The sequence below is a fragment of the Ochotona curzoniae genome, unplaced genomic scaffold (genome assembly GCF_017591425.1).
Source record: "Ochotona curzoniae isolate NIBS_2020 unplaced genomic scaffold, NIBS_Ocur_1.0 contig_3520, whole genome shotgun sequence".
Classification (NCBI taxonomy): Eukaryota; Metazoa; Chordata; class Mammalia; order Lagomorpha; family Ochotonidae; genus Ochotona; species Ochotona curzoniae.
This window is the reverse complement of record NW_024465894.1, coordinates 4,628,792-4,770,653: the sequence shown is the minus strand read 5'-3', so window position 1 is coordinate 4,770,653 and position 141,862 is coordinate 4,628,792. Positions and strand designations below refer to the sequence as shown.

The 141,862-nt window shown below is 53.5% G+C and overlaps 2 protein-coding genes across 2 annotated transcripts; both read right to left on the bottom strand.

Moving 5' to 3' along the window:
• Positions 1-27,033: 27,033 nt before the first annotated feature.
• Positions 27,034-101,108, bottom strand: KCNB1 (potassium voltage-gated channel subfamily B member 1). The gene is made up of 2 exons (XM_040981060.1): positions 100,363-101,108; positions 27,034-29,124 (listed from the first exon to the last, which is right to left on the bottom strand). Exons 1-2 carry the CDS (start codon positions 100,927-100,929, stop codon positions 27,112-27,114), a joined length of 2,580 nt encoding a protein of 859 aa, XP_040836994.1. The 5' UTR covers positions 100,930-101,108; the 3' UTR covers positions 27,034-27,111.
• An 11,240-nt stretch (positions 101,109-112,348) lies between these two features.
• On the bottom strand, positions 112,349-139,810 carry PTGIS (prostaglandin I2 synthase). Its single transcript, XM_040981059.1, has 10 exons — positions 139,728-139,810; positions 132,213-132,336; positions 130,821-130,999; positions 127,959-128,093; positions 126,264-126,415; positions 120,553-120,734; positions 117,888-118,047; positions 116,460-116,641; positions 115,043-115,194; positions 112,349-112,729 (listed from the first exon to the last, which is right to left on the bottom strand). Exons 1-10 carry the CDS (start codon positions 139,802-139,804, stop codon positions 112,585-112,587), a joined length of 1,488 nt encoding a protein of 495 aa, XP_040836993.1. The 5' UTR covers positions 139,805-139,810; the 3' UTR covers positions 112,349-112,584.
• Between the last annotated feature and the right edge of the window lie 2,052 nt (positions 139,811-141,862).

Here is a 141,862-nt window from a genome sequence, read left to right as displayed (position 1 = left end):
TGCCTTTTTTTTTTTTTTTGTTAAGATGTATTTATTTTTATTGGAAAGGCAGATTTGCAGAGAGAGCTACAGATTTACAGAAAGATCTTCCATCCGCTGGTTCACTTCCCAAGTGGTTGCAACGGCCAGAGCTGAGCCAATCTGAAGCCAGGAATCAGGAGCTTCTTCCAGGTCTGCTTGAAGGGTCCCAAGGCTTTGGGCCATCCTGGACTGCCTCCCCAGGCCACAAGCAGGGAGCTAGATGGGAAGCGGAGCAGCCGGGACATGAACCAGGTCCCATGTGGGATCCTATATCCAAATGGCCACCACAGCCAGGGCTGGGCTGGGCCAAAGCCAGAAGCCTAGAGTCCCATCTGGGTCTCCCACATGGGTGGCAGGGTCCAAGTGGTTGGACCATCATCTGTTGTTTTTCCAGGTGCATTAACCAGGAGCTAGATTGGAAGTAGAGCAGCTAGGACTCAAACTGGTGCCCATATGGGATAAAGCAACATAGGTAGCAGTTGAACTCAGCAGGACACAACACCCGCCCCAAATAAACATGTCTTAGAAAGGCAGTGTTGCTGTGGCTTGCCAGAAAGTTATATACTTTTGCAGAAGTTTCAGGCTTTCAGATTTTTTCTTTTTTAAAAAAGGATTAATTTATTTTTATTGCAAAGACAGATATACAGAGAGGAGGAGAAACAGAGAGGGAGATATTCCGGCCAATGATTCACTCCCCAAGTGACTGCAACGGCCGGTGCTGCGCCAAGCTGGTCCGAAGCCAGGAGCTTCTTCTGGGTCTCCCACATGGGTGCAAGGTCCCAAGGCTTTGGGCTGTCCTCGACTGCTTTCCCAGGCCACAAGCAGGGAGCTGGATGGGAAGCAGGGCTGCCAGGATTAGAACGCATATGGGATCCCGGCCAGGACTTAAGCAACTAGGCTATCGTGCTGGGCTCAAGGGAATTATTTTAAAAAGAAGTGTGAGGTGAGTTGCTTGCTAGCTGGTGCCACAGAAAGGAGTCAAGCCCCGTGCTCCTTGCCCAGCCTGGAATGGCTTACCAGTTCTGAGATCCCATGGAGTCCTCAGCTGTCATGGAAATGACTTGGATGCTAGGACCACCCAGGCCCGGTGCCCCTCTGGGCTCACAGTCTGGCATGGTGGTTTCCTGCCCAACCGCATTTTCTCCATGGTCCACAGTTCTTGCCCGGATTGCCACAGGCGGCTGTGGGGAGGAGCCAGAGAAGCAAGCTGCAGGAGAGAGCAGGGTGGGCAGTCGCCAAGAAACCCCGAGGCAAACTGAAGCCTGGCCTAGTTTTGCTTGCATTGAACCTCTGCGGCCACGACTCTCTAACAGCGCACCATCTCCCCAGCTCTTCCCATGGGATGTTTGGAAGCATCTCAGCATGGATTTTCAAGTTTTTAGGACTGGAGGAACAAAGTCATTCTGAGTGGACTGAGTGGTCAGCAGAGGAAGGGACAACAAACTGACCACCCATTGGATGCCACTAGGTGATGCGGAGAGAAATGGAGGGGGGGGCAGGGCTAGGGTCATCAGGGGTGTCGTCCTCAAGGATGTGTCATTTGAGCTAAGAGCTGGAGCCCCCCACCCGCAAGAGGCCAGGGCAGGCCTCACCAGGTTGCAGATGTAGCCACCAGGGGGCAGCAGCCCCTCGCAGAGCCGGCCTCCCCAGCCGCGTGGGCCTCAGCAGCAGGGCGCTGCTTGGTGCCCATTGAGGAAGCTGAGCAGGGGCAAGATTCTCGCCCACTGGCAAACCCTGCAGGGTTGTCAGCCTCCCTCCAGAGGGATTCTCAGGCCACATCTTTCCTGCCCGGGAGGATCTTTCTTTAAAGATTTATTTTTACTAGAAAGGGAGATCTACAGAGAGAAGGAGAGGCAGAGATCTTCCATCCACTGGTTCCCCCCCAAAGTGGCCGCAATGGCTGGAGCTGAGCCGGTCTGAAGCCAGGAGCCGGGAGCTTCTTCCAAGTCTTCCACATGGGTTGCAGGGTCCCCAGGCTTTGGGCTGTCCTCAACTGCTTTCCCAGGCCTCAGGCAGGGAGTTGGATGGGAAGAGGAGCAGCCTGGATTAGAACCAGTGCCTGTATGGGATCCTGGCTCATGCAAGGCAAAGATGTAGCCACTAGGCTACTGCACGGGGCCCCAGCAGGATGTTTTACAAAGTTCAGTGGTGGTGGGGATTCCCATTTCCAGCATCCCTGCTTGCCACTGCCTGTGGGGCTGGCAGCAAGCTGGCTCTTAGTGCCTCAGTCTCCCAGTCTGTTAACTGGGCACCCTTCCACCTTTGAGGGTCTCCCTCTCCTATCAGCCCAACGCTGAAGCAAAGATCCATGCCTTTGTGGGGCTGGTAACATGACAAGAGATAAGAATGAAGACATCCTGTCTCTTGGGTAAATTGCTCAGACCAGGGCATGCCAGGCTGAGGGGCACTTGGCAGCATCCACTGGGAGCATACGGAGCCAATATATGCTTCATCCCAACCCAGGGCCAACACAGAGTAAGGTATACAGCAGGTGCCCCATAAGTGCTCAAAGCTCTTTCTTTGTGGCTGTAGATTCTATGCCCAGTTCCGGTTAGGTCCCCCACCTGTCAAGTCCTCATGGATCCTTCAGAGCCAAGATCAATTCTAGAAGTGGAACAGGTGAGACACGACCAGCGTCCATATGGAATGTCTGTGCTTGGAGGTAGAGGATTAGCCAGTTGAACCTTTGCGCCGGCCCCCAATAGATTACTTTTTTTTAAAGATTTATTTATTTTTTATTGCAAAGTCAGATATACAGAGAGGAGAGACAGAGAAGATCTTCTATCCGATGATTCACTCCCCAAGTGACTGCAATGGCTGGTGCTGCGCCAATCAGGAGCCAAGAGCCAGGAATATCCTCCTGGTCTCCCATGCAGGTGCAGGATCCCAATGCTTTGGGCCGTCCTCGACTGCTTTCCCAGGCCACAAGCGAGGAGCTGGATGGGAAATGGAGCTGCTGGAATTAGAACCGGCGCCCATATGGGATCCTGGTGGTTTCAAGTTGAGGACTTTAGCCGTTAGGCAGCCACGCCAGGCCCCAATGTATTACTTTTTAAAATTTTTTTGGTATGTTTCATTTGAGATTCAAAGGGAGAGAGACAGAGATAGCTCCCCTGAAATTGCTTAGACCTCCACACCAAGCTGCGTGACGGAAGCCAGGCCGTGTCCCACAGGGCATGCCTCACAGGGCACGACGCTGTGTGCTGTGGGGTCTGTCCCGGAGGTTCTGCTGTTTCCAAGGGTGTTTATCTTCTTCCTTTGAAAATGAAGTAATCCATTGGCTGTGCACCTGCAGTGGGAGACACCAAAGGAGATGCCCTATCAAAGACAGGTGCATCGGGACACAGCATCGGGCAGACACAGATCTGGGTTCCAATACCAGCTCTCGGTGTGTGTCTCCAAGCCAGCCCCTTGTGCCCCAGGGCCGGATAGTCCCACAGGACAGTGAGAGGGACCCTAAAGAGCTTTTCAGGGTACCTGGTCCCTTTGGGCCCTCAGTGCTGGGAGCTACAATCGTGGCTAGCATGTAGAGTGGGTACAATAACACCCACCTGTGCAAACCAGATTAAGGGTTGTGAAGAAGCGGGCACACAGTGGATGCCCAGACGGCACTGCTGCATTGCCCGGGAGCCCCTTGCTGCCAGCCCCTGCCATCTCTCCCCATCTACTTGTGCTAGCGCTGTGTTTTCACCATGAGAAACACATTCCTTGGGATCGATGCCCTGGTCTGTCTGTAGCCTTTTGCATAAGCCTCTCACTTCTGGATGAAAACATTCAGGGATGTAGCATACGGCATCTGGGCAAGGTTGAGATCCAGGCTTGTGGAAACCTCTGCTCTGCATCTGGCTTAGAAAGGAGCAGAGAGGAGAGCGGGGTTGTGCTGGAGAGAGGGATCTCTCCATACTCCCTAGCCGGGCAGAGCTCATAGAACAGGTGCTGGGAGGTCAGCTTGGGCCATGAGTTCACCAGGAAGAGCTGGATGGAGAAGGGGGGGATCAGAGAGGCAAGAGCTGAGCTGTTAGCTGGATTCTTTCCATGGGCAGCTGCCAGGAGCAGGCATGCCTAGGGCACGGCCCCGGGAGGGATTAGCCTCGGCAGATGGGCTTTAAAGAGGGTTTATTGGCCGGAGCAATGTCTCTCATTTGGGACAAGCAGAAAGAACACACCTACTATGAGACATTCTCCTACTGTGTGCTGGGAACCAAGCAGGTGCCTTCCACGTGAGTCCTTCTGTGGGCTGCAATGCTGTCTAGAGACAATGGGCGTGGCTTCCGTTTTGTACAAAGTCAGTGGCACCATGATGACACCTGAAGTCTCCAGCTTGGAAGATCTGCTCAGCTCCAGCTGTTGCAGCCCCTTGGGGAGTGAACCTGCGGCTGGAGGATCTTTCTGTTTCTCCTTCTCTCCATCAATCTGATCTGCCTTCCCAATAAAAATAAATGAAACTTAAAAAAAATAATAAAAAGGAAATGTACTTAAATGGCCACATTTAACAAGGAAATATTTGACTGTATAAATGAAATAAAGGATAAAAGCCAGCATTTATTAACCACAAATGGAGTGCCAAGTTCTATTTCCACCCTATGGGCCCATTGACTCATGGGTCTGGAGCTGGGTGCAGCTATCATCCCACTGTATGAGGGGAGGGACTGAGAGAGGTTAAGGCACCTGTTTGCAGCCACACGGCAAGTGAGTGGCAGAGCAGGGAGTGGGACCCAGCAGCGACACCCATGGCACTGGGTCCTGGTTCTTGGCACCAGCTCTGTGAGAGCAGGGATGTAGCCTGGGTGTCCCTGGGCCTGCAGGGGCACCTGGCATCTCAGGAATTAACAAGTTGATAAATCAAGGATAGATCTGCTAGCCTGATAGGAAGGCAAGCAGAAAAACAGTGCAGTGGCAACCGAGCCAGGCTGGCTAGCTGCTTTCCTGGCTCAAACAGGGGAGCCATGGGCACCCCAAGATAAAGACTCATGGGTGCCCAATGGAACCTTGCTCCTTGATTAATTGGAAACATTGCGAAAGGTTTGAAAGGGGGCTAATTTTCTTGCCTTGGGAGTCCAGTGTTGATACACTATTTTTTTTATTTTAAATATTTATTTATTTAAGATTTAGTTACTTTTATAGGAAAGTCAGATTTATAGAGAGAAGGAGAGACAGAAAGATCTTCTCCTCACTGGTTCACTCCCTAAGTGGCTGCAACGGCTGGGGCTGTGCTGAACTGAAACCAGGAGCCCGGAGCTTCTTCATGGGGCAGGCTCTTTGTGTCTAGGCTGAATGTGTGGCCTGGGAATGTTTTTCAGGACTAGAAGAACCCTGACGAGAAAGACGGAAGGGATCGTGTGCTTACTTCGACAGACCGGTTGTGGAAGGCTGGGCACTTCCTCCCTCCTAGACTTGGGTTCCGGTTAGGAGTGCTGACTTCCGCCTGGGGCTGAACGCGCACACAGCTGATGGCTTCCCTTAGCTCACTGCGGGGCTCTGAACAAGGTGTGGGCCTTCTTTGTGTTAAAGATTTGGTTCTTGATTTATTTTGTAAAACAGAGTTACAGAGAGGGTGGGATACACACATGCACACCCACAGAATCTTGCGTGTGCTGCTTCACTCCTCAGATGGCTGCAATGGCTGGGGCTGTGCCAGGAACTGGAGCTTCTCGCAGGTCTCCCACGTGGGCATCGGGGCCCAAGCACTGGCTCTACTTTCTGCTGCCGTTCTGTGTGTCTTAGCAGGGAGCGAGATCACAGAAGGAGCAGCTGGGGCTCGAACAGGCGCTCCTACTGAAAGCCCATGTTGGAGGGAGAGATGTAACATGCTATACCACAACCTGGCCCGGGGTGGGCCTTTGCACGAACAGGCAGCTACAAGAGAGCTTCCCAAAAATTGTATCATGAAAAAAAAAATAACAAAACTCGTGTGGGTTTCAACCAGCATAAAGGGGGGCTGGGCAGACTCCAGACCACAGAAGCCCTTCTTTTGCAGCTTGGGAGAGCTGCTACCCACCTGTGTGACTTTGTCCTCAACTTGCCGAGTGGCCGTGAGCCATTTCCTTCCTTTGAGCCTCAGTTTCCCCACCTGCACAGTGCTGATCCTAAAGAGGTCATGCAGCTCGTACGTTGGGGGCCGGCAGACCTCGTGGGGCACCGCCCAGCCTCAGTGTAGCTTGACGGGGCTGAGCTGTGGCCCAGGAATGGATGGCCTTCAGTAGACCTACGGCTGACCCTCCGACCGCTGCCCGTCCGGCCCATGGGGACAGCCCGTGGTGGTGGTGTGGACGTGACCGCCTTCAGAGAAGGGGAGAAGTTCAGTGCGTGATTCACTCAGTGCCCTCTGGGTTGCCAGCAAGGGGGGTCGCTCCCCCTCAGACGACACAAAACTTGAAAAAAACTGAGTGTTGTGGTGAACCGCTTCTGGTGGTTCCGGCTTTCTGGGCATCTCTCACACATGTCCAAGCCGAGTATCTCCCACCTGCTGCCCACTTCTATGGCTAACCTGTCCCAGACTCTCCCTTCAAACCCCAGTCCCTGGGCACATGGCCTGTCTCCCGCCTGTTACCGGGCGTTCCACAGATTCTCAATCGAGTTCTGTGGCTGACTGACATCGCTTCAATGCCCATACATTAATTTGGAAAGTTGAGCTCCTAATCAACTTTTACCAAACTTGCCACCGCACCATCTGCTTGGCGCGCGTCACTGTTGCATTACATAAGAGGAAAGACGCGTCTAAAGAATGCGGCTGCATTTAGTAATTGGATCGCCGGAGAACAGCCAAGCCGGGGCGGATGGCACCACGATTCAGAAATGCCATGGGCCCTACTCCGGGGTGCGGCGGCCTGCTCAGATTCCACACAGTCCTGACAGGGACCAGTTCAGGAACAGGGTCTGGGACAGCTTTTCCCTCCCCACTTGCCCTGCTCCCCCTCACCCCTGCTGCCCCAGGTCAGTCATGTAAGTCCCATGCCCTCGTTTGGAAGGGATGGGGTCACACCAGCACCATGTTACAGCGCTGGGGTGACCCTCAGGGTCTACATGCATCGCATGCCAGGCACTTGGCTGCTGTGTCATATGCGTTTGCTGTTCTGATAGAGGCTGGGGCCATGTTGCGGCACAGTGCGTTAAGCCACTGCTTGTGATGATGCTGTCCCGTATCAGAGCCAGATCAAGTTCCTGCTCCTATGCACTCAGACGAGCTTCCTGCTTATGCACACAGGAAGTGACAATTGAGTCACACCAAGGCTCTCTATGTGGGAGACCAGATAGAGTTCCAGAATCCTGTATTGGATTTGATCCAGCCCTGGCTGGCTGTTGTGGCCATCTGGGGAGTGAACCAGCAGATGGAAGACATCTCTCTCTTTGCCTTTTAAGTAGGTGACAGTAAATAATAAAAGAGCAAAGTTATGACTGACATATACCTCCTCCCCACCTCTTGCCTTCTGTTCAAGTGTTTAGGCAGAGGCAGAGCTGGCTCCATGCATACAAAGCCTGGTTGTGGTCACAAGACACGGGACCATACAGGGCATGGGGCCCCAGCCTCCCGGTCCTGTCCTGAGTTCTGCTGTTGCTGACCTGAGATTTTTAATGTTTGAAATCAGGGGCCCTGGGTTTCAGTTTGCACTGGGGCCCCATGCACGATGGACCTGGTCTCTCCTGCAGGTCTAGGAGGCTATTGTGTTTTCTTGGGCTGCTTGCTGGTGAGAAGGACGACCAACATTTGAGCGAAAGAATGTGTGGAAGAGTGCTTTATTCTGGAAACTGAAAACATGTGGCCACCACGTGACACATGGTCTCCCTCAACACGAGACGCGTCCCCATTGCTCTCGGCACCCCTGGATTTTGGACAGAGTCCTGGTGTTTGTGTCCGGGGCATCCAGCATGGTGGCTGGACTCTGGGTGCTGCAGTGGGGTCTGCAACCAGCCCTGCCAGTCCACTTGCCTTTGATCTGGGGCGAGGAGCTCCTGACCTCCTCTAACTGCAAGCGGAGATGCTGGGACCTCTCTCACAGGGTGCTGAACCTCACCCCAGGTTGCAGACACGAAGCATTAGAACTTGTTACTCTCCTCTCGCTGTCTCTTGGGGTGCAAAGGCTCCGACGTCAAGGCTGAGGGAAGCTAGACCTGCAGCAGCGGGCTGTGAGGTCAACTGCTGCTGGCTGGCGCTTCACCTTTGCCAGAACTCGCCCCTCAGGGCTGCCCTCCTGGGGTCAGAGGCATCAGCTGAAGGGAAGGGCTCTCTGATTCTTCAAGGAGCTGGGTCATCCCTGTCCCTGGGCCTTTGCACAGACTGCATTGGCCGCCTAGAATGCTGCTTTTTTTGTTTTTCTAATCTGCACAGCTTTCCTCTCTTTCTGACCTAGCTCAGAAGTCACCTTTTCAGACAGGCATCCCTGAACACCCTGGACAGCCTCTGCCCTGTTGACCCTCCTCAGACACGCTCACCCGAGGGGCTTTGTTCTCAGAGTTTGTTATCAGTCTCCCAGAGGCTTGGCTGGGTCTGGTCACGACTGTGTTCTCAGCACCTGAACCAGCGCCTGGAACATGGATGGGGTTCGATAATCATTTGTTGAAGAAGGAGCACCTGTGAGCATGGACAAGGGACTTGCTCACAGTCACCCAGCCAAGACAGACAGGAAGGGAGGTGGGAACCTGGGTCCTAGGTCCCAGGTTTCTTTAGCCCTCCAGGCGAGAAGCCAGCTGATGTTGGGCTTGTGGATCCCCTGGCACCCAGGAATGGTCAAGCCTGGACATGGTCCCAGGAACAGCTTCTGAGAGTGGGAGGAGTGAGGCAGCCAGGCAAGACAGTTTACAGGGGCTGGTGGCCATCACCATGGCAACTGGGCAGCCCACAACTTCCTGCACCACCAGGGATGCGGGTCTGTGCTAGGCTGGGATGCAGTGAGGACAATGCTGGAGGGAGGGGTGCAAGAGGAGGGACTGTCACAGTCAGCGTGGGGACAGGGAGACCTCCCTGAGAGGCACTCTCTGAGAGACGCTGCCCAAATGCCTGTGCGTGTGTGTTTGGAACTGAGCTGTCTGGGTTTGAGTTCGGGCTTTGCTGCTTCTGCGCTGGGACCTACTGGCCAAGAGGAATGACTCCTCAGTGTGTTAGTTCCAGTCTATGCACCATGGAACCACACAATAACACCTTGTGATGCTGTTGCAGAAGTAAATGGAATGATACGTGGCCGCCATTGTAGCACAGCACATTAAACTGCTGCTTGAGGTTTCATCGCAATGCCAGCATCCCATATGACAGCCCAAATGACCTGGCTCAAATGGTAGTTGTTCAGCTTCCAATAGCATTGCCCTACTGCCAACCAGCTGCCTGCTGGTTGGAAGGGAGGAAGGGGACGACCCCCCAGCCAGCTGGATCAGTCAAATCAACCCTGGTGATTAATGGGGTGATAGATGCTGCCCTCACATCCCAGGGAGATCTTCCATTTGCTGGTTCACTCCCCACTAAAGTTGAGGCTGAATCAGGTTGAAGCCAGGAGCCCAGAGTGCAATCTGGCTCTCCCACGAAGGAGACAGGGACTCAGGCTGCTGTGTCCCAGGGTGTACGCTGGGCGGAAGTGGAAAATAGAAGCCTGGGTTGAATCAGGCCATCCTAAATGGACTGTGTGTTACCGAGTGGCATCTTCCCCACTGAGTCCAACACCTGCCCTGCACAGTGTGTCACTTGGTATGTCTGCCTGTGTGATAGTGTGAGGCACGCATGTGGTCATGTGTCTGCATGGGAATGGCCACAAGCATCCATGTGCGGACTGCCGTGGGCCTGCACGAGTGGGGTGGTGCTGTCCACGTTGACAGCCGTATCATGACCATGGGACCTCTGGCAGTTGTGCTGTGCCAGGGTCCTGTCCCTACTATAAGGAAGAATGTCCGTCGTGGAAGGCCCTGTGCATGGGTCTGTATATTGAGCTCTAAGTTAGGTGCAAACAGGTACAACGGAGCTCTTTATCTCAAATGCTAATGTTTTCTTCCTCATGGATCTGTCATGAAAATCACTTTTTAAAAAATCTTTAAGTTTTAAAATTTACTTAAAAAAAAAAAGATTTATTTATTTTTACTGCAAAGTCAAACATGTATAGAGGAGAAGAGACAGAGAGGAAGATCTGTCCGATGATTTACTTCCCAAGTGAGCGCAATGGCTGGTGCTGCGCTGATCCAAAGCCAGGAGCCAGGAGCTCTTTCTGGGTCTCCCACGTGGGTGCAGGTTCCCAAGGCTTTGGACTGTCCTCAACTGCTTTCCCAGGCCACAAGCAGGGAGCTGGAAGGGAAGCAGGGCCGCCGGGATTAGAACCAGCGGCCATATGGGATCCTGGTGGTTTCAAGGTGAGGACTTTAGCCATTAGCCCACCGTGCAGCGCCCTCGAAGCCAATTTTGATGCCCTTCTGCTTTTTGCATTTAATGTAAGTGTCCTTCCCCTCAACCCCGCTTTCCCTGGCCTGGCAAGGACAATCAACAGGAAGCTGGGCTGGTTAGGGTGGGTGAGGGAGGCCTGGCCAGGCCATGCAAGCCTTCCCCTCAGTGCCTGATCAGAGTCCAGACCCTCTCCAAGCACATCTTGTTCCTTTAAGACAGGATTGAGTGAGCGCTGACTACATGCCAAGGGCTTGGCATGCATGACTTCATTTTGTCCTTACGGCCACCTCTGGGATGCACACTGGCCTTTTGATCGAGCAGTGCTCACTGCGGACTGATTGTGTCAGGCCGTCCGGCCTTTGTGCAGCTGCACATCCAAACCCTGTCTTCCGCTAACTGCATCCCAATTTTCCTAAGGGGAACTACTACTTTCTTTCCTGGCCTCCAGCTGGTTCAGACTCTGATTTCTGTTCCCGCCCTCAGGCTCTACGTGGCCCAATCAGCACGGTCGGTGTTTTCGACTTCAGGGATAGGTTATGAGATGAGCATGTGACCCAGGTGGCCCAATTAGGCTGATCCTGGAATCTTTGCTGCCCCATTGAGAAAAAGTGCTGCCTTTTTTTTTTTGTGATTAATTAGTTTCTATTATTGGGTTTTATTTAATTTGATTGAAGAAGAGCTGCCTTTTAACTTTTTTATTGGAAAGGTAGTTTACAGACAGAAGAGAAAAAGAGAAAAGTCTTTTGTCCTTTGGTTCACTCCACAAATGGCCACAATGGCCAGAACTGAGCTGATCTGAACGCAGGAGCCCAGAGCTTCTTCTGGGTCTCCCACACAGGTGCTGGGTCCTAAGGCTTTGGGCTGTCCTCTACTGCTTTCCCAGACCACAAGCAGGGAGCTGGATGGGAAGTGGAGCAGCTGGGACATGAACTGGTGGTTATATGGGACCCAACCAGCACTTGGAAGTAAAGGATTAGTTAACTGAGCCATTGCACTGGTCCCAGGAAAAGATGTTCTTGCAGGAAGAATAATATGGCCTTGGAACTCCTATGGCTGCCACACAGACAGGCTGAACCCCAGAGCAGCTTCAGACCCTCCTGACTCCATCCATACTCTAACTTGGTTGTCCCAAGGGTGTTAAATTCTTTGAGCTTACGATATTTCTGTAAGGATTGGTTTATTTTATCTGGAAGGCAGAGCAACAGAGAGAGGAAGAAATCTTCCACCTGCAAGTTCAGGTCCTAAATGGTTGCAATAGCCTGGGTTTGCCCAGGCTGAAGGCAGGAGCCAGGAGCGCCATCTGGTCTTCCACATGGGTGGCAGGACCTTATGCACTTGGGCTGTGGTCTGCTGCCTCCCAGGGGCATTAGCAGGGAGCTGGATCAGAAGCAGAGCAGCCGGGACACGAACTGGCACTCGGCTAGAAGCTGCAGCAGTCAGGAAGTGGTTTAACTCACTGCAGCACAGCAGCCCCCACAATGCACCTATAGACCCTTTAAAACCTGGACTCAGCATCTTGGTACTTGATCTCTTCCCACTCAGAGCCGAACCCACAGAGAAGGGGTCATGAGTGTGAAGGAACTGCTCCTTGGAGATCTAAGAGGTTCATCCAAGATCACACAGCAGATTGGCAGTTGGGGCTTGGATTCGAACCCAGGTCTCCATGAGCCCTGAGCTTTCCTGCTGCTCCATGTTGTCTGAGTCCTAGATGGAAGCTGGGTGACCATTCTTGTGCCGTGTGGCCCTGATCCATTCCCCTCACGTGGCTGTGAGCATCGGCTGAAAGGAGCGCTCCTGATGGGGCTGGGCAGCAGTGTTGCCGTGAACTGCGACTGTCAATGCACTTTCTTGGAGGGAAGAGAATTGGGCTGGGCATTCCCCCACCCACTCCGCTCCCAGTCTCCCTGCTGGTCACAGGACCCCTGCAGGCCTGGCAGCACCTTCACTTATCTTCGGCCAGATGCACTGAGCCAGCTCACTTACCCAGGAAGCAGACACTTAAGGGAGTCGCTTTCCCAGGATTCTCTTTTAATTTTCATTACATAAATTTCACATTTCCTGGAATAGAGACCTTGAGTGTCTAGGCGCACTCAGAAATTGAGTCAGCAAAAGGCTTCATTTGTATTAATGAGGCTGTGAGTCTGACCCGAGGGGAGGCTGAGACAAGGACGGATGGCCACAGCGTCCCGGCTCATTGACCTGCTCTGTTGCGCTGGATGCTGTCTGGCCAAGCAGACGCCTCTCGGTGTAGGCTGGGGTCATTGGAAGGGTGCTCCTGGATGCAGGAACGGCCTGGTACTTGGGCTTCACCCCACAGTGGCTGCTCACTGGTGCCGCAGTAAGCTCAGAGTGGCTGCTCAGCTTGACCAGGGGCTGCATGACGGGCTCCACAGACCCCACCCATCTCCCACTCATCCCTCTTCAGCCGTGCGGTTCCCACTACTGCAAAGGCTGTTCTCCCAGCTCTGTCCACAGGCAGCTCCTCTCGGCCCATCAGGTCTTGTACCGTGGTCACCACCTCAAGGAGGCCTTCCCTGACTGCCCATGTGCAGTAACACTCTTCCAGCTGCTGTGTGTCACACCACCTGCCTCTCTGAGCAGTAGCCTATGCTTTCTTCTGTCTACAATACTGCTGTTCTATTCTATATCCATTTTTTTTTTGTTTGTTTGAAAGAGAGAGTGTGTGTGCATGCTCCCACAGGCTGACATACTCTTCAAATGCCTTCAATGGCCAGGGCTGGGCTGGGTGGAAGCCAGGAACTCCATCTGGATCTCCCACGTGGGCGGCAAGGACTTAAGTCCCTGAGCCATCACCTGCTGGTTCTCTGTGTCTGAGTGAAAAGGAAACCAACCAGGAGCCAGAGGTGGGTGTGGAGATCCAGACCTTCCAATATGGGACATGAATGTCTTTAACTGCGAGGCATACAGTGGTCCCAGGAGCCTGTTTCCTACTCTTTCCTGAGACTCCGTGGTAAGACTGCCATGGTGAATCACTGAGGCCTCCTGCCGTGCCATGAGCTCTGCCTCCCCCTGCCAAGCCCGGGACGGGTCTTCCTTTGGCCTGACAAATGCAGTGTCTGCAGCTCCATGGCCTGGCTGATGAGGATTTTGCCAGGATGCCCAGGAAGGCGACTTCCTGGGCTATTGTCTGTACTCAGAGCACAGTACCTGCCCAATAAATATTAACTTGGATTCCTGGCACTGTGAGGTGCTCAGTGGGATCCTCCCCAACCCCTGCCCTGTCCCCGAGGGGCAGAAGTGGCAGTGAGAGCTATCAGAATTGAGTGCTCGGTGCATGCCCATTCTTGGGTGTTTCACATCCTCTCACTGGCACCTGCTAGCAGCCCTTGAAGCAGAGGCAGCCACTCCCCCATTTTATAGACTAAAACACCATGGATCAGAGAGGGGAAATGGCCTGCTCTAGAACACCCATCAAGGATGTGGATAGCAGCAACTCAAAACTCAAACGTTGCAGTTGCCAAAGTTTCTGCTCTGGACCACTGGACTGGGCTGTAGCGGGAACCCCCGGAAGTCCGTCTCTGTCAGCAACATCCTACTTCCTCACCTGGAGTTGGTCTTGGCCACGTGAGACAAGGGACTCCCTGGTTCCCTCACCTTCTGTATGCAGACTGTGAGAAGCCTCTCCAGAGGGAACACTGGAGAGCAGATAAGATACAAGTTTGCTTTTATAGCCAGGACTGGGACTAGAGGAACTGCCTGTGCATACAGAGATATCTGTCAGTGTTCGTCCCCAGAGTGCCTCCCCAGAGGCCATGAATGATCCCCACGCCTTCACAGCCTGGCACCTCCAGACATGCCGCCATCTGGCTTTGCACATTTTTCCTAATATTTGCTGTGGGGACATGTGCCACCAGGAGTGGTGAGTCCCCAAACAGGCCATGAGCTCAGGATGTGGGTATTGGTACACCTGCTGCCTGGCACGGCTGCACAGCCACTGACAGCATGGGCTTTTTTTGAGCTCGGATCTCATGTGCATTCTTGTGCGGGTAGCCGGAGGGCAGACAGAGGCCAAGCTGAGGCTGTCGGGAACGCAGTGGGCAGCACAACAATGTTTGTGGACGCCTGCCATGAGGCAGGACCTGAGGGGGCACCTGCTCATCCCCACACACTCATTGCATGAGTGTTTTTGAGTCCGAACAGATGCGGTTTGCACTGTAGCACGCACTCAAGCAGGTGCAGGCGCACACAGAATTGTAATAGAAGATTCACAAGTCTGCATTTGCACGTTGGCTTCTCTTCTATGTTGGTCTTTTGTTTAAATGGCTAAATTCAACGGCTAAATGCCAAGATCCCATGGGTGCCGATTCATGTCCTGACTGCTCTACTTCCCATCCAGATCCCTGTTTGGGGCCTGGGAAAGCAGTCGAGGACAGCCCAAAGCCTTGGGACCCTGCACCCGGTAGAGTCCTGGTTGCTCTAGTTCTGATCCAGCTCCCTGTTGATGAGCCTGGGAAAGCAATGGAAGATAATCCCAGTCCTCAGACCTCTGTACTCATGTGGGAGACCTGGAAGATGATCCTAGCTTCAGCCTGGTCCAACTCCACCCATTATGCCCATTTGGAGAATGAACCAGTGGATGGGAACAAACAAAAAATGCGAAAAAGAAATCTGCTCCAGGGACGACACTCCCCTGCCATGGTTTCCAGAGTGCAGTCTCTCACCCCTGCCCTGCCTGGAAATTGTGTTCCTGGCCAACATTTGCCTGGCACTCACCTGGCCGCCGCTGTGCCCCTTGACACAGCTCTGGTGACAATGGTGCTGCTTCTGGCCCTAAGCTTCTCATCTCCTGGCCGGGCTGTGCTTCTCTTCTTAGCCCCGGAAGCTCCTACGGCTTCAGTCTGTTTATTGGCAGGAACCCCCACAGGGAGGCATTGCTTGAAGACAGGGACCTGCTTTGCTCAGCTCTCATCCCCAAAATATCAAAATATGCAAGATTTAAAGGGGTTGCCAAAAACTCAGTCACTGGGATAAGGAATATTTTACTGCACTATTTTAAAAAATAAAAGTTAATGCCAAAAAAAAAAAGTCCATGATGAATAAAGTCTCAAAGTTTCAGAACAAAATAGGAGCCAACCCTGAAACAGCACTGCCTCCCCCCGGGGGTTGGGGGCACTTCAGTCTTCTCATTCTCTTCCTGCCCCGAGGGGCTTCAATAAGCCTCGCTGTGGAGGCAGCGATTTGGCCTTGTTCTGCACTGGGGATACTGAGGCACTGAGTCCAGTCTCTACCAGGTCTGTCTGACCCAAAACGGAGAGCCAGTGGATTACAGGTCAGTCTTCCTCTCTGTGTTTCTCTCCCTTTCTCTGTTGCCCTGCCTTTCAAATAAATATGTACTAAATAAGTAAAAAGTATCAAAAATTATATAGTGGGGGTACAGTGTGGCAGTTTAGGGGCTAAATCCTCACCTTGCACGTGCTGGCATCCCATATGGGTACCGGTTTGTGTCCCAGCTGCTCCACTTCCCTCCAGCTCCCTGCTTGTGGCCTGGAAAAGCAGTCTAGGACAGGTCAAAGCCTTGGGATTCTGCACCCACGTGGGAGACCAGGAAAAAGTTCCTAGCTCTGGGCATTGAATTGGCTCAGCTCTGGCTGTTACAGCTACTTGGGGAGTGAATCATTGGACGGAAGATCTTCCTCTCTCTCTTTCTCTCTGTATATCTCTGCCTTTCCAATACAAATAAATGTATGTTTTTTTTTTTTTTTAAATGTGTGGTGGTCACAGATGAAGGATGGTAAGGGAAAAGGAGAAGGCAGAAAGGAAAGTCAGGAACTGTAAGGGGTTGTAAACCAGGCCTGTGACCTTGGGTTCCATTCCACAAGTGATGGGAAGGTTTTCATGGCCGAGAGACGTAATCAGAACAAGTTTGATGGGCCCTTCTGGTCACTGTATTGAGAGAAGCTGGAAGGAGATCAAGGGGAGCCAGTCTGGAGGCTGCTGCAATAATTAGGGAACAAACCAGGGAGGGTGGCTCAGAGCGCTGGTGGCGCAGGCATGAGAATTGCCCACTGCTCTTTTGTTCTGAAGGCAGGATTCCCTTGCATTCCCCATGCGATTCTGATGCAGCTTCAGAGCCTGGCAGTGGGAGACCAGCAATGACCTCAGATGGGGACAGAACCCGACATGGGCTTACAGAGGAATGCAGAGACTCTCAGCACTTCCATACAGAACAAATTTCCAGCTGTGTGGAAAAGGCACAGTGCACAGCAGCATGTCTGGTCTGTTACCATTTGTATGTGGCCAATGAAGGCAAAGTGGAACAGCTCAGGTGTGCCCACAAGTGTGCATACATGTATGTGCACATGCAAAAATGAGTGCATCGGTTGGGGCTGGGGCACAGGGACTTGAGCCACCATTTGAATGCCCACATCCTGGCTCCGAGTAATGAATCTAGCTCTAGCTGCTCTGCTGCCCACCCAGCTGCTCTGCTGCCCACCCAGCTGCCTGCTAGTTGTGCCCTGGAGGCAGCAGATGATGGCCAAAGTACTTGGGTCCCTGCCACCCGTGTGGGAAACCTGCGTGAAAATCCTGGCTCCTGGTTTCATCCTGGCCATTTGGACAGAAGATCAGGGGATAGAAAATCTTTCTCTGTTGCTCTGCCTTTTAACTCACTCACTAATTAGTTAACCGACTAGCCAGCTCACTTTTCCTGTAGGCATAGGGGCTCTCCCTGTACTTGTTGGGTTTGATCAATGGCTTGTGAACGGATCTACCTAGAGACTGTTTTGGTTGTGGTGCCTCAGGGAAGGTGCTACTGATGCTGTGATCGGAGGCTGGGGTGTTGCTCAAAGCTTCCACAAGGCACAGAAGACTGCCTCCCCCTCTGCACCTGCCCCCATGAGAAGAACTGGGGTCTAAAATGGCAAAATGCTGCAGTGGAGAAGCTGAGAGCTACTGAAAGACCGTAAGAAGTGTTTTGCTCTCACAGGGCGGTCTTTTATTCAGAGCTGATGTATTTTGGGGACTCGAAACATCCGGTATGCACAGTACACAGCAGTTACTTTTATGACGGCTTTTACTTGGCAAAATGAAATACCAGCAGGGCTCAGACGTCTCCCCCAGCAGAATCAGAAATGTTACATGGCGATGGAATCCTTTAAGGCTTATTTATTTTTATCTAAAGGGCAGATTTACAGAGATAAAAGGAGAGACAGAGAGATCTTTCATCTGCTGGTTCACTCCCCAAATGGCCACAACAGCTGGAATTGAGCTGATCCAAAGCCAGGAGCCAGGAGCTTCTTATGAGTTTCCTCTATGTGCAGGGGCCCAAGGACTTGAGCCATCACTGTGGCTTCTCAAAGCGTGCGTGGGCAGGAAGCTGGATTGGAAACAGAGGGACCGGACCTTAGGCACTGGGATGTGGGATGTGGCGTCTCAAGCAGACTTAAGGGCCATGCCACTCCCTCACCCCCAGGTCTGATTTCTGAGACCGGGTCATAAGTGTCCTGAGGTTTCTTCCCAGGTCTCCACCCTGGCACTTGGGATAAGCCACCTGTCCTACTGTCAGGGTAGAGCTCTGCAGAGACACACACTGTGTGCAGCCTATCAGGCTCAGCTAGCAGCTGGCAGGGACCTGCAGGCTGCCACACCACCAGAGAGGCAGGCTTCCCAGCCCCAGGCAGGCCTCTCAGTCCTGGGCAGGCATCTCAGCCCCGGCAGGGCAGATGGATCTCTCCAGAAAAAAATCAGAAAAAGGTTATCTTGAATTCTGTATCCACAAAGCTACAGGTAATAAACGCTCCCATTTGTCTTTGCAGTCACTTGTCCAGCAAACTACCCAAGGTAAAGACTACAAAAAGATGGTCTGGCCCATAGTTTGCCCGTAGATTTATTTTGTCTGACTAGCTCAGTACTAATAAAAATTGGAATTAGGATCTAGCCTTGAAAAGCTGGAACACATCCCTTGCTCCCCGAAACTTAGATTTCTGACTTTTCTTAAAAAGATGTGGCATTGTTGGATCAAACTTCCTTACCAAGTGGTAGTCAGCTGGAGAGAAACAGACCACCCCTTTAGACAGGATGTGCTCTGAAGCTGGCCACACTCCCCACCCTTCCCTGATGTCTCTTAGCTGGGTTGCTTCACTCATACTTCCTGCCTGACCCCTGGAGGCATCAGAGCTTACCATTTCCATTGTGTGTGAGAGACAGAGACTGGGCACAGAGGAGGTGAGAGTCAAATGACGGGGTCGGCTCCGATGCTTGCATAATGGGGGTGAGGGTCATGTGTTCCTGTCCTGTCTGTTTGGAGGAGGAGAGGAAGAGAGGCAGCATTAACCCTCCAGGTCCCCTTACAGACCTGGTCCCTCTGCCTTCCCGTGCCCTCCAGATAATACAAAAAAAAAAAAAAAAAAAAAAAAAAAACCACGTGCACCAAGCTTGTTTGCTGCATACTTTTTATTGAACTCTGCAGACGTCATTAAGGGACTATTTACTTGGAAAGCCTTGAACATCTGGACGTATTTTACAAGACAGAAGAGCAGCTGGAGTCACAGAGGATCACAGTTTCATCTCACCACAGGCATACAAAGACACAGGGAATGGCGGTGCTTGATTGCTCTGTGTGTGTGTGTGTGTGTGTGTGTGTGTGTGTGTGTGTGTGTGTGCACTTTCACCTCCATAGGAAGAACTAGTGATGGCCACCCACAAGAGAGGGACAGGACCCATGGACGCGAGCCCGAGAACCAAGTGGCTGAGGACATTGGTTGTTTATGGCTGATGTGACCATCCAAAGTGGGGTGATCAGAATGGCTTTGCTGGTGGGAAAGCCCCAACCTCACTTCATGGGCTCTCAGGAGATTGAGAGGGCTTAGCAGAAGGGCTTGGGCACGTGCTATTCCAGTAGGCTCTGGGGCTCAGGAGAATGGAAGGCCATTAGCCTTCAAGCCCGAGGACAGGCCAGCCCTCTCATCAAGGGGGCATGCTATGGCTCAGGAAATGCTATCAACTCCCATGTCCCTACTCCAGCAAGTCGCCAATCAGGGAAAACTGCTTTGCAGCCTTGGCTCAGCTCATCCACGGGAAATTAACTTGGGGAAATCTCTCCAGAAGCTTTGTGTACCCTTTCTACTCAGGCACAAAGCTGATGAGAGCAGGAAGGAGGTGGGTGGGCTGCCCCAAGTCCCCTTGGAAATGTGGCTCTGGGAGGGTTGTGGCCTCTGTTTGGGAGCTAGCAGAGGCGGAAGTGGGTGCTGGTTTCAGCCCAGGAGGAATTGGGGAACAGAAGAGAAGGTGGGGGCAGCTTTGGGTTTTGGTGGGTGGGGCCCACTTCTCCCTCCTTCCCAGCTAGCAGTGCCTTGAGATAAGTTGGAACTCCCTCTTGGCCCACACATCAACTCAGCCAGTCGCCCATGCTTTCATTCATTCATTTACTCAAAAAACACGGGTTGGATGATGTGCCTGTGACAAGAGCACATGTTGGGGGGTTAGCCCTGAGTTCCTCGGAGGGGGGAGTAGAAGATGGGATTCCAGCCCTTGACCATGAGTTGCAGTGAAGACAAAGCAGCCAGCTGCCCAGTGTCATGGCTGCTGACACTCCTTGTCCCCACCTACTCCAACACACTCAACTTCTCTCTTATCTCACGGTGGATTCCAAACGCTGAAGTGGACCCAGGAGACCAGACCCCGCCCTGGGCCTATTGGAATTCCTTGGGCCTCTTTGTACTTCCCTCTTTGCACACCTGGTTGAGTTCTGGAAGAAGAGTGAGGTGGGGACTAGGGTTGGGGGAGGGGAGGATCAGGCAGGAGTATGGGGTGGGACCCATACCCAGCCCTGGAGAATATCCTGATGGGATGAAAGGAGGAAATTTCTCCATATTCTTGAACTGTTCTATATTGTAGCCTTATGTTATTGCAACTTTGAGCTACTCCCATAGGGCAGAGCCTCAAGCTGGGGAGTGGTTTCTTTTTTGTTTTGATTTTGGAGGAAGCAGCTGCTCAGTCCATTTGTCTTGCTGCCTCATCTCCTGAAACCTGACACCACCCAGACCTGAGCCAGAATCCACCTCTAACCCCTTCATCCTTCCATACACCTGAGCACATGTATATGCTGGGGCATGGGGTTACTGAGAAGACTCTGGTCAAATGCAATCCTTGGAAAGTATGCGTTTAGCCTGGGCGCAGAAGGTGGCAGAAGATGTAAGGGATGGCAGGCATCCTATTGGAAGGCAGCCCAAATCTTGTTCTATTGTTGAATGGCATTATGGCTACCTCTTTGGGGTGCCTTCATAGGTGGACATTTTTGGAGTTCTTGAAGGTGATTTCTGGTTTTGTTCACCAGGTCAGGGGAAGCCCTTTTGCTATTGTCTGGGCAGTTGTTTGCTAGATGGCAGGTTCAAGAGGGTACAAGTCATTGTGTCTCTTGTCCAGACCTCAAGTTGATGAGGGCAGACTCTGGACAGAAGGGCGGAAGCACCGAGTAACAGCCAGCCAGAGGTGGGCATTGATGGATTGCTCCTTGGCTAGCCTGGGAAGGAGTAGCAAGGCCCAACCCTGTGTGGGACCTGCTGGGCCCCTGGGAAGGGTGGGATGGATGAGTGACTGACAGTCAATGAAACTGCTCCAATAGGGCAGGAAGCAGGGGCATCCTCTTTGGCGTTGCCACCAACAGCTGCAAATACATGCTACAATCTGAGTTCCAGCTGCTCCAAGTCTTTGTCTCAGTGGCTTGCTAGAACTTGTGCTCATAATGGTCAAATCACACGCGCATGCGTATACACACACACACACACACACACACACACACACACACATTCCAATAAACATAGAGTTGCATGCTTGCTCAGTCTAGGTTCCAAGCAATGCTAAGGCTCCCTGGCCAATATCCATCTTGCACATCATCTGGCCTGTGGTGTAGGGTAGCTCACCACCAAGGCAGCCCAGGACTCGGGTCAGACCACTCAGTCTGTTAGAAAGGCTTCCTAAATCAGGGGTGATGCTGACCACCCTGCCGCCCTCATGCATAAGATGTACATGTGGCTATCTTGCTGCTGGGAGTTGGGGGGGGGGGTGCCCTCTTCAGCTGGACTGTCCCACTCCATCCCTTTTGGCCAGCCTCTAGCTCATTTCTGGCTCTCTGCAGAAGGAATGCAAAATTAGAGAACAAGAGGAGGGCTGTTACAATTCGCAGAGCCCCTTCCAAGTTCACTTCTCCAAGGTGGCATTTTGGGAATTTCAGGAGAGATTCCAAGTCAAGACAGCATCAAAAACAGTGGACGGAAACTCCAATCTCTCGACTAGATTAGACCCAGGCAAGAGGGTTTGCTGAGCTGGGCACCAAAGCAAGGACACAACCAAGAGGCGTTATTTTGTTTGCATTTTTCTTGTACAAAATTGAAAATCTGGTCTTCTTTGGTTGTGGTTTAAGCCAGATGATCAAGAATTTTGAGGGGTAGGAAAACTTGGATTAGGGTCAGAGTTGAGAATAATCAGCCTGTGTTTGGGTTGGTTTCCTCTTGTATGTGGAAAATGGCTCGTATCCATTGAGGGATTGTGGCTTGGCCAAGCCCGAATTCTGTGGCCAACAGTGAGGTCTGGGCAACCAAACTCTGCGTGAATACATGCTGGACACTCTCTGGCATTTTTTTTTTTTTTAATTTGTCTTGCTGTCTGTTCCGATAGCCAGAAAACCACCTTCTGTCAATGACCCTGCTTCAGGAAAAGTCTCCCATCCACCCGAGCCTGGAAGCTGCCTCATGGAGTTCACCATCGGGGCATATCCCACATTCCTCAAGGCTTGGAAGGGCAGAGGGACTCAGCTGGAAAAACACCGCTGCCCTGGCCATGGCTCTCTTGCTCTGTGGATTCAGGCAGCTGGGGAGACGGAAGGGACATTTGGGGACATCGTCTTTCAGAGTTTGGCTGCCAGGCTGCCTGACTACTGTTCGTGAGGCTAGGAGATAGGCATTGAAAAGAAAGACTAATTGAAAAAAAAAAAGGCGATGAGATCAGAAGCTCAGCATGTTCCTCCAAGGATCGCAAGAACCCAGTTACGTGCCCTAAGCAATGGTGCAGGGAAGCCAGTACTGGTCAAGGTACCAGCCCAGAGGGACTCAGTAGGGTGGGGAGGGGCGTCTACATCTCAGGAAGTCGGCTTGCATGAGATTTGTGGTTTTCAGGTCTCTGGGACTGAGGAAACCGAGTCCCTTCAGACCCCAGGATGGGGTGGGTGGGGGTGGGTGCCGTCAACCAGCCTGCCACCCACGCTGAGAGGGAGGGGGCCTCCTGTAGACCTGCTACCCTTGACCTTATTCTGCCATAGACTCTCAAGAACAACAAGCAAGAGAAGCACACAGATAGAATGAGGAAGATGACAGTGATGACAGACTTGAGGCCTTGTGTCCGGAAAAGCTGACACAGGAAGTCAGACTCCAAAGAGGGGGAAAAACAGTTCCAAGGAAGACGGGAAGAAATGAAAAAAGACCAGAAAATACCAGCTAGGGTACCAACCAATGACACAACGCGCAAGATATTATTCTGTGTTACAAAAGAGGAAATGATACTCCATTGCCCTATTATAAATTTGCTAAAAATACATTTATATATCTTTTTTATCTGAACAGAAAAATAGACTACTCTGAGATGTGTGGACATCTTATGACGTGGGAGGGCATCAGATCCTTCCAGAGCCAGAAAACTGGCCACAGAAAATGCAGAGGTAAGTCTTATTTCTGGGTGCAGCCAGGGTTGTATTGGGTGGTCCTGGCTGAGTGGAGTGAAAGCATTTGGATGCTGTCCCATGAGCAGTCATAGGTGAGCGGGCACCTGTTTGGGCTGAAAAGTTTCTGGTGCCCTGTGGGGGGTGGAGGGGAGGAGCATGGGGGTTGCGGGGTGGGGGAGCCCCATTTCGCAGCCAAGTTCGTGGCCCCTGTGTTTCCAAGCTATTTGGCTCCATGCTCAGAAGCCTGGGGTTGGATTATGGAGCGAGCTTAGTTTGTGAAGAAATTCGGAGAGAAACTGAGATGCAGCTTCTGTGACCGCTGTCCATGGTGAATCTCCCATGTCCCCTGTTCACGGAGTAGATGCTCTAGCCATGACTGGGGCAGGATGGGAATACATAACAGTAACACATACCCACAATACATTACAGTGACAAAAGAGAATACTGTGTCATTTTGTTTTCTCCTAGGAGCATAGATCTTGTTAGAAGAAAGGGCAGAGAGAGGCTACAGTGACCAAGACACGTGGGATCCGTTTGCCAACGTTTGTGTCGCCAGCGATCATCAGACAAGAAAGGAATGGCCTGCTCTGCATTTTGTTGTTTTCTTCTTTCTCTTCTTGCTTCTAGCCAAAGGGGCTTCCTGGGAACAAATGTTGCCTCCTCCTCCTTCCTTTCCCCTTCAAGTGTGCTTAAGATAGAATCCCTAAAGAAGGCACTGAGAAATCTGCTGTGCGCAAGTTCCGGGGTTTTCTTTTATCCAAAGACAAAGGGAGTTCTGCACGGCCTCCCCCAGTGCCTGCCCACCTTGGCGCCTCGGTGCTGGTGGCAGATGCCATCCCTCTGTCCCCAGGGCAGAAGCTGGAACCCCAGTGCAGCTGAGTTCTTGACATGTGTCACTGAATTTGCCAAAGGGACCAGGCCTCCGCCCGCCTTCGGCTGCAGGCTCACCAGAGGGGTTGACTCACTTCTTTCTGCTTTTGATGGGCCAAACGCAGGTGGAAACGGGTCACCAGGTTCACGAAGTCCTTGGCTCCACATTGTGGCTTTCCTCTTTTCTCTCCAAGGCCTATCTATCAAGTTTGGCTTCTCAGTGGAGTCCCTCAGAGTTGATTTCTCAGTGCGGGTACATCCGGTGTACACATAGCTACGAGTGGAGTGTACACATAGGCCAATCAGTCTGGTCCTTTTTGGCAGGTGCGGGTGGGGGGGGGCGCTGGGAAAATTTAGGCTACTCTATTGGAATTGAGCAGAGAGATCTAGAGTCCCACAATATACACACAGGTGGATTAGAGGACACAGTAAAACCCAAACAGAATACTTCCTAAGCATAGTATATGCTGTATTTCAATGATTCTGTTTCTATAAGAACTCAGTAGGACTCTGGCTATGACACCTGGAAAGGTAGGTCCTTAGTGATAGACTTCTGAATTCATCCTTCAAAAGTGACTCAGTGAAATGCCAGGTTAAGGTCAGACCAAGTCCACGGGCAAGGAAGGGCCAGGTCCTACGTGACACAAGGCAAAAGGGGCCTTTGGTTAAAAGTTGCACCAAATGGTTATTAGTTGTTTTTTTTTTTTTTTAAGAAATAATCATTTCTAATCTGTACAAGTCACATGTGCCTCTACCAACACAAGAAATGCCTTGATTTGAAGAAGGGGCACTAAGTTCCTTCTCATGATATATGGCTATATTGAGACATGTTCACTTTCCTGATATGTAAAATAGACTATGGTTATTGTTACTCATTTTACAGATAGCATCAGCTCTAAAAATATCTGAATCAGAAATCACAACTATTTACTTTTTATCAAAAAGCATGTGTTTGTTTTCCCTGAAGTTTCACATTTGTGCTGATGGTAGACAGACACAGCGAGGAAAACAGAGACATGGTAGATGCCAGGAGGGAACTCGTCCCATGGCTGCTGCTCCTCCAGCATCCCCAGCCGCAACGGTGTGCTCGGCCACGCAACTCTGCGGTGCTGCTGCTTCCTCTCCAGGCTGTGCCAGCCAGCTCAGGGGGGCCTCACGTACCCGCCACCGCTAACTAACTCCCCTGGCCTTGCTCTGAGAACACTGGAGATGCCCACTAAGAGTCATCTTCCTCTGCTCACACATCAAGCAATGGGACTGCACCCTGCTGGAGGTCGGGGGGAACCACAGCCCCTGGAGGGGCTGAGGAGTGGTTACCAACTGGGTTTGGGTGATGAGCCCACGCGTTTCAACGTCAGGCTGCTGTATGGGGGCAGGCAGAACAGACAGGTGGATCATGCCCCCGGTGCTAACAGGCAGGCCAAGGCCAGTGACAGGTTATCTGCATAACAGGCAAACAAATCCCGTCTCTGCTCCCTGCCCGTCACTGCCCACTACTGTACCCTTGGGACATGGCCGGTCAGCGCAACAGTAGGAGAACAGCATTGTCTCAGGTGTGTATTACAGACAGGCAGACAGACACTGGGTTACTTTGGCGCCAGCCCCATGGCCTTGCCACTCCACAGTTCAGCCCAATGTCACTGCCCTAAGGAGTGGCCGCCAACACCAGATCACTGGGCTCAGAGCAGGCAGGACAACACCAGGTCATCAAACTAGGACAGGAAGACCAACACCGAGAAAAACAGCAGAACCACTCACAGGGCATATGGATACTTATTGCTTGTGTCTGCACTGGCTGCATTGATGGCTGCTGGCAGGAGGGCGGAGCTTGTCGTATGGACACGGACACCGAAAACACACCCATAGCTGATTGACAGGAAAGAACAGAGTACAACACCCAATGCCCAAGTGCCACTGCATCCTGGCGAGATGTGCCTGTCTCCCAAACGGGGGACTTGATGGGAAGCGCCCCCACCCCATGGGCCAAGGACCCTTGCTGACCCATGAGAGTGGAGGGGAGAGTTTCCAAGAGCGAGGGGAGGAGCCCGCAGACTGATAGGGCAATCAGCGATGCCAGCACAGTCTCACCCACCGTGGTCAGAAATGGGCAAGGAGCAACAACCCCACCACAGTTCCAATGAGTGGCCCACGGGAAAATAGTGCTTATTTTAAAGTGCAAGATGTTGAGACTGTCCCTGGTAGAATCTATTTTTGAAAAACATAAAGTGCTTTTTATTAACTTTTTTTGAGCTTGAATATCACAGGAAACAAAAAAGGAAAAAAAAAAAAAAGAATTTCTATCGTAGTAGGTGATGTACCTACCGCAGCAGGAAGTGTTCAAAAGTCTGGGCATTTCAATTAGGGGTGTTTTTTTTTTTCCTCTCTCATTTTTGCAGGTTTAAAAAACAATCCGATTTTTATGCTGTTCTTCAGTAACACACAATCGCTTTGAATAAGCTGTGTCTTTTGCATAATTTGACACTTGCATATCTTTTGAGTCTACCCTAGCAATGTCAGGAAGCGTCTTCCTTGTAGCATCCTAAAGCCATCCTCTGGGTTCACACTTTTGGCTCAGTACCTGCCTTCTGAGCCTCTCCCAGACTGCCAGAGGGCAACTAACACTGAGCAGAAGTAGGGGTGCAATTTCCCCTCATGACATCTCCAAATACAGAATACTGAAGTCAGTGGAGACATCTAAGGAGAGCTTCCCCCATCACCAGCATTCCTCGGAGCCTTGGAGCAGCAGCAGGAGCTAACAGAGCAGCGTTCCTCGTAACTGGCTGGGCAACTGCAACACTGCCTCAATCCACTTGCTCTGGCTACACCAATCCCTCGGTCCAGCAGCCTTCTCTGGCTAAAGCCAGCAGGGTGGGAATGCTGCCCACAGTGGCTGTGATGGAAAGCCAAGAGGGAAGGCTGGGGAGTGGGTGGCCTTAGTGGTGAATGGTGGTGGTGGCCAAGGAGCTCCACTCCTGTCATTCCCGACCCCCAAGGAGGGGGGTGGAGTTGTGTGACATGACTTGGCCAATGTCACGCCCATGTTCATGGCTCTCTGTGCCCCAAGATGTTGTCTCTGCAGTCTCTCTTTTCCCTGGTGAGGAGGGGGTTTCTGCAGAGTTCAACCACAGAAGCCCTCTGGCAGGCAAGCTGAGCAATACACAGTCTCCTCTCCATGGAGGGTGAGGGTAGTTCAGATGCTCTGATCCCGAGTGCTCCCATGAGCTCCTCCTCCTCCTGGCAACACGCAGACATCGGGGGAGATGTGGTTCTCGAGTTTGCACTTCTCCTGACCACTGGGGCCTTTTCCAGTCAACCCTTCTGTGGAGTAAATGCAGTTCTGCCTTAGAAACTTCGGGGATGCAGGTAGCGGGGTGCTTTCAAAGTGATTCTTCTCTGATCTAGTCCCAATGCTGAACTTAGGGCTGGTGCTCCCGTGGAGGCTCTTGGGAGGACTGGAGTCCACACTGTAGAGCAGCTGTCCCTCATCATCCGTGTCAGCGTCGATGTACTGGTGGACCCCAGCCTCAAAGTTGAACGCTATCGCTGGGGGCTTCTCAGGTGACCGGGGAGGCGTTCTAGCACTTGCTGTGGTGTAAATGGAGGACTCGGGGCTCAACATAGGTTTGTCCAAGAGTGTGGCACACTCCAAGCCAGCAACAGCTGCCGCCGCGCCCCCCCGGTTCCTAAGAGGCTCGTGGTACATCCCCAGAACGGGGAGCAGTGGACTGGGTTCACCTGCCATGAAGTTGACTTTGAGTGCTCGGAGCTTCAAGGGGTTGTTGGTCTTCATGGAACTCTTGGGGCTCTCAATGAAGAAGCTAGAGCAGTGGCCGGCCTCCGGGGTGGGGTTGGCTTCCACAAGCCTCCCACCACTGGCACCAAGAGCGCCCCGCCAGCCCATCTCTGGGGCCACGCCACCCCCAGTCTTGGTAGGGAGTGAAGCCAAAGGGCTGTGGGAGAACCTGGTAGCTTCAGGGAAGTCCGTGGCACAGCTGATGAAGCTGTCGATGCTTGACATACTGCGCATGTCGATGACCCCTTCGGTGCGTGTGGGCAGAGGGGCCACGGGGCTGGGGATGCTCTCCATTTCCAGCTCTTCCTTTGGTTTGCTCTGGGTGGCTGCCTCCTTGGTGTGGAGGATGGGCTGTGACTGGGTTTTGGCCATCTTGTTGTACATGTCTTCCAGCTGCTGGACATTCAGGTGCTGGGGACTAGATGACGATCTGGCTTTCTCAGGGGATCCCTGCTCCTTGGCTTCAAAGGATTTACTTGAGCTGGTTTCAGACAGGGTCCTCTTTGTCCACTTCCACTTGTTGGGGGACAAATGGTTATCTTGTACTTTATCCTTCTTACCCACATTCTCCCCATTCTTCTCCACCACAATGTCCATCATCTCGATGCTCCGGGCGAAGGCATCTTTCATGTTCATGGACACGATGCTGCCATTCCTCTTGGCTCGCTCCAGAGCCTCTCGCCGCTTGATGGCTTTCTCCTGTCTCTTCTGCTCCTTGTAGAACTCAGAGAAGTTGTTGACGATGATGGGGATGGGGAGAGCAATCACCAGGACCCCTGCGATGCAGCAGAGCCCCCCAACAATTTTTCCCAGGAGAGTCTTGGGGTAGATGTCCCCGTACCCAACGGTTGTCATGGTGATGGTGGCCCACCAGAATGAGGCCGGGATGCTTTTGAACTTGGTGTCATCCTCATCTTTCTCAGCAAAGAAGACCAGGCTGGAGAAGATCATGATGCCCATGGCGAGGAAGAGGATTAGCAGACCCAGCTCATTGTAACTCCTTCGCAGAGTGAAGCCCAAGGACTGGAGGCCCGTGGAATGCCGCGCTAGCTTCAGGATGCGGAGGATACGCATGATGCGGAAGATCTGGACCACGCGGCGCACATTCTGGAACTGTAGCACGCTCTTGTTGGACTCGGTGAGGAAGATGGTGACGTAGTACGGCAGGATGGCCAGCAAGTCGATGGCATTGAGTGGGCCCTTGAAGAACTTCCACTTCTTGGGGGAGGAAAGGAACCGTAGCAGGTACTCCATGGTAAACCATGCAATGCACACGGCCTCCACATGGGCCAGCTGGGGATTGTCTGTGGTCTGGCCAAATTCATCGAGGCTTTGCAGCTCAGGCAGGGTGTTGAGCGACAGGGCAATGGTGGAGAGGACAATGAACATGATGGAGATTATGGCCAGAATCTGTGAGGAGAAAAGAGGGGATTTGGTTATGAACCACCGACACATGGGACAATCTCCTAACCAACTTATGCAGTCTACAGGGACTTGGAATGTTCAAGAACATGTCACATGAACTGTGAGCTGAAAAGAGAATTTCTTCTGATTGTTGCTTGTGCAGCTGAAAAAAAAACCAAAGCCCAGAGAACAGGAAACAGTTTCAGGACAATCAGCAAGTCCAGAGGCCAAGCCAACTTCTCTGGGAAGGGCTGACTGGAACCTGGTTAGGCTTTGCAGCCTATGCATTGTCTGTGACTGGTACCTTATTCTGTAGCCATAAACACGGCCATGGGTGACACCTAAGAGAATGGGTGTAGCTTTGTTTATAAAAAACAGTCAGCAGGCTGAATTTGACTTGCAGACCACAGTGGGCTCATTCTTGATGGTGAGCCATTTGTATTCGTGTTGTGGTGGAGGATGGTGATGGCACAGACAATAAGCTTATTCAGGGCCTGGCACAATAGCCTAGAGGCGAAAGTCCTCACCTTGAATGCACTGGGATCCCATGTGGGCACCGCTTCCTATCCAGCTCCCTGCTTGTGGCCTGGGAAACCAGTCAAGGATGGTCCAAAGTCTTTGGACTCTGCACCTGCGGGGAAGACCAGGAAGAGGCTCCTGGCTCCTGCCTTTGGACTGGCTCAGCTCCAGCCATTGCGGCTGCTTGGGGAATCATTGGATGGAAGACCTTTTTCTCTGTCTCTCCTCTCTGTATATCTGACTTTCCAATAAAAATAAAAAAATTAAAACACACAAAAAACCAATAACCTTGTTCTTACAACAATCCCATTTAGTGTCAGCAATACTAACTCCATGGGGGGCAATGAAGAACTGAAGATTTCTGCTTTTGTACCGCTGCTCCTGCTGAGGGAGTGGGGGACTGCTTCCCAGGCTTGTCCTACGAGCAACTGTTAAGAGCCTGGGCTCTGGTGTCAAAAACTTGCTTGAGGTTCGAGCCCCAGCTCAACTACTTCTTTTCCTCGATCAAGCTACTAAATCCTACTTCACCTCAGATTCCTCACCTGCAGAGTGCGAGGGTCATCGCTGTCTCCACCTTAGAGAGCTGCCCTGAAGACGGAATGCTGTGATGCGTGCAAGGCTTAGGAAAGCTGCCTGCATGCCCTATGAACACCTAATACACGTCACCTACCGTCACAGCACCGTCTTGGCTCGCCTCCCCTGCTCAGTCCAGACCAGCAAGCCTCTGAAGAGTCCCTTGCCCGCGTCCTGAACTGTATCTTAAAAGGAAATGCGAAGACTGTGGTGGGGACTGTGGTACTTCTGGCTCCTGCAGTGAATCTCAAGTCCACCTCTTTTTACTTCCTTTTAAATATTTGTTTTATTTGCATTGGAAAGGCAGATTTAAAGAGACAAGGAGAGACAGAGAAGATCTTCTGTCTGCTGGTTCACTCTCCAAATGGCTGTAACAGGTGGAGCTGAGCCACTCCGAAGTAGGAGCCAGGAGCTTCTTTCAGGTCTCCCATGCAGGTGCAGGGTCCCAGAGCTTTGGGCCATACTTGACTGCTTTCCCAGGCCACAAGCAAGAAGCTGGAAGGGAAGTGGGGCAGCCAGGACATGAGCCAGGACCCATATGGGATCCTGGTGTTTGGAGGTGGAGAACTAGCCAATTGAGCCACTGCACTGACTCCATTTAGACATCACTGATGAGTCATAATCTGACGCAAACCTGTGAGCCTCCACTTACGGTAAGGAACAGAGCAGGCAGGACGGCAGCTTGCTGAAGGTCCCCCCGTGCAGGTCTTGCTTTTCCCTTTGCTTTTCTGTGTCATTTCCAACACGAATGTGTGTGCACCCCCACCAGCCACTGCTCTGTTTAGTCATCACACTGCGTGGCTGTGGCTCTCCGACTCGGCTTTCCCAGATGCCAGCACCACCTCCTAGCCCACTCACTCACCTGCTTGGCTTTATTTTAGTCTTATCCTAGGAAAGAACAAAGTACTGCTCTGTGTGTGTGTGTGTGTGCGCGTGCGCACGCTGAGATGTACGGATGAAATATTCATCTCCATAAATGTGTGATTAGTGGAATAAAACATCTTGGCAGCTCATTTTTTGGAAAATTTTCTTATTCAAGATTTTGCTCAAGGTCTTTTGACTTGTGTGTGTTTCTTTTTTCTTTCCCTTTTGGTTTCAATTAATTATTTACTTTCCTTTTATTTGAAAGGGTAAATCTATCCTCTGGTTTGCTGTTCAAAAGCTGCTCCTAACAGCCAGGACTGGCTCAGGCCATAGCCAAGCAGCCTGGAATTCAGCCCTCGTGTTCCACGGGGTGGCTTGGGTCATCACAGCACTACTGTGTCCCAGGGTGGCCATCATCAGTAGGAAGCTGGAGGAGCAGGTGGAGCCATGACTCCTAAGTGGGATGTGGGCGTCACTAGCGGGGTCTTAGCTACTGTGCCAGCTGCTCAAGAGTCCTTCCATGCTGAGGCTGGGGCATAGCCTCTGCTGTGAATGGCTGTGTAGTCACAGGCATGGACCCTCTCCTTGTCTTAGTTTCTGTATGTGTGAACTCAAAATACACCAGCAATCCTCTACTGGGGGAATTTTTTTTACAGATTTATTTTAAAGAAAATATTTATTTATTTTATTGGAAAGAAAGATATACGTAAAGAAGGAGATAGAGAAAGATCTTCCATCTGCTAGTTCTCTACCCAAGTGGCTGCAACAGCTGGAGCTGAGTTGATCCAAAGCCAGGAGCCAGGAACCTCCTCCAGGTCTCCCATGTGGGTGCAGGGTCCCAAGGCTTTGGGCCATCCTGTACTGCTTTTCCAGGCCACAAGCAGGGAGCTGGAAGGGGAAGTAGGACATCTAGGACATGAGCTGGCGCCCATATGGGATCCTGGCTTTTACAGGGCAAGGATTTAGCCACTGGGCCACCATGTCAGGCCCTATTTTATTATTTGTAACTTGGCATTATACACCTTGAGGGAGATCTTCCATCTGCTGGTCCACTCCTCAGCTGACCTTGATAACTGCTGCAAAGGGCTAAAGCCAGGAGTCTGGAACTCTCTTGGGGTTTCCCATGTGGGTAGCAGGGGCCCACGCCCTCAACTCATCTTCTCTGCTTTCTCAGTTCACGTTAGCAGGGAGCTGGATCAAAAATGGAGCAACCGGCACTGGAGTGCGCAATTGGGATGCTCGGCTGCTGGTAGTTTAATTCCCTGTACTACAACCCTGACCCCTTGGGGGAGGGGCAGGTGACTGGGCCATTTCTTCAAGGAATTCTAGTTGTTACAGGAGAACAGGGGTACAGGCAGTGTGTTTCTGGCATCTGGTGGCAGGAGGCTGGGGTTACATCCCCTCATCCCTATGCAGAGAATGACCAGCCCAAGGCTGTGGGACTTGGGTAGGCCTGCTGTGGAGAGTCATGCGTGCAGCTGTTAGCACTGGACTAGGCACACTGGGCATGGGTCTCTCCAGGCAGCCAGCAGGCTGAGCCTTGTGGACAGCTGCTCCAGCTGCTTGAGCAGGACAACATCCCTGGAAGATTCCTGGGGAATAGCCTGTTTCTTTAAGAGCCGGGAGCTCCCGTTTTCCCCAGAGGCCAGCAGGGGAAGCCTGCTCCAGTTTCTAACCTGGAGACAACACCAGGGAAGGCCGCATAATTGATGTTCTGCCGACAGGCGCATGAATTATGCACCCAGCTTTTGTACAGTCCTTGGGCCCTGTTATTCTAAGGCTGGCAATGGCTTTGTACCCAAGGATGTGCCCTCCCCTGGTTTCCCCTCAGCCCAAGGACAGACGCCTAGGCAGGGGAGAGGCCCCACTGGGTCCTGGGGCAGGTGCACCTACTGCTCGGACTGGGTGAGAGGATCAGAGGATGCCAGACCAGCCTCCCTCTCTGGGTGTGGGAAGCCCACCTGTCTGCATGAACAGAGAAGTGATGGGCTAGTGGAAGGGCACCATGGGGCGGTCAGGAGTTGGTGCCCCCACCCTGGGAGCCCAGCACACTCAGGACTGAGCTGCTCCTGCACAGTCTCCTTGCAGCTCTCTGCGCGAGTGGTGAGACTGAGGCAAGGATGGGAAGAGCCTCACCCACGGCCACACAGTCCATCGCCGCCAAGGCTGCACAGCGTGTGGGAAGCACAGGGCCACGCTGCGCCAATTAGGGCTTGCAGATGGCTTCTCAGACACATGTGCAACCACAGTGACATTTTTCATAGCCACCAGAAAGCAGAGAGAGCCCGACCGACTACCAGTGGTGGCCAGATACACACGATATGGTGTGTACATGCAGTCGGATGCTGTTCGCATGGATCCATGTTCCAGCAGGGATGGACCGCAATTATGCTGAGCTCGGGGAAGGAAGCCACACACAAGGCCACTCATCATCTGATTCCATTTAGATGAAATGTCCAGATAAAGCAAGCGGTGGAGACAGAAAGTAGGCTAGCGCTCGCCAGGGTGGGGGTAGGGATTACCAGGGAATGGCCACATGGATGTCACTGAGATCATGAATATGTCCTAATATCTCGTTGAGGATGATGATTACACGACTTAGTAAAGTTATTAAAAACAAACAAAAAAACCAAAACTCTTTGGATTACAGGCTGGAAATGGGATGAATCCCATGACACATAAAAGAAGTCTCAATAAAGTTACATAAAAGGTTGCGTCCATCAACAGCACCCTAATGCTTTGAATCCCCAAAGAGCAGCAGGGCCCCTAGCAGGCCACCATTCTGCTAACCCTGCCACAGCTCTGCCGCCCGCCCATGCTCACAGATGCATTTTCAGTGCCTTTGCCTTGCACTGGCCCATAGGTACCGAGCACAAATAAGCACGTTGTGCTAGTTCCTGAGGAGGCAGTGCAATTGGGAAAGGTAATGTCCCCGGCCTCTCTACTCACAGGGAGAGGCAGGCAAAGCACACACAATCCAGTGCAGGGGGAGCAGAGTGATGTCAGCTGGTGTCACCTGCTGCGAGTCACTGAGAAAGACAGACCCAGGGGACCCACAGGATGGCACTGGCTGGTGGGGGGCATGAGGTTGAGTGGTCAGGGGGGCCTCTCCTTGGAAGCAGCTGGTTGCTGAATGACCTAGCAGAAGGCACAGCGGGTACAAGGGCCCGGTGGTAGGAAAGAATGTGGTCTATCAAGTGACACTTCCCAAGCTGCACTGCCATGCTTGCTCGCACCTCTCGACCTTCATCCTCTAGACCCTCATCCAAGTCTGGCTTAGGTAGGCCCGTTCTCCGGGCCTCCACAGCCCTGGAGTTGAGCGGTTCTGGGCTGTTTCCTTGTCTCTGTCCCATGGTAGAATGCCAACTCCTTGGGGCCCCGAGCTTGGCTAGCTCATCACCCCCACGTCCCCAGCTGGTGTCACAGTGCCTGGCATAGCATGGGTACGCCCTCCATCACAGGACAGAAAAAGGGCGAAATGGAGGCTCTGAGAGTGCTGTGGGGTTCCCAGGCTTGTGGCTTTCCCCAGCATATTCCCAAGGACACAGAGTGTTGGTTTCGGGACCGGCACACTCTTCGCTCCTTGTATAGCACTTCCGTTTCCCCCCAGCTTTAAGGCGGGATTACAGCTAGGGGAGTTTTAATTAGAAGGGTCACTGGCGTAGATCCGATTAAAGGGATTGGGAGCAGGCTGAGGTTTGTCCACCTCCCTTCCAGGAGAGGGCGGGAGGGGATCCTGGTGTGGGGGATGTGTGTGAGAAATTGGAGTCAGGAGCCTGCAGGGGGCACTGCTGGGCATGCACGGGCATGAACCCAGGGCCCTGTGTTTGGACAACAAAGGAGGAAGACACAGGGGTTCAGATGAGAGAACAGATGCATGGGGAGAAGGGTGCAAGGTTGCTTCCGGGACCTCTGTAGTGATCATCCAGAATGCCCTGGGCTGAGAAATTTCCTTGTGCTTAAGTTGCCCAGTGGGAAGATCTCACACACATACCCCTATTTTTGTATCCCTGGGAAAATCAGATGCTGCTACCACTCGGTCAGCATTCCATAGGGCAGGCCAGAGGCCAGGAGCGCGGGTTCTCCCTCTTTGCTAGCTGTCCGTCTCTGCAATGAGCATGTTTGTCACGCTGGGTTGACCTAGTGTAACAGTGAAGATGTCAGCCACCTGCTGGCCTGCCACGAGGTCAGAGGAATGTCCCAGCCAAGATCACATCTAACAGCACCAGCCAGGGGGTCGTACCTGCCACTCTGCCCTACACCCTTTGCCCCTGTGTCTAATCCAGGGTCAGATCTAGTCAGTCCTTGTCCACACGCCATTCTCTCTGCCTGCATTGCCACCACCAGCTAACAGGAACACCACCGACAGACTGCTTTCTGCTGGCCCCAAAGCCTCTAGGCCCACCATGGCAAAAGCCAGTTGATGTCCCTAAGACATCAATCCCTTCTCTCATCATCAAAGGACACAGAGTGACACAAAGCTAACCAGAATAAACACTATGTTTCCCAGCTTCCCTTGCAGCTTGATGTGGTCATGTGATTCAGTTAGGCCAATAAAAGATAAACAGAAATCAGGCAAGCCTTTCCCCCTCTTTCTCCTGTATGCTGGTTGGGGTTGGGATGGTGTCAGCAAGATGGAGAGACAAAGCAGCTCTCCTGGATCTGAGACGGAAGCTACTCCCAGCCCTAGGTTGGTCCTTTACAGAAAACAATTGCAAACTCTGGGCTACTTCTATTGTCACTATTGTCATCTGTATCATGGGTGTCACAGCTGCAGCCTGGCCAATACCCTGCCTGCCTCTGCAGCCTCACCTTGCCACACGCTGTCCTCTGCTCTCTCGGTTCAGACCCCTGCACCTTTCCTTGGCTCCCACACCTCCACGAGCCTTCAGGCTCCAGGGATTTTGCCTGTGTGGTTCCTTCTTTCTGGAATGCTTTTCCCGTCTCTCTGCCTGGTTCATTCCTACTCACCTGTCATAGCTCAAACATCACCTTTCCAGGAAAGCTGTTCCTGCCCTCCCTGACCAAGGCAAATGCCCAAGTGTAGGGCCTCCTCAAGCCACGTCCTTCTCTTCATAACACCATCCAAATTGCAATGTCCACTTACCATCTGGGGAGGGTAAATGACTTGAGAGCAGCGGCCATGTCTGCTTTTTCTCCAATTGGAATTCTCAGAGTACAAGCAGGGTTCTCATTAAGCAGTTTGGGAACACGGCTGTCACTCCATCCTGAGAACATCCCTACAGTTGTGACTCCTGTCATTCCATAGTCAGGGAACCTGAAAGTGTCCGTGATGATAAGGGCTGGCAGGGCTGAAATGTTTTTGTACCAGACTCTGACACTCTTTTTTGTATTTTCATTTTATTCAAAAGACAGACAGGCAAGACAGACACAGAGAGATCTTCTAACCACTGAATGACTTGCCAAGAGCCTGCAACAGCCAGGCCTGGGCCAGGCTGAAGCCAGGAGCCTGGAGCTCCACCTGGGTCTCCCATGAGGGTGGCAGGGACCCATGTACTTGGCCCATTACCTACTGCTCTCCAGGGTGTGCATTAGCAGGAAGCTGGATTGAAAATGGAGGAGTCAGGACACAAACCAGGGCCCCAAGTAGCATCTTGGCTGATATACCAAGCACCTGCCCCCAATAGGGCCTTTCCTTGGCCAGCATCCTGGCGTCTGGGCTATGACATCTAACTTGCACCCCTATCACCTTCCCAAAATGACTGTTCCCAACACACCGTGGGTTGAGCAGCCTCCTCCTAAGAGACTGGCCAAGCTCTGGAAGCTAGTGGCAATACCACCTCCTCCCCACGGAGGACATCTCGTCCCCACGGAGCACAATGGCCTCAGGCCAGGGAAGAGGACTCTGAATCTACAGCCAGAGAAGCCCGGTCTCTGAAGGCATCCTCTCTGCCCAAGTGACGATCCACTCCCCACATCTGCACACGACCAACCCAAGGAAGGGCTTCCCAGTTTCACAGTGGCGAGCAGCAAGGGGCCACACCTGATGCTGTGGAGAGTAGCTTGTTGAATCGGAACAAAGCAGCAGACAGAATTCTAGGAAGGGACAGCTCCTGCCTTGTCCCCTGCGTCTGCAGGGATGGGGAGCAGCCAGGGCAGTCTCTGGGAACTAAGGTGGCTGGGCTGCTCCCAGAAGTAGATGCCAGGTGAGCAGGGCTAGGTGTGACAGCTCTGGGAGTGCTCACCCTGATAAGGGACAGAGGTCCTGTTATCGTGTAGGGCTGGAGGGAAAGAGGCACTCCAGTGGCTCAGCAGCAGGTAATGCCTGCCCAGTAGCCAGTTCTTGGTAGAGAAGCACAGGTGGGGAGAGGAGCCTGGGTAGACAGAAATTCTGCTTTCTAGTGCTAACGGTCTTTGGCCACTAGTTCAGGGTCACAAACTTGGAACCATGCCTCCTCTCCCATCTACATGGTCCTTTCTGTCTATCGGTGAGTCAAATGATGTTCACCTATCATCATCTGGAACCTGAGGGGGTTGGTATTGTGTTGTGTAACCACTCGCCCCTCAAGCCCCCATAAAGGCTCATGTTAGGGAGGGTCTCACCTTCTTGGTCGCATGCTGCTGCTGTTCTGGCACTCTGCTTGCTCTCTGGCTTCCTGTGGTCAGACCCCGAGGACAGGTAGCCCCTGAACACAGCTCCTGTATGTCTGTATTCCTCACCCCGTGTTCACTGCTTGGGTGAGTCAGTGAAAATGTGAGTGCTAGGATGCTTTATATTTCTAATTTGTGTACTGGCAAGAGTTCCAAGAGAAGTGAACTCATAATGTAATATGGACAGAGAAGCCAGGAAAAGGTGAATGTTTGCAGCTTTGTAAGCATGTCCAGGTTGTTCGCTGCACAACTCATAGGATAATTTATACTGCCGGGGAGGCTGGAACACAAGTCTTCATTTTAATGGGTGGATTTCATGGTAATGACCATTTGTTACTCTCAGGGTTTTGATTTAGACTAGATTGTCATGGTGACTTGTCTTTTGCTAATTTCTAGTGAGCCCCACTATCACCAAGCTTGGTTAATAAAGACTCCTTAATATAGCCTAGACTTATCTGACGTGACAGCCAAAGAGAAGTGAGGATGCCTTGGGGCTCCTAGGGAAGACGCTTCCGGCACTGATCTTCCTGGTCGCCCTGCAGGTGCCCGCTTCCTCGGGCTGTCAGCAGGAGCTGGGTGACTCACTCTGCCTATCGGCTGAATGGGAGGGGGACTCTGGATGGGTGGGTGGGGCGTGTATCACCTCCAGAGAGGCATTGAAGAAGGGCTAGGAATTCTGCAAGTCAGCTCCCTTGTTAAGTCTGTTGGTGGCTTTGCTTGCTACTTACCATCATCTAGCAGATTCTGACCAGTTCATCTGGTTGAGTGAGATGGCAGATTTCATTTTCCCGTTTTAACCACCCCAGCCCTCCTGGACAACAAGCAGCTGACAAAGATCCAGCTGTGGCCTGCTGGCCTGGAGGTGGGATCAGTAAAGTAATCGCAGGTAAGCATCGGGACAACAGCTGATAAAGATGCTGATTAAGAGAGCTGCATCCCACACCAGAGGACCTAAGTTTGATTGCCGGCTCCAGCTCCTGGCTCCAGGTTCCTGCTTAAGCAGCACCTGGCAGAGAGCAGTGATGGCTCAGCTACTGGTCTCTGCCACCCACATAGGAGGCCTAGACTGGTTTCTGGCTTGAGTCCAGGCCCAGCCCCAACAGTTGCAGCCAACACATGTGAGCTCCTGTGTACCTTTTTAATTAAAAAAATTAAATAAAAATACAAGGAACTACTGAGCAAAATTCAACAGGAGGGAGGCACAAGTGCATGTCAGTTAAGACCTTGACTTGCCTCAGAATCCCAGCTGCCCGCGTCTCCAAACGTGATCCGTTGGACAAGCTTCTTAACTTCGTCAAGCCTCAGTTTGCTCATTTGTGCGATGGGCTTCCCCACAGTCCCTCCCTTGCTGAGTTCTTGTTGTGTGTGTTTGGGGGAGGTTCCAGAAGACAGGGACTCAGTCACATGAGAAGGGCCCGGGGAATGCCAGCTGTTCATGGACCATGGAAGGAAGACCCCAGGGCAACATGACAAAGAGCCTTCTAGCCGACAGAGCCACTGCAATGAGTTATCACTCCCAGGAGGGCGGTGCGGGGAAGGGTGGGCTTGAGGAGCCCCAGGCTTGCACCTTGCCCTGACATTTTCTGGAAGTGGACATTAGAAACCTCATCTCTCCTCAGTAAAAAGGGGAAAGCAATGCTGTCATTCATTCCCTCATTCATTCATTCAGTGACGTTTCAGGTGCTCTTTTAAGCTCTGGGAACACAGCAGTGACAATCTATTATTGTGCAAAGCTATTCTGAGATCTACCTTGTTGATGGGCACAGACCCTAAGCCACACAGCAAGTGGTCAGCCCAGTAACCCTCTGGAATATAGAGTCATACACACAGCACTGCTGACCCACTCAATGGGTCGTTATACTAAGGTAAGAACCAGTTCCTCAGAGTACCAGCATGCACTCGGACAAGTGGCTCAGAAGACAGCTACATTCCCCAGAACCTGCGAAGGAGGATTCCCGGGTCCATGGCTGGCACTGCCTTCACCCTTCTTTCCTGGTCTGAATCAGCAGGGGTCTCTCCTTGTCCAGCTACAGGGGAAGGCAGGAGGGTCCCCAGTCCCTTCTCATCCACTGCTCCCTGGGGAGATCTCCTGCACCCACCCCTCCCCCTCTGTACTTTCTCATCCTGGGGAGCCCTGACATCCCCAACACAGAAGGAGAGGTCCTCGAAGCATCACTCAGCCTTCTGTGTGTCGCCATCCTGGCAGCCTTTCTAAGGCGGACACTGCCCTCCAGCAGCTCCCAGCTGCACACAGAGACCCTGTTTCTTGGCCACTCTTGTCTGCTGGAACCTTGACTGACCTCTCAGAGCACCCTCGCTCTCCACTGGCCACAATGGCCATCTCCAGGGGGCACTTCAAAAAGAGCATGAAGTTAAAAGAGAATTTTCTTTTAAAGTAAAAAAAAAAAAAAAAATTGAAATCAGGGCATAGCTTTCTTAAAATACGCAATTTCCATAAACTTTCTGGAAGACCCCGTCCCTGCCCCTCCACCTGCTGAGCTCACACCTGCCCCAGGACCTTTCTACGTGCAGGGAATGGCCTCCACCCAGATTTCTCTACCAGTGCCTCCTTCTTGTCCCTCCTGCTCCATCCTCACAGAGGCTGCCCCTGGCCACTGGATTCAAGTTAACTGCCTCCCCAGTCACTCAATCTTGCTACACCATTTCACATCTTTGGTGTTTCATCACAATGTGCAGTCATCTTGTTCATTCATTTCTTCACTTACTTATTTTCTGCCTCCCCACTGGTGTGGATTGGCACTCAAGAGAGGAAGGACTGTGTCCAGGGCTGGATCCCTACTGTCCTACACAGAGATGGAATGCTACTCAACAACTGATGCAGTAAATGACTGGACAGATGGGTGGATGGATGAATGGTTGACTGATTGGTCAACTAAATGGATGAATGGAGAGGAGGATGGACGCATGGACGCATGGATTTAGGAGCCATGATCCCCACAGAGACCTCAAATGCAATATGCTTATTGAATACTCATCCTGTGCTAGGCACGATGGGAAAATGCAAGCTTGAATTAGCAGCTAAATGTCTGAAAATAATGCTGTAATAATAGCAGCTAATATTTATTGATTTATCACTGTGTCAGGCGCTGTGCCAACTGCTTTACATAACCAACCCAGTTCTTCCTTTTATGGACCATAAGAGGCAGACACTTTTAAGATTCCTATCTTGTATTTGGGAAAACTGAGGCACAAAAAAGGTAGGCTTTTTAGAGGAGAGATTATCTGGGCCTGGGCTTGGATTCCTGCAGGAGGGAAGGGAAGGGATGGGAGGATGTTCCAAGCAGAAGTAACCACACTCGCCAAAGGCATGGTGGTGCGGACTGTCAGTCCATGCAGCCCGGGGCAACTGTGCCCACACAGGGAAGCTGATAAGAGCAGAAGCCGCCATTGCTAAGCGCCTACTGCATGCAAGGTCCCCAATGCACTGACTCAAACCTCCCCAGCAGGCAGCTTCTCTCAGCCCCCGCAGTTTTCAGGGGATGAATTGAAGGTTTGGAGCAGTTACATCATTCACCTAGGCAAGGGTGGGGGAATGTCCAGCCTGTGGACCACAGGAGGCCAGCAAAATCCTTCAGTCTGGCCCTGCCAAGGCAACTGTGGGCGGGACTCCACATTTGATCAATTTCCCACAGGCTTAATTTCTAAGTTGAGCATTTGGTATGGCTGGCGCATGGTGCTATAAACATCCACACCACCCTTGGCGGAAACAAGGTTTTCAGCCAGGGTGGAATCACACAGCACACTGAGGACTTGAACTCGTTCGTGCCTGCCCACTGTGGGTCCAGGGGATAAAGCTGAGTCTGGGGGATACTCGGGGATTCACAAGGGAGACGACAAAGGCAAGCTGGGAGGCATCTAACCGTTCACGCACCGTGGCTGAGAGCAGCATACCATCTCAAGCCATCCTCATGGTTCTTACCCAAGTATTACTGCATCATGTTGGATGGGATGGGATGGGATCTCCATCGGGAGAGACAGGGGCCCCTCTGGCCTTCTGGGCAGAGTCTGTCCCAGAATATCAATGCTGCTGGGGCTGAGGAGCTGTGCCGGGAGCCATGGCAGCTTTCTGGCAACTCTCTTGAGAGCACCTGAATACAGCTGTTTCTGAAGCCGGAAGTTCTGGACTTCCCACTAACATGAACCTGCTAATGTTCCTGGCTTTGACAAGGCTAACAAAACCATCACATGAATTTTATAGACGAGCTGGCAGAACAGTCAAATGGTGCTGTCACTTGCCCAGGATTACAGGGCCCAGAAGCAGCTGACACATACTGTCAGGCTGCAGGAAGGTGCCTGGCACCCAGTAGGCCCTCAACAAATGTCAGTTCTCTTCATCCACAGACCTAGGCATTAGGTAAGAGGAGGCGTGGAAGGCAAATGCCAGCAGGTAGAACTCCCATGAGCCCCAAGCTGCTGCTTTTTCTTGAATCCTCCAAACTTAACTCTCCTGGCCTGGGTGGGACCCTTTTGGGAGCAAGGATCAAGGGCCGGTGGATATGGTGAGGCAGCTGCCAGAATGCCGGTATTTCAGTAGACTTTCCAAGGACCCCACTGCTCCTAAAACTTGTTGTCAGGGCCTGGCTGCAAGCAGGGAAAGGCCCAAGGTCCCAGCATTGTCCTGAAGAGTTGTGTTTGCAAGCAGCTAGCCCAGGAGCTGGCTCAGTACCATCACGGATTCTGCCTTCACTTGAACTTTGAACTTAGTGCGCTTTCCCAAAGTTCACTTGAACTTTGAACTTAGAGCTGGACAGAGAGAGAATTCACCTGCAAAGGTGGACTGGGGGGGGGGGCACAGTCAGCACTTGCCAGCTGGGGGCCCTAAGCTAAATGACTCAGCCTCCCTGAGCCTTGGTGCCCGCTGTGTGAAGTGGGCGGGATTGGATGATGCAGTCAGACCCAGCAGGTGCAGGCTCCTGGTGCAGAGCTTTGGAGCAAACCAACAAGTCTCTGATGGAGGCTGAGACCAGTCTGGCCTATGGTGTTCTCTCAGGGCCCCAGTCTCCTCCTCTCATGGGGGCCAGAGCACTCCTCACCAACAGAAGACAAGATACAGAAAAGCACGCATGTGGAACCTGCTGCTTGCTGTTCGTGAAGGGTGAGTGGTGTGAGGCTGTGAACTCAGGCTCCCTGCTGCCCGGAGGGCTCCACCTGTCCCCTCACTTCCACCCCAGGCAGGGAGCTGGGCCCCCGCAGGGAAGTAGCTCCCTGCAAATTCAGATCCCAGCTGCTGCAGGCAGTCTGGAAGCTCTGATGCCACTGGGGCTGGGTCTCCATGCTCCTCAGTGGCAGCTGCAGGTGGTAGTGGGTCCCGGTGGATGCTCTGAAGGCCCAGCCTGGGGGTGAGGCCTGAGATCCGGCTGCAGGGATCTGGGCTGGGAGCCCAGCCACAAATCATGAGATTGGCCAGTGATGAGGGAATACATTAGACCATGCCAGACAAATGGGTGGTTGCTGGCTGCACCTGCCCATGCAGAGCCTGCTCACCCCATCCTGGCAGGGGTGGCAAACACTGTTGCTGTTCTCCCACCCCCATTTCTGTTGCTTCTAGAGGGCTCTGTAGCCCTCATCTGTTCTGCACCATCCATCCTGCCAAGTTTTAATCGGACAGAATTATGGGATTAAACGGCAACAGAAAGAGGAAGGGTAACTGCTCCACGTGTGTGCCCTGGAGGGAGGGCCTCTCTGGGGAGGCGACGTGGGAGCGAAGAACTAAGCAATATAAAGGAGCCAGGCATGTGAAGACGTGGGGAAGGGTGTTCCTCCAGGACCCAGGGGAGGCCCAAGCAGAGGTTCTGGGGCAGGGAAGAGCTGGTGGAAGAGGCACTCCAGGGGACCTGGAACCAGTAAGGAGCTCGAGGGTGGGAGAGAGAAGTGAGGCCAGGAGGCCTGATGTGTTCACTCTGAGAACCTGGAGGAGATAGGGAGCTTTTCTTGCAACAGAGAGGACTGTGAGGGGTACCTGGGGCCGGGTCATGAGGAGCCGTGAGCCTGGGGTGAGGGGTCTATGTGGCAACCTGCAGGCAAGAGAGCTATGGAAGGCTTTTGACTACCAGCAGCCATTAGCCATTCAAAAAGTGTTTTTGGAGAGAGGTGTCTTTACTCTATCCCCCTCGTGCAGCAAGACCCCCACCACTCAATGTTGGCGGTGGGGGGCTGGGTACAAGCACACTTCTTAGGAGGATGTTCTGCCTTCCACCTGCCCTCTCCATCCCTGCAGGTGCGTTTTCTGTTAAAGATGTGTATATCTGAATGTCAAAGCTGCAGAAACAGAAGAGATGGTCCATCCATTGATTTATTTCCCAGATGGCTATGATGGCTAGGGCTGGGCCAGGTACAAGTCAGGAGCTTCTGCTGGGTCTCCCATGTCGGATGGCAGGAGCGTTCAGATGTCTTTTGCTGTTTCCCCAGGCCATTAGTAGGAAACTGGATAGGAAGCAGAGCGGCTGGGACTTGAACCAGTGCCCACATAGGCCTGCTACATTACACCAAGCCTCACTGATCTCCTGGAAGGCAGGGATCCACTAGGTCATTTCTGTGACCCTTGACCTTGGTTACTACGGAGGAACTGAATTTTAGAAATTGATGCATGCATTTGGTGTGTTATACAGCAGGACTGAGAGAGCTGCAGACAGAGAGCAACGCTTGGGCCCTGGCACGCAGTGAATGACAATCACAAAGGAAGCTGTCCCCAGAAACACGGCTGTTTCATCTGCAGTCCAAGTCCAGCCTGCTGGCCCTGTGAAGTCCCCAGGGCCCGAGCAGCAGCAGGGAAGAGGCAGCCTGGGACCCACCTGCTAGGGCCTCGCCCTGGGCATAGGCTGTGGCTGTGGCCATGGTGTCTGAATTAATCCCAGCTAAGCAGCAGCAGTATAATCCCAGGCCCGGCTGTCCTGCCTGCTAGAGCTTTAGCCTGACCTTGGCTGAGATGAGGCTCCTGCATGCCAGGGCTGCCCAAGCTGAGACTCTCGGGAACTGATCTCAACAGGAGTAGCCTCCCCCAGCTGCCCTCTGCCAACTTGGGGATGTGACCCCTCCCTCGAGTCCTCCCTCATTGGGCCACCCTGTGCAGAAACACAGTGTTCACAAAGAAAAGGCCACTCATTCGCTTATTCATTCAGTGAACGCTTTGGGGACTCAAACCCTGTACATGGCACTTTTGTATGTCACGAGGACACAGGTCATCACCAAGCCACCTGTTTTAAGGAAACCGATGTTAAAACAGTAAATGGGAAATCAACAAAGCCAAGAAGCTGGGCGAATGGGATGGACAGTGACTGAGTGTGAGGGGTCACCGTCAGCCAGGGTGGTCAGGGAGGTGGTGTCTAAGAAGAGAACAAAAGAAGGATGGAGCTGCAGGAAGATTCTGGAGGGGAGTGTCCAGTCAGAGGAAAGCTATTTTAATCCTCCCCAGTCCTAGGGGTTGCCACTGGTCCCGCTGCTTCAGAGACAAACAGAATAACCCAAGCTTATTGAGCCCTCACTGTGCACCAGGACCTGTCCTGAGCACTTTATGTCATTTAAGATCACCCATTCTTGTCATCCCAATTAACAGATGAGAAAGTTAAGCTACAAAGAGAGCAAGTACTTTGCCCAAAGCCGCACAGCTAGCAAGTGGCGGAGCTGGAATTCGAACCCACGGTTGCTCTACCCACCACCCAGTGGGATGTTCCCTATCTTCAGAGTACAGGGAGGAAAAAGGAAATTGTTGGGCATCCACCAAGCAGCAGGCCCTCTGACCTCCTGCCTTCTGAAGACCAGCCACTAACCTCTTGCCTAGTTCATCTCTTTCCTCTTCCTCCAATGACCCCAGCTTGCCTCTGGCTCCAGCTCCAGATCCAAGAGTGGCCCTGGAACCCAACCTGGTCTAATCAGCACAGAGTTTTCCTCCCGGGCACAGTGACTGGCTGAGGGATGAGCCAATGAGAGCGAGACCAGGTGCTTCCATGCACACCTCCGGGGCTCACACCACTGTCACGGCTGCCATCCATCCATCCATCCATCCATCCATCCATCCATCCATCCATCCTTCCTTCCTTCCTTCCTCCCTCTTTCCATCCATACTCTACTCTTCCATCCATCTATCCACCTCCTGTCCACTTACCCCTGGTCTTCCTACCTCCATCCACCCATTCTCTCCTCTTCCCCTCCATCTCCTGGACCCATCTTTCTTTCCATCAATTATTCACATGCCATGACCCCCCACTTGACCATTTCCTCAGAGGGAGCATGTTCGACCCAACCCAGAGGCTGTTCAGGATTGGGGGTCTTGCAGCTGCTAATGTCTCCATGGTCCTTCTAAGGAACCCAGCTCTCAACGGGGCACCCTGTGCTCTTAGAAGCCATTGCTTTTCTTGCTTGGATCTGATCTCCCTGAGATTTTGGTCCTCAACCCCCAGCCTTTGGTCATAGTGCTGCACAGTTCTGTGATTACAGAAACAGTACCACTTGAGCACCTACTACATACAAGCATCACAGGGGATGCAATGGAAGAGAGGACTTAAAATTTCTGAGCCTAAAGGCCCCTTTCTTGTTCAGCCTTTTGTCCATTCCCAGGCAAGAGGCTAGAGAGCCCAATGAGGGCAGTGATGGACCAAGGGGGCGCAGCTGTTCTGTGGCAGTGCTTGGACTGGATTTGTGGACTCCTGACTCAGTGCTCTGCCCCCAACCTGTCTCCTGCCCCTGTGCTCTATTCCCGGAACGAGGAAGAAGGATTCCAGTCTCCGGGATTTGGCTGCTGCGGAGCCTCCGCCCTAAAATGTTTTCATTTTCCAGGCTCTGAGCAGTTTGCAAGGAGCTTTCAAGATTAAATAAACAGAAAGCTCTGTTCTGTCGGCCAAGTTTGAAGCTGCGAATTCCTGCAGGACCTCTTTCTCATCCTCCCTGACAGCATGCCCTCTCCCCATCCCAGGCTGCCTCTCCAAGATCTTGCTTCCGGTTTTGTGCAGTGTGTGCTCCCCTCTACCCTCCCCGCCACTGCCAGCCTGGGGCCCGGCAGGAAGCACAGCACCGGGAAGGTGTGCCTGGGCAACCACCACCAACTCGGGAAGGAAAAGAAGCAGCCCCAGGAGGTCCATTCTTTCAAAGTCTCTACCAAATTGTTAATGTTGGCAATCAATTAAAATACGTGAACGCAGTTAATTCAGAACAACACATCTTGATCAGCCACACCTGTCTTTCCTCATCACGTCCTCCGTGGATCCCCAACTCCCTCTCTCCCATCAAACTGGCACAAGAGAGCTCAGCCTCATGCTCACATGATGATGACGATGCAGCAGGTTCCACCACCACCTGGGCAGCCGAACACCCGTACGAGACGCTGCTCTCATACCTTCACGAAGGAAGGAAACATGAGGCTCAGAGAGGGACAGGCACCTGCCCAAGGTCACACAGCTCAAGGACAACCTGGATTTAACCCAAGCCCATGTGGCTTTGTTCTCCTGTTTGGTACTTTGGAAACATGGGGGAGGGCAGGTACCACCTCTGGGTGTCATGGTGACGGGGCCAGGGCCAGCTAGGAAGAAGACCAGCAATATGCCAACAGTTCAGCATTATGAAGTCTCATCCTGTCCCCAGTACCAAGACAAATTCTGTCTTCTCTCCCCTCCCTGCCACAATTACATCCATTATTGAGTGCTAGACGAATGCCAAGAACTTAAGCAGCAAGAGGAGGAAGGTGCTATGAGCAGGGTTTTCCAAAAGTTCAGGAAAAGGGTATATTATGAAAAACACTTCATGGCTTTTAAGCTTATTTTTTTTAAAATAAAATAGATTTTTGAGCCTAATTTTCTACAATCTTTTTGAAATACTCTCATTATTAATCCCATTTTATAGGTGGGAAAACTGGCTCAGAGACAGAGAGGGGTCTGGACGAGGCTCCCTTGAACTGCTAAATGGCAGCAGGGCCCAGACTAGAGGGAAAATGTGCAAAGCTGCACACACTCCCGGATTACAACAAGTCAAGGCCAGGCTGCAGCCAGGAGCCAGGTCCCCCAGGTGCAGCACACACTGCATCCACTGAGCCCAGTGATGTGGTCACCCTGGAGTTCCCTGAGAGCCAGGGCTGCAGTTGTTCAGCCAGATCATGGCACTGACCCTCCCCACTACCGGTCAAGACCAAATTCACAGCTCAAGCTACAATGTCCAGAAACACATTGCTTTAAAAATGCTTATTTGTTTTTATCAACTTGTAAGGCTGAGCAACAGGGAGTGTGAGAGAGTTCTATTATCTGATGGTTCATTTCCCCCAAGGCCTGCGACAGCCGAGGCTGGGCTAACCTCAAGTTATAAGCCAGTGAGGGGCTCCGTCTGGGTCCCCAGGTAAGGTCTGCACAAGGAAGCCAAGGCCTCGGTCCATTATCTGCTGTCCCCTCCAGCACCCCGGGTGCATCAGCAGGAAGCTGGATTGGATGCACAGAGCAGTCAAGACTCGAACCAGGTGGTCTGACACAGGAGCAGTTGTTCCAAGCTGCAGCCCAACCCACTGAGCCGCAATGCTCACTCCTACAAAACACTTTTGATCCATGCAAAGTTGAAGAATTACTAAACCAGCCATCCTAAGTCTGCAGCCTTCATATTTTACTCCAAATTTTAAAAATTATTTATTTTTTATTGGAAAGTCAGATTTTCAGAAAGAAGGAGAGAGAGAGCAAGATCTTTCCTTTCGGAATATGATTAGAAACAGTAGCTGCAATGGCTGGAGCTGAGCCGATCCAAAGCCAGAGGCTAGAAGCCTCTCCCGGGTCTCCCATGCAGGTGCAGGGTCCCAAGGCTTTGTGTTGTCCTTGGCTGCTTTCTCAGGCCACAAGCAGGGAGCTATAAGGGAAGTGGAGTAGCCTGATATGACCTAGCACTCATATGTGATCCTGGTTTGTGCAAGGCGAGGACTTTAATCACTAGGCTACCACACCGCGCCCTACACCAATATTTTTTAAAAATTAAACTCAATGTCAAAACATCCATGATGGACAAGAAAAAAAATTCTCATTTTTTTAAATTGAAGATTTATTGATTTATTTGAGGTTGGTGCAGTGGCATATCAGGCTAAAATTCCACCTGCAGTGCTATCTTCCCATATAAAAGCTGATTTTAGTCCCAGCTGCTCCACTTCCCATCTGGATTCCTGCTAATGGCCTGAGAAAGCAGCAGAGGACGACCCAAAGCCTTGGGACCCTGCACCCACATGGAAGACCTGGAAGAAGCTTCTGGTTTTAGACGGGTCCAGCCATGGCCATTGAGGCCATTTGCAAAGTGAAACAGCGGATGAAAGCTCTCTCTCATCTCTTCCCTACCCCACTCTGTAACTCTGAATTTCAAGTTAAAAAAATTAATCTCCAAAGAAAAAGATCGATTTATTTATTTGGAATATAGAGTTACAGAGGGAGAGAAGGAAATACACATACAGAGAGAGAGATGGAATTTTTCATTTGGCTGCAAACCAGTGCTGTGCCAGGCTGAAGCCAGGAGCCAGAAACTTCACCCAGGCATTCTACATCAGTGCAGGGCCCCAGGTCTTGGGTCATCTTCCACTACTCCCTCGCACATTAGCAGGGAGCAGGACTGGAAAAGGAGCAGCCAGCACACTGACCATGTAGGATCTGGCATTACAGGCAGCAGGTTAATCTGTGGCACCACAACGCTGATCCAAAAACTCTGTGTTTTCAAAACATGCCTTTGTCAACATTGCTTCTTAATTTTATTTATTTTACTCTTGAGATGGAGAAACAGGCAACTAGACAGGAATCTTTTGTCCGCTGGTTCACTCCCCAGATGCCCTCCATAGCAAGGGCTGGGCTGAAGCCAAAGCCAGGAGCTGGGAGCTCCTTCCAAATTTCACACGTCGGGTGGCAGGAACCCAACTACTTGAACCATTGCCTGCTGCCTCCCAGGGTGCATGTTATTAGCAAGAAGCTGCAGTCGGGAAATGAGCCAGAACTTGAACTCAGGCACTTGGGTCTGGGTTGTAAGCATTCCCAGCAATGTTCTCACTGCCTGAGTCAAGAGCCCGCCCGAGGAGCCGCATTTTAAGGAAAGACAGGATCAGTGGCAGTGCCAGGCTGAGCCATGCTGGAGTCTGGGGAAAAGGAAAAGCCAGCGACACTGAGCTTGCCATCATTTGTTCAGGGCGAACACCTCCTGCCACCCCATGGGTGCAGGGTCCCACACACTTGAGCCACCTTCCACTGCTTCCCCAGGCCATAAGCAGGGAGCTGAATGGGAAGTGGAGCAGCCGGGACATGAACCGGCACTCATTAGGAAACTGGCGCTCTTCCTGAGTGGCAGAGTCTGGGTTTGAATATTAGCCCTGATGAAGCAGGAGGCAGCCAGAGCTCCACCTCCAACTCACCAGGCACTCAGGTTGAACCCCAGACCCCAAAGGCTATGGATTATAAAGCAGGAGATGGGCGGGCAGGCCTCTCAACCGAGGCGGCAGGAGGATGGTTGGCTAACAGATCCAGCACTTCCCTAATAAGTGCTAGCTATGTCTTTGTGGTTTCCTCACACGCATGAGCTGGGCCGTCTTTGGAAGTCTGATTCTAAAAGGAGCAGCAGTGCTGGTTCAAGTCCTCACTGCACCATTTCCCATCCCTGGGAAAGCAGAAGGGGATGGCCCAAGGCCTTGGGAGACTCATGGAAGCTCTGGCTCCTGGCTTCAAACCAGACTAGCTCTGGTCATTATAGCCATTTAGGGAGTGAACTGGTAGATGGAAGATCTCTCCTCACTCTAAAACTCTTTCAGGTAAAACAAGATTTATTTAAAGATTTATTTAGTTTTATTGCAAAGTCCGATATGTATAGAGGAGGATCGACAGAGAGGAGGATCTTCTGTCCGATGATTCACTCCCCAACTGACCACAACGGCCAGAGCTGTGCTGATCCCAAGTCAGGAGCCAGGAACTCTTCCTGGGTCTCCCACGTGGGTGCAAGATCCCAAGGCTTTGGGCCATACTCAACTGCTTTTCCAGGCCACAAGCAGGGAGCTGGATGGGAAGCAGGGCTGCTGGGATTAGAATCAGCACCCATATTGGATCCCAGTGCATTCAAGGCAAGCACTTTAGCAGCTAGGCCACTGCACCAGGTCTGGGTAAAATAAATAAATCTTAGAAAGAAGAAGCTGCTGAAGCCACTTGCATCTCATACTGAAGGACCCCTGGGCTCCAGTCTCAGCTGTGCTTCTGGCTAAGGTGTCACCAGGGAGGTGGGAGGGGCCGGCTTAAGCGCTTAGCTTCCTGCCACACGCAGGGAAGACCTGCAGGGAGTCCCAGGCTCTGGGATTCATCCTGGCCCTTCCCTAGCTGTTGTGTCTATTTAGGCAGTAAGTAAGGAAAACACATTTCAACGTGGAAAAACTATTAACAGTTGTTGGAGTGCTCTTTCTTTTTTGCTGCTGGGCATTGTGGGGGGAAAAACATGAAAGAATGTGAAGAAATAAAAGGAAAGAAATTGATCATCTCACCCTCAGAAGTAATCCATTCAGATTTTTAAGTTATATCCTTTAAGCTGTTTCTTCTATATCCAATAGATCACACAGATAGATTTATAATTCAGTCTATCTGCTGTTCCTTCCCCTAATTAACAATATCTGATGGTCTCACAATAAACACTGGGTTTTGAAAAGCACTTTTAAGGTTAGTATTATAACAGGGCATTACTTCTCTGTCCAACCTGCTCAAATCTGATTTCCAATTTCTAATTTTTCAATTTAAAGATGACATTGTAAATAACATGTTTCGGGTGAAAGATCTGGAAGCCAGACTCCTGGGCAAAAGGCTTTTGATTCATGTCCCACAGTTTCCCCTTCAGAAGGTTCTTCCAGTTGGCTCACCCACGTGTTTCCACCCCCTCCTTCGCCAGTCCCGATGCCACCATTCTTGGTGTCACCATTCTTCGTAGGTTTTGTCTACCTGACATCCCAAAGCATCCCCCCATCGGTGTGTTCACTGGCATCCCTTTGATGGTGCTTGGCATGCTTCTCATTTTCTTGGCACCCCTTTGGACATCTGCAAATCACCTTGCTCTTCCTGCTACCTTCTCTGCCCGTTTCATTGCTCTGCACTCCCTTCCACGTGAGGACTGGCCCAGTTTCCTCTGTCTTCCCACTTCCGTTTCCTACCCAGAGAAATTTCAGCATGACGGCATCCGCCAGTCTCCTTGTACAGTTTTGTGTTTGGAAACAGCCACACACATGCCTTCCCCAACCTTGACAAGATGCATACCCACCTGCGCTTCTTGAAGCCCTCCTGTGGGTTTTTTTTTTCCTTTAATACATGGATCTACTGTCATATAAAAAATAGCACTTACTTTCACAAAATTTATATCCTCACCAGCCACAGGACTAGAAGAGACCACAAGGTTCTCTTTCCCCAGCACCAGGTGTCAGCCCAGGTTGAGGACTCTACAGTCCTCCCCATCCCCTGTAGGTTGTGCTCCTGGACCTCCAGGGGGATGCCTGAGGCCACAGAAAGCTCAGAAAACTAGAGAGGTACCCTGATGTGACTGACAAGTTAGGCACTCTCAGTGGCTCTGCAATAACTAATAATAAAAAGGAACATGGGCAGGGGTTATAGCACAGTGCTTAAGCCACAGCTTGGGAGACAGTATCTGGGATCAAGTCCAGCTTCTGTCTCTGCTTCCTACCCAGCTTCCGTCCAACACACTTGGGAGGCAGTGGGTAATGGCCTGAGAACTTGGGTTCCTGCCACCCACCTGGGAGACCTTTGGCCTGGCCTGGTCTTGTCGATTGCAGACATTTGGGGAGTGAGCTAGAAAATGGACTATTTCTTTCTCTCTCTGTCACTCTGCCCAAATAACATAAACATTAAAATAAATTGACCAATTATGACAATACCCTGTTAGAATACTTAAGAAAAAATATTTGTCCAGCTAGGCATTTGGCACGATGGTCAGGAAACAGCCTGGGATGTCAGTACCCCCTATCAGAGTTTAGTTCAAATCCTGGCTCTCCTTCCTAATCCAGCTTCCAGCTAATGTGCACCTGGGAGACAACAGTGATGGTTCAAGTACTTGGTCCTTGCCATCCTGTGGGAGACCAGCATGAAGCTACTGGCCCCTGACTCTAGCCTGGTCCAGCCCTCAACGTCGTGAGCACCTGGAGCGTGAACCAGTAGACGAAAGCTCCCTTTCCAATAAAATGAAAACAAGCAATAAATAAAATTTTTAAACATTTCTTGTTGGAAACCCATACTTTAAAATGGCAAGGATCCGAAGTCTGAGCCTTCCAAAGCAAAATTATCCACTGGAAGGGAAGGGGGTGGGTGGGTGGCGGATGGGTATGGCTCAGGGGAGGGGGAGGGAGAAAGGAAAGGAACTGGCCTCCAGTTCTCACAAATTAGAGGCTTAAGCAGAAAAGTCACTTTCAGCCAATAGTATCTGGCACAAAGAAGAGAGCTCAGGCTGTCAGGTTCCAGGCTGCTCTGGCCGCAGCCAGGCAGGTCACAGTGGATTCAGCCGGAGGCAGCTGACTTCCTGGGAAGTCTGTTTGTGTTTGTGCTCCTTCCTTTGTGCCAAAAGTGTGTAAACACTGGACAACAAGGCAAGCCACATTTGTGGTTGGTTTGTAGAACCCTAACTCCAACACGTACAGAAACCCATGAACGTTCCTCTTTCATCAAGGTGTCAAGGTTTTTATCCAAAAATGCAACACTAGACAACCTTGGAGAAGAGCTGAATTTTCCAGAACTTGATTGGGAGATTTTTTTTTTTTTTTTTTGTCTTTAAACTGTTCTGGAGCAAGTGTGCAGCTGATGATGAGGGAGCCCGTGCTAACCGAACTGCCAACACACCTGTGCCTCAGTTTTTGTCGCTGTCACGCTCACCGTGTCACCATTTATAGTGTAAGCACCTGGCAATCTCATGGTCATTGTGACCAACCATTGGCGTACAGAAATACATACAAGTTCATGATGAATATTTTGTAGTTCTGCACATCACTAAATTTAGGGAACAACGGTAACTTTTTGGAAGTCCGTATCGAGTGAGTGTATTATCCATGTGTCTCGTTTTAGTGTTCTAAGTGGCAAGGAGCTAGCAGTGGATTTGTTCTAAGTTCCCGGGACTCAGGTGTGATCGGGTAGGTGGGGAGCACCGTGGTGTTGAATGGCACATGCGGCATTGTGTCTGACTCAGGCTGCCTGGCCCCTGCCCCACCCTTTGCCAGGGCCCTCTCCCTGGTAAGGACTCCTCCTTTACCCTCCCCTTGATGGCTGTAACTGCATTGGCACATCAGGGCACCTGTGCCTTTGCAGCTTGTGTCAGAACCAAAGCATCTCGCTACATTTTGCACCTTGGCTACCTCCTGTGCTCATGCTCTTCTGGGCTTTGCCATCCTGCATCAAGTGGTCTGTAGGGTTCACCTGCATCTGACCCCCGGGACCCTGGGATGGTCTCTAGCACATCTGGCTAACTTTCTATGTGGCCATAATCATTGCCTTTCTACTGTATTGGTTCTGGCCCCCTGATGGTTTTGTCACCACAGGCCTTGGCCCCTGCTGGCAAAGCTATCGCCCCACCCTGACCCCCACTTCGAAGGCCCACCTCTCCAGCTCAGCCTAGGACTTCTTTGCTTTAACTCTGTACACTTGAGTGCCCATGAAGACCCCTGCTTCCCCAAGGGCAGAGAGAGGCACAGAGAGTGTGGCCAGCAGCCTGACCCAAGTCACAGCAAAGGCAGGGCTGGTGTTAGGATTTTTTTTTTTTTTCCTGAAAGAGAACTATCTTTCATCCACTGGTTCACTTCCCAGATAGCCACAGCAGCCAGTGCTGGACCAGGCTGAAGCCAGAAGCTTCATCTGGGTCTCCCACATGGGTGGAAGGGCTCAAGCACTTGGGTCATTGTCCACTGCTTTCCCAGGTGCATTAGCAGGGAGCTGAATCAGAAATGGAGCATCTGGGACACTGACTGGCACTCACGTGGGATGCCGGCAGCACAGGTGCGGCTTAACTAGCTGTGCCCAGCACTGGCCCCTGGGGCTGGACTTGGATCCAGCATGGTGTCTGCAGCTTATGGTTGTTTCCTCTCTTCCTGCAGGGCCTTTCTGGTAAGACCTGCACCCCAACGTTCTCCTGGAGACACAGACTGTGCCAAGCGCAAAGCTCTGAATGACATCTCAGAAGTACCTCCTGATAGTGACACCCTGTGAAAGTGGGGTGACAGGATTGCACAGACAGTGCATCCCAGCGGGGAGCACAGCATTGGAACTGGATGCTCTTGTTTGGAATTTACCCCATATCGACTCCCTGGCTGTGAAATGGGGCGATGATGCTTCCTAAGTCACTGAATTGTGTGGATTTGATGGGAACATGCATGTGCGACCCTTTGCTGCTCCTGTCAGCCCCTTTCTGCCTCCCTACCTTTCCCAGGGCAGGCTCCTCCTGCCTGGGTGGCCTCTATTTTCCCTTCAAGTCCTGCTTCTTTGTCATCCTTCTCTAGGAAGCTCTCCTGACAGCTGTTACCCACCTAACTACCTCCCTCACCCTCACATGTGGAAGTGCCCTGGAACAGTTTGTAGTCTCAGACAGAACTTACTGTGCAGGAGGTCTGCTGTGACATCCAGGAATTGTTTATCTAATTTGACAGGGAGTGAGACACACACACACACACACACACACACACACACACACACACACACTCAGAGCACTATAACTCCCATCAGCTGGTACACTCTCCAAAGGTCTCCCATGATTTGGCTTGGGCCGTGAGCCTCATCCAGGTGTCCCACCTGGGTGGTATGGATCCAAAAGCTTGAATGGCCTGCACCAGCAGGAGTGCAAGTCAGGACTGGGAGCCAAGTATTCTGAGGATTCAGCCAAGTATTCTCAATCACCAGTGTTAAGCACCTGCCTCTCCAGGATCTTTAAATCATCTCTAGCTACTACTAATATCTAATGCCATGTAAACGCCAACCAAAAAGGTGTCACACTAGATGGCTTAGGGAATAACAGCAAGAAAAAAAAATCTTTCAGTACCAATACAAGTTTCCAGCTATCTATCCATGTTAGTTAGTTTATCTGAAAGTGAAAAAATAGAAGGCAGGCTCACTTTCCCAGCATGAGAATGGGTCAAAGCTGGGATCTGAGAACTTCATCCTGGTCTCCCCTGTGGGTGGCAGGGGCCTAACCTCTTGATCTGCCCCCTGCTACCTCCCAGGGGACAGGAAGGTAGACACAGGAGCGGAGCTGGGACTCAAGCTGAGGCACTCCAGTCTGGGATACAGGCATCCCAAGGTGGCTTCCTCACTGCTGTGCCAAATGCTTACCCTGCACCAAGCATCTGTGGTTTGTGTGGTTGACAGGAGTCCGTGAGTGTGGACTTGCTGAGTCCATGGAGGCCACCTGCACAGCACATTTCAGGAACCAGTGGCCTCATCTCTGAATCTCCTGTGTCTCATTAGGAACTGGGGGAGAAGGGCCATGCTGTTAAGGCAGAAGAGGATAGGAAGGAGGGGTTCCAGGACCCCTCAGCCCATGTACTCCACCTCCCCTCACCTGGTGCACCCCTTGGTTGGTGCAATCTGTCTCCCACACCACTCCCACCTAGCAGGGGGGCAGGGTGAATTAGGGAGCCCCTGTAATTAGGTCTGACTGCTGCCAGCCCCTGAAACCCCAGAGCTCTTTGCTGCCTCATTCAGATTCAGCATTTTTATTACATTATTTTGACATGACAGTCCCAAAATGACAGTCAGTTCCAACGTGTTTTTCTAGAATAGGAAGTTGCGGCCGCCACAGCCACACAGCATCCATGATGACAGTCACACGCCTGTCATCTCCCCAAGGGTGCGCGCAGATGTTGAAAAAAAAATAAATAAAATACAAAACAAGCTGGCGCAGGAGGACACAGAGCCAGTTTGACACAGGCACTCACAGACTTGTTCTTATTCATTGTTCTGCCCAGGGCACAGTGGTGGATGCCATGGTTAAGTTCCTGCCTTCACAGAGTTTGCATCAAACTGGGGCAACAACCAGCAAACCTATCTGTAGGTAGCAAGTGGGGCAAGGAAGGCCCGTTTCCCATTCTTTCCTTTTCTTGCAGTTAGAGACCAACCCCGCATAGTTGCTGGAACATGGCTCACAGCCGGAACGGTCACGTGGCTGTGCTCTGGCCAATGGGCTGTGAGGAGAAGGGAGGGGCTTCCTGTGAGCTCTTCAATTGCCCTCCTCTCTTTCTCCTTGCTGTAAATCCTCTCTCATTCCTCTGTTGTCTTTTATTACTGAGAACATCTGTCCACCCAGTTATTCACTAGGTTGTATATCCATCCATCATCCATGCATTTGTTTACTTGTTCATTTCCCTACTCATCCAGGTATCCATTCACTCACCCATCCACTCATCCATCCATTCATCTACCCACTCATAAATCCATCCATCTACCCATTTGGCTACATATATATTCATTCATCCAATCATATATTTACCCATCCATCAACTTATACCTATCTGTCCATTTACAAATCCATCCATCTAACTATCCACCCATTTGACAAGTGCTGATGGAAAGCCTGGGCCATATTACAGGAATGCAGAAACTAGATAAACTGCACATTTGTCCTCAAGCAGTAAGTTCCAAAGCTGTTTGATGAAACAAGATGGAAAGTATAGCATTTGAACTCCCCATGCTGTCATGACTCTCATGTGACCTTGAAAGAGCAACTTCCCCTCCCTTAGGTTCAGTGTTCAGAAAGGTCTGCCTGGCACAAAGCAGGTGGTCAGAAAGCAGGCTCTATGATTCTGCCTGGGAACTGAGGACCTTCCTGGAGATTCCCAGACTCTCATACCAGAGGAGACAATGAAAGGGGGCGGGGAGGACATGTCGGCTAGAGGACCCAGGGAGAGTGTGAGTTTAGGTTGCATCCATTCAGTGGCCAGTGGAAGGAGACACTTCCTTCTCCTTCTTGGCACTGTTGGACAGCAGGTGCAGAGAAGGGGGTGGGCAGACAGGCTCAGAAGGTGGAAGCCCAATGTCTAGGTGACCCAGGGGTACCTGGCACACAGAACAGATCTCCATCTCTACCAAGGGTGTGCTCTCTTCCCTCTGCCCACTGCTAGGGTGCTCCTAGTCTGGCTAGGTGGGAGGAAGCTCACCCTGACACCTGGAGGTTCCTGGGGCTTCTCAAGTGGAACAAAGCCAGACCAAGCTCTGGAAGCTACACCACCTGACCCTGTCTGGGTGAAGAGCACCTCTATCACCCCCATGCCTTTAGCCTGAGAGCGCTCCCCAGTTCCTAGCTCTCTCTATCCCGCGGCACACCCATAAATCAGCCTGACGCTTCTTACCACCCTTACCCCCTGGTCCACTTCTTACCCCCCTCACACCCGCAGTCCATGCCACCAAGATGTCCCACAAGGGCATGTGTCCTGCTCCCACCATGCCCCAACATCCACTCTCCACTTGGAAGGATCTCATCCTGCCCCAGCCGGGCTCCTGACCACAGGTGCTTCCCTCTCCAGGTCTCTGCTTAGCCGCGGGTCTCTAGTAAAGCCCTCCATCAGTTATTTAATTCACGTCTGTGAAGGTGGTGGTTGAGACTGGATAGATTTGAGGAGGAAGCTCATTCAGAACTCATTCAAACCTTTCCAAAGCCCCCAAGAGGAGGGAGCCCAGCACCCTTAGGCTACAGCTGAGGAGGCAGCATCAGGATGGGTGGTAGAACCTGGGAGCCGGGTGGCCCTTTAAGAGCACTTCCTTTCCTTTGCCCCAGGGCAGCTCCTCTTTTGGTTTCTCTAAGCAAGATGTCAAGTTCATAAAGTACATCCCAGGGTTTCATTAAAACAATGAGTGGTGGGCCCGGCGCGGTGGCGCAAGTGGTTAAGGTCCTCGCCTTGCACGCTCGGGATCCCATATGGGCGCCGGTTCTAATCCCGGCAGCCCCACTTCCCTTCCAGCTCCCTGCCTGTGGCCTGGGAAAGCAGTCGAGGACGGCCCAAAGCTTTGGGACCCTGCACCCGCGTGGGAGACCCGGAAGAGGCTCCTGGTTTCGGATCGGCATAGCATAGCATCGACCGTTGCGCTCACTTGGGGAGTGAATCATCAGACGGAAGATCTTCCTCTCTGTCTCTCCTCTCTGTATATCCTCCTTTCCAATAAAAACATAATAAAAATAAATCTTAAAAAAAAAAAAAAACAATGAGTGGTGCTGAGGAAGGGCGCCTGGGCAGCCAAGGGGGGTGGAGAAGAAGAATTCTCAGGGGAGAGGGTGAGAGAGGAGGTGAGAGGAGGAAAAGGGAGAGGGAGAGAAGAGTGGAGGAGAGCAGGAAAGAGAAAGAAGGAGGGAAGAAGACAGAAACAGGAGAAGGAGGTCTGTAGTGTCTTTTATTAGATCCAAGAGCTTGGAAGCAGAGATAAGCATTGAGCCTAGTGTTCAAGATCCTGGCTAGGGGGTCCTGCGTGGTAGCCTAGTGGCCAAAATCTTTGCCTTGCATGCACTGGGATCCCATATCCCGGCAGCTCCACTTCCCTTCCAGCTCCCTGCTGTGGCCTGGGAAAGCAGTAGAGGATGGCCCAGAGGCTTGGGATCCTGTACCCGTGTGGAAAACCCGGAAGAAGCTCCTGGCTCCTGGTTCCTGGCTTTGGATTAGCTCAGCTCTGGCTGTTGCAGCCACTTGGGGAGTGAACCAGTGAATGGAAGAACTACACAGCCACAAACAAGCACAGTGGCGGCTCTGTCCGCATGGGGGAGTCACACATCTCCAAGGGACCAACAATAGGGACATCGAGCTCCTATCTCATTCAATCACATGCAAGGTGTGCACCTTTGTGGCTTTATTGACTAGAGAATTTAGAACCAGAGGAAGGAATCAAGAAAAATTAGTCCCTGTGGCTGCCTTTGGGAGGGGTCTGGGCAGCTGGGGCCTCTGATATGGGGAGGGTTTTTCATTGTGTCTCCTTCTGAACACTCCAGCTGTCAGACCAGGAAAATATATTACCTGCTCAAAAAAAAAAAAAAAAGCCAGTATTTTTAGCCTGCTGGCCTTATCTCTAAATGGGTTATATACACAAACAGGGACAGAGTGACGGCAGCGGGGAAAGGTGGCATCCACCAGGCAGTGCTCCCCAAGAACCCCGTGGCTTGGAAACAAACTCCAAAGAAACAACCCCAGCTCAGGACTTGTGACTTGCGGTGCGTCTTCCGCTGCTGGGGCCCCGAGAGGACGGGGAGCAGGGCTGTGCTGGCTCTGCTTGGCCAGGGCGACGCTCCCTTGGTTTCTTTGTTTTGCTTGTAGATGAATGTTCCAGGAGTGTGGACACTTCCAGGCTTCTTCTAGCCTAAGGGACTTTGGTCTACTCCTCTTAGGGCTGGTGGGAGGGTGGGAGAGACACAGGGGCTCCAAGCCAGGGACAGTGAATCTTGATTTCTCAGAGGTTCCACGGTTAGTTGCTTCATAGGGAAAGTGACAGAATGCACAGGGCACTGGTTTACCTCCCAGGAACCTGATTTCTGCTGTGACTAGGTGGAGCCCCCCATCCAGCAGGGTTGGTCCTGCCTGTTGTTTCCCAGGGATCTTTCCTAGCAGCTGCACCTGCCTGGGCCATGCCAACAGCCCTCCCCGATCCTGGCTGGAACAAGGAAGCAGCCCCTTGCAAGGCAAGGCTGGGAGGACTTGGCCTGAGAGCAGAGAACAGAGCCTGAGCTTTTCAGCCGCCGTCCCTGCAGGACAGATGTTGATTTAGTCACAGCCGTGGACTGACCTGAATCAAAGTCACTGTTTTCCCATAGCTCACCTGTCAAGTAGAAATGACAGAATGACACTGCTGATGCTGTTCCCTGATTCAGCCCATTTATAACTATGCCCCTGTATCCCTTTCCTCCCTCTATAGCCTCCCCAGCTCATACTAGAGTCTGATGGCTCTTAGTTCTCATGGCCACCCAAGGAGGCAGCAGGTGCATTGTCCTAATGCACACTTCACAGCCAGGGAAGCTAAATGCAGAGAGGCCTTGTCTGTGATAACACAACTAGGACTCATCACACACAGGTGGGGCCCCAAGCCAGAGTGTGCCTTCTGAAGTCTTGCCTGGGAAAGCCAGTGTGGCCTCAGCTTGGATGGGGAAGAAAGAGTCCTTCTTGGCTGGTGGTGGCAGCCATGTGTCTCGGCCAGAATGAGCCCAGGGACAGGGGCCATGTTGAGCTGCCAGTGACAGGAAACCTCAGACTGGCTGACACCTCAGCAAGACCTGCCAGCTCTGGCTTTGGGGGCTGGGTACCTGGGCTGTGCCCATCTCTCCCCATCTCATCCTGTGTCCCAGGTTGGGTCACTGTCCATCCACCACATGCTTCCTCATAGCTGGCCCCATTTCACAGCTACCCACAGGGATTCCAACGGAGCCAAAGCCAGACCCACTCACCCGTTTGCTCAAACCTCCCCATGCGTCCCGTCACCCAGGACAAAAGCCAAAGTCCTTCCAATGGCCACAAGGCCTTGCATGGCCTAGCCCCTCCCTGCCTCTCTGGCCTTATGCTCCTCTACTTTTCATCTCACTCATTTCCCTCCAGCCACACTGGCCAGCCAGCTACTCCTGGAGCATGGCTCCTGTGCTCCAGCCCTCAGAGACCTTGCACCTGTGTGCTCTTGGCCTCTGACACCCACCCCCCAATACAGGCCAGCTTCTTCCCCTCACTTCCTTCAGATCTCTGCTCCCAATACCACATGTTCAGACCACTCTCCTCCCAATGACACCCACCCCCTGCAATCCTGGCACCTGTTGTCTTACTCCTAATACCGCCCATCCACAGGTAGATGTTGTATGTCCAGTGGCACCTTACATGTATGCTGTTCTTCTTGCCCTACTAGAAAGCAAACTTCAAGAACAGGGAGGTTTTGTCCCATTTCCACATTGCTAAATTCCTGGTGCCAGCAAATACGCTGTAGATAGATACTCAGTAAAGAGCTGGCAGAAGAACACATGAAAGAGTTCTAAGTTTCCACCCTTCTCAGGACTCTGGATGGATCAGCGGGCTTGGAAATGCCTCTGTGAAGCCCATCTCTAAGAAATGCACCCCCGGTCTCGGCAGCACTGGCCTCATGCATGTCCGGGTGACCTCAGCGACAACACCATGAGTCAGTGTGTTTCCATGGCGGGAGGCACGGCTCAATCCGTTTCCACGAGGCCGTCAAACAAACACAGCGAGAATGTTCGGAGCGCAGAGGAAAATGTGTAGTGAGACGTGCTCTGAATGCCTATTACAGCGGGGAGACGGGAAGCAGGGCGGCGGCTTCTCTGTAAACAGCAGGTGAGCTCTCCCGCACGGTCAGCCTTCCCCGAGCCTGGCTCTTGTTTCCAAAACCAAAACATAGTAATAATTAAAAATGAACAAACAAAAATGATGCTGCAGGGAAGAACAGTAATACACAAAGCTGAAGAGTTAGCACTGACCTTGCAGCTAGCATGGGCCAGGCACCATTTTGGGTGCGTGGTATGCGTTGCTTTGTTTATGCCTCAAAAGCTTTGTGCACAGTGATCTTGTTATCCTGCAAAGGAACCTGAGGTTCAGGGATGGGAAGGGCCCTGCCTGATGTCCTGGAGACACTGAGATGCGAGATCAGCATTTGTTCCTGGTTGTGTGTGGCTATGACACCCACAAGCCAGAGACTGAGAAAAGAGGCTTCTGGGTCATCTGAGACTGAAGGTGGCCAGCTGGGCAGCACCGGGGCTTCAGCTGGGGGCAGGGCTCACTGTCTGGGTTTTCCTGGAAGTGGTCCAGAGAGAGAGCTTCCACGGCTTTCTAAAAGCTTCAGAGCAGGCGAGGCAGATGTGCCTGCAAGTGTTCTCCACTTGCCACTAATGCACCTGCCCCGGGGGCTGGGAGCAGCGCGGCACACAGGCCCCGCTGAGTCACTCTGGGCTCTGCTCTGAGAAGATACTTGGCAAGGCCAGCAAGAAGGCCTTGATTTCCAGACAGCTCCTTGTGGGGTAAAGCAGGGACCCTGGTCTGGGAGCAGGGAACAGGAACACCAGGAACCTGCTTCATATCTGGCCTATCAGATGAAAGAAATTGGTGCCCACACCAACTCGGACCACCCTGAAGTTCAACTGTTCCAAGACAAGCCTTTACAGTCACATGGAATACCTTTGCTTCGCATCTGCTGAGCCACCCTGCCACACCACGAACTTGCCAGCTCTGTGAGTCTCCAAACCTCACTTTCTTGGGTTGCACATTGAGCTTCATGGTTAAAATGATGGTTGGGGGTGCCTGGCACGGTAGCCTATTGGCTAAAGTCCTCACCTTGCACATGCTGGGATCCCATATGGGTGTCGGTTCTGATCCTGGTGGCTCCACTTCCCATCCAGCTCCCTGCTTGTGGCCTGGAAAAGCAGTTGAGGATGGCCCAAGGCCTTGGGATCTTGCACCTGTATGGGAGACCCAGAAGAGGCTCCAGGCTCCTGGCTTCAGATTGGTGCAGCTCTGGCCATTGCAGCCATTTGTGGAGTGAAACAACAGACTGAAGATCTTTTTCTCTGTCTCCCCTCCTCTCTGTAGATCTGACTTTCTAATAAAAATAGGATAAATCTTGAAAAAAAAATGGTGGTTGGGACAGCATCCATTTTGGAACCTCTGGGTTTGAGGCCCGGCTTTGCTCCTAACAGCTTCCCATCAGGGTCAGAGATCACGGATGAGGCAGCATATGATGCTTGGGCAGTTAAGGTCCCGCCACTCATGCCAAAGACATTCTGGGCTTTAGTCCCGACTGTGGCCGACAAGCAAGGAGCAAGCAGCCTCTCTCCCCTCCCTTTCTGTCCCTCAAATAAATAAATACGGAACAAGTCACACCCACATCCTTCAGCACTCCAACACAAGGCGGAGTCTTACACGTGCCCTCGTCACATCTGGAATCAGCAATCCTGCGTCTACTGGGCAGATCACAGAGAACAGGTGCAGCCCCAAGGTCTTCCTACCTCTTGTTTTGATAGTTCTTGGAGCTCAGACATCACTCTGACAGGAGATTCAAGCCACTCCCTGGAGGACAGGTGCCTGCAGGCCACGACCCTCTCCTGCCAGGCCAGCGAGCCCCCGTGGAACCCTGCTCCGCTTCTCTCCTCAGCGCCTGCTGGTGCTACCACCTGACCACTCTACAGATTCCGGGGTAAGATCAATGGCTATCTGGAGCCACAGCCACACAGGGGGTAGTATGTGGAGTCTGAATATCACCCCAATTTGGTTGGAACCCTCTGAGTCCTGCAGGGATCCACCATCCAGGTGGAAGAGTGACAGGCAGGCGGGGTTCAGTGTAGGAGGCCGAGAAATCAGACTCCCACCTCTCCCACCTGCCCCGGTGCAACCATTCTCCAAGGCCCCTCTGATACAGTCCTGCTCGTCAATCAGAGAAAGCCATGGCCAGGGTGGAAGGCCAACAGGAGAAAAGACGCCTCCACTCATTTAGATTGTGGACGCATTCCACGGAGCTGGGAATTGCCCGGAGTGCTAGTCCTCCTGGGACGATCAAGCGAGGAAGGCCACGGCGCAGACAAGCCCCAGATGCCTCTCTTGGCTCTTCCTCCTGCTTATTACAATGTGGGCTGCCATGGAGACAGAGTCACGAGCAGGCAGGGAGGGTCAGCCCATAAAATCGGGGCACCACCTCTATTCTTGGAGTGGGACGTGGCCTGGCTCTGGCTCAGCTTTCCAGGGAAGTGGGCACCTCGTGTGGTGTTGAGTTTGTTCCTCTCCTTTTAGGTCAGTGAGGACAGGGCCCAAGGCAAGCCATGGGGGCAGGCTGAGCAAGGCTGAGCAAGGCCCAGCAAGGCCATTGTACACTCGAGGGTGCACAAAGCCTTCGTCAGCTCGTTCCTTGGAAAAGTCTCTTGGGTACCCAGTGACTGGTGAGAAAGTGTGATGCAGTCCCACTGGGCAGCTCCATCCCATGAGCGCCAAGCCTCAGCTGGGCCTCAAGGCCAGGGAGCTCCGTGACAGCCCAGCAGGCACAGAGGGCCAGGTTCCTGTGAGATGTCCAGAAGAGGTGGCTCCATAGAGAGTACCCACATGGTGGCCCTGGAGCCCAGGGGGCAGGGAGAGGGCAAGAGGGTGCAAATCACCTGAGTTTGGGTGACCACGGTGACGACACACCTCTGTATGTTACTGAAATGAATGAATGTTACTTCAAAATGAATTCATGCAATGATGCGTTCCTCCCTAAAGCTGGTAGTGTTTTTTTTCCAAAGAGGGAAGTTGGAGGGAGGAGGCACGGGGCAGCGGAGGTCTGGGGTAAAGGTCCGTGCCGGTCAGGCAGCAGAGGAGTTTCAGATTGCTCTGAAGCAGGAGGCCTCTGACATCTGCGAATGGACATGCGATCACAGCTGAGAGCAACAATAACCACCACTGTAATGAACAGCTTGTTCCATCGCCGAGCCCCGGGCTGCCCACGTGCTCGCTGGTCCCTCCCAGCAGTCCCAGGAAGCAGCATCAGCAGACAGTTCCCCACAGGTCTCTCCAAGCCTCGTTGTCACCTCTGACGTTTTCATTCTGTTGGCTTATTCATTTTTTTTTTTCAAATTGAGCAAGACAGAGAGAGATCTTTCATCCTCTGATTCACTCCCCCAAATGCCCAAAACAGTTTGAGCTGGGCCAGGCAGACTAGAGGAGAGCTTGGAGCACCATCCAGGTCTCCCATGTGGATGGCAGGGACCCAAGTACTTGGGCCATCCATCAAGGGCCACCTCCCAGGATATGCATTTGTAAGAAGCTGCTTTGGAAGTGGAAGAGCCAGGACTCACACCGAGGTGTTCCCAGCACAGTGGTAGCATTTGTGTCGTATGTGCCCCCACCCTCCCACCCCGTCCCAGGGAGTGTCTGATGAGCAAAAGACTAAACACTGTGTTCTGGATGACCTTTCCCAGGGCGTCTGCGAGAGAACAGTCTGGAAAGCTAGGAGAAGCATCTTCCCTTCAGTCAAAGAGCGCAAGACAAAACTGCATCCAAACCTGCATCATAAAGATAAGACCTCCCTCTAGGGCGAGGGCCGAACAGGCCAGCCAGCAGCTCCCGTATAAGGCTGGATGTTCCTAAGCTGGGGCATCCTCAGCCATTGATACACATCTGCGATGTGGTCACCTCCACTGGACTGCCTGGCCTGTGAGCATGCCCCTTGGCAGGGGTGGGGGCCAGGAGAGCTGATGCGAATGTGAAGTTCAGGCTGCCTGCCGCGCTGACAGGTGCCTTGTTTCTGGCTAGGAATCTCACGTCTCTGGCCAGGCTGTGCCAGATGGTGGTGGTCTATGTGATCTCTTGGCCCCTGGCTCGCTCTCAACAGCATCCCCTTCCCCCCCGACACACACACACACACACACACACACACACATACACACTGTGGCTTGTTCCACAGAGCCACCACGACAGAAACTTACGCAGACTGGGAAAGGCAGGAGAGACAGGTAGGAGAAGGGGCAAGGTGCAGCTGGCACGGGGGCGGGGTGGGGGGAGCTGGCGGCCCCAAAGGCACACAGAAGGTCGCTGCTCTCAGCTTCCCGAGCCCACACACTCTAAGGCTGCCTCTCCCCACATCCGGCTGCTGGGGCTGAGCAGCCAATTTGGGACGACCGTGATATATTTAACGGTGAGTCACGCTCCCTCCCCCTCCCCCCAGGCAATCAGCAGTGGCAGGCCCAAAGAGGGGGAGGCAGGAGCATCTCTGGGAATCCGTGCCCGAAGGTCGCCATGGTAACCCCACCCGAGTGGCTTGCCAGCAGCTGGGATGCCAGCGCCCCAATCAAGGCAGAAACCGTCTCCTAGGTGGAGAGTGGCCTAGAGAAGCAGGCCTGGCACCTGGCATCTGCCGTGGGGTTTCCAGGAGTTATGGAGGCTTGGAGATGTGACATGTTCCAGGTCATGGTCCATATCACATGTCCCGGGTCACAGTCCAGATCACGGTTCATTCCTGAGGTCCCTGGCTAGGTGAAAGAGGTGCACCTGACCTGATGCTGGGGAGCGCCATGTCCTTCTGCTTGGTGGTCTCTGTCACCCATTTCTGCTACTCTCCTGGAGACGCCCTCCACCAGCGCTATCGAACCCAGGACCACATCAACAAAGCCTGACAGTGATTCAGGACTGGCAGCCCCGGATCGATCACCTCTTGGAACAATTCTGGAAGCTTCAGAACCTAGCATGAATCAGCTACACCCACGCCAAATATGAATATTCTGGTGCAAGCAGTACAGAATCCATTCATTCATTCATAAATTCATTCATTCATCAATTGTTCCTCTCAGCAGTCTATTCTCTATTAAAACCAGGGTCCTATATAGCACTACACTTGGTCTCCTGTGTATCCTTCCCTCCCTCCTTACTTACTGCACCTGCATCACAACCCATGGATGTGCAGGTGTTCTCTGGCCTCAGGGCCTTGGCACTTGCTCTTCACTCCGTCTAGAAAGTTCTTTCACGAGGTGGGCCCAGCCTGACTGTCACTCTCCCTTTGAGTCACTGCTCGATGCCCCCACCACTGAGGCATGCTGTATGATCACCTTGGGAAGAGACACCCAATGCAGCCACATGGGTAAGGCCCAAAACACAAACTATACAGAACACAGCCCCATGACTCAGTTTCCCCAACCTGTAGTAAAGAGAGGAAAACTGAACATGAGTAGCTGGGAATTTGAATCTAGCGTGCTGATAGGTTTTGTTGTTGTTGTTTCACTTGAATAGTGTTTGAAAAAACCGAAGTAGTTGCTCAAGTGGATGAATTTGGCAGATTTCATTCTAAAATCCCGAGTTTCAACTCACTTTGAAACGCTGGAAGATCTTTGCTGCCTGAAGCCACGTGTCCCAGACTTCAGTAACATGAGCCAGACAACCTCCTTCTACCCACTAATATATATATAAGTAAATATATATATATATTCTTATTTGAAAAGCAGAATAACAGAGATAAAGAGAGAGAGAGACCTTCCATCTGCTGGTTCACTCCCTAAATGCTCAAAGCAGCCAGGCCTGGACCAGGAACCAGGAGCCGGGAAGCAAGAACACCTTGCAGGTGGTCAGAAGGAATCCAAGCACACGGACTCATCAGCAGGGAGCTGGGTTGGAAACACAGGAGCAGGGACTTGAACCATGGGCTCTGATGTTGTCAGTGCAAGCAAGCATCCTGAACAACAGCAGTTTAACCTGATGTTCCACAACACCCATCTCCCAAGTCTTTTTAGAGTTGAGGCTTTGGACCAGCCCTGCTGTTCCAGTGGAAGGCTCTGGCTTAGCAAAGGCCCAGAGAGGGACACATGAGGCCATAAATAACCTGGGGTGGGAAGAGGCCAGCAGAACCATCTGGGCTTGGGACCAGGCTGAGCCATCGAAGGCTTTGGAGGAACAGGAATATGAGCAGCGTTGGATATAGTGGGGTGCAGCAGGAAAAGTCCTCCTTGACATGCAGTCTGATCCCAGGCTTCTCTGGGGTCACAGCCCAGGCTGAAACAAAGGGGCAACAGGTGTGTGCCTGCCACCAGCCCACCTGAGTTTTCAGCGCAGGCATTCTGGGTATCTGGCTGCAGATCACACAGCGCCCCCTTCAGGGAGAGAACAAAAGACGGGCTCTCTGAGCTCATTTGCAGTCGCAGCCTCCATCTCACCCTCAGGAGGTCTCTTTCCCAGCAGCCAGGCCTGGGTCACCAACTGGGTTCCACTACTGAACAGAAGGGGCAGACGGAAGAAACTCTGTTCCTTGGGTCAGGAGCCTCGGGACGAGGTTCACAGGCCAGGGAGATGTGGAGGTGAGGGGCAGGCAACTGTTCCCTAGACCCTAGAGGGCTGGTCCTCCCTCCCCTGAGCAGCTGGGAAAAGTCCACCCTCATTACTCCCTGCCCCTGGGGACATACATGGGAGCAGCTGTGCTCATTTTTCTGATGGGCTGAGAGGTGAAGTATAGATTCTACAATACCTATGGAGATCCAGCCGAACCACTTGACAGGTGGTAAAACTGAGGCTGGAAGAGAAAGAACGGTCAGCCTGATTTTGTCCTCATCTTTTGCAGGTGAGCAAATGGAACGTCAGGGAGGTCTGGTGGCTTGTCCAAGCTCCCCTGCACCGGAATGGGTGGAAACAGCACTGGAGCCTGTAACATCTGCCTGCGTGCTGAGGCACCCCGAGGATCTCCAGCTAGAGGGGGAGACCTTGCAACGCCCAGCTGTGAGGAGGAATCCTAGATCCACAACACAACCCTGATCCTGGTCAGCTGCAGCTGGAGACCACGAGAGCGATTCTGGGGCCAGCACTGTGGTGTAGCACATGCAGCTGCCACCTACAACGCTGGCATCCTATATTACAGTTCCGGTTCGAATCCCAGCTGCTCTATTTCCCATCCAGCTCCCTGCTAACGTGCCTGCAGAAGAGGGCCCAGGTGTGGGAGATTGAGATGGGGCACCCTGGGGAGTAAAGAAGTGGATGGATTCTCTCTCTCTCTCATTTTGCCTTTCAAATAAAATAAGCCTTAATAATGAGAATTCTTCAACATCTTAAGCAGGTATCGTATGATCCACTGGCACTCCTAGGTGTATGGCAGAGAACTGAAACTGTACGCCCATAGAAAAATCTGTAGGCAAGTGTTTGTAGTACCACTATTCCTAAGAATCTGGAGTGGAAGCAACCCAAGTGTTCATCAAGCATGGAACAGATGAAGGGAACGTGCCATGGCCAGTCCGTGGAGGGCCAGTCATGCGAGAGGAGGCCCAGCATCCAGGACATGGTGCCCCACGGGGGACCCTGGAAGGCTGTGCTGTCACACAGGTCACATAGTGTCCGATTTCATTCTGGGAAATGACCTGGCCAGGCCAAGTCACAGGGACAGAAAGTAGGCCCGGGGCTGCCAGGGGTGAAGCGAGGAGAGAATAGAAAGTGGCTGCTAATGGCCGTGGGATTTCTCCTTGGGGTGAGGAAAGTGTTCTAAAATTAGAAAGTGGTGACAGTTACACAGCTCTGGGAATACGCTAAAAACCATCAAGTTACACATTTCAGATGTGGTGCGAATTTTATAGCATATGAATAATATCCCAAACCAACCATTTTGGAAGGGGGACCAAGAGAAGTACTTCCAAGGCAATGAAATTGTATCAAGGGAGACAAACACACGAGCAAGGAAGGGTCCCCCGAAGCAGGCGGGCCTGGGCGGTCTCCCTGGGTGCCCCATGGAGAAGGCCTCAGCTCCAGATTTTGAGCAACTGCAGCACATTTCCTCCAGGCAGCCCTCCAATAGTGTCTGGTCAAAGAAGAGCACACGGGCCTGGTGTGATTGCTCGATTGGCTAATCCTGGCTTCTGGCTTCAGATCGGCTCAGCTCCAGCCATTTTGGCCATTTGGGGAGTAAACCAGTGCATGGAAGATCTTTTCTGTTTCTCTCCTTCTCTCTATAAATCTGCCTTTCCAAGAAAAATAAATCTTTAAAAAAATGGGTCTGGTGTAGTAGTATAGTGGCTGAAGTTCTCACCTTGCACATGCTGGGATCCCATATGGGTACCGGTTCTAATCCCGGCAGCTCCACTTCCCATCCAGCTCCCTGCTCGTGGCCTGGGAAAGCAATCAAGGATGGCCCAAAGCCTTGGGACCCTGCACCCACATGGGTTATCTGGAAGAAGTTCCTGGCTCCCGGCTTCGGATTGGCTCAGTTCCAGCTTGTTGCGGTCACTTGGGGAGTGAATTATCGGATGGACGATTTTCCTCTCTGTATTTCCAACTTTCCAATGAAAATAAACAAATCTTAAAAAAAAATAAAGACAAGAAGTCCACCGTGATAACTGGGCACCATGGCCATCTCCTTGAGACCCCAGGTTTGAGGGAACTCATCGACCCCTCATCCAGGAAACAAAGTCCAGAGAGGTACAATGATTCGCCCACGCTCACACAGCTCATGGAGCTGTCAGTAACGTCACAGAGGGAGTTCTCCCATCCCCCCAGCACTCTGGAGGGTGCCATGGCATGCCCACCCCAAGGTCAGCCAAAGCAGAAGGAATGGGGCTGCCATGATTGTCTCTGACCAAAAAGTGTTTTTAAAAAATATTTATTGGGCCTGGTGCCGTAGCTTAGTGGCTAAAGTCCTTGCTTTGCACATGCCAGGATCCCATATAGGTGCCAGGAACCCATATGGGTACTGGTGCGTGTCCTTGCTGCGCCACTTCCCAGTTCTCTGCTTGAGGCCTGGAAAAGCAGCAGAGGACGGTCCAAAGCTTTGGGATCCTGCACCCACGTGGGAGACCCAGAAGAAACTCCTGGCTCCTGGTGTCAGTTAGGCTCAGCTCTGGAGAATGAATCAGTGGATGGAAGATCTTTTTCTCTGTCTCTCCTTCTCTCTGTATATCTGACTCTCCAATAAATAAATCTTTAAGAAATGTTTATTTATTGAAAAATGATGAAACCACTGTCAACATGCCAGCCCCATCAGACCAACAAGGGAAAGAACCAAGCTAACCCTCCAGCCAGGTAGACGATTAGAAATGCAGGTGTCGCCACCATTCCTCCTGCCTCTCCCAGGGGGAAGACAGTCCCTGTGGGCAGGGCCCTACGCTATTTGTGCTACCATTAGTCCTGTCCCCACAGTGACTGTCCCCAATGCTGCCCACCACGTTAAAAAAAAAAAATGACCACAACAGAGAAGGAAGCCTGTTCCCGACAGTGAAATCCCAACTCCAAAAGATCCAGGCGTGAATGCTGGGAGGCGATGGAGTGCGTGTTGGGAACCGTGACTGTGCAATAAGCACAGCAGCATGACACACAACGCTAGAAAGACTCCAGAAAGTGTGTCAGTCCTAGCCTTGCAATGATGAGGAGGGTGAGGCAATGGACAAGGGCAGAGCGTGGTCCCAAATCAGCCACTTGGTGAGTTGGGGGTGGCTGCAGACTAAGGCCACATGTCTGTCCAATGCTGTTGTCATCCCGGAGTGAACATTTATGACACTGGAACCAGCTGAGCGTGGGAGTCAGCTAGCCAAGGCTTTTGCTTCCCAGATCCAAGCCTATGACGGGGGCCGGGGACCTCCTTACCTCACCTCCCCCATCTCTTTTCCAAAGAGTCTCTGTTTGCCCCGTTCCCCCCAAAGGATGTCACGTGGAGTGGTCCCCCTGTGAGTAACGTGGCCAGCCCAGGGGTAGGGGTGGTTCCCCTGTTACAAAATAATCTACACTGTTTTCTAACATCTCAAACCATCGGCGCAGTGCCTCTCTCCCAATTTCCCACTCCTCTGGAACAATTCAAAGGTTTAGCCACCTGTGCCCATTTTCTGCATGGAGACCTTGACTGGCACTCACTGGGTGGCACTGTTCCTTTCCTGGTGTCCCCATGTCCACCTGACACATCCCTCATGTACAGACCTGCTTGACTCCTAGAGGCATCCTACTGGGGTAGAGTGTGAGTGGACAAGGTCACTGGGGACCCCAGGCAGCACACTGCCCCCTCCCTGGGAAGGAAGCACCTTGCTTGCCATGGCAACAGCACCCCGCACCTGAGACACCTAGCCCAGGTGACATCACCTCTCCCAAAATCTCTGGACAGGAAGTAAGGTGGGACCTGTCTAAGCCAATCAGGGCTCTGAAAGCTGAGGCCTCCAACACTCCCCCGGGGTGCTGGGAGGGACTCAGTTTGATTCGGTCTTATATAAAAAGCCAAGAGAGTTTCTGATTGCTGGCCAGAGGAAAGGAGTGGGTGTTCAAGCGCTGGCTGATGCGCACATCCTAACACTCTCCCTTCCTCCAATTCCTTCAGGGCATGAGCCCAGCATGCCCAGCCACCACCTTGCAGCTGGGATCCCAGCACTCCTTGCCTGATACCCCAGAATCCCCAAGGCACCAGGCCCAGGTCTGCTCACAGAATCAGCAGGTTGAGAAATGAAGCAAGGAGAGGATCTGCCTGCAATAAGGAAAGGGCCCGGGTGGCATTTCTCCTTGAAACCCAGAGCAGCTGCGGGATCAGAAACTTCCTTTGCAATGGAGACAGGGAGAGAAGGGCCAATTAGCACCCAGACCCCCTCCTGGGAGAGTCAGCCCATAAATATTAATGGCCATAATCAGCTGGTATTGCTTGTAATGCCTTGTAAATTAAGGTCATTTTCTTTGGAGTAAATACCCACTAATGGCAGCACCAGCAGCAGCTACCAGCTGCATACCAGGCATGGTCACCAAGGGGATGCTATAAATCAGAAAGGACAGGTCCACTAGGGCAGGTGAGTGGCAGGCCAGGGGCGTGGTTACGGTTCCTCTCTGGGCCCTTGGGTCCATCTAACAGGTGACAGTGTCAGACAGAGAAGCCTGGGGGAGGAGGAAGCTCCCAGGGTCCTAGGCATAGCAGGGAGAGGTGAGGCCAGGTGTGCGGTCAGAGATGGAGCCAAGTTCAAGTGCATGATGCCACTCACATTCCATCTCAGGTCTTGATGGCTCCTTCTCTCCCGCTCGGCCCCCCTCCTTCACATCACACTTCTCCCTCTCTCCCTACCTCCCATTGCAGCTGTCTCCCCTGCTGCACACAACAGACACAGAATTGGGACTCCACACCTCCGGGGACTGTCTGGCCAAGGCTCCCAATTGCTCTGTCATGAGGATGGGGAGAAAGATCTTTTGGGCTGAAAGCAAGGTTGAAGTAACTCATATTGGTGTGTCAGTCTCTTCAGTCAGGAAATATCAGCGATCTCTACAGAGGAAAGCAAAGGTGCCCGGGGCCCATCAAACCCCTCTGTGGACCTGCTTGCTGCCCTACTCCCACCAGCCTCAGGACGACGTGCACCTGCCAATGCCTTCTGCAGCCTCAGCGCCATGGCAGAGCGGTCCATGCACGCTGGCAGGTGTGTCCCCGGCAGTCAGGAGTGAACAAACGAGAAACACAGTCCTGATACAGTGAGTGGGTTCTGGGTCCCAGGAGGTGGAGATGCAGTGAGCACTGCTGAGGTGTCCCAGATGAGTCTGCTAGCCCCTGCTGCCCTCTGCTTGCTGGACTTCCCGGGGCGCTCCCTGACCTCTGAGAAGGACTCATCAGGCACTTGATGGTGGAAGAGGCCGAACAGAACCTCGCAGTTTCCATCCCAAGAAAGTAGCAGCACACCAACCAGTTCCCACCCTACTCCAGATCAGCCAGCACTAGAATTTGTCAAAGGTGGTGCTGGTGCTGTCTGGGGCTGGTGATGCCACACAGGGTGCCTGGTAATGCCCCACCAAGGCGAGGCCTGGCTTAGGGGCAGGAGGGCAGGGGGCACGCAGCAGCAGGGAGAAGGGGTTGGATTTTCCCAGTTCCATTTCTGCCAGCACAGCACCTGGCGCACAGCAGGGATCCCGCAAGTCAGTTCACTCTCTGAGCCAATGATGTCCGCTGGGACTTGCCCCCATGGTGGAGTGGAGGTACGGGAGTTGGGAAGGGTGTGTACAGAAAATGGGGTCAGGCTTGCTGCACCGCCAATGAGGCCAACACTCCTTGTCTCTCCTCTCTCTTCTAGCTTCCCCCAAACAAGAACCCTCCCTGCAAGCAACGCTGGCCGCAGTGATCCCATCCCTGCAACAGCCAACAACCACATGCCAGGAGGAAGACAAATAAATACAGTGACAGCAGAGTCCTGCATGCGTCTTTGGCCACCCTCGTCCTCACGGTAGCCTTCTCCGACCATCTCCACTGGGCAGGTGAGGAAACTGAGGCACACAGGGGTGAAATCCTCTTCCAAGGCCACAACAGGGCTGGGGCTCAATGGAGGGGAGGCATGGCACACTGCTGCCCACTCAGTCTCGTGAACCCCCGAGGGATATGTCTCCTGGGAGGCAGACAGGGAGTGCAGTGAGAGGAGAGCACTGGGCCGGGAGTCCTAAGGTCTGGTTTAGGATCTGGACTCAGCCACTGCCACACGTTGAGCTGAAGAGGCCAGGCCTTCAATCCCAACCTGCCTCCACCACATCCACACCTCCTGGCCATCATTCACTCCATACCAGTACCCTGGCTTCCTTACAAATCCAAGCATCTACCATGCATGCCCCCATCCCAGGGTGCAGCCTCCTGCACCTGTCATTGGAATCCAAGGACCAAGAAGTGAGGGATGGGTGAGGGAATACAACCCACTTTCCCTGACTATCCCTTCCTGCTCTGTATGCCAAGAGCCTCCCTTGGCACCTAGCAGGCAGTAAACACCACAGAAGCGTCTGGTACCATGACTGGCAGCATCTTAGTGTGCGAGCCCCCACCTGCCGCTCAGCTCCCTTCCCTGGGTTTTCCTTCTATTCTTTCCAGGGGTGGCATTATGTCACACGTTAGTACCAGCCCCCTTCCCCCACTCCACGGTGAGCCCTTTGGGGGCCAGGGACTCCGGTTCAGGCTCCAGGAAGCTCCATATTTATCCGTGGGCAATGCACACTGCAGGTCCTGAGTCAGTATTTACCAGAACAAACACAGGCATTTGTGAGAGGCAGACCATGATGCTGGGCACCCCAGTGCCAGGAAGGCACCTCTCTGAGCCTCCTCATGTTCACCTGCAGAAAGGGGGTACCAGGAACCCCTGTAAAGATGGAGGAGCAGGTGAAAAGAGGCAAAACCTGCAATGGCTCTGCGAGGGTCACGGAGTGCTGCAGCCACAGACTCACAGCCTGGGCTTGCCAAGGGTGCCTGAACCAGCATCCACCGGCACTTTATCTGAGCCAGCACAGAGGGCTAGCCTGGCCATCTGGCCTCACCTGCAAGGCTGCCCAATCTCAAGACCATCGTGAGGGCCACCTAGGCTGCAGGCTTCAGCCTTGGCCTGGCTTGGCCTGATGGGCAGCCAGCCACCAGACCCCCTGGGTGTGGCCCCTCACCTGACAGTGTCTCATTCAAAGTGCACCCACACAGAAGCTTCCTGATTAGTCCCCAGGGAGTTGCTTCCCGAAGCCACAGCGAAACCCCATCTCACACCCATTTGGCAGTGGGATGTGGGAGTCCCATGCCCCAGGTGGCAACTTACTCTGCCGTGCCACATCACCTGCCTCTAAGGAACACTCTGAACCTTTACATTCCCAGTTCAAACCTGTCACCAGCACCTCCCCAGCAACTTCACGAATGCCTGGGAATTTGCAGACTCAGGAGTCTGTCTGTGCTGCTCCTGCCACCAGTCTTGGAAAGTCCTGACCCTGTCTGGGTCCCACCTCAACCTCCACCAGAAAAAAGAAAAAGCCAGTTGGCAAGAAAAAGCCAACCCCAGCGAACACGTTTTTCTGACACCATCAACTGAAGACTCAGTGTGTTCACCTGTGGAGTGGGGATGGTAGTAGGCCTCCTGTAAGACTAAGCTCCTGCTGGTGCAAACACTTGGGCTGGTGCTTGGCCACACTGGGCTGGTGTTTGGCCACACTGGGCTGATGGACAGGAAAGGGTCTGCTCCTTTCTGGGGAAGCCCTGCCCCGCCCCACACCCCACAGGGGTGTTTCCATTTCCGAAGGTCTTAAGAAGCCATCTCTAGAACTGGTTGTGGCTCAGTGGTTTAAGCAACACACGCATCTCCTACTGGAGTGCTCGTTCCAGTCCTGGCTGCTCCACTTCCCACCCAGTTCCCTGCCAATGCACCCAGAGGGAAATGGGTGATGCTGGTCTAAGTCTTTGGGTCCCTATCAGCCACGTGGGATACCTGGGTGAAATTCCTGGCTCTTCACTCCATCCTGGCGCAGCCACTTGAGGAGTGAGCCAGCAGATGGAAGCTCTCTCTCTGTCTCTCCCTGGCTGTCCCTCTGCCTTTCAAATAAACAAATCCTAATCCCTCCACCACACAGGGCTCTCCCGGAACCCGCCCCCCAAGCAGGTGGAAATGCAAACAGGGAAAGGTGAAGGAATGTGTAATGTGTCGCAGGACGTGGCCGGGTCAGAGGACAATGGTGCCCACGTCTGACACACGGCAGAGCCAGCTTCCTCAAGCGTTTCTTATGTTCCAGGCACGTTGTATGCGTTGCTTTTTAAAAACTGCACTTTTGCATAAACGATGTTATTTTTAAAAGGGTAATACATGCACACAGTTTTGAAATTGAGAAAAGTACAGAAGGGAGCACAGTTATGAGGGCCCCCGCCCCCTCCCCCAGCACAATCCCTGTCCCTCAGCCCTCCATCTTCCAGCCCCTCCCCGCCCAGTTTCCCGTGGATCCTCCCAGCAATGGGCTACAATTGGGAGACTGCTGAGCGCCCACCCATCAGGCATCCTCCACCTCCTCCCCAACAGAACCCCACTTGTGTGCAGGTGGGAGCACTCCCAGATCAGAACACTCCCATGCCCACACTCCTTTGCAGCTAGGGAAAGCTAGGTGACTCAGTCTTGTGTAATGAGGTACAGGTGCATGCCTGGAGAGGAAATTCCTTTCCACTCTCCCACCCCGCCTCCCCGCCACCCCAACAGCAAAGGCTCAGAAGAAGAAACTCTTAATTTTCATGTATCTTCTTAATTTTCCTTTTGCCCTTTCCTCTCAGTGCTTCCTTCCTGGCCAGAAGGTGGACATGATGGCTGGAGACACAACAACCACCCTGAGACCATGAGGCTCACAGCTATCTACTCAGAATAGAGCCAAGAAGGAGGAAGAAAGATTCCCCCAAGCTCTCAAGCAGTAGCACCAGAGCTGGGCTGCCCAGCCGTGGACTTGTATCTCATCCCTGCAGCAGCACACCTTGCTAAGAGACATACTGACACTTGGGAAGCATTCACAGGGTCTGTTTTTTTTCCCCCAACACACACATACACACACACACACACACACACACACACACCAGGAGCACAGGCCATACCCACTCACAGGATCTTCCATCTTCGTTTAATGAGATAGCTTGGGGACTGTGACATGTGTTGCCCCCGAGCCTGTAGCCAGACCCCTCCGGAGGCACATCTGGTGCTTCTGACCTTCAGGCTGCTGCAAACATAACTGCGATGGCCAGCAAGGTCCTTGGACGCTGTCAGACTGCATCATCAAGGCTGACCTAGCACATGCCAGCAGCCACGTGGGCACCCTCACTGCTAAGCCCTGCGACCCACCCAGCAGTGCCCATTGCTCCAAGGCTGCTGGGTAAAGGCCACCCCTCACGGGGACCTGCAGCCAGGAGAATCTGAATTGGGGTTTGCCTGGCTGCTGCCCAAGCGGTCCAGTGACTCCAGAAGCGGCAGCCACAGGACATCCTGGAGCGTGTGGCTGGGGCCCCGCTCAGGTCTACCACCCCCAAACCCCATCTCTAGCCCTTAGGTTCCATGAATGCTCTCTGAGACCCGGTCATGCTCAGCAGTGTCCTGGGGATTCTATTTCTGGCTGTATCCCGAGGTCATTTTCCTTGGGAGAGGCCGGGAGCAGCCGCTCGCTGCTCTGTGTTCCCTGCACGGTGTGTCCTCTTCCAGCTCCCAGGGCAGGGGTGGGAGTGGGTGGCAGGATCCTACTCTGCAGTTACCATGGGTGCTTTCCAAAGTGCTTTTTACACACAGACTCACAGATACACCACACACACACACACACACACACACACACACACACACACACACACACACTGTGGGTGATGGAGGAGTGGGACTGTTCTCCCCTTCTCACAGATGAGAAAACTGAGGCACAGGGTGGCTGCACAACTCACCCAAGGTCACTCAGCCAGTAAATGCAGGTCAATATGGGATCCCAGGAGTCTGTGCCCTTCACCCAACGTCTCAGCCATTTGGGCTGGATCACTTAGCGGTGGGGCCGCTGGGGTTTTGTGGGGTTGCCTACATGCCAGGCCTCTACCCTGTAGCTGTCAGGGTCAGCCATTCGAGTATGGCAACCAAAAATGTCCTGGACATTGCCAAATGTCCTCTGAGGGTCAAAACTGTCCTTCCCCCTCCAACCCTGCCTTACCACAGTCCTGGTGGACACGATGATGAATTTATCTGTGGGCTCTTTCCTATCCTCTGGAGTCCAGCTCAAGCTCCTGGGAGACAGGTGATGATGCAGAGATCAGAGAAACACAACCTGTACAGGTGAGAGCCATGCCCACTGCAGGTGAGGGCCACACCCCCGCAGGTGAGAACCATGCCCATTACAGGTGAGGGTCACGCCCCCTGAAGGTGAGGGACACACACTGCAGGAGAGACCCATGCGGGAGGGCAGCCTTCACAGGTGACAGGAAAACCCAGCAAGAGGCACTGGCAGGCAGTAAAGGCAGAGAGTGGGTGGAGAAGCTGCTCTAGAGGTCTGCTGTGACAGCTGTGCAGCTGCGGCCGGTGTCTTGACACACACTCTTCTCAGTCAAAACCAGAGGTGAGTCTTGCAGAGTGGAAGAACCATGGGAGGTACCTGCTTCGTGCATGGGAATACAGACCCAACAGCTAGAAACCCACTCACAAAGTGTGCCCCACCCACAGCAATGGAAGACTGTGTGGCTGTGAGGACCATGAGCCACGTCTGTTCAAACATGGCAAAATCGCTAAGGTTTATCCGTTCATCACTGGTTTCAAAGTAAGATGTGGGAACAGTGTGATGACATGACCATGCTGGAGTTGGAGAAAGACTTCAGCTTCCAACACCTCCTTGCTAAATGTCTCATGCCTGCAAATGCTCTTCTAAACTGTGGGCATACAGAAAGCAGTGGGCATATATAGACAGCAGTGGGTATATATAGACAGCAGTGGGCATATATAGACAGCAGTGGGCATACATAAATAGCAGCGGGCATATGCACAGCCATGGGAACATACAACAGACCATGTTCCCACAAGCTGCTGGGACAGGCACATAAACGTGCAAACACATGAAGACTCTGCAAAGATGCGCAGAAGCCTGGAGACGTAGGAGGGAGATTTCCAGGCGCCTGTTAGATATCCTTCAGTGCTACTTGCATCGGTCTTGCCGTGTGCATGCATTCAGCATCATGACTGGCTTCTAAAAGACTGAGTCAGAGAGAGAGAGAGAGAGAGAGAGAGAGAGAGAGAGAGAGAGAGAGAGAGAGAAGCAGCAGCACCTGGCCCAGCGGTTCACACACCCACATCCCATAGCAAGTGCTCCCAGCTCCGGCTCTGGACTTCAGCTTCCCACTGAGGTGACAGTGTGCATGACTGGGGTTCCTTCTGCCCACATGGGAGACCTGGATTGGGATTTGGGTTCCTGGCTCAGCTCTGGTTGTTGTGGGAGTTTAGAGAACAAACTAGAGCATAGGAACTCTGTCTCTTTCTGCTTTTCAAATAATTACAAAAAAAATCAGTTTCATTAAAAATGAGAAAAGGGGCTGGTATTACATTACATTGGGTTAAATTGACATTTGCAAAGCCTGCATCTCATAAGAGCACCAGTTCAAGTCCTGGCTGCTCCACTTCTGATCCAGCACCCACTAACATGCCTGAGAAGACAGCAGACGATGATCCAAGTACATGGGTCCCTGCCACCCACATGAGGGACACAAGCTCCTGGCTTCAGCTTGGCCGGGCCCCCGCCATCAGTGACACTATGAGTCTGCGCAGAGGTTGTCCAGCCTGTCACCTCTTAGGGACAGTCTGGGGGAGTTGGAGAGCTATAGGAGAGATCAGCAAGGCATGACATAGGTGGAGCTAAATTCCTGCAAAGCCCCTTCCCATGCAGAAGTTCACTGTGCCTCCTACTTTTCTTGCCCAGCTCCTTCATTCCCACCTGTACACTGACTGACCCTGAAATAGCCCTCCGCCATGACCTCTGGCCTTTAGGAAGGCAGGGCAGCCCACCAGCAACCGGTGGGAGTCTGTTGTCAGTGGGCAGAGCCTGCCTCCATGAGCGCACTGCTCACTCTCCCCGGTGCGGCCTTCTCCTGAGGGCTGGGGCAATGCTGATGCTGACCTTGGGAGCCCACAGCCCACACAGCTACCTGAGCACCCATACCACTCCAACCACCTGCAAGGTGTGACCTGGTTAGAGGAGCCACAGGTCAAACCCAAGGCAGCTGGTCAGCCTGTCCACAATCTCATCTGTCAGCCAGAGACAAACAATGGTCAGTCAGAGGGGGAGATGGACACACAGGCCTTTCCTGATCGCCTGTCAGTCACACAACAGGTGCACCGTCCTGTTGGTCAGCTCTGCTGAGAGCAACACTCTCAGTCAGGCAGGGACAGACAGGAAGGCTTAGTCATGGTTCTAACGACAGTCTGCCAACCTCCTGGAAGATGAGTGGAACATCAGACAGACCAGAGAGGTGGGTCAGATGCCCAGGCAGGCAGAGATGCTCAGAAAGGCACAGACAAGGAGTGGGCAGAAAGGCCACTTGTCCAGCCTAATTGCTCAGGTGCAATGTCAGGTAGACAGACAGGAAACTGCTCTGTTCTCCATGGAATGGGACATGGAGTAGTCAATCACACATCTCCCCCAGCTGCCGGCCAGAGGTGGAGTAGATCAGTTAGTCCAAGTCCATCACACTCCAGGCAGGCGGACAAATAGCCAGCCAGCCTTGCAGTGGCACAGTTGCAAAGCGGCAGCTGGGCCCCACCAGCCCCTGGTGGGTGGCACAGCTGGTCATCATGGTGGATATGCAGACAGGGAAAAGCTGGGAGCTTAACTTGGTGAGGGATGTCAGAAATAGGGGCAGGTGCATCGGAGTCCTTTAACTCCCGTCTTGGGACCCTGATACAAAGCAGTGGAGGAGGCAGGGATAGGAAGGACAGGACCCACCATGGCATTCTGGGGGTAGGAGGCAGCTGCACACACCCCCCAGCAGTAACTGGGTCTCGCCCTCTATAACACAGTCCCTTGGAGCCGTGGGATTGGCAGGCACATACCTGCCCCAGGGGCCAGCCCTCTGTCCTCTGCTGGCACAGCCCCATGCAGGTCCAGGGAAGGAGCCCTAGTGTGTGCGTGTTTTGGGGTTGGGGAGATGGAGTTGTTGTCTTCGGCACCCCCTCCTTTTTCCCAGCTCTGGCAAGTTCTCCCTTCCTCCCGCCTCCACAGCAGTGGGGGCAGGGAGGGCCTCCCAGGCCACTTCCCATTTTGGGAATTGGGTTGAGAACTATGCAGGAGACAGAAATAATTCCTTTTTCGAGCGTGGCCAGAGCTGAAGCAGCCCAAACACTGGCATGGAACCAGTTCTGGGGAGGGGCCTGAGAAGGGGCAGCTAGGGGTGGGACCGAGCCCTGGGGCCCAGATAGACAGAGGCTGGGAGTGTGCAGAAAACACTTCCTCATCCAGGCCCAGGGCTGGGTACCAGGGACCTAGAAGATTCCAGGCTCTCAGTGCAGAGCTGCCAGGCCAGAAACTGTTCAGGATTGGGGAGGAGAGCAGGTTGCAGAAAGAATGAGTCAAAGAGAAGTCACAGAGGCAAAGGCCACCTGAAAAACAGAATGTGTGTGCATGTGTAGATTCCCGTCAGAAGCACATTTACATTTAATGTGTACCTACTGTGTGCTAAGGGCGCCCCGCCATGGCCATCTCTTTCTCAAGGGGCCTTGGCTCGGCCCACAGGAGAGGGGCGGGTCTCAGGAGATTTCGGGGATCCTATCTTGGACAGAGGGTCTGTTTGATCTGGACAAGCTGCTCAACCTCTCTGAGCCTCCACATCCTCCTCAGCTCTCAAGACCAACCATGCCGAAAGGGAGGGAGCAGGCAAGACAGAGACAGGGCTGGTGTGCGCTGAAGGACAGAAAGCACTTTCTGAAGAGTTCCTGTCGGGGCAGGGCCAGACCAGGATGGACCAGGACGCATGGCAGCTCTGCCTCGCAGCAGCTCGGGGAGGTTCCCATGCTCGGTTCCGTGACTGTGCACTTGGCCAATGGGGCCACGTCTGCACATGAACCACTGTGCAGCCAAGACTCCCTTAGAGATGCTAATTGCCCGGTGCCCCATTTCCCCACCCCTCCCTGGCACAGGCAGTTGGCCTGCGGTCCCCTGCCATTATTTCCTGATAACAGTGCTTAAATCAACTAAGCACACCAGGGCCCTGCATGCTCGCTGTTAGCATCTAACTGCCTGCCAGCTCAGTGCGTGGAGCATGCATGCTCCTGGGCCAATAGGCATCACTTGCCAAGGGTGTATGCAGGGACACAGGTGTGTCCTTTTGGGGGCAGCCACTTAACCCCAGTGGGGGGACACCTCTGTGCACTCACAGGAGCCACCAGCAGCTTGCCCAGAAGCTGTATTTAGAAAGTCAACCAGAGAATGGAAGAACAATCTCTGTCCCTCTTTATCCATTTCAATAAAACAAAAACACATTTTCTTTACAATGAAAAAGGTATGTCTATCCTGAGAAGCCCCTGGCCTGGATGTGCAGTTCAGCACTCCCGCCTCCAGGTACAGGTAGCTAATAGGGGTTGGACAGGAGCTGACACTGGTTCCAGTCTACTAGAGGCTCACTGCACACCCCTTCAGCTTCCCTGGCTGGCTGACCTCGGGCAAGCACTTCAAGTCTCGGGTTTCTGCTCAATACAGTGGGAAGAATGATGCTCTCTCTTGCTGAACTCCTCTGCATCTACTCCGCTGGCTATGGGGTAGGAGGACAGCAAGTCCTCCTTACTGTGCTGTGCCCCCAGCAGCCCTGTAATCCCAGGCAGCTGGTTCCTCTGAGGGGCAAGGAGTCCCAGGCACAGAGAGCAGCCGCTTGTCCTGGCTTCCTCCTGGCCCAGCCTCAATTGCTGTGGCTATTTGGGGAGTGAACCAGCAGATAGAAGATCTGCCTCTGTCTCTTTCTGTAACTGTTTTCTTTAAAATAAATAGATACATTTTTGAAAAAGGGAGCCCTTACACTGTTGGTGGGAAAGTGAGTTAGTAAAGCTATTATGGAGGTCAGTATGAGAATTCCTTTAAAAAAAATGAAAGAAGGACACACAATGCAGCCATCCCAGTCATGGGTAGATCCTGAGAGGGAAGGAAATCAGTCTGCCAGCAGCACAGGTATGCTCGCACACTATTCAAAACTGCCTGGGAGCGGACACGCCCTGGGGCCCATCAAGGGAGGGATGAACCAAGAAAACGTCCACACAGAGGAACACTGCTCAGCCATTCAGCCCAGATGAAATCTCATCCCGGCTGTCCCATGGGTGAACCTCAAGGACTTCATGTCCTGACAAATCAACGGGCACAAGCAGGAACTCGCCATGACGTCACTCACATGTGGCGTCTAGAGCGGTCGTCCTTGTAGAAGCCGAGAACCCAACCTCACTTACCAGCTGCTGGAGAGCGAGACGGGGAGTCTGAGGGGGAAGGCTGGGCCAGGAGGGCCCACAACTTCAAAATCACAGCAAGACACAACAGCAAGTTCTATTGCACAGCAGGGTGACTGGGTTAACAAGAATGTACCATGGGTTTCCAAACAGCTACACGGACGGGTGCTGAATGCTCTCGCTACAAGCAGTGAATGTTCAAGGTGACGGATATGTTAATTATCCTGATGTGCCCACGACACAACGGGCACATGCGTCACAACATCACACCCTACCCCATCTGAGTCTGCAATCATTACACGTCGATAAAAACCAAGGAAATAACAAGTCAGTGGGAATGGCTGCAGGCTTTCCCGACTTCAACCTCATGTTCCACCTTGTTCCCCTAACGGGACATTCTATTCCCTGAGGCAGGAACTTCTCTGTTTTGCTTACTGCCATGTCCTCACCACCTGCAAGACCGCCTGGCACATACTTGGCACTCAGCTAGTGGTTTTTTCCAGTGAGTGGGTATAACAGGAGGCTGGGAGCGACCACCCTTTATACCTGGGGAAGCTTGAGATGGTGAGGAGGGACAGTCACTTGTGCAAGGTCACATGATGTCTTTAGCGCTGTTGGAGCCACCACATTTTCCCTTCCTGGCTCACTTCCTCCGCCTCCTGACCTGAGCAGGCCAGATGCACTGGAAAAGGCCATGTTAATAGGGAGCTGGCATGGCGTCCCATCCAACTTCATTAAACTGTCCAAGGCCAGCACAGAAGGCTGCCAAGCGTAACCTCAGAAAACGGCCGCCAGATCTTTCACACTGGGGTTGGGGAACAGGCCCGGCCAGGGAGGTGCAAAGTGGGGGCCAGGCTGGCTCGAGAAGCCATTGGCAGACAGATGAAGCCTTCCTCTGGCCCTCATCCCTATCAAGTTAGCAAAGCCCAACTTTTCAACCCAGCAGGCGTAAACGGTGTGGCCTGGGGATTCTGCCAGTCAGGACAAGGTCTGTGTGGGTGACAGCCCACACTGGTGATGCAGGAAGTTGGGGGGGGGCGCAGTGGAGACACTGCCAGCCTTTGCATGTGGACTTGGCTGATCAGGATTAGGATTGGGTAGTCCATCTTAGGCACGTGATTCATTGAGGAGATGCCTCCAGAAGATAAAGAGAGAGGGACCTTGGGGCAGGGCCTGCACTGTGGGGTTGCTCCCTCATGAATGCCTACAGCCCTAATTCAATGGAGTCACTGGCTCCAGGCTGCATGGGGTGCTTGGGAAGCTGCCACAGGTTGTAACCCTTTAGACAGATGCAGGAAGTGGACAGTGGGCAGCTCTTGATGTGTTGGGGTGTGTGCACATGCTGGTAAGTGGGGCGCAGAGGAGGCACCTCTGGGATTTGCTATAGCAGCTGGCCACCCTGCTGCTGCAGGGATGACTAACTTCCTGCACTTGCCCCGCCGCAGGTGACCCTCAGAGGGCAGGACCAAGTCTGAGTGGAGCCGACATTGCCTTTCACCACCACCCCCAGCGGCACTGAAGGAGAATGGAGAAGACGAGAAACTGTCTGTTCCTCCAGCGGGGCCAACAGCCTGCAGGTCACACTGGTTACCTCTGCACGCAGCTAGGAGCTGCAGGGCCCAAGAGAAGTCTTCAGAATCATGGTTTCCGGGCTGACAGCCCGCTGGCCAGCTCGAAGGCCAGGCTAGGCAGATGAAGTTACAAGGTGAAGAAAGACAAGAGGTCTCTTGGGCCTCCCGAGAGGGCCCCCGGGATGGGCTGCGGGGGATGGTGACACCTGATCCCAGGAGGAGGCGGATGAGGAACTAGGATGGAAGAAGACAGGTCCTTGGGGATGGGGAGGGTCCCACCGGCAGCCCCCAGCCCAGCTACAAAAGGCATTGTCTCCTCTGACCCTGAGCAAGGCATACTTCAGCTTCACCTACGGCAAGCTACAACCCTGTTCTCTGGGCACTGCACTCAGCTGCATGTTCAGCTGGTGACTCAGGGGCTAAGCTCTGCACGTGGGGAAACTCAGGCTTATTAAGGAGGGGTATCGACTCTTGTGGTCAGCAGGTATCCAGGAAGCACCTTCTAGTCCAGGTGCTGGGCTACTTCAGCCAACAAGTGATCTCATAGTTCTGCATGGTTGTTTTCTAAAGGGTGATGTGGTCTACGGACCTCAAATGTTTGCTCTCTGGTCCTTTAAGTAAGAGAGGTGGGTCTGGTGGCACAGAAAGTTAAGCCTCCAATTGCAGTGTCAGCATCCCATACCCACAACAGGTTCCAGACCCAGCTGCTCCACTTCTGATCCACCTCCCTAACATGCCTGGAAAGTAACAGAAAAAAGCCCATGTGCTTGAGCCCCTGCACCCACGTGGGAGATCTGGAAGTAGCTCCTGGCTTTGGCCTGGCCCAGCCCTGCCAGCTGTAGCCATTTGAGGAGTGAATCAGTGGATGGAAGATTCTCTCTCTCTCTGTAACTCTGCCATTCAAATCAAAAAGTCTTTTAGAAAAATAAAGAGCAGGGCCCAGCGGTGTGGCCTAGCAGCTAAAGTCCTCACCTTGAACGTGCAGGGATCCCATATGGGAGCCGGTTCTAATCCTGGCAGCTCCACTTCCCATCCAGCTCCCTGCTTGTGGACTGGGAAAGCAGTTGAAGACAGCCCAAAATCTTGGAAGAAGTTCCTGGCTCCTGACTCTGGATCGGCTCAGCACCGGCCGTTGCGCTCACTTGGGGAGTAAATCATCAGACGGAAGATCTTCCTCTCTATCTCTCCTCCTCTCTGTACATCTGACTTTGTAATAAAAATAAATAAATCTTTAAAAAAAAAATAGCAGAGGGACCCTCTGGCCAGCAGTGCTGATGGGGCGGCAGAGAGAAGCTGGGGTGTATACACACGTGGTAAAAGGGGGCCTCGGGGTTTGCACGGGGCTCCAATGGGGTGAGGACAGTAGAGGGTTTCTGTGGCCTTTACCCCTAGAAGGAGAGGTCAAGGAGAGAAGCCAGAGCATGCTACGATCCTCAGGTGGCTGACTGGGGTTGCTGTACTTGGGGCCGAATGTTCTTACTCCAGTTCTCCCCAAACCCAGACCCCGTCAGGGCAGAAGACAGTCCTATGCTAATGGACCTGACCACTTCCCTGACACCTGCCACTCTGCCTGAAGCCCCAACATAGCAGGTACCAGCTACAGCATCTGCCTGCAAAGTTACAACATGATTCATGGCGAATGGTACCACTTCTGCAGCATCACAAATCTCCATCTCCGAGAGCTTGAGGGAAGTAAAATAAATGAATTATGTTGACGAAGAAGATCCAAGAAATCCTCTTTCAGGCATCTCCCCTGGACTGAATGTCGGCCTGGGACCCGAGCTGCATGTCCCGCCCCCCAACCTCAGGGATAGGTCAGAACGGATCACGTGACCACACAAGGCAACCTGCCAACAAGAGGCTTTCCCCACCCCCAGGAGCCAGGAATCCGGGTTTCACCCAGGAGGTCGGAGTTGGGAGGCCATGTCAGCCTGGTGCGGGGGAGAAGCCTGGGTGAGGAGGCCACAGGCACGAGGATCTGACTCATGTTCAGCTGCCCCCAAAGGTAGCACAGTTCCCAGCAAAACCAAATTTCTGGAGAATTTGCTGGAATCCCTCATTTATAAGCCTCCCTCAGAACTTCTGTTCCCTGGCTTTGGAGACTTTGTATGGGGGGGTGGGTGTGCTTTAGTACAATGCATTGGCACCCCATAAAACCATATCTTTAGAAGGCTGATGCGCAACATCAGAAGCCATTCAGCATAACCCCAGTCCCACCAAGGACCTGGTTCCTGCTGCTGCCAGGGGTCAGGCTGGAGGGCCCGAGGGACGTTCCAGACCCCACTCCACCCCCTTCCCCACCCAAGGCTGTGACGTTTGCTTTGCTGCCAACTTCGCCGAACCTCTGAATTCATTATCTCATCCATTTGTGCGACAGGATGTCATAGCGGGTTACATGGAAGCTGGAAGCCGGCAGGGAACTGGGTGTGGGAGAGACAGAGTCACGCGGCAGGCAGGCCCTACTGGTGGGACGCTCGCTGTCAGGCGGGCAGGCAGGTGTCACTGGACCACAGAGGGGCAAAATGGCAAAGGGAAACAAGTGCATTGGTGAGGGGCACACAGCACTTTTTGAACCTACCTGCTGGGAAGTAGGACCTATTCAGAGATCGGGGAAGGCTACCCCACTGAAAACTACTCAGAAAGATCAATGGGATCTGTATGCCAAGACCTTGGCAGTCTCCTCTGAATGGTGCCCAAAGCTGTTCGCTTTTCTCCAGGTGATGGAGCAGTGAGAGCAACCCTCCTTGTGCCCCCTACAGGGTTGGCAGGGCTGTTTTTCCCTGAGAGTATGCCAGATCAGCAGCAGAAAGGAGGCGAGGGCACCCATGGAGTGGGCAACAGGGTCCTAGGCAGGGGTTGGACATGGAGCCCTGAGCACGACCTAAGTCAATGGGCCTCAGGGACAACAAAAGGAGGCCTAAGGAACTGGCTAATCCAGGGTGGGGATGGAGGAGGACCTTTGGGGTCTGCATCTCTTAAGGCTGGGAGGGTGAGTGATGAAGCCTTAAGGACATGTAAGAGACAAGACTCACCCCATAACCAATAAGGATCGAAAGTTCTGACTTCTGGAAACTGTGTGGTGGTACAGTGAGTTAATCTACCACTTGCATCCCACGTAAGCACCAGCTGGAGTCCTGGCTGCTCCACTTTTGATCCAGCAACCTGCTGATGCACCTGAGAAAGCAGTGGAAGATGACCCAAGTACTTAGGCCCCGGGAACCCAGATGGGAGATCCAAATGGAGTTCCAGGCACCTGGCTTTAGCACCCGGTCCAGCCCCCAACCATCAAGAGTTCCGACTCTAACACTAGCACTCTGAATGTGTCTGCTAGCACTCAAATCACCACTGCCGCTCCCGTGCTCTGACCTTGGACCTCTGAATGCCGACCCTGTATGTGAGTTCCACCCTGCCCCATCAACCAGCTGACCTTGCCTGCCAGCATTTTTCCTGGGCTTGCCTGCCACCATCTCCCTTGGTCCAACAACAAAGCTGAAGATGGCAGCCTTCTGGCCTTGAACTACCCCGACCCCAAACTGGGACCTTGAGTGTCAGTGCTCCAACTCTGAACACCAGTCAGCACGTGGGCACCCTCAGCTTATCCGAGAATCTAGGAACACCCAAGCTTCTCGCTCTGAAGTAGCAGCACTGGCATGTCTGAATCCTACGTGATGAAAAATCCACAGGCCCATGACCCCTCAAAATCCTCCCAAGGCACAGATCACAAGCAGGAAGATGATGTAGATAACATGGGGCCCACCACTGGCATGCTGGGCCCTCGGCTGAGTGCTCACTGCCTTATCTTGCCCAGTCCTCCGGCCACCCAGGGGATTCATGACTTACACTTTATAGATGAGGGAGCTGAGGCTTGGAGCCTGTCGTGTTTGATGACTCAACATCGAGGGCCTTCTCCAGGCACTCAAGCAGCTTTTGCCTTTCTATTCCATTTGAAATGCATTAGCTAGCAAGTGTAGGATTTACCTGGAACTTCCCTAACTCACGTTGGCATCTACCAGGCATAAAGTGTCTTGATTTTTGGAACCAAGTCCCACCTGTCATTCATTCAACAAATATTTGCTACTCTGGGCTCCACCCGATGCTGTGGATTGGAAGAAGAGAGTGGGACAGGATGGCTAACTTTGTGTGCAACTTGGCTTGTCCAATGGGTAGCCAGCTGAGTCCACTCCAGATGGGGTTGTGAGAGGTTATCTGGGTGAGCTCAGCATTTGCATCAGGGGAGCTTGGTCACCCCATTTGCTAAGGGGTTGACTACGCAAAAAGATGGGGGATGAAGAAGTTCATCCCTTTGCCTGTCCACCTGCTGGAGTGGGCATGTGGGTCTCCTGCCTTTAGATTGGGATTTATGTCCTGGACCCCTGGTCCTCATGTGCCTGGCCCCTGTGGCCATCAGGGAACATTTTCCATGGACAGAATGCAAAGACCTAGCCGTGTGTGGATAGAGCTCTTGCCTCCTCAATCCTCCCAGGGGAAGCTGAGGGTCCGATTCCCAAAGAATGGCTCTGGGGCTCCTGGTCAGTACCGGCCCAGTCCAGGTCACCTTTTGACAGCAGTGCTGGAAAAAGGACGCTTCAGCAGGAGTGAGGGACGACTGAGCACTAGGAGGCTAAGACATGCCCCTAGAACTCAATTTCTGTCCTTCTTACTTGGCTTAAATCTATGGTCTAACTTCCGCCGTCAGTGTGGTCAACTTAGTCATCTTTCCTCCGACAGCTAGGCCCTTTCCCAGCCCACCCACATCTGGGCATTGGCCCCAGTATCCAGCCTTAAACTCTCCAGGACACCTGCTGTGGCAGGTCCGACCCACACTGCCACCATGGGCTTCCTATATCCAGCCTGGAGTGCCTACTAAACAGCAGTTCCTCTGCTCAGCCAACCCTCCCCAACAGAGTCCAATACAGAGGCCCAATTTTACACAGGGATGGTTTGAGGGCGGCAGCCAATAGAACCTTGGTGAACATGGAGAAGATACCATGTTCCCATCAAAAAACGATGGCATGTGATGATGATGGCGGAGGGTCTAAAACTTCTCCCTGCCCCAGCTACACTTGGGCACAGTCATTTCAGGTAATGTGGAGGCTGCAAAGCCACATCAGGGGCTGGGGTAAGGAAGGGTTTCAGGAGGACTCTTCTGAGAAAATACCATGACCATCTACCATGAAGTGTGGCTTCATTCCAGGGCCATGGCCTGGCAGGAGTAGCTAATACAAGAACATCCACTCAGAGTTCATGAAGCCCTCATTCTCATCAGGTAAAGACCAGTCTCATGGCGAAGCAAGGGTGGTGCGACAGGGTGCAAAGGAGCAGGTCATGGGTGCAGCAGTTGCATCATCTCTCCTCTCTGTGAATGGAGTTCCAAGAGCCACTTCCTCCTACCCAGCCAGTGTGCAGGTGACAGGCAGGGAGGAGACAAGGAAGGCCAAAGGAGACAGGTGCACTTGGGAGACCCTGAGCTTGTAAGAGTCTCCTCTGGTCAAACATCAGCAGGTCATCACACGTGCTTGTGCATTCATTTAGCAAACATAGAACGGCGACAGTCACCATGGTTACCATGCACAGAGCACTCCTGGGTGCCAGGCACTGCTTGGGGCACCTCATACAGAACTGTCACCACAGTTCTGGTAGCTGTGAGGTTCCCAACTAAGGATCAGTGAAAAGCCCAGAGAAGATCCACCATTCCCCCAGAGGCCATGCAGCTCAGATGCAGCCGAGGTGGGCTTTGGACCAGGGAGGCTGCTGCACAGCATCCACACATCACTGTGGGCCAGGTCTGTGGTATCCACATAACAACTCAAAAGCAACTGCCCTGCCCTGCCCCCGTTGCAATAGATTCCCAATCCAGCCACATGTCTCTGACTTGCCTGCACCCTCCTCTTCCTCGCTGTCAACTCTTTAATGGCTATGTGCCTTCTCCAGGCACACTTAGTGCTTAGGGACCAGGAATGTCCCCAACACCCTGCAGTGCACTGCACCCTCTACCCTACCACCCTACCGTCACCAAACTCTCGTCGGCTCCCAGTTGTCATATGTACCAAGGTCCAAGGCCAGACTCTAGGCACATTCTGCATCCAGAGCGTGGCCAGGGCAGGGCAGCATCAATTGTCCAGCAGTGTGGCAGCAAAAGCCCTGGACTTTTGTTGCAAAACCCTTTTCTAAATCAGTCCCCGGATAATGTCCTTCATTCACTTAACACATGTCTCTAGTGCCCACTCCACCACAGATACTGTTCCAGGCACAGACAACACAACAAGGCACAAAATGGACGAAGTCCTTGCCCTTGGAAGCAGGGAAAAGAACAGCCCGCATAATTTAGAGATCACACACTTGTCATGGGGGGAGCAAATACAGTAGGCCCCAGGGGCAGAAAGTGAGGTGGGTAGGAGCAGTGCAAGGGCCAGGGCCGGCCTTGCTGAGAAGACTGTGGGCTCGGACCTGAATAGCCCAGAAGGAACAGCCAGTGCACAGGCCTTGAGCAGGAGCGAGTCCATGGTGGTGGGAGGCTAGTGGGGAAGGAAGTGGGAGAGAACTGGGGTGAGAGGTGGAGAGGATGCTGGGTCATGGAGCCCGTGGGCCATATGAGGACTTTAGCTTTACCTCTGAATGAAATGGGGACCCCAGGAGGGTTCTGAGTTGGGGGGTGAGATGATTTTATTTTACAAGGTGGGCAACAGGGGAGACTGCAGGGTGGGGCAGGAGGAGCCACCTGCCGTGGTCTTGGTGGGCAGCACTGGACAGGGCAGGGAGGTGTCATAGAGACACCGGGAAAGGGTCCCAATCTGGTTGTGTCACTCGCCTGCATCACTCCCTCACATGCATGTTCTGCCAGGCTCTCACGTGTGCAAGAGGAAGTGGCAGCATGCTGGGTGAGTTGGGGACAGTCCACTGGTGCCAACAACTACAATAGGGAGCACAGTGGGTGCCCAGCACTGTGCATTGCTGATCTGTCCTCTGTGGCTGGGCTTTCCCAGGGCTGCCCAGGCCGAGCGAGAGTCACCAAGGGCTACACAGGGCTGGAAAAATGGGGCAGTCACATGCTGAGAAAAGAAATCAGTTCCTTACCTCCCTACTTTCCAACACAGAGACCGAAAGGTGAGCTCTGAAACTCTTAAAACACAGGAGGAAGGCTTCATAGCCACATGGTTTGGGCAGTGATTCCCCCGGAGGTGACAGCAAAAAGCACAGGTGACCAAAGAGGAAACAGACACATAAGACTTCACCCAAATAGATTCCTGAGCCTGGGAGGCCACGCCTACAGAGAGAGCCAGGTGACTTGCAGAACATTAATGCTGGCAAAGCCGGTGTCCGACAAGGAATTCACCTGCAGCAACCTGTAGCTCAGGGGCAGAAACACCAATTCACTCCAAAGGTGACAGTCGGGTGGCCCACAAACACAGAAGAAATGCTCTGTGGCACCAATCCCTGGGAAAGTGCAAGCCATGCCTCCTCCCCCACACCCTCTCGGGGAGTCTTGGAGGGCAGCATCAACAAAACAGAAACTCAGCAGGCGCCTGGCTGTCCCTCACAACGGTACCTGCCTCTGGCTTCCAGCTACTGCAGACTTGGAAGCAGCATTGATGGCTCCAGGACTTGGACCACTGGCACCCTCGAGCAGGACCTGGGTTGAGCTCCTGGCTCTCCATAGCCGTCCCAATCAAGCCCTCGCCATTGCAAGCACTTGAGAACTGAACCTGTAAACAGGAGCTCACCCTCATTCTCTCTCCCTCTTCCTCTCTCTCAAGTGAGTAAATACAATTTAAAGTATATATACCTATACATACATATATTATAACCCCAGTTAGAAGACAGAGAAATTGGAACCACTATTCACCATCAGTGGCAACATAAAACAACACAGCCACAAGAGAAACAGTGGGAAGTTCCTCCAAAAATTAAAAATAGAATATTCATATTTCAATTCTGGGTCTATATTCAAAAGAGTTGACAGCAATGACTTGAAGAGACGTGGGCCTGTGCACGTTCCTAGCATCATTATTCACAACAGCCCAAAGGGGGAAGCAATCAAGTGCCCATCGGTGGATGAACGGGGAAGCGACACACACAGGATATTATTCAGCGTTTAAGAAGGAAGCAGATTCTGACGCACACCACGACACGGAGCATCCTTGAGAGTATCACACTGAGTGACATCATGAAGGATCTGTAAGGGTCAAGTTCACAAACAAAAAGCCGAAGGCTGGGGGTGGGGGCAGCAACGGGCAGAGTCTCTGTTTTACAACATGGAAAAGTCCTCGAAATTAGGGTCACGACAGTATGAAAGTGCTTAATGCCACTGAAATGGCTATGACAGTGAAGTTCAGCTTTTATGCCCTTTACCCTCACTTTTAGAAAACCAAATGAGGGTTGTGTTTCCACCGTTTTCCCAAGCAGAAGTGACCCCAGTGTGCAGCCTGGACTGGGAGCCCTGATCCGTGATTAGCTGTGGTTACCCCCACTCCTCCTTGGTCACAGAGAGGAGAGGTAGAAACTGGGACTTGAGTCCAGAACATACCTTACTATGTCTCACAAGTCAACATGATGTCTTATTCATTATCTATGTCAAGCAGGGAGGAGGGGAACATAAAAAAATAGCCACCCTGGATAGTCACATGCAAATTTTGGTTCCCATTTCACCCATTCCCCAAATAGGGGCTTGGGTGCTCCTCCTGCCCTGGCCCTACAGTCATGTCCACTTAGACCAGGAACACCCAAGCCAGGAGGTTCCCACTGCAGGGAGAACACAGCCCTTCAGTATTTGGATATTGTGTAAGTCCAGCTCCATGCTAAACCTGTATCTCCAGCAGCCGCCTCCAGCAGCCTTTGGAGACAAGGCCAGGCTGGATCAGGAGACAGGGACTCTCCCGAGTCGGGTGGGAGATGCTGGGCGGAAATGTCACCACCTTTCAGCATCTCCCCAGCCTGGGGAATGAAACCCCTGGAACTCGCTTTTCACTTCTTGGAGGCCAAAGTCATGGACTCAGCAGTTAGGGAGTCCTGGGGAGAGTCCGTTTCAAGAGCCTTCCCACTTGCTGAGTGACCCTGGTCCACGACATGACCTCTCTGAGCTTCCACTGTGAGACAAAGATGATGACGTCTCCCTAACTGGGCAACCCCATCAGTCAGATGCCCTTTGCTTTGTGCACAATGGAGAGCTATGGTGTTGCTGCTATTGCTAATAGCACCCATCCATCCAGTCAGCCCTAAAATTTCTTGTCTGAGGATAATTCCTCACCCCCAACCTGGGGCTTGGTGCTAAGACCCCTCCCTAGCTTCCCCAACACTGGAATTTTCTGGTTAAATGAGGTTCCTTCCACATGCTCTTTGGCTGGGTTTTCCAGAGCCAGGTTGTCAGACAAGGACCTGAGTACAGTGGTTTACCCAGGAAGTCAACCCAGAAAATTGCAGTGGGAGAAAAGGCACATGACACAGGGAAAGAACTCAAACAGGGTGTGTTAGCACGCGAATGGCAATGAGAGTTTGTTCTCTCCCAGGAGCCAGAGCTGAACATATACCCGGGAATGGGGAGCTGCAGCACCAGCATGAGCGGTCATGAGTTCCCTGCCTCCACTGGACTCTCAGTGGCCAGATACTGCATCTAGGCTCATGTGATGCAGGCCTCATGTTAAAAGAACAGTCATGTTTGGAAGAGGAACTTATTTATCTTGTAGTGTTGCCAGGAGGATTCCCTAAGATGACAATTACAAAGCAGAAAATAACCTGCCAGCAACTGAGGGCTTTCTGCCCACCTGCCCACTGGGCCCTGTTCTGTGTGAGCATTCACTCACACAGGGGAGCAGGCACTGCTGTGGCCTGGGACTGCTGCTGGCTGAAGGAACCCTGTCCAAACCACGATGTGGTTAGTGGGCAGAGGACTTGGACGATCCAGCTCTAAGAGTCCATCCATGACTCTATGGGGGATGCGAGAAGGATACAAAGTGCTGGGTATTGAGTTGGTACCTAATGCATGCTACTTCTCTTCCAGTTAATTAAGCTTTGGCCAAACTGCTCATTTTTTGGCCAGAGTTTTTCCTTCCTCAGCATTTTGCCCTTATCCAGTTCATCAAACCCTTTCAAAAGCCCAGAGAGACCAGGCTGTCAAGATAGGATTACAGTCAAGTATCCAGGAGCAATGGTACGCTCCCTGGGCCTTGAAGGGAAGCCAAGACAGGGCAGGGGGTAGGTCAGCAAGGCTTCTGGACGGCCCCTGACCTTTCACAGACTTGCCATGTGGCCCAAATAGGTCAGTGATGCATTCTGCACCTCTGTGTCAGGCTGTCCCTTCTCAAGTGGACACAGCATTCCCCAGGCAGGGCTTCAGCACGTCACTGGCATATTAGTATGTGCCTGTTGTGGGATGGGTTTACGTCCAGCCTCATTTTCAGATTAGGGTCTGGAGACCATGGTTGGCAAGGCTGCTTGTGCAACATTCTCAGTGAGGAAAAGGGAGGGGGCAGGATTCAAATCACGTCCATGTGACCCCAAAGCCAGGACTGAGTCATTAGCTCATAAGTTAATTTCAGTGCATTTTTTAAAAAATCCACGCCTACTTTTTTCAAAAGCCACCTCTCCCGTGGGATTTGGGAAGATCCTCTTATTATCCTACTAACGTGGGGCCAGTAGAACCAGACAGCCCCAGGACTCCAAGCTGGTCCCTCGACTTTCTTGATGATGGAATAGACATCCTCCCAGCTCAGCCCAGGAAACAAAAGTACCAACATGTTAGAGGTGTGAAATCCCAACAGACTATAGGGCAGTGACCCCACAATCAACACCCTGATGGGCTACTGGTGGCTGGGGGTGCAGCTGGGTCAGTGCCTCAGTGAGACAGTCCTGCTCACAGCACCATGACTAAATGCGGCCCTGGTAACAGGCTCTTTATATGGGTCACCTCCCAGCAAGCCCTCCATGCTTGCCCTCCACAACCCATTTCCTACAGGGGGAAGCTGAAACCCAGAGATGTAAAGGAATACCCGAGGTCACATCCCCAGCTAGCAAGGCAGACAAGAAATGACCCAGGGCTGGTGAACTGCAGGAGTCATTCTTCAACAGCAGGTGGAATCCTTGCCACTGTTCTGTTAAAGGGTAGCTCCACTTCCAGATGCAGTAACAACAGTGAAGTCGTGAGAAACTACCCATCCTTACCAGTGCTTGCTCCTTGCATCCAAACTGTCCCAAGCGGCAAGCCCAGCAATTGTCACCAACATGCACATCAGCTCCTTAAAGTTCAGAGAGCTCAATGACCTGCCAGAGACCCGAGGGCTCTAAGGCACAGGCTTGGGCACCAGACAAACTTGGGTTCAAACCCCGCCTCTGCCCATTTTCATTTCCTCAACAATTATTCCCTGAGCATTGGAGTGTGTGAGCTCGGGCTGCGGATGGTACCTGAGGCCCTGTTCCTCTGCTATAAACACGTCTCAACATCACTCACCAAGTGTACTTGCTTTCCCAGGTACCCCCATCCCTCACCCCAAAGCTGGAGCACAAGGATGTGATCTGATACTGTTAGTGTGCCCAGTAAAAGTCCGGCTAACAGAGAGAAAAAAGGACAATGGTGCACAGGAACACATGTCCTTCTTCTTGCACTGGACGTTGGAGGGTTGGAACTGGGCAGCCACCTTGTGACCAGAGGCCTCAAGCTTGAGAACCAAGCACCTGCTAGAGCTGGAGGAGCGGGAGCATGGAAGAGCACAGAACCCTGAGAGCATGGTTGAGCCAAGAATTTAACTCAAATCCAGTGACCCTGGAACTATATGTTTCATGTCACGATGCCTCTTCCTCATCTCAGAAGCTGCTTCGCAGTTTCTTTGCTGTTACTTGCAGCCCGAAGTGTCCCTAAGTGGCTACCAGGTAGAACTGCTAGAAGGATCTCAACGAGCTGACAGACCACCACTGATCAGCACTAGGCTCACTCGATGGCAGTCTTCTTGGCACTTCCACCGGGGACCCTTCCAGGGAACGCAGTCACGCCAGGCCTGCTCAATCACTTCTCCCCTCCTCTGCTGAGAAAGGCTGCTGAACCTTCCGAGAAAGCAGAAACCTGCTGGTGGCCCCCACCCCCCATCCTACAACCCTCACGACAGGGATGACCCCATCTTCCAGCAATCAATCATGCTGCCTTTTGCCTAATGGTTTTTGATTTTCGCTCCCCTGGCGGGGAAGCCTGGGGCCCGGGCTCTGGTCTGTCTCAAAGCTGCCAGAACATCCCATCAATTATTCACAGCATCGGCTCAGCCTCCGGGCTGCAGCCATCACAAGGAAAGAGTCTGGGGCAACTCAGCCCACCCAGCTTGGGAGAAAGAGGACGCCATCCCCTACCACGGCAGCAGGCACTAAGCTATATTTTTCCCAATGCAACCTGGCAAAGTGGGCTTTGCATCTCCTTTTTGCAGGTTGGGTGGCTGGGACAAAAAGTGCCTGCAGGCAAGACCTGGGGAGGTGCATTGGGGGTCAAGCCCAGTGTTGGGTTTGCCCTTGCTCCTGCAGGCAATTTGGCCTCTCACTTGGAAATGATCCTCCATGCAAGCCTCCCAACCTACAGCCTAAATTCCCACAGGCCTTGCCTTGTGTTTGAGCCAGGTAACGGAACCGAGCTGAAAGGATGAGGCCGGCACAGTGCAAACGACTGGGGCAGGCCAGCAGCACTGGGTTCTGGGTTCCAAGTGGGCAGGGAGGAAGGAGTGACAGGTCCTCCAGCCCCGAGACACAGACACAGGGCTCCCTGTACTCATTGTCACCATAAGCAAGCACAGAGTTCCTCTGTGCCAAGCATCACTGTGGGTGTTGGGATCTGGTGGGTGTGAACCAGACAGACACCAGGAAGCCAATGGCGCTGAAAGTCCACGCAAGAAAGACACCATGGAATGTGGCCAAGAGAAAGGCCAGTAGGCCATCCAAGACGAGGGTCAGAGGAGAGCTCCGAGGAGGGGAAATATCAGTGGAGACCCATTCAGATGACGAACGGCGAGAAGGGGCTGGCCATGGGACAAGCTGGGGAGACAGCCCAGCAGGCAGTGGGGTTAGAAGGTGTCAAGGTCCTGGGGTGGGACGCCCCTGGCCAGTTTAGGGAATCGTGAAAGGCTGGCGGGCAGAACTGAGGGAACCAAAGAGGGGAAGAGGAGAGCTCAGAATCTGCGGAGGTTGGACTTCACAGGCCCCAGGCATGGCACAGCCACCGTGTCTGCATCTCTTCTGATTCATGTGATCCGATTTATATCTCGGAGAGCTTGCTATGGCTGCTGTGTAAGGACTAGATGGCAGGGGCCAAAAGCAAAAGGCAATGAGGAGGAGCCTGTGGCACTTGTACATACAAGGGAGTCTGACACCACATTTGTATACCACCGTGTGACCTGCAGAGAGACGTCTGACCTCTCTGAGCCACCCCCTTTGCGAGAGATGTGGTCACGACAGAGAGGCGGTGCAGGGCGGCCATCAGGGCCAGCCAGGATTGCATCACGGAGGTCTAAAGAGTTGCCTGCTCCCCCATTCAGCTCTGGCTGTAAAGATCCTGGACAGACCATCTGCCGGGAATGTGAGCTGACAGCCCTGGTCTAGGATCACAGAGAGGTCACAAAGCTCGTCCCTGTCCCTGGGAGCGGATTAACCCAGGGGAACAGGGAGCCTGTTTATTTCCAAACAACAGACTCCCAGCACAACCCAACCCTGCCTGTCTCCCCCTCATCCACATGCGAAGGCAAACCCCCTCCCACTCCAGCCCCTCCATCTCACAGCTTCCGGACAGTTCTGGGAGGAGATGGAAAGTCACGTTGGGTCCTGAGTGAGGCGTGGAGCGGGGGAAACCCGTGTCAGACCTGGAAATAGCAAACTAAGTTGGCTGATCCTAAGCCGGTTAAGGGTGAGCGAAGCGGTCTTAAAGAGCTGAACCTGGGGTGCTACAGGCAAGGAGGAAGCCACGCCCAGGAAGCTCCACATCCTCTTTAGAGGGGAGGGGGCCATAGGAGTGCTTCCTCCACCTCTCCCTGGCCACCCCCTCCTGCCACCTTGTGAGGCCTCTCCCTGGGCAGCCAGAAGCTGGAAAAGGACCTGGCTGAGACCGTGTACCTCCTCTGGAGGGGCTCACGGAGTCACAAGACCCCACCAAGGAGCCAGGCTGGCCCCAAGCTGGCCTGGCTTACTCATTAGGGCACACTTCCTCGCTGCCTTGTCCTGCCGGGAAATACCCACTCCGTCCCCGCTTCAGCAAGCAGGCAGTTCCATTCTCCAACCGGGTCTGACAGGATCTCCACAGCAAGACTTTTCTTCCCTGGCCTCCCCTTGGACCTCGCCTGGGCTCTCTGAGAGCCCCGGACACACTGTGTTACCCTTGGCAGTGGAGTAGCCAGCAGCATGCGGCCATGGGGAGACAGCCCCCGCCCACCTCCCTAGGCATCCCAGCCTGACTCAGAACGACGACTTATCCACCAGCGGCCTCCTGGCCTGCAGTGACCCTCACCCAAGGTTCCCTCAATCTCTCCAAGCCTCTGCCAGCTCCCAGCAGCCCACTCCGGATGCTGGGCTGCCTTCCTCCTCCTCCTCTTGCTCTTCACTCCTTTTGTGAAATTCACATTGTCTTCCAACAGAAAAAGCCACTTTACAAACTGCAGCAAATCATTCTGGGAATAAACTCCAACAAATATCAGTCAAGACACGGGTGGCCCCAGGTCACAAGCAACCACAGGGACAGCACACGACAGGCATGGCCACAACCACCCAACAGAGTCCTTCTACCTTAAAACCACCTAACGGCATCTCAACACCCAACAAGTATGTGCAGCCTGGAAGGCGGGCTTCACCGGGAGCCCTTTGTGACTCCATCTTGTAACGCTCCACGGTCTGTCTGTCTGCGCTCTCCCTTAGCAGCCACCACGGCAGCTCTTTAAAAGTGTAAGTGCACCCCATTCTCCAGCAAAGCAGGAGTGTAAAACTGTGTGAGAAAAGGAGGGTGCAGTGCCACCCCGGGACTCACCTCTGGGGTCGCAGCCTGGTCTTCATCTTCAGGAACTAAGCTGGAGCCCCCCCCCCCACCACCGCCCACAGGAACCCAGCACCCCAAGCTCACCTTGGCGGCAACGGAGGAGTTGGGCTTTTCCAGCAGGTCCCACAGCTTCTTGCGCTTCTCCGCGCAGCACGTGTTATCGAACTCCTCGCCCTCGCGCTCACGGAGTGTCTCGGCCTCGCGCTTGAGCTCCTCGTTCATCTGCTCCTTCTTCTGGTGGTAGCGCGCCTGGCAGCACGACTCCAGGTATATCTCGTCGATGCCCCAATAGTCCAGTTCCTGGCTAAAGCTGAGCGCACACATCTCCTCCATCATGTGCAGCCGCCCCGTGCGGTAGAAATTGAGGATGGAGGTGAAGGCGCCAGGATGGCGGTCGAAGAAGTACTCGTTGTCGTCCAAGCTGTAGTCGTCGCACACCTCGAGCAGTGAGTCGTGCGTGTTGCAGTCACGCAGCTTGCCCAGCCGCGTGCGGGGCAGGCGGTCCAGGGTGCGCCAGAGGACTTCGTGCGCCAGGCCTCCGACGTTGAGGCGCACACGTCGCGAGCACGCCTTGCTGCGCACGATCTCCATGGGCTCGGGCGGCAGCGAGCTGGCCGAGCGAGAGCCATGCTTCGTCATGCCCGCCGGCATCGCTGGTCAGGCCGCACCCGCCCCCCCCGCCCCCCCAGGCCGCTGTCACTCGACCGCAAGGCCCCGCAGCTGCTGCGGGCGAGGGGGGCAGGGAGCGCTGTGGGCTGCTGGGGTGCAGCGGAGGAGCAGGTGCGGGTCACGGCCGTCTTCTCACCTCCATCCCGACGGCTGCGAGGCAGAAAACGAAAGCGGACGCAGGGTCAGCCAGTGCAGAGTTGGGTATAGCCCCTCCCCGCCTTTTCCACCGAGGTTCCCGCCCCCCCAGGACGGTGCTGGCCCTGACCTTCGAGGCGCTTAAGCAGCTCAGAGGGTGGGGAGGATGCCGGGCGCTGTCCCTTCCGCCGGTGCTGAACCCCGCCCCACTCGGTGCACGCGGGGAGGGGCGAGCCTCAGGGGGTGCCCCTGGAGCAGGGGAGGCCCCACCCCAGTTTCCGCAGCCCCAGCGCGACCTAGCCACCCGGGGCGCTGTCCGCCCCGTCGAGTGCTGAAACTCGCTCTTCTGTGGGTCTCCCCGGCGGGCGTGTCCCGACCCACACTGGGTAGAGAGGGGCACAGCATAAAAACTTCCCTTTTTAAAAGAAGTTCTCATTTCCATTCCCCTCACCACACACACACACACACACACACACACACACACACACACACATTCAAGATCAACACAATGGGGGGAGGGGGATATAGGGAGATGACAGTGAGTTTGCTGTTTCCAAATCGTAAAAAGGATTTGGGGGTGGGGGTCCTGGGAGTGCGCCTGTCAGATGTCATCACGGAAGGGGCGTTCACAACAACCTCTCTATCCTGGAGCGACCTCTCGCCCCCAAACCACCGGAGCCTCTCCCCCGAGCTGGCTCTGGAGAGGAGGTGAGCGGTGCGGACGCAAAGCCAAGCTCCGGCCAGGGTCCCGCCCCTCCCCCTGCGCCCCCTACCCTACTGCAGGAACCGCCTGCTCCGTCCTCCTCAGGCTCCTTCCCCGCCCCCTTCTCCTCCTCCTCCTCCTCCTCGCTCCTCTCTGGCGATGGCTTTTTATAACTCCGGGTTCTGCGCCTTTCCCCGAGCTTGGAATGGAAGGGGTGGGGGAGGTGGGAGGCGGGGAAATGAGCTCAATTTTCTGGCCTTTTCAAAACGCGCCCTCCTCCCCTAGGACACTGGTGGTTCTGGGGGGGTTCCCCCGAGCCCTCAGCATGTGGAGAACGCGCCCTCGCCCCAGAATGCGGACCGCGCGCCTCTCCAGGCCCTAGTCCTTGCTCGCCAGCCGACCCCCGTTCCCCCCCACCCCCCGACTCCAGCATGGAACCGCCGAGCCCGGGCAAACCAACAGGCCGAGCCGCGGCAGGAGAGACCCCACCCGAGGCCCCCCTGCGCCCCCGCGGCGAGCCACCTCGCCAGTACTCACCCCCAGGGCGGCCGCCTCCTGGGGCCAGGGTCCGTGCATCGTCCCGGCCGCCCGGGCGCCCCCGCCCGCGGGCAGCGGCGGTCCCGGGGCCGGGCAGGGCCGGGCCTACCCCGGCCGGGCAGGCGATGCGTCCGGGCTACAGGCGCCGCGGGGCAGGGGTGCGCTCTCCTTGGCTGGGGGCGCGGGGGGCGCACGGGGCAGGACCGCGAGCGGGAGGCGCCTCCTCCTCTGGCCCTCGCGGCGGCGGCGGCTGCCTGGACGAGATCAACAAGTCGGGGCTGAGCTCCGGCTAGGATCGCTGCAATTCTGTCCCGCACTTCGGAGCGCCTGGAGTGGGGCACCGAGGCGGGACGGCGCCACCTGCGGGTCGGAAGCGCGCACGCCGCTTAACTCCTGCCTATCCGGCCCGGCTGCAGGAGACACCAGGGCGCGCCGGCTGCTGGCGCGCACAGGGAGAAGCGCGATCCCGCCGTCAGCACCCAGGGCTGCAGCCGCAACCCGGCCGCGATCCCGTCGCCTCCGCCCTGTGCACTGAGTGCGCTGAGCTCCTACTGTGTGCTAGGCACCACGCAGGCGTCTCACCCCCAAACACCCCTGTGAACTGCCCGTATAAATGCAAGACCGGGACACGCGCTGGGGAAATGCTGAAGCCGCAAAGAGGGCGAGGGCAGATGGTAGCTTTAAACCGCCAGTGTTTTCGTGGGCTGGAATGTAAACCCTGACCCCAGGATGGATCTCTGGGTTCCTGAGTGGGGGGCTTGAATGGGCCATGACTGTGCGTGGCAGTGGGAAGCCGGGCTTACTCAGCCCCGTGGCCGATCCATTCATTCGTGGCAGGTGGAAACGTGGGTGATGGAGGGTTTCCTATGCACCAGGCCAGTGGAAGGCTCAGACAAGGCTTCGTCTTCCCCTGGAGCACCTTGTCCCTAAAGGAGACAGAACTCAGGGAATAATCCCAGGAGTCGTTACAGAGTCAGTCATTAAGGGACCAGCACTTAGCCAGCCATTAAGATGCCCCCATCAGAATGCTGTATCCTGTTCTGGCTCCACTCCCAATTCCAGCGCCCTGCTAATGGGCACCTTGCAAGGCATCAGGTTGATGGACCAAGTGTTTGGGTCACTGCCATGTGGAGACCTTGATGGAATTCCTGGCTCCCGGCTATGCCTTGGCTTTGCAGGCCACGTGGGGAAGTAAACCAGTTGATGGAAGTTAGCGTGCTCCTATCCTCTCTCTTTCAAATAAAATGGAAACATAATTTTTTTAAAAAGGAGAAAAAAAAAAACAAATGGGAGTATTCCCCTGGAGAAGTGGGCAAGCCTTGCACAAGCACGCCACAGTAGGGCCACCTACTTCCTTACTGCATGTTGAGTCGACAGGTGCTGGGTCAAGACATAGAACCCGCCTTCCCACACCATGGGACTTTTCTCTGGCTTCTTTTCTCCATTTCTAAAATTGAAGGATTCAGTTCCAACCATTTGTGCATATTATTACAATTCTTAAAAGATTATGTATTAGAGAGAGGGACGCTGCTTTTCCATTTGCTGGTTCCCTCTTGAAATGGTCACAAGAGCCAGGAACTCCACTCAGGCCTCTCAAGTGAGTGTCAAGGATTCAAGTGCATGAATCCCCGGCACATTAGCAGGGAGCTGGATCGGAAACAGAGCAACTGGGACTGCAACCAGCATTCCAACACGGGATGCCAGTATCCCAGGCAGTGGCTCAAAGTGCTGCACCACAACTCCAGCCCCTGTCCTAAGTTGTTACTCTGCTTCTCATCACTTCCATCACCATCCTTATCCCAAAAAAGAACCCATAGACTTGTATCTCTGCTGCCTTCAATTTGGTCTCACTGTTCTGGTCTTTGCCTGGTATAGCTCAAATCCCCAGGGCTGCCAGAGTCATTGCCACATAGAGGGGTTCATGTCTTGTGTCTGCTGAAACGTTCCCCAGCATAACCCCAAATTTGTAGATCCATGGGAGGTGACAGACATCTAATACTGCAAGGGTTTTTTTTTTTTAGAGATTGAGAAAAGTTTAACCCAAATGAACGGTGGGACAGCATGGAGAGAAGCTGATAGTGAGGCTACAGGGCAGTCAGGGAGGGGCTCTGAGGGGAGAGGGTCCCAGGCAGAGGGAGCAGCAAGGCACACGCCATCGGGAGAAGAGGATGAGCTGTGTTTAAAGGACAGCAAGTGGAGTGCGTGGCGCAGAGGAAACCAGAAGGACTGGGATGGGAGGGCAGGGTAGTGCGGGCTGAGCACTCTGCGTTTACCTCTCAGTGAGGGCAGTGTTCCAGGCAGCAGCTGCCTTGGGTTAGATTCCCATCACCCTGGGGAGGCCCACAGGGGAGACTGATAACATTTTCCAGGTGACAACTGATGACAGCTGGGCTCAGGGTGGAGGGCGACAGGTGGGAGGATGTGGTCAGGCTTTAGACATGTTTCGAAGGTAGCATGGTCAGGACTTCTGGTGGCTTGGCTGGGGGCAGTCCTGCAGAATCCAGCCTTCCGGGTGTAACCCAGAAAATTCCCAAAAGAGGTTTCCTTCTCTGTGCTGTGCAGAGGAGTGGGGCACAGGTGCTGCTGTGAATCTGCTACAAACAGCCTTTGAGGTTTCCAGCAGGTGAGGGCATTGACAGATGGGGAAACCTAAATTCTGAGACCTGGAGGCTTGTCTCCTGTCTTGCTGGAAAGTGATTGGCACAACCAGAATCAGAGTCTCTCAGTCTGTCCTCCATATCCTAGGTTGTAGAGTGCCAGAGCAGCCTCCGCAGCACTTCTCAGCAGTTGTGGGCTAAGGAGTTGATTAGCGCTCCTTGGGATGGGCAGGAACAGGAACTGGGCTTGTAGCTAAAAACGCCTAGACTAACCGGACTCTTCTGTGTCCAACTTCCTGGCTAAGTTAAAACTTGGAGGGGAAGAGTATATAAGGAGAGGTGAAGGAGCAATAAAGGGAGATTTCACAGACTTCTACCATCACTGGTCTCCTGTCAGTGCTTCATTGGTTGGTATGTGGGCCCTTCCACATGCTAACTACACACCTATGTCCCTGCACACATGGCAATTCTGGGGCTTGAGTGCGGACAGCTAATACAGCCCCATCCTCACGGAGCTCCACGCCTCTTCTATGGCCACTGACAGAACAGGACAAAGTAATAACTGTGTCTTCTATGTTGTCTTATTCACTTTTTTGCTCATTTTTATTCTCCTCTGCCTCCTAATATCCTTTCTATCCCAAAGTCTACAACTGTCCTATATTGTTGTGTATTGAATGAATCCTTGAAAAACACAGTTAATGTTTGGTTTTGCAAATAATGATCAAATCTTTGAAAATATTATTTATTCTTATTTATATGAAAGGCTGAGAGAGAAAGAAAAAGAGAGAGACTTCCCGTTCTGAAATTCACTCCCTAAAGACCCACAACAGCCCGGTCTGGGCCAGGCTGAAGCCAAGAGCCCAGAACTCAACCAGGATGTCCCGTGTGTGGCAGGGACTTGAGCTGTTCCCTGCTGCCTCCGGGGTGGAGAACCATGCTGGAACCAGGTGTGGAACCAGCACTTGAACTCAGACACAGGTGTCCCAAGCGACGACATTACTGCTATGCCCAACTCCCACCCCTGGGCATGTGTTTAAACCTGCATATGTGGTTTATGTTAGAGATCTCATTCTGTTTATCTAAGATCTGTCTTGTTGCTGTGGATACACCAGTTTGCTGCTCTTAAGAGCTGCATGGTGTCCATGAATAATGTGTGTCTCCTCTTCACCATCCCCCCCCCCCCACACGCCAACCTGGATGACCGCCAAACTCCTGCCACCACAACAAATGATCCACAGCCTCCTCCCACACGTCTGCTGCTGGGCCAGTGTGATCACTGCGGGGGTGAGTGCTTGGTGCAGCACTGAAGGCATCACTGGGGATCCACATCCTGTGTCAGGGCCCCTGGGTTCAAGGTCTGGCTGCATTTCCGATTCTAATGCAGATTCTGGGAGGCACAGGTGATGACCCTGCCACCCACATGGGAGACCCCACCAGAGTTCTGGCATCCTGATTTCAACCTGACACAGCCCTGGCTATTGTGCTATTGTGGACCTCTGGGGGAGTGAATTAGCAGGTGGAAAATCTCTTCTCTCCTCTTTCTCACTGTCTCTGTCTCCTCCTGAGTGTCTGTCCAATAAAATACACATAAATTAATAGAGAAAGGAATTGTTGCAGCTTTGGAATGGAAGCATCCTAGAATGCATGTGTATGTCATGCAGCCAAGTCCAGGTCAGCTACACAAATCTACCCCTGGCTGCAGCTAACAGGGCTCAGGGGTTCCCACAGCTGCACATCTCTGCCAACTCGTGGGATCTTCCAGATGCGTGAGCTGGACAATCTAGCTGGTACAGAGCAACAGCTCAGGGTGTTTAGGTTTGCATGGCTCTGATTACCGATGAATCTAAGACATTCTTCGTTAAGGAGTTGTTCTCTGTGGATTGCCTGTGCACTCATGGCATAGAGGCAGCATTGGGTTAAGCTGCCACTTTTTAAAAATAAGATTTGTTTTTATTCAAGAGGAAGAATTACAGACAGAAGGGGACACACACACACACACACCTTCTATCTGCTGGTTCACTCCCCAAATGGCCACAATAGCCAAAGCTGGGCCAGTCCAAAGTCAGGAGCCAGGGGCTTCATCCATTGTAGCCACTTGAGGAGTGAACCAGTAAATGGAAGATCTTTCTGTGTGTCTGTTCCTTCCCCTTTATCACTGCGCCTTTCAAATAAATAAATAAGCAAATCTTTTCTTGTAAGGAAACAGTTCGATTTGGAAATGCATACTATGAAAAAAAATTATATGGATTATTATTTTTTTTACCTTGATTTTTCCATTCTATTTCCCATGAGCATATTGAACTTGTGCTGATGAACCGATTTGACCCGGCATCCTTTGGGGCAGCTTTGGAGGAGCCGTGCACCTACTCTGCCAGGTCTCTCTTCTCTGTCTTTTTAGGTAGACATAACCGTGCACGGGCCTTTATTCCTCCACAGAGCTTTTTGTTGCTTGCTAAGGGGCAGTTTTTGTTGTAAAGGAAATGGCGGGTGAGCAAGCCCAGTCCAGCTGGCCGGGCACTCCTCAGTGCCAGGGAGCAGAGGCCATGAGTCAGTGATCTGCGGATTCTGTGTTGTTTTTAAATTTTTGAGTCAATATTTAAACATCAGAAGAGTGTATGCAAAAATACGGATCGAGGCTTCTCTTGAACAGTGCATAGATCTGACGCGTTCTGGAATCGCACACTTGCATGGTGCGGAGGTTCTGGCTAGCACAGCCAAAAGGCTGACCCCCTGTGGCCAGCAGGCACTGTCCTCCTGGCTATGGGTTTCTTGTCTCCCTGAGGTCACTCAGGTCCAAGTCCCTGTTTGTTGTGCAGAATGTTGTATGGACAAGGGACACCCCCACTGCAATTTTGTCTCAGCCACAACCACCTCCCATAGCGGTGGAGAAGACAGAAAACTCCACTGAGGGTACCAGTGAGCCAACTCCAGGGCATCCGGCTCCCAGGCCAGCGTATTCTCAGAGCTGCTGCCCATGCCTTGCGGACAGTATCCTGCTGACAAGCACTGCAAGTTTTCTTTCAGGCCGAGTGAGGTCAAGTTGGCTCAACCCACCCATATAAACATCAGTGAGCACCCCTCTGGATGGTATTGGCGAGAGATTTGTCCGCTGGAAGCCATAATTTATTTATAATCCCATGGAGTGTCCTCTCAGATTTCTTGGCACATCTGGGCTCTGAGCAAGGCTAATTAATCCCCCGCCGCCCCCCTCAGTGAGTGCCTGAGTAGGAATAATTGCTTATGAGAGGTGACGGGGGCACCTAAAGGCTCAAGGGAAATGATGTCATCACTGAGTGGCTGTCACTCAGGAAAGTGCTCTTGACCATGGCCTTGCTCCTCTCTGTAAATCTGCCTTTCCAATAAAAATACAATAAAACCTCGTTTCAAAAATTCTTTACTTATTTGAAGGGAGAGACAGGGGAGGGCAAGAGAGAGAAAGGACTTTCCATGTTAGTTCATTCCCCCAATGGCTGCAATGGCAGGTAGAGATCAGGAACCTGAAATCCACTCGAGTCTCCCGTGTTTGTACAGGGGTTCAAGCACTTGGGCCGTCCTCCACGGCCTCCCTAGGCCATCAGCAGGAAGCTGGATGGGAAATGGAGTATCAGGGACTTGAACTGGTGCCATATGGAATGCGGGCATTGCAGTTGGAAACCTAGCACACTGCACCATAACGCCTACTTCCACTTGATCTTAACCAAAAGGCCGAGAAACGATCCAGCTGTGCTCCTTAACTTCTACACTCTAACCCAGGCATCTTCCCGTTGACTTGAATGGTCCAGGATTATGAAGGTCAACGTCTTAGAGCCTGAGACTTCTAAGACCCAGAAAACAAGGTCCATAAGGCAAGCCAAGCACTGGCTCTCTGGCCCTGCCACACGGCTCAGTTCACAACTGCTAGACAGGACAACACATCATGGCATTTCACAAGCTGGCACAGAGCACTCCTCTGGGAACATATATTGATATCCCAGATAAACTACATTTCCCAACCTCCTGTGAGGCAAGGGAGGGTCAGGTGATTAAGTTCTGGCCAATGGAGTAAAAGCGGGTTTTTTTTTCTTTTCCTTTTTTTGCCCCTCTCTCCTTCCTGCTGGCTGGAATGTGGGCAAAATGCCTGGACTGCAAGGAGCCATGGTGGCCCCTGAGGTAGAAACTATAGGTTACTGAAACACGAGAGACAAGAGGAATAAATAAAAGGCCTGACAATTTACACTGTTGCTGTACCACTTCTGCTCTCCTGCATGAAAGCAAAAGAAATGTGTACTGTTCTTGATGTAGATACTTCCCGGGCAGGCTGTCGCTGTGTTACTGAGACGTCTGTCACTCACAGCCTGATCCAGGGCCCGCTCCCTTGCCACCACCCTCCAGGCATGCCAGTACTTCCTCCCAGAGGAGAAAGAAAACTGATGTGAGAAGCATGTGCCTGGGATGCCACTTTGACTCAAAGATTGGAGAGGAAAAACATCTTCCCTGTGGTATCTTTCCTAACGCTGAGTTACTCCCTGTCCCCTTTCTTCTTATATTAGAAAAACGCATGCATTCTGAGGACGGCTGGAGACGGTGCAGGCACAGCTCAGGCGCTCCTGTCTACGTGCCGCCAGATGTCTCTCCAGCCCTAGGCACTTTTGGTCCCCCTGTCCCCCACTGCTGTGGGAAGGATGCTTGCTGGTTGGCTGCTGTCCCAAGCTGTAGAGCAACCTCAGGGGCTACTTCCAGCCTCATAGACTTGGGCAAGCCACCTCTGGGACCCTCAGTTTCTTCCTCTGCAAGAATGCGGGTACCAGTAATTGCTTTGGAGGTGTGGCTGGGAGCCCTGACCAGAGTAGGGCATGCAGAAGGGGGAGGCTCTGTACCCCCATCCCCGGGCTCTGATCCCACCCTTGCAGACACAGTTGATCAGAGCCAATTCCTTAGACTGAACTTGCACTCAGAAGCAGGTGCACAAATAAGGGTGGTTTATTAGACTTCAGCATGTTTTCATTTGTCCATAGTGTACGAAGAATGGAACTCTTGATTAAAACAGCAAGGCTTGACAATCACTGTTTCTCAGGAGACACTGAGTGTAAGAACACACGTCACAAAGCAGTGACTTTGGCGAGATGCTCTGACTCTCAGAGAAGCTGGTGGAATGGAATGTCACCAGGTCAAGGGGTGGGGCTTCCCGGGTGCAGATGGCCCTGCTGGTCTTGGTGGTGAGCCACTTGCTGCTCCTTCCGACCCTCGTGTCCCCTGGGGATGAGTCAAGGAGAAAGACTGGGGAGATGCTGGTAGGGCCTGCAGGCAATGCTGACACCTGCTATGCCAGGGAGAAGAAGCAGCTCACAGGCCCTGGACCTTGGCCTCAGCCTCCAGCCAGAGCCTCCCGCCCCTGCATATTTCTATTTCATAGCCACTTTCTATTCCTGACTGCGAGTGAGACACGTTGTCCATTTCTGGCAGCAATAGAAAAAAAAAAATGTCCCCCTTTTTAAACAGGCTTATTTTTACTTTTGAACAGTGAATGTGTCTACAGGAAGACAGTTTGGTTAAAAAAAAAATACAAAATATGGCAAGTGAGGAGAATAGTGACCAAAGTAACCAAACGGCGCAAGGAGTCTTCCTAACAGGTGTACTGCAGCCGCGGGATGCTCAGGACAGTCACGTCAGGGCAACTTAACTCACCTGTAGCGGAGGCTCATGCATGTGCCTCTCGCCATGAGCAGGCACTAAAGGACTGAATGGAACAGGTCTAAGTCATCGACTCCTGCACTTACTCCAGCAGCTCTGGTGCCTGTGAGAGGCACTTTCTCTGTGACCCGGGAGGGTCGCACTTCTCAGAGCAGGTGCCACCTGCAAGGGGGAGTCAGGCAGGTGAATGCAGGTGAGCCAAGACCAGGCTTCCTGATGCCAAGCCCTGGTCTGACGAGCAAGGGAGGCGGCTCCTCCTTGGTGCACCAGTGCTGCAGCCCTACAGCTATTCCTGCCCACTTTCTTCCTTCCCTTCTAAGCCAGGAGGAGGCAGTTGAGAGTTGCCATGGAAACCGTCTCCATCCTCCCACAGGAGACTGCCAGCTCTGATTGCCTGCGGAGTTAAGAAGCAGGCAGCAGCGGGGTCACCCAAGCGTGAAGATGGGTTTCCCTGGGGATATCCGGCCTCCTGCCAATCACAGCGTCTGTCTGGGAACACCAGGGATGTGCCTGGAGCCTGCAGCCTGCCGGCTAGGGAAGCCCCCTAGGCCTGCACTGCTCTGAGGCAAGACCTGGCCTGGAGGTCTCTGTTCTCCTCCTCTCCTGGTGACCAACGTTGCTGTGTCTTGTTGGGTGCCATGGCCCTTGGGAGCACGTGGTTTTTCTAGACCACAGACAGCCGGCCCGCCCCCACCCCCAATGGAGCCAAGGGAGACAGAGCTGCCCATGGAGCATTTGCTCCCGTAACAACACACTGTGTTTTACCAGCTTACAGCCTTCAGTCTGTCTCATCCGAAAAGTGGGCACAATCGTCTTCTCTCCAGAGCTGCATTGCCAGAGGCCCACACACTGCTACAGGAATGGAAAGGGTACCCAAGAGGCAGGAACTGGACTTCATAAGATCTGCCGTCGCCATCGAGGGCTGAAGCTCTTTCTCCCTTCAGCTGCTTTTCTTCTAAAGGCCAAGACTGCAGCCCTGATATGGTGGTGTACTTGAGCTGGAAGGTGAGTTTGGTATGAGGCCCCATTAGCTGTCCCCTCAACGCTTCCTACATGGTCGCTTCTAAGAGTCAGAGCAGGGTCTCGAATGCAGAAGCAGAGCAAAACAAAACCCGGGTGAAGCCAGACAGCAAGTTCCAGAGACCCTAGCCAATGGCAGCCTGGTGTGATTCAATCTTCCAAGTAATCAACAGAAGCAGGGTCCTTTGAATTGAGTCTCCCGCCAAGGATGATGCGACGTGAACTTCGGCAACTGTTTCTCAAACAACAACTTGTGCCTGTGCTAGAAGCCCCCAGGTCCCACAGCCTTTTCTAGCCTGGCTAGAAGTCTCTGGAGCCCTAAGGTGCCTTGTGGCCACCCTGTTGGGAGCCCTCCTCCCACAGTGGCTCAGGGAACATCCCTCCCAACTGGTGTTTATAATCGCAGGGCACAACTATGCTCCCCAGAGTTCAAAGCTGGGAGGGTGTTTTTCTTCTCCTCATCCTGCACGCGCCGGCCTGGAGACCCCACCCACCTGCCTGCACTTTCTCCAGCACTCGTGGGAAGGGAAGATGAGGGCGGCATCTGGCGAATGGGACGCCTGGGAAAGCAGCTGTTTGGAGGGAGTGCCATGGTCAGGAACATGCTGCCGAGTTTCGACTGGCCTCTTCATGGCCAACGGCTGCCTGAAGGGCCGAGGATGGCACCACACAGTTGTCAGGGATGTTGAGGGCCTGGCAGTGAGGACTTCCATCTGCTTGTGTGGTTCTCATCAGTGAGAGGAGGATGCTGGTGGCAGAAGACGCCCGACCTGGGTGTACAGGTGCAACACCAAGTCCTCAAGGCTGCACACACGTTTCCTGCAATCATCTTTTCTCAGCGTCCTCTCTTTCCCCTCCCCTGGGTTCTGCTTCTTCAGAGAAAAGCAGGGAAAAACGGTGGGCGGCACCTGCGTCCAGGGCAGCCAGCAAGGTGGGAGATGGAGCAGCCCCGCAGCAGATGACCGCAGGCATATCTCAGGGCCGGAGGCGGTAGCGCACGGGGACCTCATGTTCTGGCTGCAGCAGGCCGAAGCCATACCTGCTAAGGTCAAACTCGGGCACCTCCACATCGGTGTCGAGAAGCTCCAGGTCAAAGTGCAGCAGCACCAGGGACACAAATCTGCAAAGAGATGGTGGCATTGGTGGCGTAGATGGAGTGGGGGAGGGCATCCGTCTGGAATAAGGGGGGCCGGCACCCCTGGGAGTAACTGGGTGCCTTTGCTCTGCTCCCTTCCATGTTTGCTGGACTCATTGAGGTCAGGCAGCGCTGGGTAAATTCAGGCTCAGGGGCTGTGGTAGGTGTCACTGCTACACATGGGTGGGACCCCTCTGACTGGCAGCCATGCAGACTTCACATTGAGAAGCCATGGAACCTGGTCCCACAGGCTCTGTGGGAAGGGAGGAGCCCCCAGTCCCACAGACAATGGGGTGTGGAAGGCAGCTCAACCGCAGCTGCCCTAGCCTGGGCTCTTAAAGCAGCCGGGCTGAGCACAGTTCACTTGCAACTCTTCTGAGCCCTCAAGCCCACACTCAGGCCCTTCCCCCCTCCTGCTTCCGTGAGCTCCTGGAAGCCTTTGGGTGTCTTCGTGGGGTCAGCAGCAGGCCCTGGGTTTCTCCAGATCTTCCCTGACATTGGTGAGAACGCTGCACCACACACCGGCCTTCAATAAGACAAATGTGCTCTACTGCCACCTGCAGGAACGCTGTCATCATGCCATGGGGCCAGCTCCCTGCATGGTCTCTCTCCTGCCCCTGCCATTGCTTCTACAGTGCTTCTACGAGAGCACTCGCACCCTGCCACCGTGTCCCACCCATCCACCTGACTCAAGGCCTAATGAGGACTGAACACAGGCGGGTATCCTTCACTCATGCAGGAAGCAGGCACAGAGGGCACCTGCCTCTGGACAAGGGAGCCAGGCACTTAGGGGCTTGTGGCCTTCATTGAGCTCCTTCCCCAACCCTGGGACTTGGCTTACCAACTACTCTCAGAGGGCAGAGGAAGAGTCCTTCCCAGATCTGGGGTTTGAAGGCACCACAGGAGTGTGTGTCATGTGTGAGTCTCGGAGCCCACACCTGGATGTGAATCCTGTACCTCCAGGTACCAGGTGCATGACCGTGGTCCATGACCTGGCATGTCCAGGTCCAATTTCAGGCAGACACTGACCAAGTCTGGATGCTACGGATTGGGGGAGATTCTGTAATGGATTGAAACCTGCTATGCTGGACGCAAAGCTTAGGATCCACACTTGCTTTCCATCTGTCCAAAGCCATGTAGGCGTGGGAGCAACAGTCAGCCAGAGCTACAGTGATTGTCCGAACACTTGACTCCATGCCAATGCTAATGATGTAGCATGGCAGGACTGGCGCCCAGCAGGAGCTTCATGGTAGCTCCCATACGAGATGGCACTACAGCAGCCAGAGAGAACACACAGCTCCCCATGGGGCAGCCCAGCAGTGCCGAAGCCCATGACCTGTCCAGGCGTACATCCCACACCGCTCTGCAGCCGGCCTCACTGCTTCTGAGCCAGTTAACCTGTGGGCAGAGGGCCCTGGCTTCTGAATGTCAAGTCCAGCTTCCTCGCTTCCATAACCTCAGGATGCAGACTGCATGCTGTCATGCAGGATCAGTGTTAGGTGTTGCAGTAGACCCAATTACATGATGATGTCCATTTTCCAACTGAGAAAACTGAAGCCTGAAGGTGAATATGCCTATCTGCTTAGCATCACAGTTGCATGTTCATAATAATATGTCGCGTGCATCAGATGTCTACTGGGAGCTGGGCAGTAGGTTAAGTAAGATTCATCTTGTCCTGACACCCCTGGGATGTGATTAAAACCCATATCTTGTTGCCACAGCTGACAGCAAACCCAGGCTAGAGGGGACAAGGCACATGGCAGAACGTCCAGTCCAATCTGTCTGTGACCCTGGGGATGAAGGCTCTGGGGGCCTAGGAAGAGGATGCTTGAGGTTCCCAGCCCCCACAGGCTGACCAGAGCCAAGCAGCTCTGCGCACCCAGCAGTAGCTGCAGGTGGATGCTATGGTTAGCTGAACACGCGTCCACATTTGGGTGGGAACGACCCACTGCCAGATCAGATCATTTCACATGAAACCAGCAATCTGGCTTTTATGTGAGCTCTTGCAGTTTTTAGGTTGGCATACATTTTGCAAAAAAAAAAAAAAAAAAAAAAGAAAGAAAACACAAATAAATAGATCTGTGGGCTGGACAGGCTCCCCAGCTGGCCACGGGGCGGCTCAACCCTAAACCCTAAACTCTCCAGGGTGTAGCTCGGGTTCTCGGGTGGGCATGCCAACCACAGGGAGGAGAAGCAGTCAGCCGGCCCCCACTCACTGCCCAGCCCTGCCCACTAGACCCCACCCCACCCCAGGCTCCACCCTGACCCCACATCCCACCCAGCCCCTGCCCCACGTACTGCTTGATGCTGTTAGTGGCGAAGGTCCGTCCCAGGCACTGGTTGTGCCCTGCTCCCCAGGGCAGGCTGTAGTTCTTCAGGCGTTTTCCGTCCTTGTAAAAGTCTTTCTTCACTGAGCCATCAGGGTTCAAGAATCGGTCATACTTAAATACCTAAAACAGTCAGAAGGCTGGTTTGGGGCTCCATTCCCACCACAAGTGGGCCCTGAGGAAACTACGTGAGGATGCTTCTCCCCATCTGCTTGATGGAAGGCCGAGGAAGCGTGAAGGCCAACCGAGAGCTGTGAGTTCTGGCAAGTAGAGGCCTCCTGTGGCTGGCTGTGCAGCCACACAGGCAGTTCCCTTGGATGCTGTTTGATCTCAAATTGCACGGATCTGTCTGCGTGTGAGCGTGTTCCAGGTATGACAACTCCAAGGGCACACGCTAAACCAAGCTTCAAGAATTCTTCAGGTACTTTGTCTTTGAGACAAAGGGACATAACTTTTTTTTTTTTTAACTTTTAAATGTATGTTTCTTTTTTAACCTCCATTTTGTAAGTATATATTGTTCTGTTCATGTACAACAATTTTTTTTTAAGAGAGAATGCCAATTGCCTTTAGTTAGATTGCTGAGTGATAAGGTTAGCACTGCGTTTGAGCCCAGGGATTGACTAGGAATGAAAAGATGGTAAAAGATAGGAATGGACCAGTGGGTCAATTAGTGGTAGGTGGACGGATGAGTGGATGGAGTAGGCAGATGGATGGATGGATGGATGGACGGATGCATGGAAGGATGGATGGATGGGTGGGTGGGTGGTGAGCTGATGGATAGATGAATGAGTGGATTTATGTATATATGGGTAAATGACTGTATCAGTGATGAATGGATGAACAGATGGAGGAGATGGGTGGATGGATGCATAGAGTGGTACATGGATGGATGGATAGATGAATGAATGAATGAATGCCTGGAGAGATGGATGGATGGACATGGGAGTAGAGGGGTAGATGAGCTGAAGGACAGATGAATAAATGGATGTATGCATGCATGGACAGAAAGATGCATGCATTGACTGTCAGTGATGGGTAAACACATGGGGTAGATGGGTGGATGGATGATGGCTGGATGAGCATGTGGTATGGGACCTAGATTACTATCTGGTAAACATCCAACGGGCAAAGTGTTGAAACCCTTGGGTACAAGACAATCAATGGTCACTGCCAGGCACTTGGAAGGCCTTTTCATCACCTTCTCTCATTTGGTCATCCAGTCTACCCTATGAAGCAGCAGGAGTGGCCATCAGGCCTATATCACAGATGAGGCAGCAGACACGGGGAGGCGGCACCAGGTGACACAGCCTGGGTGGTCACATGGCAAGCAGACAGAGGCATGCCTGCCCCCTTCACAGCCCCTCATGTGCCATACATCCTACACTTACCTCTGGGTCTGGGTATATCTCTGGGTCCCTCTGGGGGCTCAGGAAGGGAAAGAGAAGGAGGCGGTCACCACGTCGCAGGGCAAATTCCCGCCCATCTGCCAAGGGCAAGGCCATGTCCGTCACGACCTCACGGGTGATGAAGGGTGCAGCCGTGAGCCTGAGGCTCTCACTCAGTACACTGTCTGCACGGGGCAGGAGCAAGAGAGAGTCAGTGGGTAGCCCTCTCACCTGCTCCGATGCTACCCCTGCCCTCATTGCACAAGGGAAGATAAGGCAGCCCAGAGAGGCAGCATGACTTGCCCATGGTCACACAACAAGGGGAGAAAAAGCAATGAGATGTGGTCTTTGGGGTCCATCAAAGACTCCCCAACATGAGTGGCTCTGGGCCTGACTCAGAGAAGTTATCAGGACCTGGGGAGGAAGTGGGGCCATGAACAGCAGTGATTTCCACCAGCCCAGCACACTCTCCCCTTCGGGACAGGAGCTCCACCATCCTCCGCAGGAGGGACCAGCCCTCCCACCCCCAGGGATCAGGGCTATTGATACTCTCAGCTGCTGGGGTGGGGCCCTGACCCGGCCAATCTCAGAAGCCTTCTGAGATCCAGGATTTGTTCGGGATGGGGCATGCAACCCAAGAAGAACCAATGAGACGCATCCTTGGGACTCTGTGAGGGAATGGCATGAGAGGCAAGTCCTCCTCGGCGGTCCAGGGCAGTCAGCCGCAAGCTGCTAGCAGCTGGAGACAGGGGCTGAACCAATGTGAGTCTTGGTGACACTGTTCAAGCGGCTAGATCCACCTCTGCCTAAAGGCAACACCCCTGAACTTCCTAGTGACACTGTCTAAATAGTCCCCTGTCCTGGACCCACCATGATGGCGCAACTGGCTAATCTTCTACTTGCAAATGCCAGGATCCCATATGAGTGCCAGTGCATGTTCTGGCTGCTCTACTTCCCATCCAGCTCCCTGCCAGTGGCCTGGAAAAGCAACAGAGGATGGCCCAAAGCCTTGGGTCTCTGCACCTGCATGGGAGACCCAGAAAAAGCTCCTAGCTCCTGGCTTCAGATTGCCTTGGCTCCAGCCTTTGCAGCCATTTGGAAAGTGAACCAGTGGGTGGAAGATGTTTTTCTCTGTCTTTCCTTCTCTCTGTAAATCTGCCTTTCCAATACAAAATAAATCTTAATAATACATATATTTTTTAAGTTCCTGTCCTGTTCAGCATGTTTTTAAGTTGGCTTTTCTGTTACCTGCAACCAGAAGTCTATGGAGACCTTGAGCCTGGACAGAGGCCATGGGTGTGGAGTTGCTGAGTCAGGTGGGGTGAGACAGGGCTGGGGCGAGGGGCAGTTGGGTCCTGTGAGGGGCGGGGCTATGGGGAGCCCCTAAAGGCCCAGTCCTGGGGGCTGTCTTGGAGGATTAGCCTATCTCACCAAGCACAGGCATGTTGTCTAGAATCTTCTGTGGAAGGGCAGTCCTCTGCAAGGCTGGCTGCTCCAGGGTTCGCTCGAGCTCACGGCGGACGGCAGCCAGGGCCTCGGGGTTCTTGAGGAGGAAGAGCAGCAGCCAGAAGGCGGCAGGTCCCATGTTCCCCTGCAAAGGGAAGGAGCCGGTCAGGCCACGAGGGAGCAGAAAGGAGCGCTCTGTGCCATGGACACAAACCTGGCTGAAGCCTAGGGCACGGTTGAGGCAGAAGGGGGTTCTCAAGCCTGCCAGCAGCAGCTGGCTGACAAACGGGAGGCAGGATGAAGAGAACAGAGGCAGGACAGTCGAGGCCCTACAAGAGCTCATGGGTTTTCCCCTGTCCAGGAGCCCAAGAAGTAGACGAGACTCGGGGCACACAGCCCGGTGGGTGAGACCAGAGCTAACTGGCATGCACCACCGAGTATTGCTGAGTGATTGTTATGCCACAACAGCTGGCTGGCACATCGTCCACAGCTCTGCTTCCAAGCTCAGTCATCCTTAGCACAGTCCAAGAGGCAAAATTTCATATGTGACAATGCTCTTGGCCCCTTCAACGAATAAGTGGGGGGGGGGGGGGCGAAAGGTGTGTGTGAGGCAAAGCAGTACAGACCACGAATGACCACAGGAGCCATCAGTTTCTCAGACAAAGATCATACTGCACTTCCTAACAGATTAAACAGGGAAGCGCCTGGCGCCTCTGCCTCCAATGCCTGCTCCCTCACTGAACATCCCTATACCCATTTCAGCCTCAGCTGCTCGGCGTTCATCAGTGGTCCAGACGTGCGGGGAAATCGCAACTAGCTTCGGTGTGAGAGAAGGCCTTTGTCTACCAGAGGCGACTGCCCTGTCCACCCGAGTCACTAGAGCATGACACCATCATTCAACGTTGCTGACGCAGTCATTCTGTAACCGACATAACCGCACATGGGCAGGAAAGCGCCGGCAGGGAGGGGTCAGAACAAACACTTGCAAGCAGGACCCACATTCATCAGCATGGCCAACGAGAGGACCCACGGACGGCCACAGGAAGTAGTGCTGCCTGCACTGACCTGCCTGGGCTAGCTCTGTAATTTCTTTATCTACAATGATTTTGCAATAAAAGCCAAAGCTCTTGTTCTTCCTACATCCTCTTTACAGAGTGAGATGGACGCCTGGGAAGAGAAGCGGTGACTGGTTCAAGGTCGCCAGGCAGCGGCAAAGCCGGAACTCCACCCTGGTGTGTGCCTGGCGCTGCTGCCGCCCCCTCATTCAGCTGAGCTGGGGTGCACAGGAAGGGGAACCCACAGCCCCTGCATGCCCCCCGTCCCCGGACCTTTCCAGCACCATGAAGAGGTGATCAGGAAGAAGGCAAAGCAGGCACAGGCAGGGAGGAAAGAAACGTGACTGCTGGGACGCCTCCTGACAGCTGACGGCATGCACGTGGACAGAGCAGGACAGCAGGCCACCCGCTGCCTGGCCGCTCAGGGCTGGAGGGAAGCCTGTCCTGCGTGGACCCCCTTCTGCCCCTCAGCCCACCTCCTCCCTACTTCTCAGAGCCACCTCCGCCCCTTCCCAGACCTCAACTCCCAGGCTGGAGGATTCTCACGTCCACTCCCACGTCCTCATGGGGGACCCTGCTTCCACCCTGACTCTTTTACTTACAGTCCTCGGGCGTTCCCACTTCGCCCAGAGGAAACTCCAGGCCCTGGCTGACGGGGACCTGCTGGGCCCTGTGGTCTCATGCTTCAGCTTTGCTCTGCTTTGGGCTATTTCTAAATACCTGGCACGCCCCACCCCTGGGCCTTCGCGCCGCTGACCCCCCAGAGTGGAACACTGTCCCCCGTGTCTCCAGCAAGTTCCCAAGCCGAGAGGCCTCCCCGCCCCCTCCACCAGGAGACCTCCCCCCCCCCGGATCTCCCAGCTCCCAGGCCCCGTTTTCTGTCCTGCACATCAGCACCTCCAATCTCTCAGGCCTGTTCCTTTCCCTGCTGCCCCTTTGCCTCCCATGACCAAAGCGGGGAGCAACATGAGGCAGGGCCTTGGAGGTGGGGAGTGAGCCCTCAGTATCCCAGTGATTCCTCTAAGCCACAGTCTGCACGTCTCAGTGTCAAGGTCGCGAAAACCCATGAAGGGCACAGAAATGGTGCCAGGCTCTAGAGAACAAAGGCTGAGTTAGCAGATGTAATACATGACCCTGGACAAGACGCTAAGCCAAGACAGGCACAAGAGGAGGTGCCTGGGACATGGGACAAAACAGGATGACGGTCCTGACATGCAGTAATCATCCTGACACTGTTTCTTGTTCTGTGGTCTCCTGGGAGACGTCCACGGAAGAGACAAAGCCTAGAGCCTGGCTGTCGGCAGCGCGTTCCCGGTTACCCAGCACAGTCACGCCCACGGGGGACAGGGACGAGGCACACGGCAGCCAGTGTTCACCAGTGGGGACCCTGGTGAAGCCTAGAGAGGAATTCACAAAGCTGTTGCTGAAACTCAGCTGTAGCCTAATACATTTTTCCAAAAGAAAAGCAAAGGCCACTGCATGGATGTGTTCCTGGGGCAGACGGCAGCCACACCCGCCCTCACTCACATACAAGCTCACACATATGCCTGCAGTGTTTGGTCATACACACACACCACACACGTGTCCACACCCACCTGTGTGGCCCAGAGCTGCAGCACCAGAGCCCGTGCCTGCATCTTGTCCGACACGCCCATCTCCTGCAGGTGCAGCAGGTAGCTCTCCAGCCAGCTGCTCCGCTGAGCTCGGGTGGCCAGCGTGGTTGGGGACAGCAGCTTCCACAGGCGACTTTTGACACTGCACGCAAGGTCCTTATCCCCTGCATGGACAAAACACACAAGAGGAGAGTTTCAGATTTCTCCCCCCCGCCAATCTGTGGCCACCTGGCCCGGGCCTCTCGGGAAGTCACAAGCTCTTTGAGCATCACTCCATGAGGATGTGTGCTTTCTGTGCGAAAGAGGCCAGGGTGGCTGAAAACTCCGGCAGGAAGTCCTAGAGAGGTGGCCTTCTCATGATGTGCCACCCTCAGGAGCCGGGGCCTTGTCCCTTGCCAGCTGGAGCCTTGTCTGTTTTGTTCATCTGTCTCCAGTCCTGGGCCCCAGGAGGTGTGCAGTAAAGATGCCCTCAATGACTGGGCAGGGAAAGAAGCTGGAGCAGCATGCCCCTTTCCCACGCCTGACTCAGAGCAGGAGCAGCCCACACGGTGGGCAGACTCAGGGCAGCACTGCTCACAGGAAGACGATGGAAGTGGTCCTTCATGGGGGCATGTGTCTGGCGCAGGGGGTAAGCTGACACTCAGGAAGCCTGCACCCCATAGCCATGTGGCTGGAGCCTGGGTCCCTGCTTGCTCCTAATTGCAGCTCCCCACTGACACGTACCCTGGGAGGCAGCAAGAGGTTGAGTCAGCAGTCCAGCCGCAGTCATGGTGGACACATGGGGCGTGACCCAGTGAATGGACATGTGGGGCGTGACCTAGCAGATGAACACGTGGGGCTTGACCCAGCAGATGCGTCTCTCCGCTTTCCAAATAAGTATGAATAAGCACAAAGAAAAAGAAACAGCCTGGCGGGAAGGCAGGCATCCAGGGAGAACACAGCTGGGTCTCACACCATCTCCAGGGAGGGCAGGTCCAGGAGCAGGCCCTGGTGAACTGAAGGGTCCTGGTGGCCCCAACTCAGCCCCTAGAGCAGCTGCTTGGGCACGGTGGAGAAGCAGGTCCAGCATGGTCAGGGTTGGCATTTTCAAAACAAGCAGAGTCCCCTAGATTTTTTTTTTTAATTTTTAAGATTTTTAAGATTTATTTATTTTTTATTGAACTGGCAGATCTACAGAGAGGAAGAAAGACAGACCTTCCACCCGCTGTTTCACTCTCTAAGGGGTCTCTACAGCCCAGAGCCAAGCCAATCCGAAGCCCGAAGCCTCCTCCAGGACTCCTATGCAGGTACAGGATCCCAAGGCTTTAGGCCATGCTCTATTGCCGTCCCAGACCACTGGCAGGGAACTGGATGGGAAATGGAGTAGCCAGGACATGAACTGGCACCCATTTGGGATTCTAGCACGTGCAAGGTGAGGATTTAGTCCCTGGGTCATTGCACCAGGCCCAGAATCTGCTGATGTTTAAGGATGGCATCCAAGTGAGATTTCTAACCACTGGGCAGTTTACAAGAGCGGCTCTGGTGTTCAGCAGGTCTGACATTCCACAAGCCCCACACAGTGGGAAAACTGAACCCCACGCAGACACCGATGGGCCTCAAGGCTGCCTGCTAGGGGGATCAGGGAAAGCTGACGGCCCTGCCTGATGGGTCCTTCTACACACAGTTTTAGGCCACACGGTGATGCTCCAAGGATACACAGACACACAAAAATGGTTTTCTTGAGTCACCTCCAGCAAGAGAGGGAGTCACCTTGAACGGCCATGCAGTTCTGGCGTGTGAGAAACTGTCCCCCTGACAGTGACCTCCAAGCCCGTATGCCAGAAGGTCCAACTGCCTGGCTCTTCCTCTGGCTGCACATCATAGCATCTTCGAAAGGGAAGAAGATGGCGGGTGCACTTATCTTCCTAAGGAAGGCAGGGGACAGGCACTTGGACTAGTGGTAAAGCACCAGTTAAGATGCCTGTGTCCTGCATCAGAATGCCTGGGACCCACGCCCAGCTCCAGCTCCTGACTCCAGCTTCCTGTCATCGCGGACACTGGGATGGCAGATGATGGCTCAGCTGCGCCTCTGCCGCCCCTGGCTCCTGCCCAGGGCCTTGGTGGGCACTTGGGGAGAACTCTGTATCTCTCTCTCACACACCCTCCCTTCTCCCTTTCTACCGTCATTCTCTGCGTTCTGACCACACAGCTGCCGTCATGAACATCTTTAATGGCCGTGAGCACAGGAGGGCGCCAGGGAGCGAGACGCAAACTCCAACTCAGGTGCTCTGGGAGAGCCAAGGACAACAGTGGCATCATACACCTGTCCCCTGTTTTCCCTCCAAGAGGCAGTGCAGCCTTCTATCAGATGCTATGATTCTTTGAGTTAAGAATACCTCTTCCTCAAAGCAACATTTAAATAAAATGCCCAGAAAGTACCACCCACTTGCCAGGGGCTCTCTAACTGCTCCCCCACCACATTCCCTGCTTTCTGCAGAGAGCACCGGGCTGAATGGTCGAAGGTCCCAGAAGGCCAATTTTCTTCTGAAATACATTTACTTTTTAAAACACGGGGACACAATGCATACACATGGTTGGTAACAAAAGGAAACTGTTGACTCTTAAATTTAAAAAAAGAAAAGCTAAAAAAAAAAAAAACCCTGTAATTCAAATGGAAATAATGTACAAAGTAAATTTATTTCCACCCTATCCCTATCTTCTCCAAAGCAAAATCCTCTCTCTCTCTCTCTCTCTCTCTCTCTCTCTCTCTCTCTCTCTCTCACTGTAAAACCACGTCACTGGGGGCGGGGGGAGGGGTCTGCACCTTGCGCTCCTCTTGGCACAGATTTCTTCCTATCCAGAACATTGCATTCTGCCTCCCAGCTGCATAGTTTGCCTTTATATGGATACACGTCTGATAATCCCTCCTGGTGGACATTCACGTCATTTCCAGCGTCACTGTTCCGAGCAACACGACACCAAGGACCTTAACCTATCTGCACACGTGTGCAGGCACCTGTGCAGGATAACGGCCCAGAAATGAAAGGGTGGGAACAAAGGATGTGCCGAAAGAGGCTGCACAGCCTCACCGCCTCCCCCTCTCATCCGAAAACCTCTCATCCCATAAACGTGGCCAACTTTGTCCCCACGCCTCTGGCCCCAGCCCCAAATCAAACACCGCTCCTCAACACCGCCACCTGCTGCCCACACCGGGAAACACAACCCTCCCACATGGAACCCCAGGGGGTGAGGAAGATGATGGAAGTTACCCAGACACCCAGGCTGCCCAGGGGTCTCTGAGCCCAAGACAGCGCAAGAGGGAAACCCGACAGTCCCTGGAGAAGCAGTCAGCGCGAGGACACGGCAGGTACTTCCTATGCACAGAGATTTTGTGAAGTTTCTGTTTTGTGTCTAAGACAAACGGTTTGACTTCTGAGTGTAGGCTTCCTGACCCCTGTTACTGCTTAAGTCGTTTTTATCATTGATTTTCTAGGGTTTGCCAGGTCCGGGATCAGACCATCTGCAAGCAGGGATGGTTTCATTTCTTTACCCATTCTTATCTCTGTCATTGATTTCTCTTGTTGAACAGCACAGGCTAATTCCTCTAAAAGACTTGATGTTAACCAAGGACCACGGGGTACTGTTAGAAAATCCCCATGTTGCAAATAATAGATAAAATCTCTTCCTAAACATGCAGAGACAAATATACAATGCATTTGTTTCTATTTGTGAGAACATAGAAAATTGTGTGTGTGTGTGTGTGTGTGTGTGTGTGTGTGTGTGTGTTGGGGGTGCTGTGCGGGTGCTGCAGGGGTGCTGTGGGGGTGCTGGGGTGCTGTGCGGGTGCTGCAGGGGTGCTGTGAGGGTGTTGGGGGTGCTGTGGGGGTGTTGGGGTGCTGTGGGGGAGTTAGGGTGCTGTGGTGGGGGTGCTGTGTGTCAGTGGGCTAAGCCACAGCTTGTGATGCCAAAATCCCCTATCAGAGCACTGGTTCAAGTTCTGATTATTCTGTTTCCCTCCAGCAAACACACCTGGGGAGGCAGCAGGAGATGGCCCAAGTGCTTGGAACCCTGCCGCCCATGTAGGACCCCTGGATGGGGTTCCTGGCTCCTGGCCCCTGGCTTTGGCAAGACCCAGTTCCCACTTTTGTATCCATTTGGGGGAATAAACCAGTACCTCACAGGTCTGTGCATGTGTGAGCTGCAAACATGGCCTTCCAGGAGCGGGGAGCTGGGCTTGGGCGAGCGGATACTGTTACTTTGCGTCTCTGAAACAATAATGGCAAGATTCTGCTTCTTTCACAGTGAGGTTCACCTGCGCTTCTTGTGAATACAGGCAGGAATAAGGAGGCCGACAAAGAAGCGCTTTGAACTCTGAACTCCAAAGAGCTCAAGCTGGTCTGGCACACAGCAGCCCTCGGCAAACAGGGTTCTCTGCTCTCTCAGCCCAAACAGTCACTCTCTGAGGAAGAACCTACCACTCTGCCCATCCTACAGGTGAGATCACTGAGGCAGAGACAGACCACACAGATGCGAGGAGGTGGAATTAGGAAACCACCTCAAGCCTCTAGACCACAAGAGCCCGAGTCGGCCTTAATCATTCCCTTCAGAGAGAGGTGCTGGGGCAGGAAGCAGTGACCCCCCCAAGTCAAGCCTTCCCCCTCAGCAAGCCTCTGCTGCAAGAACTTGCAACCTCGACACACATGCTCCGCTCAGCTTTCTCACAACACCCAGCAAGTGGGAGATTTGATTTCACACGGGCCCTGTGAGGCTCAGAACACACATTATTAACCAAGACCCCTACCTGCCCCCAGGGGACCCTTCTCCGCAGGAAGTCTCAGACGCCGAGGCCCAGGACCCCATGGCGCCGGGACACAGAATCCCTACCAACACCAAGTCCTCTCTGTGGACCTGAAAGCGGGTGGGGTAGAATTCTACTCCACGCTGATGTGGAAATGCTCAGTGAGAGCTCCCCACGACAGGGCACTTCTTCGCGCACGGCACCTCCACGTCACGAGAGCGCAGGACGCTGCCTCCATTGGAGAGCAGTGGGCTTGACCCTGCATCCCCTGGAACGCCTGTTCAAGTCCCAGCTGCTACACTTGCAATCCAACTGCCTGCTGATACGCCTGGAAGACAGCAACAGTGGCTGCCATCGGTTTGGGAGACCTGGCTGGAGTTCTGGGCTCCTGCCTCCTGACTAGGGCTCAACCACAGTCCTTGTGGCCACTCGGGGGAGGTTTCTCTGTCTGTTCCTCTGTCACTCTGCCTTTCAAATAAATAAATCTTTTTTTTTGTTTGTTTTTTTAGTGCAAAGTTGTGTATTCAAAAGGAAGACAACAGACAATTCTGCACCTGCGTGCGTAGTTACCTGCTTAGAGAAAGCTCTGCCAGGATCTACCCCAAGCTAACAACACTGGCTACCTCTGTGGACCAGGATGTTTGGCTGGGCGGGGAAGAAAGTAGAAAACTCTTTTCTTGTTTTATAATAAGCACGAACAACATGCAAAAATGATAAGGCACACTCACCCACGCCCATGATTCTTATGCCCTACTCTGTGCTGGCTCAGAAATTCTAGCTCTGGTCTAAGTCCTATTTTCCCAGCAACAGGAATCCTACCACATCCCAGGGCATCCCACGGTCCTCCTGCCCATGTTGTGTTTGATGCCTGTCTGGGGAGGCCCCAACAACCCCCCGGGACCTGCATGGAGCTTACCTGCCGACAGGGAGCCTTGAGCCAGTTTTGGGAGCAGCAGGTCGAGCTGGCGGAAGGTGTGGAAGACCTCGGCCGAGTGGGTGCGATCCTGAGCCTGGCTCTGCTGGGTGCGTGGTGAAGCCTCCACTCCATACAGGGTCAAGTAGCCGGCCCTGGCGACAGCAACAGCAGCCCGTGGGCCTTCCTGGACGCTCACGGCCAAACCCTCATGGTGGCCCAAGTGCTTCTTCCTTCATTCGTTTACCTGGAGTATACCTGCTATTTCTGCTGGTGCTAGACTGCTCTGGGGATGGTGGCTCAGGGCGGCCCGCCTGATCGCTACGCTGTCCCTCAGTGGACATTCAGGGTATGAACATGGGATGATGGCTGGATGTGGTCGGCAGGGGGACCACGGATGGCTGGTTAGACTCTCACTCTGGGAAGCCAGAGCTTGGGAGAGAATGGTGGGCGTTATGCTTCCAACCTCAGAGCCCTCCAGGCCACAATTCCTATTCCCTGCTTTCCCCCAGAGCTCCCTCACGCAGCCTAAGCCTCCACGCCGGCAGGAACCGGGAGCTGAGAGCAGCTCCTGGCCCAGCCCAGTCCAACCAGGAAGGCGTCCTCCCCGGGCGTGGTGAGCAGCACGCGTGGCCTCTAGAGGGCGCTCGGCGCCGCAGGGAAAACCAGCGTGGGCAGGAGGAGCTGCAGAGGACGAGGTGGGAGCGTGGGTGGAAATGGCAACATGGGTGATGCGGGGGTGCCAGGGAGCAGTACTCCCCGCGAGGGGCAGAAGCAGCCAGGAGCCTGCGCGGGGTGAGGGGCGGCAGAGGCACCTGCTGTCTGCAGATGCTCCACCCTCGTCTCACCCCTGCCTCTCAGCCTCCCACCCGATGTCTCTGCCTTTGCACACGGACATGAGGTGGACACAGTCCTTGGGAGTCTGGGAGATGTCTCTAGATCCTTCCAGGACCGGACCAGTGACAGCCTTGGCTGCTCTGTGCGCTCCAGTGTGCGAGCAAAGGAAGGGACCTCACTTCCACACACAGGGGTTCATGGCTGACGCTGCAGACTCGAGCCAGCGCTGCGCCAACCCAGCTAGGGACCCCAGGGCAAATGACTTGGGTGCTACTGAGCCTCGGTTTTCTCTTCTGTCAAATGGGTGTGGAGAGAAGCAGCTCAGGGAGCGGTCAGTGAGTCACACCCAGTCTTCAGCCTGGAGCCCTTGTCCATCTGGCTCCACGAGCCCCTGGATGCTGGCGCTCCATTGCAGGGATTCCTCCATCACATTGGTCCCTCTCTGTTTCCCCCTGGAGGAGCGGCTTTGTGAGTGCCCGATCCCGCTGCATCCCACAATGGGAGGCAGGACAGCCCATCTCTAGTCCAGATTGACAAGGTTAGGGTCTTAGGTTGGTCACTCCTGCTGCCCGAGTCTTGTCTGTGTGGTCTGTGAAACCCCAAAGCTGGGAAGCCATGGGACACAGTGCTCTCTGCTTCCTCTGCTCCCACTCCACGTGACCTGAGGTCTGTGCCCACTGGTGTCTCCTTAGCAAGTCCCGGCTTACGGGGTCGGGGGTAGGGGAGACGCGTGTGCCGACAGAGACGCAGTGTCTCCCTTGTAGCCTTTGCCCCAAGCCTTCCAGACCACCTCCCCCACCCGCCAAGCCTGTGCAGCCCTGGCCCTGCAACTGGCGTCTAGCCCAGAACCAGCAAGCTCACCTGAGCAGGGAGCTGTAGGCAAACTCAAGCAGCCCTGCCTGATGCCAGCCGCCACCTGCGTCGCCCAGCAGGACGGTGCGGAGGTTGCTGTCCATGGCCTCTGTGAGAACCTGCAGGTCTCTGTGGAGCAGAGTCCTAAGACAGGGAACCGTGAATGTGAGCGACACGTCTCCCCATCTCCCCGCCCATCACAGGCACCTCCCCTCCAAAGCTGCTGACAGCCGGGCCCGACGCCTTCAGCACCGTCATCGCCAGTCACGGGCGGCAGTTACCGTTTGCCATGCTAAGTGTCATTATCTCATTCCCTCTTCGGATAAATCTAAGGGGTAACTGTTGCTCTCACGACACTGATTTTACAAAGGACAAACTTGGGCTCAGAGAGGAAAGTGATCTGCTCCAGGCCACACGCCTGGAAGTGGACGGTGGGCAATGAGATGGATCCTTCCAACTGCACGGTCTGACTCTGCACTGGGATGGTTCGGCCCTGCCTGGGAAGGAAGGAGCCAACTCTCTCCCTGCAGTGAAAAGCTGGGAGACCTTCCTGATGCTGAACTCCTGGGATTGAGGACTCGACTAGGAGACATGAAAGAGAGGAACCCAGGCTCTCCCAGCTCTTGTGCATGGAGCGAGAGCAGCAAGGGATCCATCCCTACCATCATAGGGTGGAGCACAGGCAACGGTTAGCAGTGCCACCTGGTGGCCACAGCAAGAACAGTGGCGAGTTCCAGCGCTTTCACCACCTGCTGACTGGGAGAAGGAATTCTTGAGTTAGCCTGGGATGCTTGGATAATTCACCTGGGAAATCCCTCAGAGGAGATACGAGAATTCCCAGGAAATAGTAGCTTTTGGACGTTCATGTTGACCACTGGCAAATAAATAAGAGGCACGATCCACGTGAACTCATGTGATGTGAAGGGCTTGGCACATTGCAAGTGCTCCACAGACAGGTGCGGGCCCTGGGCCTGACCCTGACCCAGCTGCTCCGCTTACTCCACTCCAAACACCAGTCCTCAGTGGAGACAACGGCCCTCAACAAAGGTGGAGGCCATGTCTGAGAGCCCTCACACGAGCTTGTGAAGAATTCTAGACATTCTTGGAGCCAACACTGAGGACACCAGAGTCCTCCCAGGGGGTGGGGGGAAAGGAAGCCATGAACTATGGACTCCTGTTGTTAAAGGGTCTCCAGGGAGCCAGCCTGGGACAGGAGAAGACAGGACACCCAGGCTCAGAGACTGCTGGCCATTGTCCCACGGGCCAAGGTCAACTCATCTGAGTGCTCTCCACGTGCGCCTGGCACCTTGGCTTCCATTGTCCTGCCACAGAGAAATTTCTCGATGCTCTTCCTAACTCCCCGGGTTCTTCCTGCACACAGATCGCTGAAGATCACCTGGACCTGTGAGCTCTGTGGGCTCTGACTGGTCCCATAGCTCGGGCAGAAGAGAAAGGACGAGGGGGTCTGCAGGCCCAGGTTCAAATCCCAGCCCCGTCACTTATTAGCAGTAGATCTCAGGCAAGTCCCTTCATGTTCTTCATCTTTAGAATAAGAACAGAAATTCCCAACTCGAGGTTGATGCACAGGCATGTACACGCCCCTGTGAGGACCAACATGTTGGTAGAGAGGAGTGAGCTGGCACCTGTAATGTCAACACTCCCCACTGGACCACAGGTTCAAGTCCCAGCTGCTCCGCTTCCAGTCCAGCTCCTTGCTGATGCATCTGGGAAAGCAGTAGAAAAAGTCCCCACATCCTTGGCCCCTGACACTCCTGTGGGAGACCTAGAGGGAGTTTTGGGCTCCTGGCTTTACCTTGGCCATTGTGGCCATGTGGGAAGTGAACCAGCAGATAGAAGATCTTTTTCTCTAACTTTAAAATAAATAAATAAATCTTAGGAAGTGAAAGCAAGTATGCTTTCAAACACCTGCCTGTGGTAGGCATGGGTGGGGGAGGGGCGAGGTGGTCATCACCAGGTTGCCCCTGTATCCAGGACAGTGACAAGGTACAGAAGCCCTCAGATGTCAGCTGAATGAATGCAGAGCGAATGTCTCCTCCTTTTAAAAATCACCTTAAACAATATCCATTGAATTAACGTATTTGAAAATTCAAAAGAGAGCCAGACAGAGATCTCCCATCCCCTGGTTCACTCCCCAGGTGTCTGCAGCAGTCGGACGAGGCTGAGGCCAAGACCACAGAATTCCGTCCAGGCTTCCCTCATGGGTGGCAGGGACCCACGTATCTGTGCCATCACCTGCTGCCTTGCGGGATGCACATCAGCAGGAAGCTGGCACTGGAAGCAGAGCTGGGGCTGGAACCCAGGTGCTCTGACACAGGACGCGGTGCCCTGGAGTCTCCTGAGTGCTGCACCAAATGCCGGCCCCTCGCAAGTCATCTAGGCGATCCAATTGCTCCGTCCTTGCTCAGTGGGTGTCGGAGAGCAGTCACGTCTCTGAACCCCCGTCCTCATGTGTGTAATGGGGCTGCACATCACACAGCCTCCTGAGCTGGGAAGGCCAATACGAGCTACTGTGTGATTCTGGACCTCGAGAAAGGACTCAGAAAGTCATTCCTACCTATTTGCCTTCATTCAGCAGGTAAGGAAACAGACTCCGGGGGTGGAAAGTGACTGCCAAGTGGTACAGCCAGGATTTGAACCTGGGTCTGGCTTCATCTAACTGCTCACGCTAAAATCAGGGGTGCCTCCTGCAAGGATGAGCTACAGGGATCAAAGTATTCTTGGGGCGTTGGGTTGGTCTGTTTTTATTTTAACAGACAGAGTGTTCCTACTGGACACCTGCACTGGGTACAAGAGAACCCCTCAGGACTTGGCCCACCCGGACAGAAGCAGGCACCGTCCCCCAGCACTCACGGTTTCATCCTGGCCTTCTCATCACTGGGGTTGTAATGGGGCAGCTGCACATCAAAAATCCTCTCCATGAGGAAGGTGGCGTAGGCGTGGAAGTCCAGCCTGGTGCGAGGCTCCCACACCACCGTGTCGTAGGAGTGCGGGTCCAGAAGGACGGTGACATACCTGCCTCCCACCAGCACCTGCGGAGAGCCAACAGTGCCAGAGGGAGGGGTGTCACTGTGAGCAACAGCCACTTTCACTGGTCATGCTCCCCACGGGCCAGACACAGAACAGACAGCACGGCCTTAGCTTCCCCTCTCCACCACCCTGCAGGGTAAGGACCATCACTTGCCCACTTATAGCTAAAAATGTGAGACTCAGAGAAGACCCCCAAGCTGAGAAGTGAGTGGCAAAGCAGCTGGCACCGGGTCTCAGTGCTTTACCAAACACTCCCTTTCAGGCGGCCACCTTGGTTGTCTTGGATGGATAGACAGACAGATAGATGGAAGGATGGATGGAAGTGACAGAAAGAAGGAAATGAGAGGAGAGGGGAGGGGAGAGAAAGGAGAGCAGAGAGGAGAACAGAGGGGTGGGAAGGGGAGAGGAGAGGAGACGAGCTGACTGGCTTCTCAGTAAACCCTGTGGGTACAATGACGAATGGGGGAGTGGAAAGATGGATCAATGAATCTATCTTGAATGGAAGGTGGGTGAGTGGGTAACTACAACTTGGTTAGGAACTGAATGTATGAATGAGTGTTCAGGACATGGATGACAGGTACTACGTCATCCTTGTCGAACCATCTGAAGGATGGATGGAAGTCAGAGGCTTGGGAAATGGAGGAAGGGGTGAGAGTTGTTTCAGTGGACATTGGGGGGATGTAGGGACAGAGTGGACAGACATCAGAGACTGAGTAACAGATACACGGGTGCATCCAACTGGATGGGTACTGGGTGCATGGTGGACAGAGGATATTGGATGAATAGAGAGCTGCTGGACCAGAGTCCAGGGAGATGGTGGATGGAGGTGTGATGGACCTGCAATGAATGAAGGAAGGAAGGATGCTGGGCAGATGCTGTGAAAGGGCCAGAGTGGAGGTTAGATGGACAGGTGGTTGTGGGACAGACAGGAGTTGAACAGCTGGATGGAGATGCACTGATTGGATGTCTAAGTCCCAGACAGACACTGAAGCAGGCATAGCTTGAAGTCATGAAGAGGACAGAGGAGTGTGCAGGGGACAGACACCGGGAAGCACTGGAGGTGCAGTGTGTAGAGACAGCAAGTTGGCTAGAGCAGGGGACGGAGGGAGGGCGGGCAGGCTGGTGCCCAGGCGGCTGCGCAAGGCCTCAGTGCACCTCCGCTGTGCGCCCAACTACTCCTTTCCCTCCCAACGAGGGGGCACACGCGGTACGTACAGTAAAGATGTCCCCATGCTTCTCCTTCATCCGTGCCAGGAAGCCGGCGGCATCCTTCCCGAACTCCAAGGCATGACCCAGCCAAGGAATGGTGCCGGTATCCAGAGGGGGCTCACCAGGTCGCCTGCGGAAGCCACAGTGGGGGTCACTACTTGATCAAGCAAGGAAGGGGAGGGCACGGCGGGAGGGGGCATCTGGGCAGCGGGAGCAGGGATGGCATCTCAGGAGCGTTTGCTGAAGAGGCTCAGTACGCGGTGCCTTGTTTCACAGCAACAAGAGTCACAAAATGCGCCAACTTGAGCACGTTTATACCGGACGCCACCCCAGGCCAAGCCTCATCCCACCCCACCCGCTGTGTGAGGGAGGGGCTGTTCAAGGACCACAAAGCAGGCCTTGTAATATGCATTCCCAGGGGACCCTAAACCCCAAGGTAAAACCCCAAGGTAAAACCCTTGGGTTTTTTTTTAATTATTTATTTTCATCTTATTTGAAATGCAGAGTCATACAAGGAGGGATCTTTCATCTGCTGGTTCACTCGCCAAATGCCCCCATCAGCCAGGACTGGGCCAGGCTAAGCCAGAAACCAAGGGCTCCCACTTGGGGTGGTGGGTCTCTGCTGCAGAGCCAGCACCTGCTCTTCCCAGGGTATGCACTATAGGAAGCTGGATCAGCAGCCAGGATGGGGGCATGAACCAGTCTTGCATTACAGGAAGCAGGGGTGCCCAGTGGTGTAGTAAGCCATTACACCCAACACCCACCCGAGACCCATGTTACTGTTGTGAGCTGTCAGAGCCTCGGGCATCTGCCGAATGACTGAGTCAGTGAGTCATCACAGGGCTTCTCACTACGAACTAGGTCACCACCGACCTGCCCCGGGAACGGGGAAGAGGGAAGGGAGCAAACAAGCAAACAAAAGCAAAAGAAAAGGTGCCAGTGTTGTGGCATAATGAGTAAAGCCATCATTGACAGTGCCGGCATTCCAGCTAGACTCTGGTTCAAGTCCCGGCTGCTTCACCGCCCACCAACCCCCCGTTGATGTGCCTGAGCAGGTAGCAAACAATGTTCCAAGTCCCTGGGCTCCTGAACCCATGTGGGAGACACGGAAGACGCTTCTGGCTCCTGGCTTCCACCTGGCCCTGCCCCAGCCATTGTGGCCATTTGGGAGTGAACCAGTGGATAGAAGATATCTTTCTTTGTATCTTTGCCTTTCAAATAAATAAAATAAATCTTATATATATAAAAAAAAACAAAACTCTGCCAGGGAGTGAAAACCACCATAAGAAAACATGGAAACTCAACCTCAAAAAGATAAACATCCCAAGTTAAAAATATACAGATTTGAACACTCTCCAAAGCAGATTCACAAACGGCCAATGCGAAGAGGTTCCAGCCGCTGGGGAAATGCGAACTCAAACCACAGTGAGGCGCCGCTTGCTCCGCGAGGGTGACCACGAGAAGTGAAAGTGCTGAGGAAAGAAGAGCGTGATGGCCAGGATGTGGAGCCCCCAGAACCCTGGACACCGCTGGGGGGTCTGTGGGACAGTGTGGCTGCCCGGGAGCCAGAGCGGCTGCTCCTCTAAGCCTGGATCCCTACCTGTAACCCCTGCCTCCCCGAGCAAAAGGACGGCAAACACAAGTCCTTGCACACAGCACTGCTCACACTGCGGCAGCATGCGGAGGAGCTGGACACGGACACAGCCACGCCCGACCTCAGGGCCACGGGTGCACACCCCACACCGCTGCGTGCTGCTCGCTCACCCAGAGAAACAAGGGCTGAGTCATACAAACCGCCCGACGCAGGAGCCAGACACAAGGGCTGCCCACGTGTGTGGCCTTTCTCCAGAGCAGACAGCAGCACAGACACGGGACAGTGGCACAGGCCTGCAGGGACAGGAGGAGAGGCGACAGAGAGGGACTGCTCTTGGGGAACGGCTTCTTTCAGGAGTGATGAAAAAACATTGTGGAATGAGAGCGACCTGATGTTTACACAACCCTGTGAATATGCTGAAAACCACAGCATCGCGCGCTTTCAAAAGAGCATTTTTGTTCAATATTTATTTGAAAGGCAAAGTTACAGAGTGAGGAGAGAGTTCCTCCCAGCCGCTGTTGCACGGCTTAAATGCCTGCAATAGGGTGAGGGTTAGGCCAAGAGACCTGGCACTCCATCCAGGTCTCCCATGTGGATGCCAGAGGCACAAGCACTTGGGCCATCTTCCATTTGTTTTCCTAGGCCCTAAGCAGGGAACTGGATCAGAAGTGAAACAGCCAGGACATGAACCAACTACCATTTTCAGTGCTGACATTGCAAGCAGCAGCTTAACCCACCACACCACAAAGCCCCAGTAGAGTGACCTATTAGACATGTAAATTCTATCTCATTGAATAAAAAAGAAGGGAGAGGTAAGACAGTGTGGGGGCTAATTTACAGAAGGTGGCCAAGGAGGGGCTCTGTGGGGTGAGAAGAGGGCATTCTGGGAAGAGTGAGGACATGATGGACAGTGGGGACAGCAAGTGCCAAGGCCCTTGGGCACCGATATATTTGGGGAGGATTTCAAGACAGCCTGAGTGGAGAATGTGGGGTTCAGGGGTGAGTGACAATGTTAGACGTAACCCCGTGGGCTACGAGGATCTGAAGGCCAAAGCGAGCGTTTTTGTGCCAAGCACGATGGAGGGGACTTGACAAAGAGACCATGCTGACCACCCAGAGTGCCACTGTGGAGGAAGCAGAGGCCCACACTGACCACCCCACACTGACCAGGCGTGGCACCCAACTCCCCCTTCCGAACTTGGGGGGCTTTGGCTCCTCAACCAGCACGGACTTCTCTTTCCCCAGCTCCCCCGTCACTGTGCCTCCTGCTCCCTTGGTGCCAGCCTGTGCAACATAAAGCAACTTCCTTGCAACTTTTCCGGGGCAGGAGAGGCTTTCTTTTTCCTGCCCTTTATCCCCAGGAGCCCATGTTATTTCTGGCAGCTTTCTCTTTCCCTGGCTAAATCCTGAGGAGATGCCAACAAAGGCAGGAAACTGGGAGCCAGGAGCCTGTCCCCCTATACTCCCACCCTTACCCTAATGGGGCTGGTGACTCCCTCCACCCCCTCAGCCCAGGTCCAGGCCACATTCCAGGGTGACTGCGTGGCGGCTAGCAGGCCCGGAGAAGGCTATTTCAGGGTCTGCGGTCTCCGGCCGACACTCTCACTTCTTGGGGCCCTGCCAGCTTAGGGTGGAGAGACGTCGGACTTGACCCAGGCACGCTCAGACATCTGTTTCAACTCTCCCCCTGGAGTTCAATCCCAGGGCCTGGAGTCCTCTTTGAAAAGCACCTACTTGCTATGCTCAGACCTCACCGCCAGCCCTGCCACCTGCTCTGTGCCGTTCTTCCTCCCAGTCCTCTGCAAACCCGAGGGCAGGGCCTTCCTGGAGGCTGCCAGGTCAGATGGGACGAGCCCGAGGCCACCATCGGAGCTCAGAGAGCAGCACCCGCTTCCAGGAGTCGGGAAGAGGATCACAGGAGCCGACTCCAGGCCACAGCACCTGCCACCCAGAGAGGTGGCACCCCTCAGCACTGCTGGTCAGTGGCAGGGGAGGGACGACTGTGCAGTCTTGCAACTCCACCACATTGAGCGAGGTCAGCCTAAGTTCCCACCCAACGCGCATTCCCCGGCCTTCCCCCAGGGCCTCCCACATCTGTCTCCCAGATTATAACCCATACAGCAGCTGGCAGCTGTGTTCCTCTGACCTGCTCATCCATGGTGCCAGCCCAATGCTCCCTTTCTGTGACAGAGGGGACCCGTAGTATGGCTTAGAAAGGGCACTGTCGGGCCCGGCGCAGTGGCTCAGTGGTTATGGTCCTCGCCTTGCACGCCCGGGATCCCATGTGGGCACCGGTTCTAATCCCGGCAGCCCCGCTTCCCTTCCAGCTTCCTGCCTGTGGCCTGGGAAAGCAGTCGAGGACGGCCCAAAGTTTTGGGACCCTGCACCCACGTGGGAGACCCGGAAGAGGCTCCTGGCTTCGGATCAGCATAGTATCGGCCCGTTGCGCTCACTTGGGGAGTGAATCATCGGACGGAAGATCTTCCTCTCTGTCTCTCCTCTCTGTATATCCGCCTTTCCAATAAAAACATAATAAAAATAAATCTTCAAAAAAAAAAAAAAGGGCATTGTCGTCTATGACCATATCACCTTGAACGCGCCCGATCTCGTCTGATCTCGGAAGCTAAGCAGGGTCGGCCCGAGAGGTGGAGTTGCAACGTGGTGGTTAGTACTTGGATGGGAGAAAGGGCATTGTCCCAGAGTCTGGGTTGTTAGAGTCTTCACGAGAAATCAGCAGTTCCTGTGTGTGGGATTCCCTAGTTTCCCCAACACGCTCCCCCCCCAGGGCGCAATCCCACTGTGGGTGGCCATCTATAACTGCCCCCTGTGCCCAAGAATTCCACATCCCACACAAGAGCCAACACTGCCCTGGAGTCCCCAGGCATTCTTACTTGATATCACTTCCAATTCTGGTCTCCCTGCAAAGGGGCCTTCAACCAGGGCACCCCTGCACCTGCCACGCAACAGCAAGGCATTCAGCAGCTGAGGGCTGGAGAGGCCAGCTCCAGGCCTAGGTGGGGAAACGCAAGGCCCAGCAAGCAAGAAGGATGCTTCTGACTCCCTCGTGGCCAAGCACTAGCCCCAGCAGCTCACAAGTCAGACTCCCAGCCCGCTTCCCTCTCCCAGGAGAAAGCAACTGCAGAACTGGACTGAGCAAGTTGTGCAGTAACCAGAATCCGGAATCCTAGAAACTTGGGTTCTCTATTATAATCATCATCATCATCATCGTTATTCTCAGGTAGGATATTCAGCAATGACAGAAGACATCTTTAAAACCTGCATTCACAACCGTCCAGTCACAGTATGGGAGCACGGGAGTCCTTATTTTTTGCATCCTTTTCTTGATAATTAAACTTTTTCACAGTTAAGAAAAAAAATCCACATTTTCAGTGTTGGAGGTAAAAAAAAAAAAAAAAACAATGGCGAGCTGGCAGAAGCAGTGTTGTCTCCAAGGACAAGCATGACTTTGCAAGTGGGCAAGATGTGAATATGACTCCTGAGGGACCATGGGCAAGACACTAAACCCTTCCAAGCCTTGGCTACACGAGGCGGGCGATGAGGTCACCCCAAGGCTTGGTCAAGGGAAAGGAATGAGCCGAGAGGTGGAACGCCTTGCTTGTCATGACCCAATCTGTGGTCAGCCTGTACGTAGCACCGGCGGGCACCTGCCTCGCTGGCCGACATTTGCTTTTCTCTCCTCCACAGGCTCCAGCTGGCAGTTCCAGCTCTTATTATTGAACATTTCAGGTTCTGTGGCCTTGGCGTGGTCAGAGCATTCATCTAAGGCGTGGAGAGAGTCAGGACACTGTTTGCTGGGAGTTAAGGATTCATCCTGGGGCCTGTAGTAGTGGTGAAGCGGGCTGGGCCACCACCTGTGATGCCAGCAGCCCAGTCAGGCACCAGTTCGAGTCCTGGCCGCTCCACTTCCAGGCCAGCTCCCTGCTAATGCCTGGGAAAGCCACAGGAGATATTGTAGGTCGTTTAGTCCCATCGCCCACAAGGAACCAGGCTCTAGCTCCGGCCTGGCTCAGACCTGGCTGGGTGATCATTTGGGGAGTGAACTAACAGATCAAAGATGTCTTTCTCCCCACCATTTGTCTTTCAAATAAATCTTGAAAAACCAGTTCTTGAAGTCCAGGGTTTGAATCCAGACAGACACTGAGCAGTGCCTGGCCTTTAGGAGCCAGGGTGACCAGAGACTACCCCGCCCCCACCCTCAAGCTGAGCTGGGGAAAGAAAATGAGATAATGGGGCCCCATGGAGTGCTCCTGAGTAGACAGAGCCTCCTCAAGCTTCTGGCACCCCATTCTCATGCTTATCCCCAATACTCACTTGCCGAGTTCCTAAGGCACTCAGTCCCAAAGACGAACTGGGTCAGCAGACCAGTCAATGGCATGAGCGAGCCAAAATAACATTAACTCTGCAAGGACCCCGTTTTGAACACCACGCAACTGAGGCAGAAACGGTTTCTCCACCTGTCCTAGGGGTCTCCACATGGCAAGAGCGCCCCCGTCCCCTGCCACCCACGGTCCAGTCACTGGCCACGCAGCCACCCCAGCCCCACGAGGGCAATGTAGGCCACAGCAGGGACGCTGGAAACAGCAGAAAGGTCAGTGATGGGGACATAAGTGAAAGGGGAAAAGAGAAATTTAACAATCTACTGAGGCTGTGGTGCGTCACCCAGATGACTAAAAGGGCAAACTCGGTCACTGGACATCAGAACTAAGACCTGCAGGAAACCGGCCACTAGCCTGGACACCCCTCTGCATGGTGTCCAGACCTGGGAGACAGCCCGTCCCTCCCCGGGACATGGCCCCGAGGCCGTTACCCCCTTCTCAGGCAGACGACGGAATGTCTGGTTTTAAATTTCACCCGAAAAGCGGGTGGCGGTGGTGGAGACACACAGTGAACGTATTGTTCGAAAACCCAACTGACGTGGTGTTTAGAAGCAAAAAGGCTCCCAGTGTCTCCAGATACATCCCCCCTCGAAATATGTGCGCGCCCCCTCTCTCTGTTACCCACAGTTTCATGTCTATAAATACATCTAGGAGCACTTTGAAAAACATCCGAGACAGAACACACACAGCAACAAAAGCAAGCAAGGGAAGCAGAAAGAAGATATTGATGGGAAACCCTTGAATTCCCATTCATGGGTGCTCCGAGAGCCAGCTCGCGGGGCAGCGGGACGGGGACTAATGCCCAGCGCACCCAGGAAGTGGGCGAGGGTGCCGCAGGAATGCTATGGGCTAACTTTGCAACTCTACTGTAAATTCCAAAGTAATCCAAAGTATATATATTTCAAAATCTGGCAAGTTCCACCCAAGCAGAGCCGTAGTCAGGCCAGGGAAGAAAGGAAGGGGACTGGAGCCAGCCAGGAGAGGCTCTTAATGCCAGTGGGACGAAGGGGTGTTTGAATTCAAATTCCACTATTCTACCCACAGTTTGGTTGTTTTTGAAAATCTTTATATAAGAAGAAAAAGACCTAGTGCTCTCTGAGGCATAAGAGTTTGCCAGTTTGTTCCAAAATCGCAACGGGCCCCATGGCGAGCCACGTGCAAGAGCTTGGGCTCCCAGGGCCTGGATGCTCCCATCTGTGTAATGGACAAAGCCACCACATAGGACTGCAGAAGGCAGGGCAGGACTGGATCCACGTGAAGCTTGCAGGTTCCACATGCTGTCCCTGCACCCACTCCTGACATCCACAGACTCTTACCGCCCAATTTCTTCTCCTCCCGCGGGTGTGTGTGTGTGTGTGTGTGTGTGTGTGTGTGGTGGCGGCGGACGGTTCCAGCCCTACGGGACTGACCCGTGTCCCCTTATCTTTCCGCACCCCTCCTTCCCACCCTGAGTCTCCCTGGCAGGGCAGCTCGGCACAGCCCCCTCCTCCGGGTGGGTCCCAGGCCTCCCGCGCCGAGGCGGACACTCACCGCGCGCGCCGGTGGCCCAGCAGTAGTAGCAGCAGCAGCGCCGCGGCCAGCAGGCCGAAGAGCAGCGCCCAGGGCATGGCAGCGGTGGACTTCCCGGCGGCAGCGCCGCGAGGGCCCCCAGGTAGCCCCGTGCGCCCCGCCCGCGCCCCGCCCCTGCCCGCCCCTCCGAGGTCCCCAGGGCTCGCCCCCACCCCCAGCAGGACCCCACCCCCGGGGCGGAGATGGAAAATGTGGGCCGCTGGGCGGGCGAGGGGAGCAGAGAAGGAGAGGCGGAGAGGGGAGGTGAGGGACGTGGCGGGACTGGGGGCGCCGGGGAGGAGAGGAGAGAGGGAAAATACAGGGGAGGGGCGGGAAGGAGGTCGGGGGAAGAGGGAAGGAATGGGGGAGGAGCTCAGGAGGGGCTTTGGCCCTAAGTCCAGCACGTCCCACCCTGGTGATCCCGCAGTTTCCGCCGCCACCGCGCTCCCATCCCCAGTCCCAGACCTGGGGCTGGGCGGGACTGGTGGCCGAGTTTGGAGCCTCTGTGGTCACAGCGCGGCCTCCCAAGGGCCGCTCAGGACTCACTGCCTCCGGCATCCTCAGCTGCTGTGAACCAGACCTCAGGATGTGGTGATTTTTGCCCAGTTCCAGGACTGTCTGTCCCCTTTCATCTTTCCATCCCTGGGGGCAGTTTTGGGCAGGTGCAGTTTCTGAGCCACTTCTTGCTGTGGAGCCCAGTGGGTGCAAGATGGCCTGCTGGAAGCCCCTGACTGCACGCTGTAGAGTGTGTGGAGTGCGGTGTGTGAAGCAATGGGCTGACCTTGGATCTGGGATGCAAGTGGCTTTGTGCTGGCTAGCCATCTTCCCGCTGCTACCCAGCTCAGCCTGTTTTCCCCACATTGGAGACCATAATGTTGGACTTCAAGTCAGATCCCACACTAAGCCCCGCTCAGTTCCTTTCCTGGCACAGCTCGCTCTGAGCAGCGCCAGAGTCCTTCCATGGTCCTACAAAGCCCATTGTGAACTTCCGCCAACCGGCTCCTTAAGTGCCTGCCCCTCGTCCCTCCTCCCCTCCCCTCTCTCATCCACCCAGCTTGCAGACATGGGGAACCCCCTGCCTCTCCCTGAGGTGCTCACCTGCTACCTCCCTCTAGGCCTTGGCACCTAGGCCTGGAATGTTCATCCTAGGGAGATGTCACCTCCTCGGGGTAGCTGTCCCTGGCCATCTGGCCAGCAGCGGCCAGCCCATGGCGGTCTCGCCTTGACCCATTTGTTTGGGGCTTGGTTCTGGCAGGGTTCCCGTGTTCTGCTATCGTGGCGCTGGAGGCCATTTGTTTGCCTGTTTAATCTCGCCTGTCAAGACAGCCGGCTGACCCCCGTGTGGCCTTGGGAGATTCAAAGGAAGTAGAGGCAAAAGGAGTGTTCTCAAGTCCTTGTTTATTTATCCAGCTTAGCCACCTCCGGCGAAGCCAACAAGCCCAAAAAGGCTGCACAACAGGCCCGGAGGGTTTTCTCCAAATTTGGGAGCTCCACGGGGCTGCTTTCTGGCAGTGGGAGCCAAGGTCCAGCCCGGCTGGCACATGGCCTCTGCAGCCTGGACCTCCTCCCAGGTAGCTCTAGAGTGGAGGTGAGGGAATGTGTTACAATCCCAGGAGCTGGCAAAGACTTTGAGTACCCAGGGAAGGCTTCCTGCTGGGAATCTCCCCCCAGTTCTGCTGCTCCCCAAATCTGCCTGTTGCATGCTTCGTCTCGGTGTTCTCATTTGAGAAATAGGAAGAGCTGTTCCTTCCTCCCCGGGTTTCTGTAAGGACTGAGCAAGACAGGAGAAAGACACTACCCTGCCCCGGGCTTGGCACACAGCAAGGTGTGGAGCAAAATGTTACCATTCTGTCATGCATCCCTGGCTCCAGGACAGCCTCCCGTCACCTGAGTCCACATCTCTTCGGATTCCATCTGCCCACCTTCGCCAACTGGAGATGCAGCGGCTCACAGAAAGAGAAGTGCGTAATGCCCACAGCCTCTCCTTGGCCCACAGGACCCAATGCCCTCAGAACCAGCAGGTGTGTAAGACAGCCGCCTGCCTGCAGCCCAGGACCAACCCTGCATGGGGATGGGCCCCGCAGGGACGGCCCCTTTGCCGGTGGCTTGTCCAGAGG

Excerpts from the sequence above, each read along its gene's own strand:
- KCNB1 (XM_040981060.1), bottom strand. The coding sequence starts at position 100,929 with ATGCCGGCGGGCATGACGAAGCATGGCTCTCGCTCGGCCAGCTCGCTG. Across the intron at positions 29,125-100,362 it reads ACTCCTCCGTTGCCGCCAAG|ATTCTGGCCATAATCTCCAT; the intron begins GTGAGCTTGGGG and ends TTCTCCTCACAG.
- PTGIS (XM_040981059.1), bottom strand. The coding sequence starts at position 139,804 with ATGCCCTGGGCGCTGCTCTTCGGCCTGCTGGCCGCGGCGCTGCTGCTG. Across the intron at positions 120,735-126,263 it reads TCAAGGCTCCCTGTCGGCAG|GGGATAAGGACCTTGCGTGC; the intron begins GTAAGCTCCATG and ends TTGTCCATGCAG. Across the intron at positions 116,642-117,887 it reads AGACAACATGCCTGTGCTTG|ACAGTGTACTGAGTGAGAGC; the intron begins GTGAGATAGGCT and ends TGCCCCGTGCAG.